This window comes from Vipera ursinii, assembly GCF_947247035.1.
Source record: "Vipera ursinii genome assembly, chromosome: 2".
Lineage (NCBI taxonomy): Eukaryota > Metazoa > Chordata > Lepidosauria > Squamata > Viperidae > Vipera > Vipera ursinii.
This window is the reverse complement of record NC_139513.1, coordinates 6053933-6195310: the sequence shown is the minus strand read 5'-3', so window position 1 is coordinate 6195310 and position 141378 is coordinate 6053933. Positions and strand designations below refer to the sequence as shown.

Genomic DNA, 141378 nt, shown 5'->3' with positions numbered 1-141378 from the left:
AAATGACCTCCAAGGTCCCTTCCAACTTATTATTATTATATAATTATATAATCATGAATCGTGGTGGCAAAATGGTGGCTGGCCAAGTGTAGAGATAGGCAGGGAAGGGGAGTTGAAGCACCCCTGCAGATGTCACTTAACGGGTCCACATTTTGTTTACATGATGACAGGAGCATTGCAACAGGGGTCACTTTGGAGGCTGGGGATAACTACCGTTTGTTCCTTGCCGTAGTAACTGTTATGTATGCAGGCACACACCGGCTGGCGTCTCTTCCTTGCGTCGGACCCACTACACCAGGGGTCTTCAAACTTGGCCCTTTTATGACTTGTGGACTTCAACTCCCAGAATTCCTCAGCTAGGAACACTGGCTGAGGAATTCTGGGAGTTGAAGTCCACAAGTCAAAAAAGGGCCAAGTTTGAAGACCCCTGCACTACACAATAGTAACTTTGACGGCTGAGCAAATAGCCTTATATTTAAGAGAATCATACAAAGAGGAACCTAGCAAAATCTTGGATATGTGGAAATCCCGGGTGCACCATTTTTGTAGGATGGCCACTGGGGACGTTTCAAAGGAGACTCACTCCCCTTCAAAGGAGGGGACAGAGCTTACCCAAGTGTTTCCCCTAGGACAGGGGTAGGTAACCTCGGCTCTTTGATGACTCATGGACTTCAACTCCCAGAATTCCTGAGCCAGCATGGCTGGCTCAGGAATTCTGGGAGTTGAAGTCATGGCTGGCTCAGGAATTCTGGGAGTTGAAGTCCATGAGTCATAAAAGAGCCGAGGTTGCCTACCCCTGCCCTAGGAAGAAGCTCGCCGTTGCCTTCCCAGAGGCCGCGAGGGCCCTTTACGCTGAAGTCGGAGCCGAGAGAGTCGGGAGTGAATGACAGCTGCGCTGGCCCCGATCCAGCTTAGCCGGTAGGCTTTTTTTTTTTTCCTTTCCCTTCTTTCCCGGGAAGGAGGAGGCGGTCGGGAGTGGAAAATGGGAGGGAATCCGGAGGGATGCCGGGGCTGCGCGTAGCGGATCGGCATCCGGCGGAGGCTCCCGGCCAGAGGCGGGCAGGGAAGGAGCGGAGGCTCAACCAGGAGGAGGCGCCGCCGCCGCCGCCGCGGGGAAAGGAGCGCGGCCCGGCCGATAGCCTCGACCACGCCGGGAGCAGCGCCGGGCTTTCCTGCCGCCGAGCCTGAGGGGGATCCGGAGCCGCGCGGAGGAGCCTCCCTGCTGAGGAGGCGGAGGTTCTTCCTCCCCAGCCGCTCTCTTGCAGCCGCCTGCGGCAGCCGCTTTTACCCCGGCTGGCTGAAGCCCGAGCGGGAGCGGCCAAGCCCGGCTGGCGGACCGGGTGTGTGTGTGTGTGGGATCCTGAAGCGGATCCTGGGCGCGCTGCCCACGGAGATGGCGGGCTGGCTGCGGAGGTGGCGGGCGGAGAGCGGCGCGCCTGAGGGGATTCCTGCTCAGCCGGGCCCGAGAGGAGCGGAAGCGGCAGCAGCGGGTGAAAAGAGCGGGAGGATCCCCTCCAGGGAGGAAAGGCTGTTTTGCCTTGTCAGGCTCTCAAGTGCCTCAGTGTAGGAGAGACCTTGGTTTTCTCTTCCTTTTCTCTCCCAGTTTTCCTCCTCCGGATTATTCTATATAGGAACCCAAGGGGAATTTGCATCTCCACCTATGGATGTGATCCAGCTTTGGAGACACAACTGCAGGCGGTGACAGTGGAAGGGACTTGAGTTTCCCTCCATTTTCACTCCCAGAGTGGTGGTTTCCCCCCTCCGGATTATTCCAGAGGAAGAAGGGAATTTGCCTCTCTCCAGCTATGGATATAGTCGGATATGGATATTTATTTTTATTTATTTATTTTAATTCCATTTATATCCCGCCCTTCTCCGAAGACTCAGGGCGGCTTACAAGCTTAGCACGGTCTAACATTTGGAGACACAAAAGGACCCCCCTTGATGCAGCAGTGTTCAATTGTTTCAATGTTTTAAATTGCAGGGCCAGTTGATGAAGATGGCCACCGTACTTCCTGAAGGTGGAGGAGATCTCTCTGTGGAGCAGCTGTTGGGCTTCTCAGAGGAAGATCCAACTCAGGTTTTGTTGCCACGTAAGTGACAGGTTACTTCTGCGGGCAATGAAGCCTGAAGCCATTTCGTTCTAGTCAGGGCTTTTTTTCCTCATAGAATGCTCAGAACGGAGTTCCAGCACCTTTTTTGGATGGAACCTTGTAGGGTAGGCAAGATGGGTTATATGACATGTGTGAGTTCCGGCACCTTTTTCTTTTACAAAAAAAGCACTGATTCTAGTGCTTCTTCTACACATACTGTAGTGCTTCCCAATAGCTCAGAGGTTCCCAACCTTTTGGGCACTAGGGACCGGTTCTGTGGAGAAAAGTTTTTCCACCGACCAGAGAGTGGGTGGGTTTGTGTGCTGCCTGCATCCCACGGATGGGGCGTTGCTTGTTTGTGCGGACCGATTGTCGGCATCCCATGGCCCAGTACCAGTCCACGGACCGGGGGTTAGGAACCCCTGCAATAGTCGACTCAGTCAGCTTCCAAACACTTTTTTGTCCATCTCCTTTTATCCTTTTATCTTGATCACAGGGAATGCAAGTTTGTCTATGGAAACCCCTGAAACATCTCGTCTGTCTGGTGGAGCCACAACAGCTCAGGTAAGGAGGCTTGTCAGAGCAGGAAAATCTTGAGGGGGGGCAGGTGTCATTTGTGGCATGACAATCTATTCTACACAAAGCTTGTTAAGGATGTAATGTATTGGGCCTTTTTACTTGAAATGTTTCACGTATCTTTGAATGCTGCTTCAGATTACCTAATCAGGGTGTCTGTGTAACTGTCACTGGCTGCCCAAACATGCAGTCTCCAAGACAATCATTGGTTGGCTCTGGGGCGGGAATAGGTTCTTCAAACCTATTGGCTGCTGCCTAGTGGCCAACCGTATAAGTAGCTGCGTAGAAGCCTCTGTTCTCAGTTCTGTTCCTGTTTACAATAAAGCAATGTTCCTGTTTGAACCCTCTCGTCTCGCCTCCTGCTTGCAAGAAACTCACTACACAACAAAGGAGGTCAAGTGTTGAGATCAAAATTTAGCTTGGTTCCACTTTCAAGATGATTGTTTAAATCTGGGGTCCCCAACCCCCGTTCTATGGACCGGTACCAGGCCACGGCATGCCAGCAACACAAACAAGCAAAGCCCCATCTGTGGGACGCAGGCAGCACACAAAACCACGCACCCTCTGGTCTGCGGAAAAACCTCCCTCAACGGTACTGGTCCCTGGTGCCCAAAAGGTTGGGGACCTCTGGTTTAAACACAAGCTACAGAAGGAACATTCCTCCAAGGTAGACCAAACTTGAAACCAAAGACGTGGAAGGTAATACCACTTTCTATGTAGACTTACACCAGGGGTCTTCAAAATTAGCCCTTTTATGGCTTGTGGACTTCAACTCCCAGAATTCCTCAGCTGGAAGCAGAGCCTGTTAAAAGTATAGATATGTATAGGCTTTACCAAGCATCTTGAACTGTGTTTCCTTTTAGTATTTAGTATGCAAACTAACCAAAGAGAGAAGCAACCTAGAACTAAGGAGAAACTTCCTGACAGTTAGAACAATTAATCAGTGAAACCACCTGCCTCCAGAAGCTGTGAATGCTCCAATACTGAAAGTCTTTAAGAAGATATTGGACAGCCATTTGTCTGAAATGGTATAGGGCAGGGGTAGGCTCAGGACTTCTGGGAGTTGAAGTCCATGAGTCATAAAAGAGCCAAGGTTGCCTACCCCTGGTATAGGGTTTCCTGCCTGAGCAGGGGGTTGGACTAGATGATCTCCAAGGTCCCTTCCAACTTTTGTTTTATTATTATTATTATTATTATTATTATTATTATTATTATTATTATTATTATTATTATTATTATTATTCCCATCCATGGAATATTCCCTAGTCTCTTTCTTAGCATTGAAGTCACTTCTTTTAAAGTCTAAAACACTAGTCTTGACTTCCAAAGGTGCTTTTTCACAAGGCAACTGGACTTTCTTGTTTTTAGGTTTAGGTTTTAGGTTTTATTTAATTTATATACCGCCCTTCTCCCTGGGGACTCAGGGCGGTTCACAGGGCATATATAATTACGATACAAAAGTTAAAATAAGATTAAACCAATGCCCAAATAAAAACAATAATACAATAATAAAAACAACTATTTTAAAAACCCATATTCCCCCATCAGGCCAGACCAGCTAATTCGAATAAATGGGTCTTCAGGCCGCGACGGAAGGTTCGGAGGTCTGATGTCATCCGGAGCTCCACCGGCAGTTGATTCCAAAGTGCCGGAGCGCCCACAGAGAAGGCTCTCCCCCTGGGGGCCGCCAGTCGGCATTCCCTGACCGGAGGCACCCTGAGGAGGCCCTCTCTGTGGGAACGCACAGGGCGGAGGGGAGTTGACGCCGGCAGCAGGTGGTCCCTGAGGTAACCCGGACCCATGCCATGTAAGGACTTGAAGATCATAACCAAGACCTTGAACCTCACCCGGAAGACAACTGGTAGCCAATGCAGCTCGCGGAGCAAAGGTGTAACATGGGAGTACCGGGAAACTCCCAAGACAACTCTCGCGGCCGCATTCTGTACCAGTTGGAGCCTCCGAGTGGTCTTCAAGGGAAGCCCCATGTAGAGAGCATTACAGTAGTCAAGGCGAGAGGTCACGAGCGCATGAGTGACCGTGCACAGGGCATCCCGGTCCAGATAGGGCCGCAACTGGTGCACCAGGCGAACCTGGGCGAAAGCCCCCCTAGTCACGGCCACTATATGGTCTTCCAGGGTTAGCCGTGAATCTAGGAGGACTCCCAAGTTGCGAGCCCTATCCACGGGGGGTAAGAGCTCACCCCCCATAGAAAGAGATGGAACATTTTGAATGTCCCGGGATGCCGGAATGCACAGCCACTCAGTCTTGTCAGGGTTGAGTTGAAGTCTGTTCCTCCCCATCCAGACCCGAACCGCCTCCAGGCAACGGGACATCACAGCGAGGGCATCACTGGGGTGGTTTGGGGTCGAAAAGAAAAGTTGGGTATCATCGGCATATTGATGATACCCAACTCCAAAACCACGAATGATCTCACCCAGCGGTTTCATATAGATGTTGAACAGGAGAGGCGAGAGAACCGACCCCTGAGGAACTCCACAAACGAGAGACCTAGGGGCCGATCTCTGCCCCCCTGCCAACACCGACTGCGAGCGTCCCAGGAGATAGGAGGAGAACCACTGAAGAACTGTGCCTCCCACTCCCAATCCCCTGAGACGCCGCAGCAAGATACCATGGTCGATGGTATCGAAAGCCGCCGAGAGGTCTAATAGGACAAGGACAGAGGAATATCCCCTGTCCCGCGCCCTCCAGAGATCATTCACCAGAGCGACCAATGCCGTCTCCGTGCTGTACCCGGGCCTGAAACCCGATTGGTAGGGGTCCAGAAAATCCGCTTCATCCAGGACCAGAGGGAGCTGATGCGCCACCACACTCTCAACAACCTTCGCAAGAAAGCGAAGGTTGGAGACTGGACGAAAGTTGTTCAATCCAGCTGGGTCCAAGACAGGCTTCTTGAGGAGAGGTCTCACCACCGCCTCCTTCAAGACGGTGGGGAAATAACCCTCACTCAAGGAAGCAGATATAACCGCCTGGAGCCAGCCATGTTTTCTTTGAAGACATTTCACTTCTTGTCCACGAAACTTCTTTAGGAGATGAAAATGTTTCTAGGATGAGAAACAAAACGTCTTCAAAGAAAAACAAGAAAGCCCAGTTGCCTCGTGAAAAAGCACCTTTGGGATAACTTATGACCTGGATGATTCTCCATAGACATTTAACTAGTCTTGACTTGCTCAAGCAAGATTCAGTTAATATTCAGATAAAAGTGATATATGACAGGTATGGAGTTATTACATCAAAAAGAAAAAACGTTTTCTTTCAGAAAAAGAGGTGACAAAATGGCGTATCTCTTCAACGTCTTCCTCCAAAATGAATTGTGGTAGGAAGACATTCTAACCAGACAGGTGGATTGTTGGAGAGGCAGCTGTGAAACCTAGTAGTAGATTATGTCACAAAAGCAGCATTTTCTGCCTTATAAAACTTACTTTTGGGATATTGGAAAGGTGGAAGAGAACTTTCTGGGTTGTCTCTGCTGAGGAACGTTTCCTTTGAATTTCAGGGCTCCGTATCCTTTGAGGAGGTGGCTGTGTATTTCACGGAAGAGGAGTGGGCTCTGCTGGATTCTCGCCAGAGAGCCTTACACAGAGAAGTCATGCTGGAGAATTCTAGGAATGTGGCCATTCTGGGTAAGGATCTGTTTTGCTCTGGTATTCAGGCATTTGCGGAAGTCTTTTGCTGCCGTAAGTGCTCAGAAAGCAGATTCTACCTAGAAGGACTTTCTTGCTTAAATGGACAAGCTGGTAGATACTTTAGAAGATCATTTCTCATCTGAGCTTTCCAGGAAGTTCTTTAGCCAAGATGACAATTTTTCTTTAGTCTGATTCCAGAGCTGATAACCTGAACTACTTTAGGTCAGAGGTCACCAACGTTTTTATGCTGGCGGCCCAGAGGGAAAAGGAGCAGCTGGGAAATTTGTAGGCACACCCACACGCACAAGCACGTGAACAGGGCCGCACGCAAACGGGGCCGCACGCACCCGCATGTGGCTAGCGGCCCGATTTGCATGTGCGCTAGCCGCTGTTCCTGCTAGCCCCGTGTGCATGTGCAAACAGGCCGCGCAAGCCGCATGGCGCTAGCAGCCCCCTTTGCATATGCATGCAGGTGGTAGCCACTGCCACTGCTAGCCCTGCGTGCATGTGCAAACGGGGTGTGCAACCCGCAGGCACTAGCGGCCCCAATTTGGCATGCATGCCAGCACTAGCCACTGCTGCTGTTAGCCCCAAGCGCATGAGTAAACAGGTCCACGGGCGCTAGCACAAGTGGGGGTAAGTGCATGCACAAGTGTGCGTACTGTCCAGCCTGTCCCATGGCCTGGTGGCCAGTAGGCCATGGCCTGGCAGTGGGCCGCAGAGCATAGGTTGGGGACCCCTGCTTTAGGTGAAGAATGATTGTCTATTCCTTATAACTGCTGCATCTCTAAGGTTGCCTAATAATCAGTGGCAGTTTCTCATACCATCAGTTTGGACAAAAGGGCCCTCCCTTTATCTTTGAGTTGAAGATGTGTACGTTGCCTGTAGAGATCAGAATAAGTGGCATTTCTCCCCCCCCCCGGGTGCTTCAACACAATGTAGTGTTAGAAGCTGCTGTGGATTCAGTCTAAAGGAGAATTACAACACTGAGGAAAAGAACCGAGCTTTTTTGCAAGAATTGTTGAGTACCTGCTTTACAAGAAAGAGGGGCCCAGAGTAATAGTAAAGTGATGATTTTTCTAGAACTTAATGGTTACAAGCTGGAAAATCCCACAGATCTGATTGGCTAAGCAGTTTGGGGAAGCTAGACAAATCCTTGTCAGTGCAACTGGGGGTGACAATAATTCTCTTTTAGTGACTGCAGTGGGGACCAGCAACTCTTTCGTTAAACGAAGTAGTAAAGTAAGTGGAAAAACTACGTGACCACGATTCTGCTTATGAATATATTTCAGTTTTCCTTCGCTTTACACAGGGCTCAGACCCCCAACAGCTGGGTAACCCCAAACCGAGAAGCTTTGTGGAAGTTGATAGCCTTTTTTCTCCATTCATGCTTTGGAATGCTCACCCTGATACTGGTGGGATAATTCACATGTAGAGAATCATTTTCATATTCATTGGAGAGAGAGGGATTACAAGAGAGTTATAGATTGAAGCAATACAGGCTGTTTACCTGGAGGAGGCAAAACAAAAGTTTTGAATGTGACATTGACATTGATTAGGGTCTTGTCAATGTTAGGCAGTAGCTGCGATTGAGTCTCTAAATCAACAATTCTGGACTGTTTTGTTAATGTGACATTAGCAGAGATGTGCTGCCTTGCAAAGAACAGCAGCTAAGGAAGAAGTAGCTCGTTTAGGCAATCTCTCCCCTTCTGCGAGGAGGGGAGAGAAAACAAACATGTACTGACTGATTTCATTGGGGAACACGTGGCTGAGAGAAATGCTGTGAATGTCATAAATGTGAGCATTGACTTTTTCATCACCTTCATAACTGGTCACTCTCTGAGGCAGTAACTAAACAAGGAATACCTGTAGTGCTGCTATTTGGCAAGATGGGCCTTTGAAGAGGGCGGCATAGCTGAAGAAGTCCATTGTTCAGGAGAGGGAATGTTGACGTCTGATGATGGAGAATGGAAGGTTTGGACTTGTCTATGTTGCAGTTCCCTTTTAAGGGCAGCCGTGGGCTGTACTAGGAGTGGATAAGACTTCTGTTTTTTGTTTTGATGGGACTGCAGCCGGGGGGGGGCGGGTTGTCTAGAGCAAGGCGGATCAATTCAGGTCTCATAAGGTAAAGGTTCCCCCGCACATGCGTGCTAGTCGTTTCCAACTCTAGGGGCCGGGGCTCATCTCCGTTTCAAAGCCGAAGAGCCAGCGCTTGTCCGAGGATGTCTCCATGGTCATGTGGCCGGCATGACTTGACGCCAAAGGCGCACGGAGCGCTGTTACGTTCCCACTGTAGTGGTCCCTATTTTTCTACTTGCATTTTTACATGCTTTCGTACTGCTGGGTTGGCAGAAGCTGGGACAAGTAACAGGCGCTCACTCTGTTACGCGGCACTCGGGATTCGACCTGCCAAACTGCCGACCATCTGATCGACAAGCTCAGCATCCTAACCCACTGAGCCACCGCGTCCCTTTTTCAGGTCTCAAAGGGCTAGGTAAAGAGAAGACCTGGGGTTTAACCGAACTCATGTCTAAAAGGCGGGGAGGCAAACAAGTGCAGCCTCCATTTTGTTCGTTAGATTTATTTCCTCCACAAGAGGAAATAAATGCAGGGAAGGATCGGCAGCAGTGATGAGAGACAAAAGATCCCCTCTGACAAGGAACAGCTGCCTCCTTCACCTGATCCTAGGACACGGAGAGTAGAGCGGAAGGAAGCTTTTCCTTATCAGGAAAACTGCATTTTAGTTTGTACTGTCAACCAGGAGAATCTCAAGAGATTTCTTTTATGTTTGAGGGTGATGTTCACCTTAGGAGAGATAAGACTAATGATTATGTCATTTCAAGTGCCTTCATGAATTCAGGCTAGGTGTGTCAGTATGTAACGTAGGGGATTCTTGAAACTGCACTTGCTGTAATGAAATCAAGGCGTCAATTGCTTCATACATTTTGTTTCGATACCCCTTGCTCCTGATTATTCAGTCTTCAGATAACAAAAAAGAAGGGGTTTTTTTTGTCTCCAAAACCAAAATACCTCATAAAAATTAAGTAGGGAATTGCCCCAAAGTACATAATGTTTGAGGTAGAACCTTAAATGAACTGAAAGATTTACGCCATACAAAGAGGAGTCTAGCAAAATGTTGTAAATGCAAAAATAACAGTTGCAGCGTTTTTCTGCGATGGACGTAATGATTAATTATTTTTTTTCTCTTCTTCGTCAAATCAGGTTTTGGGCAAGAGCATGAGAATTACCAGGAGCCCAACCTAGCACTATTCCAGTTTCAAGAAAAAATGCTCGGAATCAAGGGGGGACTTCGAAAAACTTCAAAAAAATGCCTAAAGAGTGGAAGGAAGAAGTCTTCTCTTTCTGATCACAATGAAGTCCTTGGCCTCCCAACCCAGCAACTTCAGCAACAAGAAGAAGTTGGAAAATATCTTGGATGTGACAAGACAGACAGAGCGAAATTTGTCTTCAGTGAATATTATGCAAACCAGACTGAAAAGGAACAATATGAATATCAAGAATATGAGGAAAGTATCAGCCTTAGGTCTTCTCTTGTTTTACATCAGCCATCATACATCCCAGAGACACCATATACATTTATAAATTGTGTAGAAAAATTCACGTTGAACAATCATTTTACATCACATAAAAAGGAGAAGCCGTATGTGTGTGAAAAGAGTTTTAGCCAGAAACAGTTACTTATTTTACCCCCAGAAAATCCCCCAATGGAAAAACGGTATAAATGCTTGGAGTGTGGAAAGACCTTCAGTCACAGATGTAAGCTTACTGTCCATGAACGGACCCACACCGGGGAGAAACCATATATATGCCTGGTGTGTGGAAAAAAATTCAGTCAGACAGGTCACCTTACCAGACATCAACGAACCCACACTGGGGAGAAACCGTATTCGTGTCTTCACTGCGGAAGGAAGTTCAGTGGAAGTTCCAACCTTATCAAACATGTAAGGAGCCACACGGGAGAGAGACCATATAAATGTACAGAGTGTGATAAGAGCTTCAGTCGGAAAACTACCTTTATTTACCATAAAAGGATCCACACAGGAGAAAAACCATACAAGTGTCTGGAGTGTGGAAAGAGCTTTGGGCGGAACAGTAGCCTTATGCAACACAAAAGGACTCACACAGGGGAGAAACCGTATCAATGCCTGGTGTGTGGAAAGAGTTTTAGTGGCTCCTCGGATCTTATGTACCATAAGAGGATTCACACAGGGGAGAGACCGTATAAATGCCTGGAGTGCGGAAAGCGATTCAGTAGGAGAAGTCGCCTTACAGCTCACAAAAGAAAGCACACGGGACAGAAACCGTATATCTGCCTGGTGTGCGGAAGGAGATTCACTCAGAGCGGCCACCTTACAAGACATAAAAGAACTCACACTGGGGAGAAACCATATACCTGCTTGAAGTGTGGAAGGAACTTCAGTGGAAGATCTAGTCTTGTGATACATGTAAGAATCCACACGGGGGAGAAGCCATATAAATGTACAGAGTGTGGGCGATGCTTCCGTCAGAGAACGACCTTTATTTACCATCGAAGGATCCACACAGGGGAAAAACCATACAAATGCCTGAAGTGTGGGAAGAACTTCAGGCGAAACTGCCACCTTAAAAAACACGAAAGAATGCACACAGGTGAGAAGCCCTACAGGTGTTCCGAGTGTGGAAAGAACTTCAGTGTTCGCTCAGATCTGAATTGTCATAGAAGGATTCATACCGGGGAGAAACCTTTTAAGTGTTTGGAATGTGGAAAGAGTTTCAAATGCCTCAGTCATTTTATTTGCCATAAAAGGATTCATACGGGGGAGAAACCATTCAAATGCTCCGAGTGTGGAAAGGGCTTCAGTCAGAAAACTCACCTTTCACAACACACAGGAATCCACACAAGAGAGAAACCATAAGCTCGGGAGCGTTCATCACAAGTGTTTTCTTCTCCTAATCCAGGGCTTTTCAACCTGTGGTACGGGTACTACCTGTGGTACATTGGCCCCTGGCAGGTGGTACACGACCATCCTAGAAGTGGTAGCAGGGGAGGGGAATGAGCTGAACCGGTGGCAGCACCGCACAAGCCTGAGCGAGAGACAGCTGGAGCTGCAGGGCTGTCAGGGCTCAGTGGAAGCACCAGGATCAGCGCTTCTTCGGGGCTGTCAGGGCTCAGCGGAAGCTCCAGGATTCAGCTGGAGCTCGGCACGGATCCTGGTGCTTCTGAGCCCAGAAGAAACACTGATCAGCTGGAATGTTGCAGCATCTCCAGGGTCTTGTGATTTACATTCAGATGCTTGGCAACTGATTCATATTTAGGACGGTCACAGTGTCCCAGGGTCATGTGAAGTGACCAAAACCTGATGTAACCACCCAGCAGAGGGGGGGGGGAATAAAAACCAAACACACCCAACCCCACCCCCGCTGCCAAGCCGCCGGGTGAGCAGGCGGGTGTCTTGCTCGGCTGTAGCTTGGGGGGCACTTTTTTCACTGCCATTGTAACTTTGAACAGTCACTAAGCGAACTGTTGTAAGTCGAGGACTACCTGTACTTCATCACTTTTTTCCTTTTCTTTTTTTTGGTCATCAAGTTTTTGACACCTTCCTAGGCGACTGGTGATACTCGGTTGTTGCCATATCCTAAAAGTGGTACAATGGGTGAAAAGGTTGAAAAGCCCTGTCCTAGTAAAGAGAGACCCGCGAGCGAAAAACACCAGAAATATGTTGACTTTGCGGTAACGTTCAGTTGAAAATGGAGCCTCATCAGATCTAAATGAATCCGCACTGGAGAACTGTAAAGTGTAGAAGTGTAGAAATGGGTTAAAATGTGTCACTGCCCTTATTTCCCATAGGGCAGACTATGAGCATGGACAAACCTTTGGTGCCAGTGGTGGTCATCCTCCCCCTCCCACCTTCAAGAAAATACATATCTGACTTTGGATGAACTTCATGGATGCTAAACCTGTGGATCGAAGAGCTGATCCATACAGGAGAGACAGTACATCAAGAAATGGAGCAATGCAACTATTTTAAGGGGACTTGCCTACCAGAAAAAGGGACGCGGTGGCTCAGTGGGTTAGGACGCTGAGCTTGTCGATCAGAAAGTCCGCAGTTTGGCGGGTCAAATCCCGAGTGCCGGGTAACAGTGAGCGCCTGTTACTCGTCCCAGCTTCTGCCAACCTAGCAGTTTGAAAGCTCGTAAAAATGCAAGTAGAAAAATAAGGACCACTACGGTGGGAAGGTAACAGCACTCCGTGCGCCTTTGGGGTCTAGTCATGCCGGCCACATGACCACGGAGACGTCCTCGGACAAGCGCTGGCTCTTCGGCTTTGAAACGGAGATGAGCACTGGCCCCTAGAGTTGGAAACGACTAGCACACGTGCGGGGGATCCTTTACCTTTACCTACCAGAAAAGTTCCACTCAGGAGAAAAAACTGTGGAATATTGAGAGGGTTGGTAGGTTGTTGTTTTTTTTTTTTTGCTTAAGTCTTCACCAACAGATCATGAGTCCCTTTCCATATTGTTAGACAATTTTGAATATTTTTCCTGATGTAATCAGGGACCGTTTTATCAGAGGCTGGCGAGGATTTATATGGTTGGTCAGGATTAAAGTCCCATGAAAACAGACTCGAGGCTAATGGGAATGTTTAGCCTTGTTAAACAAAACCAAACCAAACCCAGGAAACATATAATATTTCTGTGGAAGCATTTGATGCGGTGTCCCATAGAAGAAACGGAAGATTTATCCTGCAATACAGAATGAACGTGGCAGAATCTGATTTAATGTTTTAAAAAATTATTGTGATGGTGGTAAAATTGAAACACATAATAACTACTTTTGCTGACACCAACCCCATAATAAACCAGGATTACATCTCCTCCTTTCCAAAAATCCACATGTTGTGCAGCTTTGTAAAAAGTTTACTACAGTGCTTGTCCTTTTAATTTTAGAATAAAATATTTGACGGGTGATTTTTTTTCCCCCTAAGGAGCACACTTACTTTCTTATGCTGTATCTTTTTTTTTTGCTAGAACAGTAGATAAATTTCCCTCATTTTTCCATTCTGTGTCTCCAGATAGGGGTCAGTTGCTTCAAATCAGTGTTGTTTTCCTCACTATTCAATGAGGTGAAACATGGAATGTGAAAAGACTTAACCTTAGAAACGTGGAATCACAAACTGAAGAGGGAGCACACTTTAACAAACGGAATTGGACCAGCAAGCGCCACTTCTTAATTCAGTGATTATGTGAAGCTGTTTTCAATGTGTGATACCATCCATGACAAGATCCTGCTGACTCTCTGCTTCTCCGTAACCCATTAGACTGTGGGTTTGTTTGCCATAATTTCTCATCTGGACAAAGCCGTGCTGTCACCACCTCAGACTGGTGGGTTGCTGTGCAGTTGTAGTTTGACATTCCTTGGTGTGGCTTTGGGGGTTCCTCCACTCACTAAATTTTTGCGAACTTGAGGCACCAGAAACTCTGATGTCATTGGTGTTTACAAGATGGAGCCTGCTTCCCATGATAATACAGCAACATATCTTGACAGAATCAGGACTTTCTTGATCCAGGGAATAAAAAGAAGAGACTCCTTATTTGGGGAAAGGATTTAGTTCTTCTGTTGGAGTAAATAGAAGCAGCTTGGGGAAGACACTGGGGGGAAAAAGTGGGATTTAAGGCCTCTCTTGTGCCTGACATTGGTAAATTTCCCTGTTAGAGATACTTCTTAGTTTATGCCTACATTGAGCAGTCTCTTGAATTTATCTCTGAATTTTTGATAAGTAACTACTCAATTTTTTAAAAAAACAGTTTAGCTTCATGTATTTCTCTGTTACAATTTCATATTCAAAGAAAAAAGGAAATGATTCTTATGACTAAAGATAAAAGGCTCTACATTTAGGCAAGAACAACCAAATGCACAGGTACAGTATAGGTCAGGGGTAGGCAAACTTGGCTCTTTTATGACTTGTGGACTTCAACTCCCAGAATTCCTGAGCCAGGAATTCTGGGAGTTAAAGTCTATGAGTCATAAAAGAGCCAAGGTTGCCTACCCCTGGTATAGGTGGTACCTTGCTCAATAGTAGTAACTGAGAGAGGAATCTTGGAGTCCTAGTGGACAATCACTTAAACAGGAGCCAGCCATGTGCTGCAGCTGCCAAAAAAGGCAACACAGTGCTAGGCTGAATTAACAGAAGGATAGAATCAAGATCATGTGAAGTGTTTACAATGCCTTGGTAAGGATACACGTGGAATACTGCATCCAGTTTTGGTTACTATGGTGTAAAAAAGATGTTGAGACTCTAGAAAAGTGTACAGAGTAGAGCAACAAAGATGATCAGGGGACTGGCGGCTAAAACATAAGGAATGGTTGCTGGAATTGGGAATGTCTAATGAAGAGAAGGATGAGGGGTGACATGATGGCAGTGTTCCAATATCTCAGGTTGCCACAAAGAAGAGGGAGTCAAGCTATTCTCCAAAGCACCTGAAGGCAGGACAAGAAGCAATGGATGGAAACTAATCAAGGGGAGAAGCAACCTAGAACTAAGGAGAAATTTCCTGATAGTGAGAACAACTAATCAGTGGAACAACCTGCCTCCAGAAGCAGTGAATGCTCCAACACTGGAAGTTTTTAAGAAGAGACTGGACAGCCATTTGTCTGAAATGGTATGGGTTTTCCTGCCTGAGCAGGAGGTTGGACTAGATGATCTCCAAGGTCCCTTCCAACTTTGTTATTATTACTTGGGGGCTAAGTGTGAGACAAGAATATTTTCACATGCAAAAGACTTAAGAAGGTGAAATGTGCAACTAAACCCTTTTTCCATTGGGTGCTACTCAATTTCTTAGCAGGGGCACAGTAAGATATTCAGTTTGTGGAGCAGGGAACTCTGCCTCAAAGAAGTAGCTCATCTTCATCGTGGATCCTTAAGACTGGGAGAACCCTTGGAGATCTTTTAGTTAGATTTGTGCGCAGGACATCAATCCTCAAGTCAGCCCAGAATAATTCTGAACCAACCTTGGATTCAGACCCTTTGGTGATGGAGCCACATCACAACTTTAAAATACCAAGTTGGGCAAGTTGGACAAAACATTACAAAAAAAGATGTTGGGCCTTTGGAAAAAAGTACAAAGAACAGCAACTAAGATGATTAAAGGCCTGGAGACTAAAACACATGAAGAACGGTTGCAGGAATTGGGTATATCTAGTCTAGAGAAAAGAATGAGGATTAGGAGTGACATGACAGCAGTATTCCAGTATTTGAAGGGCTGCCACAAAGAAGAGGGCATCAAACTATTCTCCAGAGTACCAGAGGGCAAGACAAGAAACAATGGTTGGAAACTGACCAAAGAGAGAAGCAACCTGGAATTAAGTGAGTGTTCACTGTGTTCCAATATTTGAGAGGGGGCTCTCATAGAGAGGAGGGGGACAACTTATTTTCCAAAGCCTTTGAAGGCCACACAAGGAACAATAGATGGAAACTGATCAAGGAGTGATTCAACCTAGAAATAAGGAGAAATGTTCTGACAGAATGATCAACCAATGGAACAGCTTGCTTTCAGAAGTTGTGGGAGTTTCATCACTGGAAGCTTTCAAGAAGAAACTGGACAGCCACTTGTCAGAAATGGTAAAGGATCTCCTGCTTTAAGCAGAGGGTTGGACTAGATGACCTCCAAGGCCAGAACAGAGTTGGAGGGGACCTTGGAGGATAGATAGATAGATAGATAGATAGATAGATAGATAGATAGATAGATAGATAGATAGATAGATAGATAGATAGATAGAGACAGACAGACAGACAGACAGACAGACAGACAGACGAGAGAGATACGAAGTACAGAATTACAGAATTGGAAGGGACCTTGGAGGTCGGAGGGAGAGAGAGAGAGAATGAGAGAGAGAGAATACAGAATAACAGTTGGAAGGGGACCTTGGAGGTCTTCTAGTCCAACACCCTGCTCAAGCAGGAGATCCTTTACCATTTCAGACAAGTAACTGTCCAGTCTCTTCTTAAAAGCCTCCAGTGTTGGAGCACCCACAACTTCTGGAGGCAGGTTGTTCCGCTGGTTAATTGTCCACGACTGTCAGGAAGTTTCTCCTGAGTTCTAGGTTGCTTCTCTCCTCGATCAGTTTCATCCACTGCTTCTTTGTCCTGCTTTGGAGAATAGCTCGACTCCCTCTTCTTTGTGGACCCTTCCAGGCTCTGTTATTGAGCCTTCGCAGACCCCCCCTCTCAAAGCCAATCGGAATCTTCCCTTCAAATCCGCTGGAAATCACAGATTCAAATCCATCCTAACAATCCTGCAAGCGTCGCAGCTCTTTCGCTTTCCTCCCTTCAGACTGGGACGGAGCATGCGCCGGAGAGCTTGGCGAGCAATTGGCTATTGCAGGGGGGAAAAAAGCGTGAGGGTGGGGTGGAACGGCCTCCCTTTAAAAGGGAGCAGGATGGCGGGGAGGCTGCCGGAATGTTGCCTCTCTAGGAAGAAGCGCTTTCTCTCGCCCCGCATTCCGAGCCTTTCCCCGCCCCATCCCGCCGGAGGCGGCGAGGGCGGGGGGCTGCCAGAGTGTTGCCTCTCTAGGAAGAATCTCTCTCTCTCTCCCCGCATTCCAAGCTCTCCCCCCCCCGGAGGCGGCGAGGGCGGGGCTAATTGAAGAGCCGGGATTTTTTGTTGCCCAGATCGGGGATCGTGGGGAAGCACGAACCCGCGTGTCCGAAAGGCTTTCTTTCCCGGGAAGGCTGGGAGGGAGGTGGTGAGTGTGTGTGTGTGGGGGGGGTGTCCCCAAAAGAGGGTGGGTTGCTGAAGCCCAGCGCAGGCAGAGAGAGGCCGGTTCAGCTCCGCTCCGTTATTCCCCTGGGAGATTCCCTGCTTGGGGTGGGGGGGTCTCCTTCGGCGGGACCCGCGATCCGGGGGGAGGGAGCGTCTGAATCGCCGGCCAGCCGTGGGATTGGCTTAGAGGACCCAGGAGCCAAAGGGGAGGCGACGCTTGCCTGCTTTGCAATTGGGTTTAATGGCCCTGGGTGGCTTAGCAAGCGGGTGAGCCGGTCGTGGGAACCAGATCGTTGCGGAGGGGGCGGGGGGGGGAAAGTGGCAAGATGCGCATCTCGGAGGCTTTGCAGAAGTTGGGGCTGCTCCATCCCTGGAGGCTTTCGAGAAAAGATTGGGACCGCCAGCCGTCTAAACGGGTATATAGGGCCTCCCGCTTGAGCAAGGGGTTGGACCAGATGACCTCCAAGGTCCCTTCCAGCCCTCTATCCCGATTGATTGATTGATTGATTAAAGCCTTATTTGCAGTGCTTTTTTTGTATAAGAAAAAGGTGCCGGAACTCACACATGTCATACAAACCGCCTTGCCTACCCTACAAGGTTCCATCCAAAAAAGGTGCCGGAACTCCGTTCTGGGCGTTCTATGAGAAAAAAAGCCCTGCTTATTTGTATCGGTAAGGTTGCTCAGCCTTTGCTTCAGACTCTTCCTCCCTGTCTTAGAAGCCCTTACAAGGTGGTGTGTCTGCTGTTCAGCGTCCCAGAGGCTCCTCGCTAGATGCGGCTGAGAAGGGGAGCAGCTGAATAGATGCCGTGAAGGAAGCTCTCGGCTTGCCTGGCCCGCAAGATGGACGTGCCGAAGTCAGGCGGAGGAGGGTGGAGAGGAGCTTCAGGCCTTCCTGAAGCTGAGCCCGAGGAAGGCGGAGAGGCCTGGCCCACCAGAGCCAAGCCAGAGACCCTCCGCGAGGACCCGCCAGGCTCAGAGGCCGAGCGCTTCCGCCGCTTTTGCTACCCGGAGTCGGCGGGGCCCCGGGAAGCTTGCAGCCGCCTGCAGCAGCTTTGCCATCGATGGCTGAAGCCCGAGAGGAGCACCAAAGCTCAAGTGGTGGACCTGGTGATCCTGGAGCAGTTCTTGGCTGTGCTGCCCCCGGAAATGGCGGCCTGGCTGAGGGAGTGCGGAGCGGAGAGCTGCTCCCAGGCGGTGGCCCTGGCCGAAGGCTTCTTGCTGAGCCAGGCCGAGGAGCAGAGACAGCAGGTGAGAGGCTCCGTCCTGGGAGGATCCCCTCAGGAGGACGGTCCGATTTCCTTTGCTGTGTTGTTCACCACAAGTGCAGGTTGTAGCAGTTGAAGGGGTTGCCCTCCCCCTTGGGTGCCAGACTTCTGTTTCCCTGTCCAGATCTTTCCACGGGAGGGAGGAGAATCCCAAGGGAGTTTGCATCTTCACCTAGGGCAGGGGTAGGCAACCTTGGCTCTTTTATGACTCGTGGACTTCAACTCCCAGAATTCCTCAGCCAGCCACGCTGAGGGGAAAGGGAGGTTTCCAAGCTGAGCCATGCTGCCTCAGGAATTCTGGGAGTTGAAGTCCACGAGTCATAAAAGAGCCAAGGTTGCCCACCCCTGACCTAGGGATATAAGATGGTCCAGCTTTGAAGGCATAACAGAATTCCTTCGTTCCAATGTTCGGTTGTTGTACCTTTGGTCCTCTTGTGATTCTGGCTCTTATTTCAGACGCAGGAGCCCTTAATGAAGGCCGTTTTGGTGTCTCCGGAAGGAAGGGAAGGTCTTTGTGGTCCCTCTACGGAGCAACTGTCGGGAAGGATGCCTGAGGAGGATCCAAGTCGGGTTGTGTTACCCCGTAAGTGAAAGTCAGTTTTGAGGGCATTGAGGTTTGAAGTGCTTTCATTCATGTACTGTTTTTACACACACACACACAGAGAGAGAGAGAGAGAAAGAGAGAGAGAGAGAGAGAGAGAAAATTTGGGCTGGGGTTATTTATTTAGCATATGGCTGGTCACACACAGAATTAAAAGCACTTCATATTTACAAGTTAGAACAGTTAAAACATTTTTTTTAAAAAAAGCAATTATAAAACCTAAGAGGAATACAGAAATAACATTTCAGAGTTTAACGTTGAGTTTGGAGATCCAGTCAGTAGCTGCCGTTGTTATGCAGAGGAAGTCCTTAAAATCTCCTGGGTATCTTCTATTAGTGCATTCCCTCACTATATGTTGGGTAGTCTGTCGGGGAGTCCCACAGTCACATTGTGCTGAAGGTGTCTTTCCCTATTTATACAGAGAATCAGCACACACCCCATGAGTCGTTCTAATTCTATTGTATGTCACCCATATGTGTCGGGGTAGATTAAATCCTGGAGGTATACTATTAGGATTAATATGCTCAGAAATATCTTGGGAGGTATAGCTACTCCATGCTTCCATCCACTTTTGTATAGTGCTCTGATGTTTGGCGAGCAGCTTAAGCGCTGTGAGGAGTGGTGGATTTCTTGACTTTAAAAGACATCTTAAGAGATCAGAGGTATAGGCATGAATGGGTAGAGAGGAGTTTAGCAGGATCTTACTATACTCCCGAATGAGAGCTTCTTGTCGTCGTAAGTGCAGGGGAAGTATGTGGCTAAGAACTGGTAGCCAGTGAATAGGTGTAGGGCTGGGGTTAGTTCATAATAAAGGGACACGGTGGCTCAGTGGGTTGGGACGCTGAGCTTGTCGATCAGAAGGTCGGCAGTTTGGCGGGTCGAATCCCGAGTGCCGCGTAGCAGAGTGAGCGCCTGTTACTCGTCCCGGCTTCTGCCAACCTAGCAGTTTGAAAGCACGTAAAAATGCAAGTAGAAAAATAGGGACCACTACGGTGGGAAGGTAACAGCGTTCCGTGCACCTTTGGCGTCTAGTCATGCCAGCCACATGACCACGGAGACGTCCTCGGACAAGCGCTGGCTCTTCGGCTTTGAAACGGAGATGAGCACCGGCCCCTAGAGTTGGAAACGACTAGCACACATGTGCGGGGGAACCTTTACCTTTACTATATTCTAGATATCTAGTTTATACTAGATACCTAGTTTATAATGCTTCCCTTTTATCTCAGTCACAGGGAGTGGGAGGCCGCTGATGGAAATTGCTGAAGCATCTCCTCTGCGTGGTGGAACAAAGGCTCAGGTAGGGGAACTTCATGAAAGCACAGAAATCTTTGTGGGGCAGTGGGGATGTCTGGTTTTGCCGTGGGATTCGGTGTAGAGCCTTGAGATCAGGAGTTGGTTTGGCCCCGCTTTTCAAATGGTTATTTAACCACAACCCTATGTCGCGTCCAGGACATGAACGTTGTCCATGGGGGTTGTGGTTAGTCGGACACGATTTCGCAACTAACAACTACGTCACGTCAAAAGTGAACGATACACGTAACAATTCCCCAATATTAAGTTAAAAAATCCTTCCCCTAAAGCTATGCAAGCAACTACGTTCCCCAATACATCTTCTTGGTGGGCTTTTTTTGCAACGCCCAGCCTGCAGTCTCCGGAGCAGCTGATCGGTTCTCATGGGACAAAAGATTATTTTGACTAGCGAAGCAGCTGGCAACCCCCCTCCCTTCATTCTATGTGGCAACCGAAAATGAGTAGGAATTATGGCTGCAGCCGTGCTCGTTTGTAGAGTGAACATCCTACACATCAGTATAATTTGTGCAAATAGCTGAGTATTGTTAAGTTTCTTGTTCCTGCAGCCGTTTACAGTATTTTACCTTAAAATAAATCCCTTGCTGTCTAAGGCAGATGCAAGAAGAAGAATCGGATAGCATGTTGTGAAAGCAAAGAGTCATTTTAATGTATCTACTTTTATTAAACCATTACTAGGACTCCTCACAATCTGTTAATAAATAAAGCAGTTAAATTGTAACACTAAGAATTGATTAGCATTAAATAAGTTGTCCCAAAGGTGCTTTTTCATGAGGCAACTGGACTTTCTCGTTTTTCTTTGAAGACATTTCGCTTCTCATCCAAGAAGCTTCTTCAGCTCTGACTGGATGGTGGGGAAGGGAAGGATTTATACTCCTGGCAGACAGCTGGTCATTTGCCTTCTTTTAGAGAGTCATTGAGGCCACCTGGAGGTTTATCTGTGTCATCAGGGTAGTGAGTAGTGCAACTGAGTAGTGCAAATGGTTGCGGAGCCTTCTTGGAACTGAAGACTGTGTTGTAGACTGGAGATAGATGATGTCGTATCCCTCTGTTAAGCGGGGGGGCTGTTCAATTTTGACATGGATGACCCCTTTGACCCCTCTTTCAAACCAGTAGCCCTCTCTGTCCCAAATGTGGACTTTGCTGCCCTCGCGTCTTGGATGAGAAGCGAAACGTCTTCAAAGAAAAACAAGAAAGTCCAGTTGCTTCGGTGAAAAAGCATCTGTGGGACAACCATGAGCTGGATGACTGAGAAACTCCACAGACGTTAAATAAGTTACAAAAACACATCAGCTTAAAATGTGTTTATACGAAGCTTGTATTTAAGCCTTGGTGGAGCAGTGGGCTAATGCCTCCTTAAGTAACACCAGCTGCCTGCAATTATTGCAGGTTCGCATCCCACCAGGCTCAAGGTTGACTCAGGCTTCCATCCTTCCGAGGTAGGTAAAATGAGGACCCAGATTGTTGGGGGCAATAAGCTGACTTTGTAATAATGCCGCTGGGGGGGGCGAAAGCCCTAATAAGCAGGCATATACATAGAATGAAGGCTATTGCTAAGCACATTGATTTGTGCTTAGATCGTAAGCTGCCCTGAGTCTTCGGAGAAGGGCGGGATATAAATGGGATTAAAATAAAAAAAATGCTCCTGCAAAAATAAATCTTGGGGTGTAAAAAAAAATGGTTTCAGAGAGAAGCACATCAGACAAATTCACTGAGTTCTGAAGAGGAATCAGGCCAGGAAGAAACCCGAACCATGCAAATGGATTAGGGTGCTACTCTTCCCCTGTGCACCTCTAATGATTCCTATGTTCACCCAAGGAAGAATTCTCAAAGATGGCCGCCTTATTAAACTGCAACCTAGAGGTTCAAGTTCCGTCTTTGTTGTACACTTGTGAATATTTTGAAGGGGTAGTAAATCTTTCAAGAGGCACCTATAAGAACTGATTTTGTAAAAAAATAAAAAAGAGCATTTTCTCTTTTACAAAACTTTGCTATTTTAAGATATATGAAATCTGGGACAGAACTTCCGCGATGTCTTCTGAGGAACATATCCTCTTGATTTCCAGGGCTTTGTGTCCTTTGAGGAGGTGGCTGTGTATTTCACGGAGGAGGAGTGGAGACTGCTGGATCCCAGCCAGAGAGCCTTACATGGGGAAGTCATGCTGGAGAATTCTAGGAATGTGGCCGCTCTGGGTAAGGAGCTCTCTGGGTTCAATTAATTGTGGAAAGTCTTTTGTCCTAAGTGCTAAGAACACCTGGGAAAATATGCTCCGTGTGTTGTGACTCAGGGCCAGCTTGTGGGTCCGGCAGCCGGCTCAGATGTCTCGGATGACTCAGATGAGGGGGAGGAGGAGGGTGTGGAAGACGAACTGGCTGATGATGGCTTGGAGGCTTCGCAGAGCCCCCAGCCAGGGCCCTCTTCTCAGCTGCGCGAGCCCAATAGTGCGGAGGATGATGACCCACAGCTGGCCCTGTTCAAGGACGCCCGACGCAGGAGGCAGTCGAGCAGGAACAAGCAGAGAAAGGCTGTGGGACTCCTCGGAAGGAGGCACAGGGAGGCCACGCCCTGAACTCTAAATAAAAGGAGTGTTTGGGGAAGGGCTGGTTGCTGAAAGCAACCGTTCCGTTTGAGAATCTAAGTTCCGGTTTCTTGTTTCATGTTCTGTTGTTTTGCTTGTGAATTAAACTTGGCAGACGCTTTCCAGCCTCAGACGCTCTCCAGTCTCTACTGTTTGAACAGGGGTTTGCCTTACTGCAAGGCCGGTAGCAGGCTGGTTCAGAACACCGTGTCTCTCTGATTTCTGTTCCTAATAACCATCCAATTTCCTAAGTTACCTCATCCCCAGTGACAGTGGGGCTGTTTGATCATAGGGCCTTCCTTTGGCTCTGAGTAAATCATGTGTAAACTCCCTGTAGGGCTGAGAACAAGTTGCATTATTTCCCTGAGTACTTCAGCCCAAATACAGGAAATAATGCAATACAGGTAGTCCTCAATTTACAACCACAATTGAGCCCAAAATTTACGTTGTGAGAAAATGGTTAAGTGAGTTTCACCCCGTTTTACAACTTTTTTTTTGCCACATTTGTTCTGTGAATGAATAGCTGCAGTTCTTAAATTAGTAACATGGCTGTTATGTGAACCTGGTTGACTTTGCTTGTCAGAAAGGGGCAAAAAAGGGGATCACATGACCCCGGGACACGGCAACTGTCATAAATGCGAGTCAGTTGCCTAGCATCTGAACGTAAATCAGATGATCCTGCAATAGTCGTAAAATGGTCAGAAGTCACTTCTTCAGTGCCTTTGTAACTTCATATGGTCACTAAGTGAACTGTTGTAAGTCGAGGACTACCTGTATGGTTCTTTTAACAGCTTTTTTAAAAGATAGTGTTTGGAAACCTTGGAAGATTTCAAGAAGCTACATAAGTTTAAATTTGGTTAGTACTGGTCTAGGCCAGGTTGTAGGCAACCTTGGCTCTTCTATAACTTGTGGACTTCAATTCCCAGAATTCCTAGGCCAGGGGTAGGCAACCTTGGCTCTTTTATGACTCGTGGACTTCAACTCCCAGAATTCCTGGCTGGCTCAGGAATTCTGGGAATTGAAGTCCACGAGTCATAAAAGAGCCAAGGTTGCCTACTCCTGGCCTAGGCAGATGTCACAAAACTGCTGCATAAGCAAATTCATATTTTAACATTCCTGCCATGATACCGTACTTATTGGCGATTCAGCATCTTCTCAACATTCCCGCACATCTAAAGTTTTCCTTTCATCAATTTATAGCTTCTCCAGTCCATCTTCCTCCTGATCCTCCTACTTAATGCTGTTGCAGTCTTCTTCGTCCTTTTCTTCCTCCTTGGTGTCCATATTGTCTCCGCTTACTACTGCCAGCTGGATTACAGGGGCTGTGTTGTTGTTTGGTGTGCCACTGCCTCCTTGCTTTCCACCTCTTCCCCCCCACCCCCCTGGTTGCCGGGCTTCATCAGAAATAGCCCGCTACTTCCAGGGGTTATGCAGAGCCGTTTTGGAGGAGCAAACTAGGAGGAGGAGGAGGAGGAGGAGGTTTGCAATAGTGGTGAGTATCTGTAGCTCAGGTGTAGAATGCAGGTGAAGGTTCGTTCTCCGAGCTTGTGGGTTGGTTTCCAAACATTTCGTTACTAGGCTAGGTAAGATCTTCAGCGGAGTTTAGGGCAGACATGTCAAACTTGTGACGTCATGTGACGTCACGCAACGTATCAGGAGAGTTTCGCCATTGCCGGCAATGGGGTGGGCGTGGCTTCTGGATGACGCGTCCGGCCCATGGACCGGCAGTTTGACACCCCTGGTATAGGGGATGTCTCCGTCAGCGTTCCACTGTTTATAAGGGCTTCAGGTGGGAGTGTGTCCATTGAGGGTCTTGTGATGGGTCAGGTGTGAGTCATCAGTGAGAGGCTTGTGATGAGGAGGTTATATCAGGATCATTGGGATCCTGAACTGCTGGTGGGGAGGGGAGGGGCCTCGTGTGGGTTGGTTGAGGGTCAGTGCTGTCTTGGATTGGCTGTGCGGTTGATTTGGATTCTGAGGGGTTCGTAGGCTGATTGTTGGTCAATGTGTCTGTTGAATGAGTTGCTCGTGGAGTGCCAGGCTTCGATGAACTCACGAGCGTGGCAGCTGGTAGCATGGCCAATGATTTTAGTGTTGCTCCAATCGAACTGGCGTTGTTGGGTGTTGGTGTGGGTAGAGATGAAGGATTGACGACGTTCGTGGATCCTGGTTTTTAGTTGACATGATGTTTGTCTCTCCTAGAAATGGTTGCAATCGTTATAGTTGATTTTGTAGATTGCATTGTTTCTAGGAGGAGGAGGGGATGGTGGCAAGGGATGGGGATAAGCCCAGCACTGGAAGAAGCCCGAAGATTGTGTGGCTTGAAGGCAGCCAGTGGCAGGGATCCCAGCAGAGGGGAGCTATGATGGATGCCAAGGAAGAAGATAATAATTGCACAGAGGAGGACATAAAATAACAACAGCAACAATAGTAATAGGTGCCTTGGGTGCAATCCCAAATCAACTGGAGCACCACTTGAACACCATTGGCATTGACAAATTCACCATTAGTCAATTGCAAAAGGCGGCCTTACTAGGAACTGCTTCCATCCTGCGATGATATCTATAATACCATCAAACATCCACATCTGCCTATCCCAGGTCCTTGGTAGGGACTCGATAGGTAAGCAAGAATGCCAAATCCAGTCTGAACATCTGGCTGACTGTGATGATGATGATGGTGATGATGATGATGATGATGATGATGAATAACAACAATAATAATAATAAGTTGGAAGGGATCTTGAAGGTCTTCTGGTCCAACCCCCTGGTTGTGCAGTCTCTTTGTAAAAACTTCCAGTGTTGGAAGGTCTGCTGGAAGGGATGGTAGTGGAATACAGCATTGTCTTTGTCTTGGCCGTGCTGTGCATGGTGACTAAAAGGACAGTGATGGGAGGGAGATAGGTTGGGGACTGTAGAAGCTGAGGCAATTCTACAATCCCCTGAACGTGTCCCTTGCTTTGGAAGAACTGGGGCTCAAGGCCGATCTGTACAATGTAGGGCATTTCCAAAACTGCATTTGTTATAATAAACGTCAAGGCATTAATTGAAGAGGCCCACAATTCCTTCATCCATTTAATTATTAATAGCCCCTTGACCTCCTGATCATTCGGACAGAGATTAGATTTTTTTTTTCGTAAGAAAAAAGCCCCCAGAATTACCTCATAATATCTCATAGAAAGAGTGCAGAGAAGAACAACAAAGATGATCAGGGGACTGGAGGCTAAAACATATAAAGAACGGTTGCTGGAATTGGGTATGTCTAGTTTAATGAAGAGAAGGACGAGTGGTGACATGATAGCAGCCTCAGGGGCTGCCCCAAAGAAGAGGGAGTCAAGCTATTCTCCAAAGCACCTGAACACAAGACAAGAAGCAACGGGTGGAAACTAGTCAAGGAGAGAAGCAACCTAGAACTATGGAGAAACTTCCTGACAGTTAGAACAATTAATGAGTGGAACAACCTGCCTCCAGAAGCTGTGAATGCTCCAACACTGGAGGTTTTTAAGAAGAGACTAGACAATTATTTCTCTGAAATGGGTATAGGGTTTCCTGCCTAAGCAGGGGGTTGGACCAGAAGACCTCCAACCTCTATTCTGGCGGCCCCCAGGGGGAGGGCATTCTCAGTGGGCGTGCCTGCCCTTTGGAATCAGCTGCCTGTCGAACTCCGGATGGCCCCCGACCTTTGCTCGTTTCGCCGGGACCTAAAAACCTGGCTATTCGAGCTTGCTGGCCTGGACTGAGGGTTTGGGTTTTTAGTTTTTAATTTTCGGGGCTATTTAATTCTATTTTAACTTTGTATATTGTTTTTTTTTAATTGCCCTGTAAACCGCCCTGAGTCCTTCGGGAAATGGGCGGTATATAAATCCAAATAATATTCTATTCTATTCTATTCTATTCTATTCTATTCTATTCTATTCTATTCTATTCTATTCTATTCTATTCTATTCTATTCTATTCTACACTCTACACTCTACACTCTACACTCTACACTCTACACTCTACTCTACTCTTATTCTACTCTACTCTACTCTTACTCTACTCTATACTCTTCTTATAAAATTAAGAGGGAATAATTGCAGAGGCACTACTAAAAAATAAAATAGAAATTTGGTTCTTTCCAGTCATACAAAGAAGAACTCAGTAAAATCTTAGATATACAGAAATAACAGGTGCACCTTTTTTTCTATTGTGTAACGATTAACTTTTTTCTCTCTCCAAACCAGGTTATAGGCAGGAGCAAACTAATTACAAGGAGCCCAGTGTAGCAATATTACAAATGATCAAGTCTGAAGAAGGAATGCTTGGAAATCAAGGGACATCACAAAGCAGTAAGAAAAACTGCATAATGAATGGAGGGAAGAGCTCTTCTCCTTTCGGATATAATGAATTCCATGACTTCTCAACCCAGCTAGTACAACAAGGAGAAGATAAAGGAAAATATAGTGGATGTGGTGAAAGAGACAACAGGAGGTTTGATTTGCGTAAATATTGTATAACCCAGACTGACGAGGAACAATATGACTATCGAGAGGATGGGAAGAAGTTCAATTATATCTCTTCTGTTAATTTATGTTACCAGTCGTATCTCAAAGACACACCCTGTGCATTTATAAATTGTGAGGAAAGTTTTGATTTGAGCAGTCATCCTATTTCCCACAAGAGTGAAAAACAGTGTGAGTATGAAGAAGGTTCCAGTAAGAAAGAGTTGCTTATTTCACCCGCTGAAACTCCCCCAAAGGAGAAACCATATAAATGTTTGCAGTGCGGAAAGGCCTTCACACAGAGATGTAAACTTACCATACATGAAAGAATCCACACAGGGGAAAAGCCATATGCATGCCTGGTCTGTAGAAAGACCTTCACGCAGAGATGTAAATTAATCATACACGAAAGGATCCACACAGGGGAGAAACCGTATATATGCCTGGTGTGTGGAAGAGGATTCAACCAGAGTGGTCACCTTACAAGACATCAAAGAACCCACACTGGAGAGAAACCATACACTTGTCTGAAGTGTGGAAGGAAATTCAGTGAAAGTTCAAGCCTTGTGATGCATGTAAGAAGCCACACAGGAGAGAAACCATATGTATGTACGGAATGCGGAAAGAGCTTCCGTCAAAACAGTGTCTTTGTTTGCCACAGAAGGATCCACACAGGAGAGAAACCATACAAATGCTTGGAGTGTGGAAAGAGCTTCAGTCAGAACAGTAGCCTTTTGAAACATAAAAGAATTCATACAGGGGAAAAACCATATCAGTGCCTGGACTGTGGAAAGAGTTTCATTGTACGCTCGGACCTTACGTATCATAGAAAAATGCACACAGGAGAGAAATCATTTCAGTGTTTGGAATGCGGGAAGAGCTTCAATTGCAGCCGTTACTTTATTCGCCACAAAAAGATCCACATGGGAGAAAAACCACACAAATGCATGGAGTGTGGAAAGAGTTTCAGTCAGAACAGTCACCTTGTCAAACATAAAAGGATTCACACCGGGGAGAAACCGTATCAGTGCCTGGAGTGTGGTAAGAGTTTTACTGCAGCCTTACATCTTACATATCACAGAAGAATGCACACCGGGGAAAAACCATATAAGTGTTTGGAATGTGGAAAGAGTTTCAACTGCAGCAGTTATTTTATTTGCCATAAAAGGATACACACGGGGGAGAAACCTTACAAGTGTTTGGAATGTGGAAAGCGGTTCAATAGAAGCAGTCATCTCTCTTATCATAAAAGGAGGCATACAGGAGAGAAACCATATAAATGCACAGAGTGTGGAAAGAGCTTTTCGTATAACAATGGTCTTAGATATCATCAAAGAATCCATACAGGGGAGAAACCATATACCTGCTTGAAGTGTGGAAAGAAGTTTAGTGCAAGTGCAAATCTGATGATGCATATAAGAATCCACACAGGGGAGAAACCGTATAAATGTCTGGAGTGCGGAAAGAGCTTCCGTCAGAACAGTGTCTTTGTTTGCCATAAAAGGATCCACACGGGGGAGAAACCGTACAAATGCATGGAGTGCGGCAAGAATTTCCGTCAGAACAGTAATCTTATCATACATAAAATAATTCACACGGGAGAGAAACCGTACCAATGCACAGAGTGTGGAAAGAGCTTCAGTCACAAAAGTCACCTCACGAGACATAAAAAAATCCACACGGGAGAGAAACCCTGTAAGTGCACAGATTGTGGAAAGAGTTTTAGTCGAAATAGTCACCTTACGAAGCATAAAAGAATCCACATGAGAGAGAAATCATAACTCAGGAGTTTTCATCACACAAGTATTTTCTTCTCACAAAGGGACATAACAAGGAAAAAAAACAATAGAAATTTGTTGACTGTTCAGTTGCAACAGTAAGTAGCCTTTATCAGACCTAAAGGAATTCACATAAGGGAGAACCATAAAAACACCTGAAGTTCATTTCTCATTAAAAGTCGTATTGTGGGAAGAATGCCTGGAATAAATGAAAATTGATTACCAGGACCACCTTTTTTTTCCTTAAAAAAACAACACAAGAGAAAACAGTTTGGTTGAGCTGCATGGTCTTAAACGTGCAGTGTGTAGAAAGACTGTATCCATTTGGTATAAAAATTACACCTAGGAATGGATCAAAGAAACTGTTTCAATAAGACTCTTTCATCTTACATCCCAGAGACCTTCCACTCAGGAGAGAAATTGTAAATGAGTGGAATATGGAAAGGGTAGTAGTGATGGCTGAACCTGCAAGGTGGCCCTGATAAAGAGCAACTTCATTTTGTTACTCAAAAAAGGAATCATAATCATTGCCAAGTAATATTTCTGCCTGGTTAATCCCACATGTTAAGCCGTATTTCTTTGAAGGTGATGCACGTAAGTAAAGGTGAAGGGTTTTGATCATGACCTGTGGATATCATTTTGATCCCCTGAAGAGATCTCTGATTAAGATCCTGTATCTGAGCTTTACTTCTTATGACTTTCTCCAATTGGTTCTTCTCAGCATTATTAGTAAAGGTAAAAGTAAAGGTTCCCCTGCACATGTATGCTAGTCGTTTCCGACTCTAGGGGCCAGTGCTCATCTCCGTTTCAAAGCCGAAGAGCCAGCGCTTGTCCGAGGACGTCTCCGTGGTCATGTGGCTGGTATGACTAGACGCCAAAGGCGCACAGAACGCTGTTACCTTCCCACCATGGTGGTCCCTATTTTTCTACTTGCATTTTTTATGTGCTTTCTAACTGCTAGGTTGGCAGAAGCTGGGACGAGTAACAGGTGCTCTGTTACGCGGCACTCGGGATTCGACCCGCCAAACTGCCGACCTTCTGATCGACAAGCTCAGCATCCTAACCCACTGAGCCACCGCGTCCCTTTTCAGCATTATTACCAACCAGTAATTATGAAATTTTGTAATTTATTATTATTTTTTTCTTCTTCCAACATGCAGTGTTTAATGTTCCAGGTGGCCCAAGTTAGGCGTCCTAGCTTAGTTCCTGAAATAGGCCTCAATTGGTAACTGCTGTCATTTGTTGAAACAAACAAACAAATAAAAACCTAAATATACATTCAAAATGTCTGTGGAGATTCTCAGTCATCCAGGTTATAGTTTCCTGGATCTGGATTTCCACCATCCAATCAGAGCTGAAGAAGCTCCTTGAATGAGAAGCAAAACATCCTCAAAGAAAAACAAGAAAGTCCAGTTGCCTCGTGGAAAAGCATCTTTGGGATATATTCAAAACATTTTCTCTGACAATAAAGAAAATGCGAAAAGAGGAGAAAAGATTGAAAGGGCTCCAGAGAGGAATGCCTGAAGGAGGAATTATTGCTATTTATTATGATGATTATATATACCAGAATGTGAAATCATAGCCGCCAGTTCTTTAGCTAGTGATGGTCTATATTATTGTGGTGTGTCACACAGTCAGCCAGTGGTTTAGACTGGATTTGGCATTATATTTTTGTCTCACTTTTTTTTTTTACATTTGAACACCTCAAGGTGTCAAATACAGGTAGTCCTTGACATACGACCAAAGTTGAGCCCAGAATTTATGTTTCTAAGTGAGAAATTCGTTGAGTTTTGTCCCATTTTACGACTGTTCTTGCCACATTTGGTAACTGAATTCCTGCAGTTGTTAAATTAGTCACCAAATTTTACAAAAACGTCACGATGAGGACAATGGTGAAACTGTCAAATACTCAATAAGTTCCTCAACCGAATCCCGGCTTAAAAACAGGAACGTGCTTCTTCCTCTCAAATACCCCATTTTTACCAACTCTGTAAAATGTTTGCTACAGTCTTGTCCCTTAATTTAAGACGAATCAAATATTTAGGACTTTTTTCTCCCCTTTTCCTAAGGAGCACGCTACTTTCTCCTGCTGTATCCTTTGTCAGTAAAAGAGTAGTTGAATTTCTCTCTCTTTCCCCCCCCCCCCGATTCTGCATCTCCAGATAGGGGGTTTGCTTCAAATGAGTGCAGTGTTTTCTTCGTTTTTCCAAAGGGGTGTGAAGGTGTAACATGGGATGTGAAAAGGAAGTAAACCACGTTCTTAGAAACTTAAAAAGACAACAAAATAAAGAGGGAGCACATTTAACTAAACAAACTGAATTGGACCAGGAAGAGCCACCTCAAATCCGACGATTACGTGAAATACTATTCAGAGCGTGAGATCCTCTGAAATAATGGGGTGGCCATGATACTCAGAAAGGACTTTGCTGACTCTGTTCCCATCCATGTTTATTAAACAAGATCCATCGTTTCCCAGTCAAAAAAAGCTAGGCGGTAATTATCTCGGATCGATGGCTGATGCTTAGTTTTGCTTTGGCATTTTTTGGGTTGCCTTTGAGGGTTCCTCTATTCTTCAAATTTTTGAGCTGCCTGTGCTCTTGAGTCGTGTGGTAGTCACACTGCTGTTTGGTTTCCTGACAGCATTCCTCAAGAGGTGTTCTCCCCTCTTCAGACCAAGTGCCATTGTTCTGTTCCAGCCTACAACCGGCCCTGTTTGTGTGTCAGGGACAACCCCTTTTTCCTTTTTAGTCAGTAGGCTGGAAAAACCCATCCCAAATTTATTTACAGTTCAAACAAAAAAGCAACAGAATATTTCCTTCAATAAATGAATCAAAATATCAAACAAGAGTCAACAAACAGGAGTTAAACAGAAGTAGCAAGAACAGACCAGGATTACCTTAGAATGTCTCCAAACGGTTACCTTCAGCAACCAGCCCCGCCCACACTTTCCCCTTTTATTATCAGTCCCAAGGTGTGGCTTCTCACTGCCTTCTCCTCTCACTGAGTTGCCTCATTGCTTTGCTCTGCTCTGCTAGATTTCCTTCTGCTTCTAGCGTCTGAACAGATTCAGCTGTGACTCTTCTGAGTCTGACACCTCATACTCACACAGCTGAGCCTCATGAGGAACATGACTGGAGGGGCTAGGCTGAGAGTCCTGCAGTGTATCAGAGCCTCCCTCTGACACCAAAAGCTCTCCAAACCCCTCCTCCTCTTCCTCAGATTCATCGGACTCAGCTGCTGGGAGCACAAGCTGATACTGAATCACAACAGCCATTTACTCTGGGAAGAAAGAGAGCTTCCCATATTTAAGGGTGAAGGTTCGTTCTCCGAGCTTGTGGGTTGGTTTCCGAACATCTCATTAACCAGGCTAGGTAACATCTTCAGTAGAGTTTAAATCCCCTGAACTCCACTGAAGATGTTAACTAGCGTATCTATATGCAGGTCAATTATCCCAAAGATGCTATTTTGTGAGACAACTGGACTTCCTTGTTTTTTCTTTGAAGAAGTTTCACTTCTCATCAACGAAGCTTCTTCAGCTCTGACTGGATGGTGAGGAAGGGGAGGATTTATACACCTTGCAGACAGCTGGTCATTTGCCTTCTTTTAGAGAGTCGTTGAGGCCACCTGGAGGTTTATCTGTGTCCTCAGGGTGACCTGAGTGGTGCAGATAGGTGTGGACCCTTCTTGGAGCTATTGAAAGGACTGTGTTGTTGACTGGAGATAGATGATGTATCCTTCACCCTCTGTTCAGTTTTGACAGACGGTTTCTTTGACCCGTCTTTCAAACCGGCGGTCCTCTATGTCCAAAATGTGGACTTTACTGTCTTTGAGTGGCCTTTGTCTTTTAAATGCAGATGGACTGCTGACTCTTGTCCTAATGGGTTTGTTCTCCTGTGTTGTGCCTGATAGTGAAATGTTCAGAAACCAACCCACAAGGTCGGAGAACAAAACCTCACCGTTATCTTACACCTGAGTCACAGATATTTGCCGCTATTGCTTCCCACATTTTGTAGGAAAGAAAATCATGATTAAAAAGCTCAAACAGGATCTTCCTGACTGAGGCAGGGATATCTCGTGTACACACTAAAGCAGTCATGTCAAACTCGCGACATCACGTGATGTTGCGCAACGTATCGGGAGAGTTTTGCTGTTGCCGGCAATGGGGTGGACACGGTTTCTGAATGACATGTCTGGCCTGTGGGCCAGCAGTTTGACACCCCCTGCCCTAAAGAGAGTTATTACAACTTCCTCTTTGGTTTCATTGTCTAGGAGTAGGGATAAGGTGCTTGGGGAATGAGGAGGGGGTTGGGGTATGGACTTGGATTTAACATCTCTCAGCCTGATGTTTTCTCGTGTAGATTTGTCTGTTGGAGAGTCTTGTTAGTTCCTGTGTGTGGAGCATTTTCTTGTATTTATCTTTATTGCCAATGATTGCTTGACATGTAAGTACTTCCAGCTAAAAAATAAACTGTATCATGGTTTGTTTATTATTATGATTTCAAAGATTTTTTTTGATAGAAATATATATTTGATAGAAATATATATTAAAACAATATAGAAAGTGTAATAAAAAAAATACAGGGGGAAACAATCTGAACAATAAATACAGGTGGATAACTAAGATAGCTTGACTAACCAGAAGATCTAAATGTCATATGGTTTCTAATAGGCCATTGATGTAAGCAATAGCTATTAGACGTATATACCGCTTCACAGTGCTTCACAGCCCTCTCTAAGTGGTTTTCGGAGTCAGCATTTATTGTCCCCAACAATCAGTCCTCATTTTACCCACTGCGGAAGAATTGGAAGGCTGAGTCAACCTTGAGCCAGTGAGAGTCGAACTGCTGGCAGATGGCAGAATTAGCCTGCAATGCAGCATTCTAACCACTGCACCACCACAGCTCTTTGTAATTTAGAATACTTTATAGAGATTTCGTAACCAATTTTTAGTAGAGAGATGTCTATTCAGCTGTAAAAAATGCTTGATTAGCACAACAGTGTTCCTACATGGACGTTCTACAAAAGCCTGTACAGGGGCCAATGATATAAGAAAAGACCCTTCCTTCCTTCCTTCCTTCCTTCCTTCCTTCCTTCCTTCCTTCCTTCCTTCCTTCCTTCCTTCCTTCCTTCCTTCCTTCCTTTCTTCTTTCTCTCTTTCTCTCTTTCTTTCTTAAGAGGCACTGTCTTATTTTCAGGGAGTGGCCAAAGGAAATGCCTCTGCAGCTGAGAACGGAGTTCCAGCCTGCATTTCACCATCAGAGGCCTTCCAGAAAGGCCTCTGCAGCTGAGAACTGAGCTACAGATTGAAGCCATAGCTCGGTTCTCTGCTGCAGTGGCCTTTCCAGGAGGCGTCCGACGGCAAAATGCAGGCCGGGGGACTCTGGAGAAGTGGGCCGGTGAGGTGAGGCAGATGTAGATTGATAGGAGGCCTGGCTGCAACAGTAAACGGGTGTGGGACGTGTGGGGAAAGTCCCACCCCCATCCTAGCTTGATTTTTGGGTGTGCGCCTCTCCTCAACACTAGGCCTTATTTTGGGGGTAGGGTTTATATTAGGCCAACCCCAAAAAATCAAGCTGGGTTTTATTTCCGGGGTAGGTCTTACTTTTGGGGAAACACAGGTATAACATCTGCCTCTCTGCTTGGACAGGTTATGGGAAGGTGGACTGCAGATATCATTTTGATAACCTGAGGATATAGTGGGGAAAGCAAAAGCTCCAGGTGAGCCATTTCCAGTGGTCCTGGTGATCTGCAGAAGGTGTGGTATCTCTGGGAAGAGCAAAAGGGCAGCCTTCCTTCCAGGGAGCTCAGAAAAAACTTGAGTTAACTCTTCTGTCTGGGTTCACACAGTTGAAGGTACACCAGTTGCATTGTCATTGGTCCAGCTTGGGACTGAGGACAGACCTAAGCAAGAAGCAGTGATGGTGTTAAACCCACAACTGAAAATCTGGCCACATTTAAGACTCCTGTTATTGCAGTGACTACTCTGGAAACCATGGGCACAGTCTGACCATGATTTTTATGCTAACCGTAGCTTAGCAGAACGTGTGACCCCAGACCGTGTGGTTCATACTGAGCAGCCACCAATTTTCTCCCCAAAGAAACAACGTGGCTTGGAAGATATACCCTGACTACAAAGGAGATGGAGAGGGCAGCTGTGTCCCACTTCGGTGGCATCTGCATGGCCACTGTGAGTTCAAGGAATCCGGTATTTGGTTAGAATAACAGAGTTGGAAGGGGTCTTGTAGGTCATCTAGTCCAACCCCCCGCCCAAGCAGGAGAGCCTACACCATTTCTAACAGATGGCAGTCCGGTCTCTCCTTGAAAGCTTCCAGGGACGAAGCTCCCCCAACTTCTGAAGGCAATCCCTTCCGTTGGTTGATGGTTCTGACTGCCAGAAAGTTTCTCCTTATTTCTAGCTTAAATCTCTCCTTGGATCAGTTTCCATCCATTGTTCCTTGTCTGGCCTTCAGGTGCTTTGGAGAATAGGTTGACCCCCTCTTCTCTGTGACAGCACCTAAGATATTGGAACACTGCTATCATGTCACCCCTGGTCCTTCACTAAGGTTAAAAGGTAAAGGTTCCCCTGCACATGTGTTACCTTCCCACCGTAGTGGTCCCTATTTTTCTACTTGCATTTTTACGTGCTTTCGTACTGCTGGGTTGGCAGAAGCTGGGATGAGTAACAGGCGCTCACTCTGTTACGCGGCACTCGGGATTCGACCCACCAAACTGCCGACCTGATCGACAAGCTCAGCGTCCTAACCCACTAAGCCACCGCGTCACTAAGGTTACACAAGTCCTTTTCCCATTCGGGAGACAGAGCTACTTTCGCCCTTCTTCTGATTAACAACCTCTTAAGTCAGGAAAGATGTTACCAGAGGGGCAGCTTGGCAGCTTTGTAGGCAATAATAGAACATGCGTGAAGGAGGCTGGTCCTTCACCTGCTTCAAGTGACCCACTGGAGCTGAGTTGACCCCATCCGCTCTAGGCCACCAAAGGGGAGAGTGCAGCAGTTGCACGGATCCTCAACTCCCACTGATTACAAGTGGCTTATGGGAAAACATAACAATTAAGTACAATTAAGCATGATTGAAGGTAGGAACCTCTGGAGGTGTGTGTGTCAAAAAAAAGTCAACCATGGCTTGATCAAAGCTCTGCCCCTTTTGACCTGGATTGCTGGCACACATTAAAAAGGGGTGGGGGGAGAAGGCTTAATAATAATAATAATAATAATAATAATAATAATAATAATAATAATAATAATAATAATAAGAATAAGAAGAAGAAGAAGAAGAAGAAGAAGAAGAAGAAGAAGAAGAAGAAGAAGAAGAAGAAGAAGAAGAAGAAGAAGAAGTTGGAAGGGACCTTGGAGGTCATCTAGTCCAACCCCCTGCTCAGGCAGGAAACCCTATACTACTTCAGACAAATGGCTGGCCACTCTCTTCTTTAAAACTTCCAGCTTTGATATTGTCATCATAACGGACATCTTGACTGGCTTGGCTTGACTTGACTGAGGGCAGGACAAGAAGCAACGGATGGAAACTAATCAAGGAGAGAAGCAACCTTGAGCTAAGAAGAAATTTCCTGACAGTTATAACAACTAAGCAGTTGGAACGACTTGCCTCCAAAAGTTGTGGATGCTCCAACCCTGGAAGTTTTTAAGAAGAGACTGGACAACCGTTTGTCTGAAGGGTAGGCAACCTTGGCTCTTTTATGACTCGTGGACTTCAACTCTCAGAATTCCTGAGCCAGCATGGCTGGCTTCAGGAATTCTGGGAATTGAAGTCCACGAGTCATAAAAGAGCCAAGGTTGCCTACCCCTGGTTTCCTTCCTGAGCAGAGGTTTGGACTAGAAGACCTCCAAGGTCCCTTCCAACTCTGTTACTCCATTTTATTCTTGTTTGACACCTCCTCTTCCCCTGGCAGCTGGCTTCTTCAGGCTCAGGCTACGGATGAGATGAAAGTAATATCCTGGCAACATTGCAGACATGGACATGGACTACTAACTTTAAGAGGCCAGTAAAGAAAAAATCCCCAACACTAAACAAACTCCTCACTATGACCATTTTGTTGTGTTGTTCTACAGCAGGGGTCTTCAAACTTGGCCCTTTTATGACTTGTGGACTTCAACTCCCAGAATTCCTCAGCCAGCGTGCCTGGTTGAGGAATTCTGGGAGTTGAAGTCCACAAGTCATAAAAGGGCCAAGTTTGAAGACCCCTGTTCTACAGCAAACCTATCAATTTTGCACATTTTTGGCCTACCTGGCTTTTCTCATTTATTTATGGCCTGAATTTTGGGGAAATTTTGAAGGGAACTTTTTTTTTTTCTTCACTGATGTGAAGCGCACTTGAGGCCTTACCTTACCCCTTTGTGCAGTGTCAACCTTGGCCACTTCAACCCCCAGAATTCCTGGCTTGGGAACTCTGGGAGATGAAGTCCACGCATCTTAAAATTCCTAAGGTTGACAAACATTGCCTCAGCAAGCTCTGCATCTCACAAGGGGGTAGAATCCGGGTCACTGACAGCTATGAGAGCAGGGGGTTGGACTAGAAGACCTCCAAGGTCCCTTCCAACTCTGTTATTCTGATCACAGGGAGACTCTGGGGACTGAACAAAATGTGTGTGCATCTCCCTATGTGTGTTTGAGATACTACGACTTGGGTGTCTCTCTCTCTCTTTTTTTTTTTTTTTGGTACCAATGAGAATTTTCACAAACATGTTTTTCTCTGATGGTGCACCTGCGCATCCAAGCACGCAACATTCAAGTTGGGAAAAGAAGGATGTTTCTTTCCCCTGTAATTATTCCAATCAGACCAGTTTTCATATTCTCGCCGAACCACAAAGGCTGTTGTCTTGCTGTTGTGTTTGCGTAGCCACCTTTCCAGAATGGCCTCGGATCTCCAGCCATTTAAAAATAGCCGAATGGAGCACAAGAGAATATCTTCAAGTCGGCTTGAAACCTTGGCAGAAGCTTCCATCTCTTCCTAGTCCTTGGGAACCTTGGGAGAAGGGTTTAAGGCAGGGATGTCTGTCTGAATGAGTGTGTGAAGTAAGCTTGATCTCTGTGCAACATTTCAGGTTGGATTGAAAACCCATGGCTGCTTTTCAAGACCGTGTGCATGGGGCTAATGTGGCGGTGGTTGTGGGGGGGGGGCTTTTTCCTTGGCATAGTATTCAGCAGAGTTTCACATAGTACTGATTTTTGACGAAGCAACTGGACTTTCTTGTTTTCTCTTTGAAGATGTTTCGCTTCTCATCCAAGAGGCGTCTTCAGCTCTGACTGGAAGGTGGTGGTAGGGGAAATGGAAAGATTTATACTCCTTGCAGACAGCTGGTCATTTGCCTTCTTTTAAAGGTATAGGTAAAGGTTCCCCCGCACATGCGTGCTAGTCATTTCCAACTCATCTCCATTTCAAAGCCGAAGAGCCAGCGCTTGTCCGAGGACATCTCCGTGGTCATGTGGCCGGCATGATTAGATGCCAAAGGCGCACGGAACGCTGTTACCTTCCCACCGTAGGGGTCCCTATTTTTCTACTTGCATTTTTACGTGCTTTCGAACTGCTAGGTTGGCAGAAGCTGGGACAAGTAACAGGCGCTCACTCTGTTACGCGGCACTCGGGATTCAACCCGCCAAACTGCCAACCTTCTGATCGACAAGCTCAGCGTCCTAACCCACTGAGCCACCGCGTCCCTCGCCTTCTTTTAGACGGCCGTTAATGCTACCTGGAGGTTTATCTGTGTCTTCAGAGCCTGCTGAGTAGTGCAAATCGGTGTGGAGCCTTCTTGGAGCTGTCTGAAAGGACTGTGTTGTAGACTGGAGATAGATTATGTCGTATCCCTTCCCCTCTGTCGATAGAGGGCTGACACAGTTTTGACACAGGTGGCCTCTTTGACCCCTTTTTCAAACTGGCAGTCCTCTCTGTCCAAAATTTGGACTTTGCTGTCTTTGAAAGAGTGGCAGTGCAGATGGACTGCTGACTCGTGTTTGTTCCAGCTTCCCACCATCCAGTCAGAGCTGAAGGAGCTTCTTGGATCAGAAGCGGAGCGTCTTCAGAGAGAAAACAAGAAAGTCCAGTTGCCTCCTGAAAAAGTGCCTGTGTGACAACCATGGATGACTGAGAATCTCATAGACATATTAGTACAAGCTTTAGCAAATAGTTTTAACTTCCTGTTCCAGATAACTGGCTATTTAGAGGTTATTACTATGATTCCCACATTGTACATCTTTTTTTTTCTTTTTTTGGAGTTCAAATCTTTGTCTCCAGTACAGTGCAATGTTCTTCAGCCTTGGCAACTAGAAGATGGGTGGGCTTCCACTCCCAGAATTCATTCCCCCGTCAGCTCTGGAATTCAGGGAGTTCACGTCTGTTCAATTTAAAGTTGCCATCCTCTCCAGTAGGATAACCTTTGCCTCCCTACATCTTCAGCTCTTCTTCTTTTCCCCCTGAGCTTTCAGCTTCCACTGCCAAAAAAGGGAAGAAAAAAAAAGAGAGAGAGATAAGAGCAAAATGAAAAATTATCAGGAAAGAATTGAAAATATTTTCCATGTCTGAGCCAAACAGAAACTTGTCATAAATGTTCTGTAGAAATAATCCAGACGGGGGCTTGCTGGAAACAGACATTTGGATCTACTGATTTAGTTCCGTTTTTACTTCATTTTCAAGCCACTTCCAATATTCTTTGCAAGTGGGAGGCAGATTAAGAGTAGGTCGATCATTTTATTAATTCACAATATATCAAGAATTTGTGCATGACAACCCTTTTCTCAATAAGAAATATTCCCAGAACATAGTTATGTACCAAAAGTGCAGACTTAAGCCACTTAAGTTACAGCTACCACAAGATTGAATTGTTATCCAATTTTGTGTTTTCTTTTAATGCTGAATTTTGAAATTGCCTGTGTTCTGTATCACAGCATGCAGATTAAGTCACTAAAGAGAAACCTGCAATAACTCAACATTGGTACCCTTAATTTCCATCTGTTTCAGGGAACCAAGTTAAGATTTTATTTATTATTTATTTGATTTATATACCGCCCTTCTCCCGAAGGACTCAGGGCGATTGCAGTATTAAAGTTATTAGACTGAATGCAAAGGAAGAACTGCTATAAAAAGCATCATAAAGGTATCAACACAATAATAAAATAGCAGAATAACACAGTTGGAAGGGACTTTGGAGGTCTTCTAGTCCAACCCCCTGCTCAAGCAAAAAACCAAAACTATACCATTTCAGACATATGGTTATATTCAGACCATTTCAAACATACACGGATTTATATTAATTAATTGGATTGTTGATTTCTACCCCACCTTTTCACTAGAGTTTAAGGTGGTGTTTATAGCATGGCTTCCTCCCCAGTATTTTCTATTTAATGACAGCTCTGCAGAGCAGGCTGGGCTGAAAAATCGTGACAGGTTCACGGTCACTGAGTGAATTTTTGCTGTGGTAAGAGGGACCAAATAACAGCTTTGTTCGCTATGCCATCCATCTGGCAAACTCACAAGATTCGTTTTTCTCACCCTGTACATCTATACATCCGAACTACACTGTGGGTATGTGCATTTTGTTTTGTCGTATTTGTGTAGTGTATATTGGAGGTGGTGACCCTTTGAGAGCCGTATGCAATGAAATTTCATTTTAATGTATGCCAATTAGTGTACATTTAAAATGGCAATAGCTATTCTATTCTATTCTATTCTATTCTATTCTATTCTATTCTATTCTATTCTATTCTATTCTATATTCTATTCTATTCTATTCTATTCTATTCTATTCTGTTCTATTCTATTCTATTCTATATTCTATTCTATTCTATTCTATTCTATTCTATATTCTATTCTATTCTATTCTATTCTATTCTATTCTATTCTATTCTATTCTATTCTGTTCTGTTCTGTTCTGTTCTGTTCTGTTCTGTTCTGTTCTGTTCTATTCTATTCTATTCTATTCTATTCTATATTCTATTCTATTCTATTCTATTCTATTCTATTCTATTCTATTCTATTCTATTCTATTCTATTCTATTCTATTCTATTCTATTCATGGTAGTGGGAAAATTCCAGTTTAGTTTATTCCCAGCATACGTCCAGTTTATCCTTACATTCAGATCAGAATAAGCATAAACACCACTCAATTCACTGAGAGAAAAAAATACAGCTTTCCTTATTCATTAATGATCAGCAAACAAATATTCAACCGGGAGAATGGGATAAAAGGCAAGCGAAAAACACGGAGGGAGAGAGAAACATGAACAACAAGAAGCAAGAATTTATATTTCAGTATCTACAAGGTAATGCAATATCCCTCAGAATTCACCATGCTGGCTGGGCAATTCTGGAAGTTGAAGTCCACAGGTCTTAAATGTCTATCTATGGAGATTCTCAGTCATCCAGGTCATGGTTGTCCCAAACGTGCCTTTTCAAGAGGCCACTGGACCGTCTTTGTTGTTGCTTGAAGACATTTCGCCTCTCATCCCAGAAGCTTCTTTCAGTTCAGAACTGGAGAAGCTTCTTGGGTGAGAAGCGAAACATCTTCAAGGGAAAACAAAGTCCAGTTGTCTTTGGAAAAAGCACCTTTGCGACACAGGTCTTAAAGATGCCAAGGTTGAGAAACACTGATCTATATAGAATTATTCGTGGGTCTTACGTTACAAGACACAAGACTTTTTAGAGCTGCTGGAAACTACCCCTATGGGGAATTAGCAGTGTAAAGAGAACAGCCTTTGGATATTATAGCTTTCCTTTGAAAGCCCACCCCTGGGAGTTTCAAGGAATTGCTGGAAGTAAATTCACGTTCCTTCCTATTAAGGAGGGTGGGAAGGACTGCATTTATCTTCCTGACTCATAATGACTTGATTGTCCTGCTATGTCCATTGCTAAGAATGTATATGGGTTCTCCACTCCTAATCCAGTCCTTTAACCATTACATTACACCAGATCTCTCCAATGTAATACTAAATAGAATAATAGAGTTGGAAGGGACCTTGGAGGTCTTCTAGTCCAACCCCCTGCTCAGGCAGGAGACCCTATCCCATTTCAGACAGATGGTTGTCCAGTCTCGTCTTAAAAACTTCCAGTGTTGGAGCATTCACAACTTCTGGAGGCAGGTTGTTCCACTGATTAATAGTTCCAACTGTCAAGAAGTTTCTCCTTAATTCTAGGTTGCTTTTCTCCTTAATACGTTTCCACCCATTGCTTCTTGTCCTGCCTTTAGGTGCTTTGGAGAATAGCTTGACTCCCTCTTCTTTGGGGCGGCCCCTGAGATATTGGAAGACTGCTATCATATCAGCCTTCTCTTCATTAAACTAGACATATCCAATTCCAGCCACTGTTCTTTGTATGTTTTAGCCTCCAGTCCCCTAATCATTTTTGTTGCTCTTCTCTGCACTCTTTCTAGAGTCTCAACATCTTTTTTACATCGTGGTGATGTAACGTTAAAGATGTCCTTGAGTTTGGCTTGAGTCCAGGGGTTTGGGGTTTTTTGGCAACACTACAAGAGTGGTGCTCACTTTCTTCTAGAACTTGATGGCTGGTGAATTCTTGGGAGTTGAAGCCCACATATTTTAAAGCGGCCAAGGATGAAACGCATTGTTCTAGAAAGTTGTTTTTGACTACCTAGCCAAATCTACTCCCAGGGAGTTCCTGGTGATTTTCCATCTACATATTCCTACACCTGTAGGACCAGAAAAGACTAGGAGAGTCATCCAGTCCTACCCACTGCTCAGTACAGGATTGTCTCAGCCAGATGTCCATCCAACCTCTCTTGGAAGACTTTGAATGAATGACAAACCACCCTATCACGTGGCAGCCTGTTCCATTGGCTAAGTCAAACGTTTGGCTTCTTCAGGATCAGCCAAGGTCAGCAAAGCATTGCTTCCTTGCTGTGACTGTATACTGCAAAAAAAAAAGCCCCACAACCCAAACATGTCTTTTGCTCTTGAAATATCTTCCTTCTAGTGAAGGATTGGTGGACTCCCATCTGGGGCAGCAAAGACAAGGCAGTGACAACAGTGGGAAAGGAGCTGACTTTTAAGTCATAATGGTTCTTCTCGTCTTTCTCATCTTCTTCCTGTTTTGGCTGCTGCCCACAGCATCCTACGGAGCCCTGAGGGTAAAATGCCCATTGAATCTGGTCCAAGACAAACACAAGGCTGTGAGTTACTACAGACCTGGAAGCTACATCATAAGCGGCATCGTCTCTCCAAAAATTGGTTTCTTTCAGCCATTTGTCTTCTCCAAGTCACCTCAGTTGGAGCTTTATAGGTAACGTTGAGCCTGTGAAATGGCTGCTCCAAGAGAAACAGCTTTTGTGTAACTGGGCTGGAAAACATTTGCTGGGGTGGGTTGGGGAATAGAGCTTTAGTGGAGGGAAATTCTCAGATTTACTTCCTTCATTAAGGAAGGTGTATTTGAGTTGTGTAAGGGACGCGGTGGCTCAGTGGGTTAGGATGCTGAGCTTGTCGATCAGAAGGTCGGCAGTTTGGCGGGTTGAATCCCGAGTGCCATGTAACAGAGTGAGCGCCTGTTACTCGTCCCAGCTTCTGCCAACCTAGCAGTTCGAAAGCACGTAAAAATGCAAGTAGAAAAATAGGGACCACTCCGGTGGGAAGGTAACAGCGTTCCGTGCGCCTTTGGCATCTAGTCATGACCACATGACCACGGAGACGTCCTGGGACAAGCGCTGGCTCTTCGGCGTTGAAACGGAGATGAGCACCGGCCCCTAGAGTCAGAAATGACTAGCACACATGTGCGGGGGAGCCTTTACCTTTACCTTATTTGAGTTGTGGTTTGTTCTCCAAGCTTGTTTTAATATAATTCCTGAACATTTCGTTACCAAACTAGGTAACATCATCAACAGGATTTTCTTGTGTTATTCTCTTTAGCTCTTAAACATCTTGTGTGCCAGAGTGGTCAGTTGGTCTTTGAATTCCGAGCAGCTGATTGGTTCTTTTGTTGATTGGCACTTTGAATGGTCTGGTTTCTTACATATTGATATGTTGGATCGAGATCAATATGTCTGTTAACTGCTCTTTTGATGAAATACCAGGCCTCAATAAATTTACGCCCATATAACTTTGCAATAATAGAGAATCCTTGTAGATTGGGCTTTAGATTTTAGTTGTGGTTTGTTCTCCACGCTTGCTTTAATATAATTCTTGAACATTTTGTTACCAAACCAAGTCAGTTGGTCTTTGAATTCCGAGCAGCTGATTGGTTCTTTTGTTGAAGAAAAAGAAAATCATAAGAAACCAGACCATCCAATGTAGTTATTGATGAAGCCTTGTTAGTCCACATCTCAGTTGGCTAGAATTTTCCAATGATGAGCAGTTATTATTTTAGCTGCTAAAAATTAGTCTTTTCTTCCAAAAATCGAAGAATCCCTGTGACCATTTCTTTTATTAAGGAAACCTGATCTTGTGTCAGATGTTTTCCTGAGGAAACCTGAAAGCAAAAAAATCCTCTTGTTTGAAGGAATGAAATCATCTAATTGATTGATGAACTATCAAACGTCTTGACCAGTGGTGGGATTCAAATATGTGAACAATCAATTCTCTGTGTGGATGCCGCTTCAGAAAGTCCATTCTGGGCCTGGGCAACAAAAAATTAGCTACTGGTTCTGTCGAACTGGTGCAAACTGGCTAAATCCCACCACTGGTCTTGACTTTGAACAACCACCTAAATAGCTTTTCTCCAAAGACTCTATCTTCTAAGGTTGAGAAACATTGCTCTGGTCTAAAGGGGAACAATTGCCCCTTTATGACTTGTGGACTTCAACTCCCAGAATTCCTGAGCCAGAAAGTCCACAAGCCATCATTCCCCACCCCGATCTAGGGCATGGAACAAGCTCTAAATTTTACTAGGACTGGGATGACAATCTGAACATCTACCTGTCTTAATATACCTATATTTTTGGCAGTGAGTCACAAATGAGATTTTGGCATGTGCTGTCCTTCTGGTTTGCCATTCAAGAAATCAGTCAGAACTCTGGGTTTCCATCAAACATTACCCTGGGCTATAATCTCTACGAGAACTACTCTGAAAAAAGAATCACTTCTGAGGCTGTGATAGATCTGCTCGCTGGTGGAAAAAGCAGTGTTCCTAACTACAGCTGCGGAAGACCAAATCTTCTGCTTGCCGTTTTGGAACGGGCCGACTCTGAAATTTCTAACCAGATTGCCACCCTTCTGGGCATCTACAAAATCCCACAGGTAGAAACTGGAAGATTATACAAAACACACTGCATGCAAGAGGACAAGAACCAATTTGAAAGGATTTGACTTTGTGATTTCTCCAGGCTAGGAAAAAAAAAAGATTGTATGCTCACAATAAGTTTAGAACTGTTTTTCAAAGAAATAAAAACAGTGCTTCCTCTTTTAACGTAATAATTATATATACTGCACTGAAAGAAAAATCAGATCCAGTTCCAAGCTGGGAGTAAATAAAATGGAGGCTAAAACGCTGGAAATAAAATGGAGGCAAGCTGCTTAGGAAAGAAGGATTAATGATGAGCAGAACCAACAATAGCATGTATTTCTGGGACAGCTGACAGCTTGATTTGATGAGTATGATTTTTATACAGTGTTGCAGCATTTTGTAATTGGAGGCTTGCTTTGTGTGCTTTTGTTATTAGATTTGTTCAGCCTGTTTTGAAAAGGCTAGCAATGGGTCTAAAATGCTGGCTTCCTTGAGTTTTAATCCTGTCAAATAGATGCAATTAATTTTATCCCCTTATTGTTAGTCTGACTATTGTCTTTAGCAAGCTCTCTTTGTAAATCTACTTTTTGCAGTAGCCTGCAGATTACTGATTGTAAAATTGTTTCTTTCAGCTGAAACACGGTTGGTTTTCCATGCGGCTATTATCTGACAGCTTGGGGGGGAAACAGGAGTTGCTTTTTTACTCTGAGCAAATTCTGTGTGCTTTTTTCTGGTTTTGATCTTTGTCCTTATATTTTTGGGGATACAGAAAAGAGTCGGGGGGTGCGTTCTTACTACAACTATATATATATATACATATACATGTTAAATGTTTGTTAAGTATTTAGATTACCTTGCTAGGCCCAAACATGGGACAAATCTTTATTTTCTGTTTCAGCCTAACCCAAGGCCATCCACAGGCAGTGGTCACAGTAGTGACAGCTCATATTTGTGTAAAAAAAATCCAAAATCCAAATTTTTTTTTACATACATATACATATACATATTCACTTTCATTTTTTGCTGCTCCAAAACAACCAATATTTTTTTTCTGTTTAATTATGTCTGATTCTCAGACACTACCTGGACAAGTTCCTTCAGTTTTCTTGGCGGGGTTTTCAGAAGTGGTTTGCCATTGCCTCCTTCCTAGGTCTAAGAGAAAGTGACTGGCCCAAGGTCACCTAGCTGGCTTTGTGCCCCAGGTAAAACTATAACTCACAGTCTCCTGGCATCTATCCTGATACCTTAGCCACTACACCAAACTGGCTGTCTTTTTCCCAAAACAATATGATTTCCAAGTGGTTATCCATCCCTAATTGGTGGTTAGAAAGAGAGTTTGGCGTAGTGGTTTAAGGCATCAGACAAATTAACAGAAATCCACTTAGGTGACTTTGAATCAGTCTCGGTCACTCGATTCTAGGAAGAAGAAACAATTTCCAAAAAGCTCATGAAACAAACCTGAAGGGATATGGCTAGGAGGCAATGCTGACTCTCCCCTTTCCCCACATCCAGGCCAAAAAGATAGTAATTCTCATTGCATTTCTTTGCCATTGTTTATTTTATTGTTCTATTATTTTACTTCCATTTACACACTTTGTTTTGCTCCTTTTTTTATTATCGTAAGCTGCCTAGAGTAGCCCGACAACAAGATGTGGAAGGGTGAGGGTGGGGGAAATAAATATAACAAATTAAATAGCTGAATAAATGAGCAGTGTGGTGGCCTAGTGGCAAAGATGCTCGTCTCCCAGTCAGAAGGTTATGAGTTCAATCCTAAGCAGCGACGGATGTTTCTCAGTCAGGGCACAAAGAGAAAATATCTGCTGTAAATTCTGCACAGGCATCAGGAAGGGCATCTGGCCAATAAATGCTCAGCTCCATCCAGTTGCCCCTACGCTACCCCGAATTAAGGAATTACAGAGTCAAAAAAAAAGAGAATAAGGAGAATAAACAAACAAACAAATAAATAAATTGCTAACTCTATACTAGAAGTTACAATTTGGAATAAAAACTAATGGAGAGCAACATTAAATGCTATTTTAAAAAAAACATAAAATTTGGACCTTTGACCCAATTGTAATTTATTTTGTTCTTTTTGGTATTTCTAAAGGTTAGTTATGGACTGGCTTCTTTTCTTAGTGACAAAACTCAGTTCCCCTTTTTTTACTGCATGGTCCCCAAAGAAGAAACTCAGTATCAAGGGATAGTCCAACTACTCCTGCATTTTGAATGGACCTGGATTGGCCTATTTGCTCCAGATAGTGCCAATGGAGACAGGTTCTCTAGAACATTGACCTCCTTGCTGAACCAGAATGATGTTTGCGTTGCCTTCTCGAAACAATACTCCCGAATGATTTCCTACATAAGGACATTCCAAAGTGTACCAACCACCCTGTGGAAGCAAGTCAACGTATTTTTATGCTATGCAGACACAGGCTTTGCTTTTGGTCCAATTTTCAGCTTTCATCAAATCTTCAACAGCAACTTCAATTCGACAGTGGGGAAAGTCTGGATCACGACAGTTGTGTGGGACGTCAAGCTGATATTGGCTTATTCATCTTTTTTATTCCAGTATGTCCAAGGTTCTTTGTCTTTAGACAAGTCAAGTGGAAGGACAATATTTGACTCTTATGAACCCCATTCCTTGTTCCTGGAAATGTTTTGGAAAGAAGCCTTCTCCTGTTCCTATTCAAAGCTGGGTCTGTCAGTGAAAGGTTGGAGAAGATGCAGAGAGAACCGGAATATCGACACCTTACCTCCCCAGGAGCTTGAGAGGGTCCTGTCCCAAGACAGATACACCATTTACAACACTATCAAAATTGTGGTACAGGGTTTACAGGTTGCCCTTATGTCCAGATCCAGGAGGAACCCAGGGTCAGGCGAAAACAGGTTGGAGCCTTTCAGATGGCAACCGTGGCAGGTATTCTCCTCAACCTCTCTCCCTACAAAGATTGTCAGTTTACAAAGGGTTCTTCTGACGTGTTTATCATTACTAGAATTTATAGGTAGTCCTCGACTTATAATCATAAAGGAGCCTGCCAATTACTGCAGTCTTAAAGTGACCCAGTTGTTCGCTATGAGACCCTTTTGCCAAAAACCAGAAGAAAATGTTGGTTTTTCAGCACAAACATCATTAATTGCAGGCAGCAGGCAGTCAGCAGAAGTAGCCTGCAGTACTGCATTCTAACCACTGTGCCACCATCTTTTTTACATTGTGGTGACCAAAACTGGATGTGGTTTTCTAAGTGTGGCCTTACCAAGGCATTGTAAAGTGGTATTAATACTCCATGTGATCTTGATTCTATCCCTCGGTTAATGCAGCCTAGCACTGTGTTGGTTTTTTTTGGCAGCTGCCTCACACTGCTGGCTCCTATTTAAGTGATTGTCCACTAGGACTCCAAGATTCCTCTCACAGTTACTACTATTGAGCCATGTACCTGCTATACTATACCTGCGCATTTGGTTTTTCTTGCCTAAATGTAGAACCTTACTTTTTTCACCATTGAAAAAAGTAAGGTTCTACATTTTCATCATTTTGTAAGATAGGACCCAGTGTTCAAGTCTGTCCAGATCATCCTGTATCTTAAGCCTGTCTTCTGGAGTGTTGGCTACTCCTGTCAGCTTGTTGTCGTCTGCAAATTTGATGAGTTCCCCATCTATCCCCTCATCCAAATCATTGATGAAGATGTTGAAGAGCACTGGGCCTAGAGCAGAGCCCTGGGGCACCCCACTACACACTTCCCTCCATGTAGATGCAGTTCCATTGAGGACCACACACTGAGTATGGCCAGTCAGCAGCTACAAATCCATCTGGTGGTGATGCTGTCTAACCCATATTTTTCTATCTTATCAAGGAGTAGTCATCTACTTTATCAAATGTCTTACTGAAGTCCAAGTAAATTATATCCACAGCATTCCTCTGGTCCACTAATTTTGTCACATGGTCAAAGAATGCAATAAGATTTGTCTGGTGTGATCTGTTTTTGGCAAACCCATGTTAGCTTTTAGTAATAACTTTGTTTGCCTCTAGGTGTTCGCTGATTCATTGTTTGATTATCTTCCAGAATCTTCCCAGGTATTGAGGTCAGGCTAATAGGTCTGTAATTTCCTGGATCCATTTTTTCCCCTCTTAAATATAAACCTCTTAAATAAATTAGAAGGACTTACAACGTCACTTCCCATTTGGCTGTTAAGTGAGTCACCTCAGGTCATGAAGCGAGACATCCCATGACTTTTACTTGCAATTTTACTGCCAGCTTCTGTAGTGACTCTACTTGCCAGAAGCCGACTGTGAAGCTCGCAAATGGTGACAATGTGACAGTGAGACCTTCCAGTGGTTGTAAAGGCTCGCCAGTTGTGAAGCACTCAAATCTCAATCATGGAATTGTCTTAAGTGCAAGGACCAGTTGTAAAGTTTCAGTTTTAGCACTGTTGTAACTTCTAACGGTTGCTAAACCGGGCAACCATCAAGCCAGGTTTTCCTGTAATGCAGCAAGCAAGTGTTGCATGAACCAGCCTTCTGGAGATCTGGGATCTCCAAAAATCCCAGTTCTCCTTGTTTTGGGATAAGATACACTTCTCTTGTTTTCTCCGTCTTTCCAGCTCCACTCTTTCCTAAGAGGGATCCAATTTTCAAATGACTCCTCAAGTGGGCTCTATGTGGACAAGGATGGCGAATTGACAGCCAATTTTGACATCATGAACTGGGTGCAGTTTCCCAATCAGACTCACGGCAGAGTGAAAATTGGGAGCATAGAAAAGGCAACGGATGCCGGACTCAAGTTCACTGTCCATCCTGAGGCTATTTTATGGCCCGTGCAATTTAATAAGGTAGAGATTCCTCCTTTTGGATTCTATCAGCCATCAGAAGACTCTTCCTTCTCTGACTCTGTACTCTGCTATGACAGAACAGGAAAGACCATTCATCCCAAAAAAATCTGATAACTACCCAACTGTCCCAAAGGTGCTTTTTCAGGAGGCGACTGGACTTTCTTGTTTTTCTTTGAAGTCATTGCGCGTCTCATCCAAGAAGTTTCTTCAGCTCTGCCTGGATGGTGGGGAATGGAAGGACCACCATCCAGTCAAAGCTGAAGAAGCTTCTTGGATGAGACGCGCAATGAGTGCCGGCAGGTGATCCCCAGAGGAAAGGCGTTCTCTGTGGGTGCGCCTGCCCTATGGGAACGATCTGTCTGTGGAACTCTGGACCGTCCCCCCCAACCTTCGTTTGTTTCGCCGGCACCTAAAAACCTGGTTATTTAATTTATCTGGCCTGGACTGAGGGGTTTTAACTTTTTAAATTTTTTTAACTTTGGGGGCTATTAATTGTTATTTAATTTTATTTTAATTGTATTTTAACTTTTATATTGTCTTTTAACTTTGCCCTGTAAACCGCCCTGAGTCCTTCGGGAATAGGGCGGTATATAAAACTAATTAAATAAATTAAATAAATAAATAAATGTCTTCAAAGAAAAACAAGAAAGTCCAGTCGCCTCCTGAAAAAGCACCTTTGGGACAACCATGATCTGGACGATTGAGAATCTCCATAGACATTTAACTACACAATTGTACAGCAAAAGCAACAATCTCCAAAATGAGCATTAGTGCATTTTTCCCCCCTATAAGCTGCAGATGGAGTCCAGGAGAGTGTGCACTGCCCATTTGTCCTTAGAGTTGGGTAGCTGTTTTTTAAAGGGATTAATAGATTATAATAATAACAATAGAATATCTATCTATCTATCTATCTATCTATCTATCTATCTATCTATCTATCTATCATCTATCTATATCTATATCTATCTCTCTATCTCTCTATCTCTATCTCTATCTCTATCTATCTATCTCTATCTATATCTCTATATTTATATCTCTATCTCTCTATATATAAAGTTATAAAGTGTTTGTTAAGTATTTAGAATACCTTGCTTGGCCCCAAACACGGGGCAAATCCTATTTTCTGTTTCAGCCTAACTCAAGGCCATCAACAGGCTGTAGTCACACAGTGACAGCTCATATTTATTTATTTATTTATTTATTTAATTTAATTTGTGTAATTTTTTTGGATTGTTAACAAAGAATTAAAGGGAGACTGATATAGCTATTTCAAACTTATTTGTTCTCATCAGTCAGCCACACCCTTCTGAGATTCGAACCTAGATCTCTCTCTCTCTCTCTCTCTCTCTCTCTCTCTCTTTCTATTTCTATCTCTGTCTGTCTGTCTGTCTGTCTGTCTATCTATCTATCTATCTATCTATCTATCTATCTATCATCTATCTATCTATCTCTATCTCTATCTATCTCTGTATCTGTCCAGATGGTCCCCATCAAAATGCTTGTCAGGCCTGACCCAGCTTAGCTTTGGAAATTATCCAAGGTTGTCATTGTTGCACCACCTATCTAAGCCACTTGTGAGATACCAACCCCAAGCCTTCCCAAACCTGTTATTGGCATGCTGGCTGGAAAGACTAGGAGTCACAGTCCTGCATCTGAAAAACCCCTGTTTGGGGAAGGCTAACAGAAGCTAAGAGCTGCCAGCTAGAATTCCATTCCATAGGCCAAGATTCCATATAATGTTTTCTTCTCGATGTAACTTGTCTCTATTATTAGATCACACCTTATTCCAGGTGCACAGAAAGCTGTAGGAGTGGCTATGCCAAGGCAGCCCGTAAGGGGCAGCCTATCTGCTGTTATGATTGTGCCCCCTGCCCAGGAGGAACCATTTCCACTGAGAACGGTAGGTAACTCTGATAACTCCCCCTGCCTTCCTTTCAGTGAAAGGACAAGAATGTCCCTAGGCATGCTCTAAATAAGTCTGTTACTCAACCTTGGCAATCTTTACAATGTGTGGACTTCAATTCCCAGAATTCTTCAGCATGCTGATTGGAGAATTCTGGGAGTTGGTCCACACATCTTCAAGCTGCCACGGTTGAGAAGCATTGGTATAGAAACTTTGCATTTTTTCATTCAAAGGTTGAGTTTTTCCAGAACAGTATCAGATTTTTGGACTTAATAGTTTTATGTCCTTATTGGAGGTGAGAAGCATGACATTTTAAAAAGTTTAATTCCGCCCAGATGGTACTGATCCTCTATCATGCTGCATTCTAGCTGCTACTTGTAATGTTTTGCCCCCTAAATACAACTAAATCTTTCTTAGCATCAATTGATAGGTTAAATATGAAGATAAATAAAAAGGAAAGATTCCTCATCAAGATTGGTGATTTTAGTTTGTATTCCTATGGTATTCTGAATACAGTGGTACCTCGGTATTTGACTGCTTCAAAACCTGTCAAATTTGGTACTAGATGCATTTTGATGCAAAAATGTTGTCCTGGTACTCATTGTTTGTTTGGTACTGAACACACTGTGATAGGAAAAGAGGGACAGACATGGAGAACAGACAGGAAGTTGGCCATGCTGGGAAGATCACTGACATAAAGGGAAATACAGATAGTTCTTCCCAGCTGAAACAAAGAGTCACACTGTAAATTACGTAGGTTATTTGGCACTCATTGTTATCAATAACGATAAGTACCAAGGTACCACTGTAGATTCCTAAAATAGTTTGCATCTGCCCTTTTCCAGAAGTTTCCATTCTGGCCTGGTGATCTTTTATCAAAGGAACAATCAGAACCAACCAACCTCGATTAGCGTTTCTGAACTCAACCGTACTTACCTAGATGCTGCCATCCTCTGTGACAATTAAAGCAAATTTAATTGCAGATCTTCTTGGCGTAGCATGTAGCACTGAAAATGATCTTCTTTCTCTTTAGATGCTGATCTTTGCACCCAGTGCGGGGACTATCACCATCCAAACAAGGCTCAAGATCACTGTGTACCCAAGATCATATCTTTTCTCTCTTATGATGAAAATTTAGGGATCATCCTTGCTTCCTTTGCAATGCTCTTGTCCTTAGCCACAGGGTTTGTGTTGGGAATTTTCATCAAATTCCTGGAGACACCTATTGTCAAAGCCAACAACCGGTACCTCTCTTATGTCCTTCTTGTCTCCCTCCTACTTTCTTTCTTGTCCTCCTTCCTCTTCATCGGCAAGCCAAGCAAAACTACCTGCCTTCTCCGACAAACAGCCTTCAGCATCATCTTCTCAGTTGCGGTCTCTTCTGTCTTGGCCAAAACAATCATGGTAGTGCTGGCTTTCCTAGCCACAAAGCCTGGGAACATGGTAAAAAGATGGCTGGGAAAGATTTTGAGCAACACCATTGTCCTTTCTTGCTCCATTGTCCAAGTTATTCTTTGTACAATCTGGCTGGGCTCTTCACCCCCCTTTCCTGACTCTGATATGAATTCCCAACCTGGAGAGATCATCCTGCAATGTAATGAAGGCTCTATTTTCATGTTTTATGGTGCTCTCGGATACATGGGCTTCCTGGCTGCCATCTCCTTTGTGATGGCTTTCTTAGCTAGGAAGCTGCCTGGGACCTTCAATGAAGCCAAGCTGATTACCTTTAGCATGCTGGTCTTCTTCAGTGTTTGGGTGTCCTTTATGCCCACCTACCTAAGCACCAAAGGGAAATACATGGTGGCCGTGCAAATCTTCTCCATCTTGGTCTCCAGTGCTGGGTTGCTGGGTTGTATCTTTCTTCCTAAATGCTACATTATTGTACTGAGGCCTAGTTTAAATACAAAAGAACAACTCATGATAAAAACAAGCCATGCAGTGTAATCCTTAGTAGCAGGTATATGTCAAAATCTGGTCTAGCAATGCAATTTAAGTGGAAAGCATTTTAAGAGAAGTAGCCTAGAAGCCCACAGAGAGGGCCTCCTCAGGGTGCCGCCAGTCAGGGAATGTCGACTGGTGGCCCCCAGGGGGAGGGCCTTCTCTGTGGGGGCTCCGGCTTTATGGAATCAATTGCCGGTGGAGCTCCGGATGGCACCAGACCTTCGAACTTTCCGTCGGGGCCTGAAGACCCATCTGTTTGAATTAGCTGGTCTGGCCTGATGGGGGATTATGGGCTTTTAATTGTTTTTAATCTGTACTTCTGTTTTTAATTGGGCATGGATTTAATTCTTTTTTAATTTTTGTATAGTGTTTCTTATGTATGCCCTGTGAACCGCCCTGAGTCCCACCAAGGAGAAGGGCGGTATATAAATCAAATAAACTATAACTATAACTATAACTATAAAGAGAAATTTCCTGACAGTTAGAACAATTAATTAGTGGAATGACTTGTCTCCAAAAGTTGTGGTGCTCCAACACTGGAGGTTTTTAATAGCAATATATCACTTCACAGTGCTTTGCACCCCTCTCTAAGCTGTTTACAGAGTCAGCATATTGCCCCCAACAATCTGTATCCTCATTTTACCAACCTTGGAAGGCGGGAAGCCTGAGTCAACCTTGAGCTGGGAAGTATCAAAGGAACCAAACTCCTGGCAATGTGAGCAGAGTTAGCCTGTGGTACTGCATTCCAATCACTGCACAACCATGACTCTTTAAGAAGAGATTGGACAACCATTTGTCTGCAATGGTATAGGGTTTCCTGCCTGAGCAGGGGGTGGACTAGAAGACCTCCAAGGTCCCTTCCAACTCTGTTATTCCAACCAGTACCAGCTGGTTCCTATTCAGTTCCTAATAATGCAAGGAGGCTTCCTTGGGTAGCAAAGAGACACTGTAAGGAAGTATTGATTTTGATCCATAGAGCTCTATAATTATTTAGGATCATAAGTCTTAAGCCACTAAGCTTTTTAATACAGGATAATTGCTAATTGATAAGGTACTTATAATCTGTCTCACATGTAATTTACATCTGCATAACTAACCTGTCTTTCCCTCTCTATCCCCCTTTCCTCCCCAGTTGCTCCAATTTAAATCTTCTACTAGTCTATCTACTCTATGCATCTAATGAAGTGATCTGCAGTTCACAAAAGCTTGTGCCTTTTAATAAAATATGCTATTTGGAAAAGGTCTACCAGATTCCTGATTTTTAGCATCCAAATGAAACTCCAAAACTGAGTTCCTAGGCCTATCTTCAAGATCAATTTATAGGAGAGGCAGTGGTTTCCATATTGAGCCTCCAAGCTATAGAATTGCTTGCCCATCAACATTTGGATGGGTCAGTCCTACAAAGTAGGTTTCTCCAAATCTTCTAGAGAAAATTGTGGAGAGGGGTATAGAAGCAAAAAGAATGAATCAGAAACTATCCCCTTCATTAGTAGAAAAAGTAAAAGCAAATACTACCTCTATGCATGATTCAACTAAAGTTTTCTTGTACATGATAATAGATTCAGGTTTTTTTGTATTTCATATATATATAAACGACGAACCCAATCAAGTAAACACCTCTGAGCCTTTCCAAACTCTTAATGTAAAACTTTATTGAGTACATCATTTTGACATGCATGAAAGCAAAACCAGCTCTGGCAAAACCCCACCCAATCCCATATAGCAAAAGTATAGAGTTCCCCCTCCCCCTTCTCGATCAGGTCACGTTGCCCAATTAGATAGAAATATGTTGTTATGAGAAAGTGTCTCTGAGTCTGGTCAGACACCTGGTCAACTGTCCTTGGTTCTCATGGTCTGCTTTCTTGATCTTTTGAAGACTGCATACCAATCCCTTTCCCTCCCCCCCAAGTTCATTGGCAAGCTGAGAAGCAATTTTTTGTTTTAATTTTAATCCCATTTATATCCCGCCCTTCTCCGAAGACTCAGGGCAGCTGACAATTTAAGCACAAATCAAATGTGCTTAGCAATATTTTATTTTATTTTATTTTATTTTAATTCCATTTATATCCCGCCCTTCTCCGAAGACTCAGGGCGGCTTACAAGCTTAGCAGTAGCCTTCATTCTATGTATATGCCTGCTTATTAGGGCTTTCACACACCCCCAAGCGGCATTATTACAAAGTCAGCTTAATTGCCCCCAACAATCTGGGTCCTCATTTCACCTACCTCGGAAGGATGGAAGGCTGAGTCAACCTTGAGCCTGGTGGGACGCGAACCTGCACTAATTGCAGGCATTAGCCCACTGCTCCACCAATAGCCTTCATTCTATGTATATGCCTGCTTATTAGGGCTTTCGCCCCCCCCCCCAAGTGGCATTATTACATTGTTGGACCAGCAAAAATGTGCTTCAAACCTGACAATGAAATCAGTGACATTGACTCTTCACCACTTCCTGATCTCTTGACCAAGAGGAAAGTAGGATGTAGAGAGAATGTTAAGGATTTAATCAGTATCTCCTCTTTGTATTCCTACTCTTTCTTTAAGAGATAGCAAATCTGAAGTAACTTTCCTCTGCCTTTATTCCCAGACACACATGCATAAAGTACATGATCTCTAACTTTGCTCATGGTAAGTTGCATCTGATGGAATGGAGAAAGTAAACATTGTTGTGTCAGACAATTTCCCAGATATACAAACAATATTTATAGTGATGTCTGTGGCTGAGAAAGAATTGGGAGGAAAACCAAATAAGGTTTTTAATGCATCGAGTCTGTCATAGAAAGGAGAAAAAAAGGAAAAGGATTAACAATTTTTTTTGGATTTAGGCAATCTCAAATTGCTGAAGCAATGTAGATTCCAGCTGATTCAAGATCATCAAAGAGAAGTTAGCTATCAAAGGAGGAGAATGACTTCTGGGTTGTGGGTACCTGATGTAGATATTAAGAGGGAAAAGAGGATCCAAAATTTGGCTCTGGGTATTATTGGATTCAAATTTTATTTATTTATTAAATTTGTATACCGCCCTTCTCCCGAAGGACTCAGGACTCAGGATTTTGCCCCCCAATCCCATGAGCTTTGGAGAAATTACTTAACTTTAACACAGTAATTACTGAGGAGGAAAGCATAATCTCCAGAAGCAGGTGCAGATGGAGAGGAAAACATGTTTTTGAGGTGGCAAACTTCTCAGATACAGATTTATTTATGCAGTGATGCAAGGAGCTTGGACAGACTTAAAGCAACTACTAGGTCAAAATATTCTTCTGGGTAATGCATCAGTTCTCAAACAACAGTGGACTGATTACTTTTAAACTCTGGATGAATAATTTTTAAAGTCATCCAACAGATTCTCCTGAAGTCTAAATATTGGACCAAAAATCTTTTCAGGAGTATAGTGGTCTTCAGCAGATACCGGACATATTGTCTGAATCCATGACTTAGGGATATGCATCAAATGTAAAAAGAAGAGCAGCTTTTAACACATGGACATTTGGACCTGGCTCTTTGACTTTTGTGTTTTACACCCTGGCTCTTAACTTCCTCCAGAATTTTCCAACTATTTTTATGCTGAAGTTATAGAAAGGGGATAGGCTCTATCTACGTCACCAGAAATACTGACTGAATTATGCCAGAAGATCAATAAGTCAATAAGGGCAACATGGCCAATGAATCTTTTACCACAAGTGGTCCTCTTCTCAAGACCATAATTAAGCCCGGAATTATGGTTATCAGTCATGGCGGTCATTTAGTGGGTCTCCATGTGACCATGTCCGATTTTACACCCTTTTTTGCAGTGATTATTATGGTTGTTAAGTGAAACCATTTTACTCAAAGTGTGTTTTTTGTCAGAAACTTCAAGTACAACTTCAACTTACAACCAGCAATTTAGCAACTATTCGAAATTCTGAAGAACCTACTTGGATGGCATTTATGACCTGGATTTGAAGTTCTGATCCTGCCCCCACCCTCTGGCAATCACATGACTGCATTTCAGGTGCCTAACAACCAGGCTGTCAACATCCAGCTCAAGAATCCAAATAAAATTCCAGGTTCATTTCGTTTCCAAAACGATTACTGTTTAATTAATACACAGCTCAGTTATGTTGAAGAAAAACTAACTCTGAGGTTCCAACACCAATTTGCAGACTTAAATAATTCTCCCAGCGAAACCCCCAGCATCTTGCAACCCTATCTGGACCAGGATGCCCTGCGTACAGTCACTCATGCGCTCGTGACCTCTCGTATAGACTACTGCAATGCTCTGTACATGGGGCTGCTCTTGAGGACCACTTGGAGGCTCCAGCTGGTGCAGAATGCGGCCGCGTGAGTTGTGTTGGTCTCCTGATACTCCCATGTAACATCTCTACTCCGCGAGCAGCATTGGCTTCCAGTTGCTCTCCGGGTGAGATTCAAGGTGCTGGTGGTGACCTATAAAGCATGGGGCATGGGGCCGGATTACTTATGGGAGCACCTGCTGCTGGCGTCAACTTCCCTTCGTCCAGTGCGCTCCCACAGAGAGGGCCTCCTCAGGGTGCCGTCGGTCACAGAGTGTCGGCTGGCGGCCCCCAGGGGGAGGGCGTTCTCTGTGGGCGCGCCAGCCCTTTGGAATCAATTACCGGTTGAGCTCCGGATGGCTCCTGACCTTCGCTCTTTCCGCCGTGACCTGAAAACTCACCTATTTGAACAAGCCGGCCTGGTCTAATGGGTTTGGGGTATTTTAATTTGTAATTTGTAATTAATTATTTACTGTAATGGGCTAGTCTATTTAATCTCATTTTTAACTTTTGTATATTGTACTTTTATTGCATTTTTATTGCCCTGTACACTGCCCTGAGTCCCTCGGGAGAAGGGCGGTATAGAAATTAAATTAATAAAATAAATAAATAAATAAAATCTTACATAATACATATCAACAAGTTCACTTTGTTATGGGAACAGTCTGCTTCAAATCCACACCTGTTGTGTTGTCCTTTGACAAGGCTTTAGGCCCCCATGGTCTTCAGCTGGATTGAAGAGATTTTGTTTCTCCATTTAACCCACTTGTAAGTAACATCTCCTCCCCACACACACACTTAATCTAAAGGCAAGATGAAACACAGAGGCATGTACCTGGCAAAGTTTCATCCTTGACAGTGGTCATATTTACAGGTAATCCTTCAGGTATGACAGGCCATTTAACAAATATTTGAAATGATGACTGACACCCCCCCCAAAAACTACTTATGACTTCATTTCAAAAGTATGACAGCTGCATTTGTCCTGCAGTCATTCACCCTTATGATGCACCACAGGGTTGCTACAGCACCCTCCTGTCTCTCTCCCCTATCACACACCACCGGAAGCCTGCAATGCTTGGGCCTCCTCCCCACAAGCCCACCACACTCTACACTTACCTTCTGAAGCCCTCTGGACCTAAAGTTATAGAAGGAGGATAGACTATTTGTCCTGGGGCCACACTGCGGAAATCCAAATGCTGCCATCTGCTTGTGTTGTTAGAAAATTTATACTCTGAATTAGTTGGGGTGTGGAGACAGTGGATAATGGATTCCTGCTGGTTCTTCTCTAGAATACTTTCAATACCATCAATCAACAGTTGGGATGAGATTTAGATGTGATCCTTTATCAACCAATAGATATACAGCTAGTTTTGTTTAGTGACTGTTTGAAATTACAATGGCACTGAAAAAAGTGACTTATACCCAGCACTCCTACTTACAATAGTTGCAGCATCCCCATGATCACATAATCAGAACTGTTGGCTACTGGTATTTATTTATGATGGCTGTATGATCCTAGGGTCATGTGATTGCTATTTGTGACTTTCCCAGCTGGCTTCCCAATAAGCAAAGTCAATGTGGCAAGCTGGATTTGCTTAACAACTGAATGAATCACTTAACAACTGTAGTGATTTGGTTAACAACAGTGGCAAAAAAGTCATAAAATTGGGCATGAGTCACTTAATAGCTTTGCTAGAATAGAATAGAATAGAATAGAATAGAACAGAACAGAACAGAACAGAACAGAACAGAACAGAACAGAATAGAATAGAATAGAATAGAATAGAATAGAATAGAATAGAATAACAGAGTTGGAAGGGACTTTGAAGATCTTCTACTCCAATCCCCTCTATACCAGGGGTAGGCAACCTCGGCTCTTTTATGACCCATGGACTTCAACTCCCAGAATTCCTGAGCCAGCATAGCTGGGAGTTGAAGTCCATGGGTCATAATTCTGGGAGTTGAAGTCCATGGGTCATAAAAGAGCCGAGGTTGCCTACCCCTGCTCTATACCATTTCAGACATATGGTTGTCCAATCTCTTCTTAAAAACTTCCTGTGTTAGAGCATTCACAACTACTGGAGGCAAGTTGTTTCACTGATTAATTGTTCTAACTTTGTGGGTTTTTTCGCACCCGGCGGGCTCCTCATGAACTTGCCGATGAATGAGGACACGTGTCTGAGCTTTCTCGGGATGAGGGCCCAGACCGAAGTCCCAAGCTCTCTTTTATTGAGATACCAGCAACGCATCAGCAACAAGCAATCAGCAACAAGCAATTATCTAAATGTTTACATTTTAGCTATCCATCAAGTAGTTATCTTAAAGTTACGAATGGTTACATCTCAGTCATGCACTAAGCAATTATGTTAAGGTTATAAATCAGCTACATATCTGTATGGAATGTCTTTGTTCTTGTAACTATCTTGTATGTGTTACTTTCTTGTACGTGTTCCAACGGGTGTCCATCTGCACGTAGCAAGGTCATTTGATAATTGGAAAACTGCAACTTATGCGCAGAAACAAAACTTGTCTCTGCCCTGAGCCAGACCTGCGCCATTTTATGTGAGCCTAAGGTGGAAATATGACAGGTTTCCTACAGTCAGGAAATTTCTCCTTAGTTCTACGTTGCTTCTGTCCTTGATTATTTTTCATTCATTGCTTATTGTCTTTCCCTTGGGTGCTTTGGAGAATAGCTTGACTCCTTCTTCTTGGTGACAATCCCTGAGATACTGGAACACTGCTATCATGTTCACCCCTAGTCTTTCTTCTCATTAAACTAGATATATCCAATTCCAGCAACTGTTCTTTGTATGTTTTAGCCTCTGGTCCCCTGATCATCTTTGTTGCTCTTCTCTGCACTCTTTCTAGAGTCTCAACATCTTTTTTACATCGTGGTGACCAAACAGAAATTCTGTTCCCAACTGTTGTCACATGTTGAGGATTATTTATAAAAAATGCTGCTCAAAATTCTGAATTGATATGAGACTTCTGGGTATGTGATAACTTTCAGGGTCCATTCTTCTTTATGCCACTTAATCAACATGACTCGTTTGTTTCATATGGTAATTCATTCTATTTATTATGGAAAATTAACACGTATAAGAAGCATTATTTATATTTCAGAAATATAATACATACACACAAAATTATATCCCAAGAAGAATAATTTAAATATGATCTAAGCACAAATGGGTGGGATGAAGATGGTGAGACAGTGATGGATAGATAATATGATCAATTATTAAATGTGAATGGCCATTTTAAGGTAACACTCTTGAAGTATTCTTATGTAAGGATCACTTTTCTATTTTATTTTTATCATTAAATGCTCCTTTGTATTCAGATCAGGCCTTAGTACAATAATGTAACACTTGGGGAGGAAGATGCAGCTCAGCAGCCCAGCACTGGACGCTAAAATGGTGAAGACCTGCACAGCCACCATGTATTTACCCTTGGTGCTCAGGTAGGTAGGCACAAAGGTCACCCAAACACAGCAGAAGACCAGCATGCTGAAGGTAATCAGCTTGGCTTCGTTAAAAGACCCAGGCAGCTTTCTGGCCAGGAAAGCCACCACAAAGCAGATGGCAGCCAGGAAGCCCATGTACCCAAGAGCACCATAAAACATGGTAAGAGATCCTTCATTGCATAGCAGGAGGATTTCTCCTGGCTGAGAGTTCTTATCAGACTCAGGAAATGGGGGATGTAGCCCTAACCAAGTGGAGCACAGAATAATTTGGACACTAGAACAGACAAGAATGAGAGTGTTGGCGAAGTTCTTTCCCAGCCATTTCCTTACCCGATTCCCTGGCTTTGTGGCCAGGAAGGCCATCACAACTGTGATTGTTTTGGCCAAGACTGAAGAGACAGCAACCGAGAAGATGATGCTGAAGGCTGTTTGTCGGAAAAAGCAGGTGGCTTTGCTCGGCTTGCCAATGAAGAGGAAGGAGGACAAGAAGGAAAGCAGGAGTGAGACAAGGAGAACATAAGAGAGGTCCCGATTGTTGGCTTTGACAATGGGAGTTTCTAGGAATTTAATGAAGATTCCTAACACAAAGCCCGTGGTTAAGGATAAGAAGAGGGAAATAGAAGCTAAGATGATCCCCAAATGTCCTTGATAGCTCAGAAAATTTATAATTTTAGGGATACATCGATCTCGATCTTCATTTGGGTACTCATCTTCTGGACATTTGGTGCATTCCTCTGCATCTGAAAAGAGGAAAAACAGTATCCCTCTTACAACTTATTCTTTTAAATTCACTCATGTTTGCTTTCGGTAAAGATTTTTCAAGAGCCAGAAAATGCATAACTGATATCCTGCATGTTTCTGGGTATGTAGGACCATGGTAGTCAGTTTTATGGATGAAGATTGGAAAACTTTGAATCTCATACATACCTTTTCTCATCTTCTGCTGTATTGGTATTAAGGTAATATTTCCTATTTATTACAACACTGTCGACAAGCAATCTCAAACCTACTATCCTTAGGTTTTCCCCATGCATTTATATTTTCATGGTTGATTGAACTTGCTTTTACAATTTTTTTAATTTTGGTCATTAAAAGAATCATATGGCCATTAGGTGTATCCACTCTTCTGAATGGACATTTTTTGCCAGAAACTGGCAAAAAAAAGAGATTCAAAATGTGATCATGTGACCAGATGGTTATAAATGTGAGTTGGTTGTCAAGTGCCTAAAATCAATCATTTGACTATTTATTTATTTATTTATTAATTTATATACCGCCCTTCTCTCAAGAGACTCAGGGCGGTTAACAGGGCAATACGTAAAAACAGATACAAAAATTAAAATTATTAAAACATGATTAAACAATGCCCATAATACAAATTTAAAATTAAAGTCATAATAACAAACCCACCCCGTCCCATCAGGCCAGGCCCGCTTCCTTAAAAAGATGGGTTTTAAGGTCGCGCCGGAAGGAGCGGAGATCGGGCGCCATCCGGAGCTCTACCGGAAGATGGTTCCATAAATCTGGTGCACCCACAGAGAACGCTCTCCCCCTGGGGGTCACCAGTCGGCATTTTTTGACCGGCGGCACCCTGAGGAGGCCCTCTCTGTGGGAGCGTACTGGGCGGAGGGAAGTTGACGCCGGCTGCAGGTGCTCCCCAAGGTATTCTGGACCCATGCCATGAAGGGCTTTGTAGGTCATTACCAACACCTTGAACCTCACCCGGAAGACAACTGGTAACCAATGCAGCTCGCGGAGTAAAGGTGTAACACGGGAGTATCGGGAGACCCCCGACACAACTCTCGCGGCTGCATTCTGTACCAGTTGGAGCCTCCGAGTGGTCTTCAAGGGTAGCCCCATGTAGAGAGCGTTGCAGTAATCAAGACGAGAGGTCACGAGCACATGAGTGACCGTGCGCAAGGCATCCCGGTCTAGATAGGGCCGCAACTGGCGCACCAGGCGAACCTGGGCGAACGCCCCCCTAGTTACAGCTACAATATGGTCTTCTAAAGAGAGCTGTGAATCTAGGAGGACTCCCAAGTTGCGAGCCCTATCTACAGGAGGTAATGACTCACCCCCCATAATGAGGGGTGGGATATCCTGAATATCCCGAGATGCCGGTACGCACAGCCACTCCGTCTTGTCAGGGTTGAGACGAAGCCTGTTCCTCCCCATCCAGACCCGGACCGCCTCCAGGCACCGGGACATCACGTCGAGGGCATCACTGGGGTGGTTTGGGGTCGAAATGAAAAGTTGGGTATCATCAGCATACTGATGATACCCAACTCCAAAACCACGAATGATCTCACCCAGCGGTTTCATGTAGATGTTGAACAGAAGGGGCGAGAGGACCGACCCCTGAGGGACTCCACAAGCGAGAGGCCTCGCGGTCGACCTCTGCCCCCCTGTCAACACCGACTGCGAGCGTCCCAGGAGATAGGAGGAGAACCACTGAAGAACCGTGCCTCCCACTCCCAATCCCCTGAGACGCCGCAGCAAGATACCATGGTCGATGGTATCGAAAGCCGCTGAGAGGTCTAGTAGGACTAGAACAGAGGAGTATCCCCTGTCCCGAGCCCTCCAGAGATCATTCACCAGCGCGACCAATGCCGTCTCCATGCTGTACCCAGGCCTGAAGCCCGATTGGTACGGGTCTAGATAATCCGCTTCATCCAGGACCAGAGGGAGCTGGTGCGCCACCACACTCTCAACAACCTTCGCAAGGAAGCGAAGGTTGGAGACCGGACGAAAGTTATTCAAAACAGCCGGATCCAAGGCAGGCTTCTTGAGGAGAGGTCTTACCACCGCCTCTTTCAAGGCGGCGGGAAAACTACCCTCACTCAAAGAAGCAGCTATAACCGCCTGGAACCAGCCTCGTGTCCCCTCCCGGGCTGCATAAACCAGCCAGGAAGGGCACGGGTCCAATAAACATGTGGTGGAGCTCAGCCTCCCCATGATCCTGTCCACTTCCTCCGGAGTCACGGGATCGAACTCCTCCCAGATGACATCCACAAGATCGCTCGTGTCCTGATTGTCCGATACTGCCCAGTCGGAGTCCAAACCGGTCCGAATCCGAGCGATTTTGTCCGACAGATGTTGACTAAATTCCTCGGCACGCCCCTGCAAGGGATCCCCACTAACCTCCTGGTTAAGGAGGGAGCGGGTCACCCTAAACAGGGCGGCCGGGCGATTATCTGCGGACGCGATGAGGGCAGCGAAGTAGTTAGATCTCACTACCCTCATAGTGGGCAGCACAATGTTTTATAATGGCTGAAGTGCTTTACAGGCCATAAAATACCATTTCCAAGATTGTCATAACTTTCAACAGTTATTAAGGAAGGTCTACCGGTACTGTCTCACTGAAAAAGGTCTGTCAAGAATGAAACTTTGGCAGCTACGTGCCTCTTCATTTCAACTTGCCATTATAGCGTAAAGGACGGGGAGGTGTTGCTTTAGAATGGGTTACATGGAGAAACAAAATCTCTACGATTTTGCTGAAGACTGTGAGAGCCTGAAACCTTTTCAAGGACACTGCAGCAGGTGTGCAGAGGAAGCAGACAGTTCCCATAACAAAGTGAAATTGTTTACATGGACTATATGAGAGGTTGGGGGTTTGGCTAAAGAAATTATTGTTTAATGCTATGAAATGGTGTCTGGGGACCTCAGAGTTAGCTTTGCTTCGACATTACCATGCAGTGTGTTCAATAAATAGTAAGATTTTCAGAAATGGAATGAGCCTGGAGTTTTATTTGGATTCTCAAGCTGGGTGTTGACACTGTCTGGGTAAGCCCACTTTCCCCTAAAGTCTCCTTCTCACCTTCTTGAGTAGACATGGTCCCCTCTGCACAAGGAATACAATCGTAGCAACAAACAGGCTCACTTTCACGGGCCACCTTGATGGCTCCAGGCCGGCAACTTTCCACACACTGGGAAGTGGGGAAAGTCTATACATAAAAAGAGAAAAGATCAAGGAAAGTATGCCAGGGCTCAATGCTCAATTCACTATAGGAAAAACAAATTCAAAAGTGGAGAGGATCGAAAAGTCTCCTTGCACTAGGCTTAGATAAATGTAAAGCAACGGTAGGGGATAAATATAAACAAACAAGTAAATAGATGATTATCTATCTATCTATCTATCTATCTATCTATCTATCTATCTATCTATAGGGATGCGGTGGCTCAGTGGGTTAGGACGCTGAACTTGTCGATCGGAAGGTCGGCAGTTTGGCGGGTCGAATCCCGAGTGCCGCGTAGCAGAGTGAGCACCTGTTACTCGTCCCTGCTTCTGCCCACCTAGCAGTTCGAAAGCACGTAAAAATGCAAGTAGAAAAATAGGGACCACTCCGGTGGGAAGGTAACAGCGTTCCGTGCGCCTTTGGCATCTAGTCATGCCGGCCACATGACCACGGAGACGTCCTCAGACAAGCGCTGGCTCTTCGGCTATGAAACAGAGATGAGCACCGGCCCCTAGAGTCAGAAACGACTAGCACGCATGTGCGGGGGAACCTTTACCATATATATATATATATATATATATATATATATATATATATATATATATATATATATATATATATATATATATATTTGTTTTCATAGATTCTCGCGGGTGTCTGTATGTGTAGATCTAGAGTCTCGGGTTTCTTCCCGCGTTCCTTTCATCTGATGATGACGGATGGGATTTCGTTGAAACGTCGCCACAACTTTCTGAAGAAGAAGAAACCCGAGACTCTAGATCTACATATATATATATATATATATATATATATATATATATATATATATATATATATATATATATATATATATATATATATATATATATCCTCTCCTTCTATATGGGAGTTTCTCATCATCATCATCATCATCATCATCATCATCATCATCATCACTATTATTATTATTATTATTATTATTATTATTATTATTATTATTATTTTATTTATATACCGCCCTTCTCCCGAAGGTCTCAGGGCGGTGAACAGGGAAACATATAAAAATACAAAGATAAAAAAGTTATACAAGAGATATATTGTGGAGTGGAAAAAATGGATTGATTATATTCAGAATAAATATGGGACTAAAAAGTTTCACCTAGCATTTGAATAAGTATTGATGTGATATTTATATTGCTTGTAGTTATTTTATAAGAGTTAAAGTGCGATAGATTTAATAGTTTATTGTTGTTTGCATAAGGTAGATTATGATTGTTTGTATTTTTATACCCTGTATTGAGCTCTGGGAAGTCGGGGAGGGGGGAGGGGGAAGGGAGGGAGGTGTTGGGGAGGGTTGGGGAGAGGGGAGGGGGTGGGGAGGGGGTTTGCTTTGTTAAAAAAAATGTATTGTAAAACTTTTCAATAAAAAAAAAGTTAAAAAAAGGATTAAACACAATGCCCAAGATAAAACAATAAATAGATATATTAAAAACGACAGTAAAATCCCAACCCATCCCCCATCAGGCCAGGCCGGCTTGTTCGAATAAGTGAGTTTTCAGATTATATTGTTTGAGGTTTTAAATCTCACAGAGGAAGAACTGGCCTCTATGATAGGAAGATATTAGAATATAAAGGAATGAATTTCGTTTTCTGGTCACCTGCTTATGGGACTTAAGTGATCCTTAGCTTTATTTACTTGGTTGTTGGTTTAAATTTACTAGCCACCCAAGTCTAAGAGTCTCTTAAAGTATTCTGACAGTATCTAAGGGCAGCTTGAAGTGTATGTTAGGCTTTGCCATCCCACCCATTAATTTAATAATTTAATAATTTAATTTAATAATTTTATTTGTATACTGCCCTTCTCCCGAAGGACTCAGGGCGGTGAACAGGGCAGATATATAAAAATGCAAAAATACAAAAGTTAAAAGAAAATTAAACATATGCCCAACTAAAAACAGTAAATACAGATATTAAAATGACCATAAAAACCCAACCCATCCCCCTTCAGGCCAGGCCGGCTTGTTCAAATAAGAGTGTCTTCAGATCGCGACGGAAGGAGCCAGAGAACAGACATGGACTGCAAAAGAAGCAAGGGATGTAGGATCATCAAATGGGGGCTATGAATAATTTTATGCTTACTGAAGGATGGGTAGGAAACTCAGGGCTTTTTTTGTCATGGAACGCTCAGAACGGAGTTCCGGCACCTTTTTTTGGATGGAACCTTGTAGGGTAGGCAAGGCGGGTTGTATGACATGTGTGAGTTCCGGCACCTTTTTCTTTTACAAAAAAAGCACTGAGAAAACTAATTCAGTAAAGGGGAAAAAGTGTCTCATGCTGCTCACCCTTGCTCACCCAAGAAGCAGAGCTAAGAAAAATGTCCTCTGGCTTACTGTCCCTGACTAGTACTGAAAACAATTGCTTGGAAGATCTGTTGATGTTCTTCAAAGACCAACACAGAGTGAAATGAAGCAATTACATTTCCCTACCTTGTTACGCCAATTCAATTCCTCAGTACCATCCGGGTTAATAACAAATTTGAAGTTTTCAGCTCCTTGGCCTTCCAGCGTTGCAAAGTTCACTCTGGTCATGGTCTCATTGGAGAGGATGACCCAATTTATTATGTCAAAATCGGCTGTCAGGACTCCCTTCTCATCCAAACGTACCCCTTTCATGGAAGAATTGTGAAACTGGGGACTTTGAAGGAGAGGATGAAGCTAAAGTGGAAGAGAAAACTGCAGCCTGTAGAAAATATGAAGTAACATTTCTTATCTCAGCTGCCCATTTCATAAACGCATCTTCTACAGTTCAGGGCTTATTCTAGAGGGGTGTCAAACTCAAATTTCATTGAGGGCCGCATCAGCATTGTGGTTGCCCTTAGGGGGCCGGGTGGGTATGGCCAGGGTGGGCGTGGCTTGAGTGCGTATGGCCTACTGGGTGGGCATGGCCAGCTCTACATCGTTCGCATCAAGGGTGCCTATGGGGGCCTGGGCAGGAGTGGGACAGATCTGAGGGTCTCTGGCAGAAGGAGGGTCTCTGGGCCAGGGCCAAGGCAGTGGGGGGCCGTTCCCTCACTGTTTCCAGGATGGCTTCGCGGGCCGCATGAAACCACTTCGCGGGCCGGATCTGGCCCCCGGGCCTTGTGTTTGACATGTCTGTGTTAGACATATTGATATATTTAACCCCTGAGATATTGGTACACTGCTATCATGTCACCCCTCATCCTTCTGTTCATTAAACTAGACATACCGAATTACGGCAACCGTTCTTTATATTTTTTAGCCTCCAGTCCCCTGATCATCTCTGTTACTTTTCTCTGCACTCTTTCTAGAGTCTCAACATCTTTTTTACATCGTAGCAACCAAAACTTGATGTAGTATTCCAAGTGTGGCCTTACCAAGGCATTATAAGGTGGTAGTAACACTTCCCATTAATTTGTAGAAGACCCACTTTACCAAATATTGCATGCTCATCCAGAGTCCAATAAAGGCTAAGAGAGGAGCAGTAAATAATTATAAAGGGATAAGGGTATAAAGAGTTGGGGGAAGTTAAGCTGTATGACGGAGAGTCTCAGGATGGACTAAGTTTTCAAAGTGGTTAAAAAGAAGGAATTGGTTGAAGAATGGATTCCCCTACACAGGAGGAAAGATACCTGCCATGGTTCCAACGCTGGAGCGCCTCTTCGGTTCCCATCCTTCATCTCCATCCTCTTGGATCTGGAGGAATAGGCAGCATCTAAAGCATGGGCAACAGCCCAGATTGCATCATGAATGGAGAACCTGTCTAGAGACAAGATCGTTTCAATCTCCTCTTTGGGCAGAGTGTTCACTTGTTCTTTCTCCACACATCTTCTCCATTCTTTCACTGACAGAGCCCATTTGGTATAACTACAATTAAATGACCACCTTGCAAATTGCTCAGTCGCAGTATAAGGGATCTGAAAATCAAATTTCATCCGATCGTGGGACTGGATCAGGAAAGAGAAAAGCCCATGGATGTACTGGAAAGATAGTTCGTTATTGGCCAATAGCAAGGAGACATCCCACAAGGCTGCGATTATCAAGACTTTGCCTACAACGGGCTGGGTCAAGCTTTCAGCGGTCTTATGAATCAGATATAATCCTTGAAGGAAGGAGCTCACCTCAGCACAGTAAAGAAAGACATTGACTTGTTTCCATCTCTGGAATAGAGCAGACTCGATAACCATTTGGCTGGCTTCCTCAGAAAAGGTTTGGGCTATAACAACACAAATGCCCTTCTTGAGAAGCATTGGATTCAAAGTCCTCATGGCTCTCTCTCCGGTGTTAGTATCTGGAGCAAGGAGCCCTACAAAAGTCCACCTGAGGTGCAAAAGCAGTTTGACAATCCCTGGATAGTGTGTTCCCTCTTTTGGGACCATGTGATAGAAAAAGGGGAAGAGTGTTTTATCACTGAAAATAGATGAAGCAAAAGTATAACTGATCTGAAACAGAAAGGAAGAAGTTAGTGTTTCAGCAAGTGGAAAGGCAAAATAATAGTAAAGAAGAATGGAATGGAATGGAATGGAATGGAATGGAATGGAATAGAATAGAATAGAATAGAATAGAATAGAATAGAATAGAATAGAATAGAATAGAATAGAATAGAATAGAATAGAATAGAATAGAATAGAATAGAATAGAATAGAATAGCGTATAGTCAAGGCTATGGTCTTCCCAGTTGCAATATATGGCTGTGAAAGTTGGACCATAAGAAAGGCTGAGTGCCAAAAAATTGAGGCCTTTGAACTATGGTGCTGGAGAAGACTCCTGCGAGTCCCTTGGACTGCAAGGCGATCAAACCGGTCAGTCCTAGAGGAGATCAACCCTGACTGCTCTTTAGAAGGCCAGATCCTGAAATTAAAACTCAAATACTTTGGCCACCTAATGAGAAGGAAGGACTCACTGGAGAAGAGCCTAATGCTGGGAAAGGTTGAGGGCAATAGAAGAAGGGGACGACAGAGAATGAGTTGGCTGGATGGAGTCACTGAAGCAATAGGCATGAGCTTAAATGGACTCCAGAAGATGGTAGAGGACAGGAAGGCCTGGAGAAATGTTGTCCATGGGGTCGCGATGGGTCGGACACGACTTTGCAACTAACAACAACAAGAAAAGCGGAGCAGAGCAGAGCAGAATAGAATAGAATTTTTTAATGGCCAAGTGTGATTGGACACACAAGGAATTTATCTCTGGTGCATAAACTCTCAGTGTAAAACATATACAACAACAAAGTGATAGGTCATAGGTCATACTTCTCCAAAGGATCTTCTTTGACACAGCTGACATTTTTTTGGCTTGCTTTGCTAGCTCTGTTCAGAGACGGCAGAGCTTTCTATTAGATTCTGGCAAATATTCATTATGCCAGGAGCCAACATAGGCTTCTGATCTGGATTGGGAAGCTAGTGCATGAATGTACAGTTTGACCATGTGACACAAATAGATCCATCAACATGGAAAGAAAAAAGTCCAAAGAAATCATAGTCTCAGAAAACCCTACCTGTGGGATTTTGTAGGTGCCCATCATGGTTGAAATCTGGATGGAGATGTCAGAGTTGGCCCCTTCAAGAAGAGCGAGGAGGTTTCTATGTTTCCCACATCTATAATTTGGAACGTTTGTCTCCCCAGTTGAAAGCTGGTCCAATAAAATATCAGATGTTATGATTTTGTTGAAATAGTTGTCATGGATGTTGTAGCCCAGGGTGATATTAGGTAAAACCTTGGAATTCCGGTTGATCTCCTGAATGGCAAAGTAGAAGGAGAGGGTGCTCCAGTGTTCTGTAGGTCCTTTCCTGAAGATGTATGTGCAAAACACATGACTTGAGTGACCAATGTAATTTCCCAAAGCCCCCTGCCTCTTCTCCTGCCAATGGATCAGGCACTTTTGCATTCATTAAAATCTTAAGAATGTTTGATATCAATTTTACACTGTACATGGTGCAACTTCACGTATCCTATCATAGAATTCTTATTCTCACAGAATTCTGGAGTTCAAAAGCAAATAATTCAATCTACAGACCCCTTACATCCTAGACATAAACTGTTTCAATGTTTACCCTCAAAACAATGCTGTAGGGCATTGCACATCAGAACAACTAGACACAAGGTCAGTTCCCCACCCCACCCCAATGCATCATTCTGCTAAACACTAATTCCCACAACACTGTCAAACTATCTAGTAAGGCTGTATTACTATTACTCTTCTCATCTTTCCTATCTACTTATCTACTTATGACTATAACTTTGTTGCTTTTATCTTACAATTTACCTTGTTTTATTTAGTATCCTAGGATGATTTATGTTGATTGCTTCTGTAGTATCCCTAAGTATTACTATCCCTAAGTGTTGTATCTTGTGATTTATGATGAATGTATTTTTACGATGACTATGATCATGATTTATCACTTATTGCTTTTATGTACACTGAGAGCCTATGCACTGGAGACAAATTCTTTGTCTGTCCAATCACACTTGGCCAATAAAGGATTCTCTTCTCATAAGGATCTACTAGACACAAAAGTAATCAGTACCCACAAGGGGTAGACCTCCAGTCCTGTTAAATAGCTCTTAGTAGCTGCCCAAATAGAAGCCCCTGAGATATTTCAACTAATATTTTTATAAGCAAAACCAACAACAAAAGCTGGATCTGTGTTAGGATACCTGATCTGCAAACTTCTCTCCAGGTTGATCTTATAACTGCTTCTTTGGATGGAGTTCCCTCCCTAGAACACAGCCTACAGGAAAATTCCCTTTCCAAACTATGTTCTTCTATCAGTTTAGTCTTCACAATGCATTTCCACTTTCCATTACTTCACGTCAACTGCAGTGACTGCAGCTTTTGAGGAGATGACAATTATCCTGTTCAACTTTATCTACTCTGAATGCACAATCACTGCCTATTCTGAGTGTTCTGCAAAGCAGGTACTATTACACAAAAGTAATCAGTACTTAAAAGAACAATGAAACATGTGGGGGGTTTTTTTTCCCCAGAGAAGAAATGAGATCTATTGCTTGAGATCTGCTGGAAAGTCTTTTACAAGAATGAGCAAACATTTTTGCAGTTGTGCTAGAGAAAAGATCAGAACTAAGGAACTGATATTTCAAGGAATAGAACAAAATAGAGCTGGAGGTCTTCTAGTCTAGCCCCCTGCTCAAGCAGGAGAATCTATACCATCTCAGACAGATGATTGTCTAGTCTCTTCTTTAAAATCTCCAGTGTTGGAGCGCCCACGATTTTTGGAGGCAAGCTGTTCCACTGGTATATTGTCCTCACTGTCAGGAAGTTTCTCCCTAATACCAGGTTGCTTCTCTCTTTGGTCAGTTTCCAACCATTGTTTCTCATCCTTCCCTCTGGTGCTCTGGTGAACAAAGTGACCCCCTCTTCCTTGTGGCAGCCCCTTAGATACTGGAACACTGCTATCATGTCTCCCCTATTTTTTTTCTTTTCTTTAGACTAGCCAAACCCAAGTCCCCCAACTGTTCTTCATATGTTTTAGTCACCAGGCCTTGGATCATGTTAGTTGCTCTTCTCTGATTTCCCCCCCCCCCCAAACTCTCAACATCTTTTTTGTGACATGATGACCAAAATTGGCTGCATTATTCCAGACAGATACCTTACAATAAATGTTTAGATGTAAGAGAGATTCCAGAACTCTATTTTGGCACCTTACTTTAACGTTCAAAAGAAGTCACTTTGGGAGGACTAGAACTTTACAGATCAGCCAAGTGGAATTGGCAACCCAGTGACTTACAAGAAAAATTTAACCGAGGGAGTTGTGTGGAAACTGTGCTGTAGAAACCAAGCTTTGGTTGCAGAGATCAGTCCACCAATGAGATAGTCTCCTGGCCTGTAATGATTCGATATCTCTACTTCATCTCTCCCCAAAGTTAAGGAACATTTGCCTGGAAGTCTCCCAGAGATTGTACTGGGCAACAGCAGCAGCAGTAGAAGCAAAAGGATCATTCTCGGTCTGTCCGGATTGGCTTTCTGCATTCTGAAAGCTTTAATTTGATAGCTAGAAGAAGAGTGAGAATGAGAACAAGACAAATGGCCTTTTGCAAGACTTCAAGCTTCAACGATTTTCAAATTTTCAGATAGAGCCTAGATGAGGCATTGCATCTAAAAGGGATGAGAATACATTGGCCAGCATAGTCCCTGGCCTCTTGTTAGCCTTATCCCAAGTCCTTTGGTGTGTTGGGGACATTTATTTACCCAGCATTGCTGATGCAAAATAGTATTAATGTTGCTCCTGAAATCTGATGTTTATGTCATTGGCAACCTTCAAAATCCCCGGAGAATGAGTGAGAAAATAACAGGCAAATGACCACGGTGTTGATAATAATAGAGAGAAAAGTATCTCCTCTGTGACTTCCTGATCTCTTGCTCTAGCTTCAGGCACAGAGGCATAATTGAAGAAATTTAGTGTCCAAAATTACTGGACCCCTTTCAGTTGAGTTTCAGGCTAGATTATAGGACAGAAACAGCATTGATCACGCTTTCTTCTTTTTCTTTCTTTCTTTCTTTCTTTCTTTCTTTCTTTCTTTCTTCCTTCCTTCCTTTTGAAGGAAAGGCAGGTTAGGAGGAGGAGGAGGAGGAGGAGGAGGAGGAGGAGGAGGAGGAGGAGGAGGAGGAGGAGGAGGAGAAGAAGAAGAAGAAGAAGAAGAAGAAGAAGAAGAAGAAGAAGAAGAAGAAGAAGAAGAAGAAGAAGAGATTAAAATAAGTCAATGATGTAGAGGAAGCAAGTTGAAGGAGGAGGAGGAGGAGGAGAAGAAAAGAAGAAGAAGAAGAAGAAGAAGAAGAAGAAGAAGAAGAAGAAGAAGAAGAAGAAGAAGAAGAAGAAGAAGAAGAAGAAGGAGGAGGAGGAGGAGGAGGAGGAGGAGGAGGAGGAGGAGGAGGAGGGGGAAGAAGAAGAAGAAGAAGAAGAAGAAGAAGAAGAAGAAGAAGAAGAAGAAGAAGAAGAAGAAGAAGAAGAAGGAGAAGAGATTAAAATAAGTCAATGATGTAGAGGAAGCAAGTTGAAGAAGGAGGAGGAGGAGGAAGAAGAGAAAGGAGGAAGTGGAAGAGGAGGAGGAAAGAGGAAGAGGAAGAGGAGGAAGGGAAAGGAGGAAGGAGAGGGTCTCTTTATAATACATAAAAGGATCTATACAGGGGAGAAACTGTACAAATGTATGGAGTATGGAAGGTGCTTCAGTACGAGCAACAGGCTTACTGCCCATAAAAAGTTTAGTTTAGTTTAGTTTATTAATATTTCTATACCGCCCTTCTCCCGAAGGACTCAGGGCGGTGAACAGGGCAAGAATAAAATACAGAATTACAAAAATTAAAAAGAATTAAATACATGCCCACTAAAAAACAAACAATACATATTAAAACCCACACAAGAGAGAAGCCATAAAAATGCACAGCTTGTGGAAAACGTTTCACTCACTGTGGAACAACTTGCTTCCAGAAGTCGTGAATGCTCCATTACTGGACGTTTTTAAGAAGAAATTGGGCAACCATTTCTCTGAAATGGTACAGGGCAGGGGTCGACAACCTTAAAACACTCAAAGAGCCATTTGGACCCGTTTCCCACAGAAAAGAAAACACTGGGAGCCACAAAACCCTTTTGACATCTAAAATGAAGATAACACTGCATATATCATTTTTTTACCTTTATGCTATGTATAAAAAAACTACAGTGTGTTTCATTTATGAAATCAATGAACTGCTAAAACAATTTTTTTATTTCTGCATGCAACAAAAACATTTTGAACTCCACAAAAAAAGATGTTGGGTCGAAGTTTACTTTCAAATAAAATACTCAATGTTTATTTGAGTTTTCCTTGTATTTATGAAATAAAAAGCCGGTGCAAACTATAAAAACTACAAATAGAAAAATAGAAAAGAAAAAATTTATTGGGGGGGGGAGAGTAAAGGACAGGAGAAAGAGGGAAAAAAAACCTTTCTCCTTCATCTCAACTTTACTAAAAGTCCAGTAAGGACAACCACATATATTCATATCACTCCTCCCCTCTCTCTCCCTCTCCTTCCCACTTTTTCTGCCCATTCATTCATTAATGCTATCATGTCACCCCTCGTCCTTCTCTTCATTAAACTAGGTATACCCAATTCCAGCAACCGTTCCTTGTATGTTTTAGCCTCCAGTCCCCTAATCATCTTTGTTGATTAGATCTTTGTTGATTAGACTAGATCTTCTAGTCCAACCCCATGCTCAAGATAGGAGCTTTATACCATCCCAACCAAACAGTTGTTGAGTCTGTGGAAAACCTCAAGTGATGGAGAACATTATTGTTTAACTGGAAGTTTTTAAGAAGAGAGTGGACAACCATTTGTCTGAAATGGTGTAGGGTTTCCTGCCTGAGCAGGGGTTGGACTAAAAGACCCACATACACACACATATGTAGCCCAGAGAAAAAACAGAGTCTAGTTCAGATGAGAAAAATGAATCTTGTGAATTTACCAGACAGATGATAAAGGACAAAGCTGTTACACAGCCTGGTAGTCCTGTTATAAATACTTCAAAACCTCCTCCCAGAGGGGAGCAACAGAAACACACTGTGAAGTGCGTGCATGGAATCTCTAACAATGCTTCGAGCTCTAAGCACATAGCGCTTATAAAGTGTCCTGATTAAAAGGAAGCGGACTTCCTATAATCTTCTCAACTGTCCTCACCACTATGGACCTTCTATCTGAGGCGCCGCTGCCACCAAACCAGTGGTTTGTTAAGATGCTCTTAATTGTGCCTCTGTAAAAAGTGGCCAGGACAGGAGAAAGATGTGCTCTTCTCATCCAACGCAGGAAATGCAGACACATTTGCAGGCTTCATTAACAATGATGGGTGGAGACACCAAAGCAGATAGTTAGTTATCTGTACCCCCCCCAATAATTAATACCATTGACTATATTGTACTGTTGATCTAGCTTCTTCCATTGGATTTGCTTGTAGGAAACTGGCTGGAAAGGTTGCAAATGGCAATCACATGGACCCAGGATGCTACAACCTTCATACATACAGTTAGCAAGCAATTTTGATCACATGACCATGGAGATGTTGCAATAGTTGTGATTGTAAGAACAAGTTTAAGTTACTTTTTTGCAGTGCTGGTGTAACTTTGAACAAACCCTAAGAGAATGACTGGGGAATTCTGGGATTTTTAAGTTCACCCAGCTAAAAGTTCCTGAGGTTGAGAAACACTGACCTAAATGCTTATAAATATTGTAGCTTAGTAGAGGTGTAAAAAACCAGGAATTTAGGAACCAGAGAACTTCTATTTTTAAACTTTTTATTTTTGTCATTGTTTGTTTTGCCTATTTTTTCTATAATATGCACAAACAATAAGTAACAATTCAAGGGAAATCTTGGTTAACAATATAAAGCTTCAGACAAAAACCTTTGTTGTTTAACAAACAGTTGGTTGTATTTTTCAGTTTATTAATGCCACATTTAACTTTGGATGTAAAATTTACACAACTTTATGCTTATCCACACTGCCATTTCAGAAACCATAGTTAATACTGAAATAAACTTCTTTATCTTTAAAGGTTTATGTTATCCAAAACAGTGTTAATAATCTCTAGTCAATAATGTACAAATACCACTGTACCCAAATAATGTAATGTAGTACTTGTATTTATAATACAATAACATTTGTTAAAGAGGAAGAAATTGTTGACTTAATCAATTACAGCATACTGTTCTCTAGTTCATATCTTACTTGCAAAATTTCTTGTAATTTCTGACTTTCTTAAAAAGTCCCCCCCCCTTTTCTTGCTAATTTCTATTTATCAACATGACTGAGGCCTTTATCTTGCCCTGTCTTGCTTGATGGTTGAAAGACCGTATCAAATTGTTCTTCAACATTCTTGTCTCTGAAGTTTTCACTTCCATTTTTCCTGGCTATTTCCTTTTTTAAAAAATAATTTGGATCTTTTATTTGAAATTCTGGACAAAAGACAAAAGCCATTCTTTTGAAGACAGCAAACTCCAGATTTTGGACAGAGAGGACCGCTGGTTTGAAAGAGGGGTCAAAGAGGCCATCTAGGTCAAAATTGAACAGCCCGCCCTCAACAGTTCCAAGAAGGCTCCACACCCTTTGCACTACTCAGGTGACCCTGAGGACACAGATAAACCTCCAAGTGGCTCGAACGATTCTCTAAAAGAATGCAAATGACCAGCTGGCTGCAAGGAATATAAATCCTTCCATTCCCCACCATCCAAGTCAGAGCTGAAGAAGTTTCTTGGATGACAAGCGAAACGTCTTCAAAGGAAAAAAAAAAGAAATCCAGTTGCCTCATGAAAAAGCATCTTTTGGACAAGTGACTCTCTTGCTCCTGGGGACACCAAAGGCACTGCTCCTTCTGTTGAGAGCAGCTGTTCAGTCTTAACCTAATGTTGAAGACAACAGGAAGGTTGGAACAGCTACAAGATCCATTAGATTGTGATTCTTGGGCTAACATTGTTACAGAAATGCCAGCGCAATATTAGCAAGAAAGGGTGTGCTTAAGGTAAGTGGATTTGCAGGGAGGATGAGCAGAAGGACCAGTTGGGATAGGAAAAGCATGAGAGGGTTGCTGGATCTAGATCCCCTCTTTGAGGGAAATGGGCGGTTAAGAAATACAAAATATTATTAATTTATTGACTGCCCATCTTACCACAAGGTCATCATCAGGGGCTACCACAAAGAAGAGGGAGCCAGGCTATTCTCCAAAGCACCTGAAAGCAGGACAAGAAGCAACAGATGGAAACTAGTCAAGGAGAGAAGCAACCTAGAACTAAGGAGAAGCTTCCTGACAGAACAATTAACCAGTGGAACAACCTGCCTCCAGAGGTGGTGAATGCTCCAACACTGGAGGTTTTTAAGAAGAGACTGGACAGCCGGGGGGGCGGAGCCAACTGTCAGAGCGGGCGGCTGTGTGAACGGAGCTCTCTCCACGCACAACCTCTCACCCAGTGTTCGCGGGGGCTTTTCGGAGCTTCAGGAGGTCCTGTAGGGACATCCGAAGTTGCAGGCAGCCCGGAGAACCTTCATGAGCGGCAGTTCGTGTTGAAGATCCGGAGAAAGTCTGATGCGAGCGAACCGGGGAGAAGGAGGCCAGTAATGGCCGACATGAAGATCTGACAGAGGGACGGAGCTAGCACGTAAGCAGCGGGACAACGGTAGAGCGGAGCTGACGGAGAGTGTATCCGAATATTAAATAGGAAGCGCTTGTGAAAGAGGTACTGGTTCGAAGTGGGAGCCTCACGGAGAGGGAATAAGCGGCGATAGAAGTCTTGAGGGAGGCGTTTGGCAAAAACAGCAAGGGAAAGAAAGCCGAAGACTATATGACTGTATTCTAGCTGGAGAAAAGCTACAACAAGTCAAAGTCTGAGCTTTGGAGCCTTAGAGACTGAACTCTGGATTGTCGGGCGTGGAAAGCGATCAGCTTGGTCTAGTCTGGTCTATCCTGGTAAATTTTGAATTTGTGAACTTTTGAAACTTTTGAAATTCTACTCTACTTGTCACGGGCGGCCATTTGATATAGCAATTTAGTAACTGGAGGTTTGTTTAGTGGGACACCTACTGGTCTTTGACAGCAGAGGAAGACGGAAAAGGTGCCAATTTCTGCGCCGGAAACGGGGGGGGGGGGGAAAAAAAGAAGAAGAACGTGACTTTGATTATATTCATACTATAGAATTTTATTATATAAATTGCTTAGTTGGTAATAAGTATCTGGTGGTAACTGTTTTATATATCTTTTGTCATAGAGTTAAAAGGTTTATATAAGACTCAGGGTATTATACATTGATAAAACGCTGTTAAAATTGGGGAAACATGACAAGTATCTCGGGAGCAACTAAGCCTAGCGCTGGCAAAAAGGCAGCAGCACAGGGACAGGGGATGTCCTCAAGTCCCTCCAATCAGAAATCTATAGAGGATATGCTGCAAAGGGAAAGATCTAACTCGAATTCCTTTAAAGATTTACATGCCCTTTTGCAAAACCTACACGAGGCAATGGCCAAAAACCACGAGGAGATGAAGAGAGAAATAGGCCAAATAAGAAACGACACTGGTGAATTAAAGGGGAAAATCCAAGCGATAGATGATAAATTTGAAGGGATTCAACAGCAATTAGTCAAAAATGAACAAAGACTTCAAGATATGGAAGCTAGAATGGAAAAAGAGGAAAAGAGAGTAGATGATTTAAATGAAACACTCCTTCAGGCTAATAAGGAATTAGAAACAACAGTCATTTTTCTGGAAGCAGAAAAGGCTGCTCATTATCTACGCTTCCAGAACGTTCAAGAAAAAAGAGGGGAAGATCTGTTGGTCATGATGGCAGAACTGATGGCAAAGGCACTCGGTGTAGGGAAGGAGGAAATGCTGGCGGAAATTGATGAAACATACAGGGTCCAAACTAATTATGCGAGAAGGCACAACCTCCCAAAAGAAGTACATGTAAGGTTAGTTAAAAAATCAATTCGGGATGAGCTTCTGCATAGATCTAGAGAGGAACCATTAGAATTTCGGGGCCAACCAATCACCATCCTTAAACAGATACCTAAAAGGATGAGGGATCTGAGACGCGGCTATCAATTCTTAACATCCAAACTAATAAGAGAAAATGTAAACTTTAGATGGCTAACTCCAGAGGGTATTCTTGTTACGTGGCAGGATAGAAGGCATAGACTGGACACGATAGAGAAGGCAGAAGATTTTTACAAACGCCACTTCCATAGCCAAGAGGAAGTAGATTTAGAAGATCAAGATGGAAGGGAGGTAAGAGAAAGAGATACAATACGTGTGGCAATGGATGGGAAGATCTTAGCTACAGAGGATAGAAGGAACAAATCCGGTGAGTTAACAGAGAAACATGGAACTAGAGACAAGGAAGAGAGAGAGCCCCGAATCACGAGATCCACAAAAACCAGAAATAAGTAAGATGAAGGGAGGTGAGTGTAGTATTATGTCTGTGAATATTAATGGATTGAATTCGCCAGTGAAAAGGCGGAAATTTTTTAATAGGCTTATTCACCAACAATTGGATATCGTGGCAATACAAGAAGTCCATATAAAGGAACAACAAAAATATTTGTTAGTACAACCAAAAATAGGGAACCTATTCGTTTCCTTAGACCGACACAAGAAAAAGAGAGGAGTGGCACTATATGTAAACCCAAAATTGACTGCAAAACTAATTTATAACGATAAAGAGGGTAGAATACTGATAGTCGAGGTTATAATAAATCACAGGAAGGTCATGATGGTAGAGATATATGCCCCAAACCATAACCAAGAACAATTTTTCAAAACACTTCACAATAAGATATGTAGCATTGATTATGAGGAGATTTGTTTAATAGGAGATTTTAATGCTATCCTAGATATAAATTTGGATTATATGGGAAAGACGCTTAGGAAAAAGAAGAGAAGAACTCTACCGAGATCTTTTCTTAACTTGGCTGAGGAACTAAATATCCAAGATGTCTGGAGGGAAAAAAATCGTAAGGCTAGACAATATACATATTACTCCAACCGACATAACTCATGGTCTAGAATAGACATGGTGTGGATGACGAAAGAAATTAGTTCAGAAATAGATGAGGTACATATAGCGACAGGTACTTGGGCAGATCACAATCCTATTAAACTTATCTGGAAAGGTTCCAAAAAAATATCCAGATGGACGCTTCAAAGAGCAATTTTAAAAGAAGACGAATTCAAATCTAAGATGGAGAGAGAACTAAGTTTTTTCTTTAAGGAAAATAAAGCTATAGACACCTCAGTACAAAACAATTGGGATACAGCTAAGGCTGTGATGAGAGGGGTAGCGAGGGCATATATGGTATATAAAAATAAGGGGAAAAGACAACAACAGGAAAGATTAGAAGAGGAATATAAGAGCTTAGAAGTTACACTCCAACAAGATCCACAAAAAGAGAATATCAAGCAATCTATGGATCTGATTAAACACAAACTTAACATTCTAGACAAAGAGAAATTGGCACAACAATTGAGAAACACGAAACAAAATTTTTTTGAAAATGCAAATAAACCGGGCCGGTGGCTCGCATACAAATTGGGAAAACAAAAGGGGAAAAACTGGATTCACGAACTACGAGATGAGGAAGGGAGAATATTCCACCAGGAGGAAAAAAAAAAAATTATAGCCCAGGAATTTTATGAACGTTTATATAAAGAAGATAGCCAGGCAAGTGTGGAGAAAATGGAGGAATATTTTCAAAGAGCCAAACTACCTAAGGTCACAGAAGATACCAGAAATATGTTAAACGAGGAAATTCGACTATCTGAGGTGATAAAAGCTATTAATGCACAAAAGAATAATAAAGCATCGGGACCCGACGGTCTTCCATCAGAGATTTATAAAGAATTACAAAATATCCTAGCTCAACCCCTAGTGGAGGTATTTAACGCAGTATTAGAAGGCGCAAGGACGCCTAAATCTTGGCTAGAGGCAAACATAACCCTTATTCCGAAAGATAACACAGACCATACATTAATCCAAAATTACAGACCCATATCACTTCTTAACTCGGACTACAAGATATTTACATCAATTATAGCGGAACGATTGAAACGATTTCTGAATGATTTCATACACGCAGATCAAAATGGTTTTCTCGCTAAGAGACACACTAAGCACAACATTAGAATAATATTAGATACATTGGAGTACTATGAATTACATAGCGAACAACAGATGGCATTACTTTTCTTAGACGCCCAAAAGGCATTTGACAATGTTAAATGGTCTTTTTTGTGCCAACAGCTTAGCTTTATGAATATGGGTGAAAAATTTATAAATATAATTAGGGCAATTTATGACAATCAGGAAGCAAAAATAATTATTAATGGGGAAGCATCTAGCAAGTTTCAAATTCAAAAGGGAACACGGCAAGGCTGCCCCTTATCACCGTTGCTGTTTATATTGACTCTTGAAGTATTAACGAGAACTATAAGAAACGACCCAAAGATAAAAGGATTAACCATTAAAAAGGAAACCTTTAAATTGCAAGCTTTCGCGGACGATCTAGTTTTTATTATGGAGGATCCATGTCAGACGGGACCAAAGCTATTGGAAGAATTATCTAAATATGGTGAGGTTGCCGGACTGCGAATAAATAGAAATAAGACCAAGATGATTGTTAAAAATATGACCAATAAACAAAAAGGTAATCTGGCCGAAATCACGGATATAGAAATAGTCAAGAAAATAAAATATTTAGGGATTAACATTACGGCTAGATGCACTTCACTCAAAAAGGATAATTATGATAGTGTAGTGAATCAAATAAAAGGTGACCTGGAAAGATGGGGAAACCTAAAACTCTCATTATTGGGAAGAATCGCTGTCATTAAGATGAATATTCTGCCTAAAATCCTGTTTCTGTTTCAGAATATCCCAATTCAACTCGACTCTAAATTTTTTCGAAATTTGGATAAATTATCACTAAATTTTATTTGGCAGGGGAAAAAACCAAGAATTAAATTGAAATATTTACAAGACACGAAGGAAAATGGGGGTTTTGGATTGCCAGACTGGGAATTATATTACCACGCCGCGGCCCTGAGCTGGATTAGAGAATGGGTAATCTTGAGAAATAGAAGACTATTAACTTTAGAGGGTCACGATTTGCAATATGGCTGGCATGCTTTCCTATGGACGGAGAAACAAGGTCTTTTCTCGCATTTTCAAAGACACCGGATCAGGCAAGCGCTACTCAATACTTGGAAAAAAATTAGATCTCACAATTACACCAAAATACCGGTCTGGCTATCCACCCTTGAAGCGATAGTTTACCCAAATCTGTTTGATTTGGGTAACATAATCTCATACAAGGATATTCTGAATGAGGAGGGGGAATTGAAACTTAGGAATGAACTAGAATTACAAGGTATAAAACTCGATTGGTGGGCCTACTTACAAATCCAATCGAGATTTAGGAAGGATAAAAATGAATGGGGGATATACACCTCTGAAACAGCATTGGACAAAATATTATTGGGACCGGACTCTAAACAAATAAGGAATTTTTATAAATTACTTTTGGGATATAAGCTGTTTGAAGAGCAAGTGAAAGACCCCATGTTGATCTGGGCTAACAATTTAGGACATAACATCGACCTAGATACTTGGCAAACAATTTGGGATAGGAATAAAAGGATAACACTGGCCTCATCGTATAAAGAAAATTTATTTAAAATGTTTTACCGATGGCATCTTCCCCCAGCCCGCTTAGCAAAAATGTACACAACAGCATCTCCCAAATGTTGGAAGTGTTCTGAAGAGATAGGCACATACTTCCACACGTGGTGGTCTTGCAGTAAAACACAAAAATTTTGGAGAATGATTTGGATTTGGCTGAAAGAAATATTGAAACAAGATCTGGAGTTTAGTCCAGAACTTTTCTTGTTGGGAATCACGAAAGAGAAATATCCTAAAGATGTGCTATACTTAACGATCCATATTATCACAGCAGCTAGAATATCATTTGCGCAAAAATGGAAAAAGAATGAGATCCCAGGACAAAAAGAGGTTATTAGGAAAATTTGGGATTGCGCTGAAATGGACAGATTAACTTTGGAATTAAAGAATAAAGATCAATCAGACTATTATAGAATTTGGAACAAATTGTATCTTTGGATGGATAAAAAGAAAGGTCTCTATTAGGTTTTACAGACTAGCTCACTGTTTTAAATATTGTGGTATTTCACCGATTTGTAATCTAAGTGTATTTAAGTGTATTTTTGATGTACATATATACATGTATATATATATATATTTAAACATTGTAGACAAAAAGGTTTGTCAGCTCGCTGGTACTGTGTCCAATGTTTTTAAATAATAAATTTAATAAAAAATTAAAAAAAAAAAAAAAGAAGAGACTGGACAGCCATTTGCCTGAAATGGTATAAGGTTTCCTGACTGAGCAGGGGGTTGGACTAGATGACCTCCAAGGTCCCTTCCAACTTTATTATTATTATTATTATTATTATTATTATTATTATCACCACCATCATCATTTTAGCCATTGCCTATCCGCTGCAGGATGAAGGCCTCTTCCGCATGTTTCCAACCAGTACGGTCCTGAGCTTTTTTTTGCCAATTGGGCCCACAATACTTGCTGATGTCATCGGTCCATCTTGTTTTAGGTCTCTTTTGTGAACGCTTTTGATCAAGTGGGGATCCATTCTGTGACTGCCTTGGTCCATCTGCCATCAGTTCTTTTTTATATATATATAAATATTTTATTAGAATTTTTTAACATAACATAAAACATTCAGTAATTTATAAACAGAATATTGTCTGGGTGACATTTATAAGACAATCCTTAACAATTAATTTCTATGATCTATATTCCATATGTTAATTTCATTTGATTTCCCCTTTACCCAAAATATCTTTCTTTGCAAAACATTAGATTAAGACAATTCTCATTACCGTATTTTCTGGCGTATAAGATGACTTTTTAATCCATGAAAATCTTCTCAAAAGTCAGGGGTCGTCTTATACGCCGGGTGCTGAAACTTTAGGGACAGGGCTGGCTGGAAAACCTGGAGCGGATCTCCCATTTGGTCTGCACAGGGAAAGCGGGACCAATTGGAGAAGAAGCTGCAGTCTGTAATTTTTTACAGGGTGGGGTCTGGGCATCTTTCCTTCTAAAGTTGAAGAGCAGCTGCAGTCTATCTCAACTTGAAAGACAGGTGGAGAATGCAGCAGCCAGAGCAGCTGCTTAGCTCTAAGGACACATTTGACTCAGGAACTGGGTAGGCTGGCTGGAAAACCTGGAGCGGATCTCCCATTTGGTCTGCGCAGGGAAAGCTTTAGAGTGAATTAGGAAAAGTTTAATCCACTTGCACTGTTTTATGTTTACATGTTTGATGACAAACAGCCTTATGTTTATAAGTGACAGTTTTCCTACTAAGTACCTGCATGTCATAAGCATTTGAATTAAAATTACCATATTAAAATCAAATCTGATGTTTTTTAATTTTTATTTGGTGTGCGTTGGAAGAGGGGTAGTCTTATACAGCCAGTATAGCCCAAACCCTATAATTTAACAGGAAATGTAGGGGGTCGTCTTATACGCTCAGTCGTCTTATACGCCGGAAAATACGGTATTTTAATTAACAACAGTTAAGTATATAGTTTAAATAATCCTATTTGTCATTTTAGTTGCCTTATCATAAATCCTGTTACCGTGTTTATTTCAGTTTATTTCTCCCTCCAAATTCTAAATATTCTTACAAGTGACAATCTTTTCAACATTTAACTATATTTACATTGGTGGATTTAATTCTGTTTTTTCCATATAAACCCTCTCATGCTTTTATATTTCTTAATCAGTGTAAAAAAAGGAAAAAAGAGAAATGGAAAAAAAGAAAAAGAAGAGAAACAAGAAAAAAACACAAGAGCACTGAGATACAAAAAATAACATATAACTTAAAAATATATATCCCTCCTAATTTAATATATATTTATTCCCTCAATTTCTTATTCTTTTTTACCATAGCTAAGAATGTATTTAATCTGTCTGAACTTTGAGCATTCAATAGTTCTAATCATCTAATCCTTTAACTCTCATTCAAAACACATTTTTATGCTTTTTTATTGTCACATTTAAATAATTAAAACATTTGCTTTTGTTTAAATCATTTCAACTTTTTTCAGAAGAATAAAAAAAACACATTACATTAGTTAAGGGGAAAAATTATCCCTCTAAGAGTAGTATATTTCAAAAATTTTCCATTTCTTTAGCCATATTCAAACAAATGTTTCTTTTTAAAATATTCTTTCTGATAATCTCCATCTTCTTTTTCCTGAATTTTCATTTGTCTTTTTTCTCTGGTTGTTACCTTTCTTAATCAATATGTTTTGCTGCTTCATTTGTTTCCCTATAAGAGATTTTTTCTCATTCTTTTCCTTATCTTCAAAGTTGCTTAGACGTGTTGAAATACTTCCCATTTGAATTAAATCATAATTTTTTATTTTATATGGTTCTATCTTCAAGTCTCTAGCCTCAAAATTATATTTAGTCATCTCTGCTGTATTTTCCTGAGAAAGTTCTTGAAGTGAAATTAAGTTGAAAATAAGTTGATTCATGCTCTCAGTTATTCTGCATTTCCTTGTAGTTTAAGGTCATTGTCCTTTGAAATTTTTGCCGCTTATCTTATGCTTCCTTTTGTGAAGTGATCGTTTTATAAGGTTCCTTCTTCTATCCTCAGAATTTTGTTCAGTCATCTCAACTGTATTTTCCTGGGAAATTTCTTGGAGTGAAATTAAGTTGGAAATGAGTTGATTCATGCTCTCAAAATTATTCTGGATTTCTATGTAGTTTAAAATCATTGTCCTTTGAAATTGTTGTCGCTTATCATGTTTCCTTTTGTAAAGTATTCATTGCTTCAGCTTTGTTATTTCCACTTTTGTTTACACAGCTGCATTTTCTAAAAGCTTTGAGATTCAGAGAAAAAAAATCCTCATCCACCAGCAGGTGTCAGCGTTTGCTCATTTTTCATGTCTTTCTAGTCTTTTTTCTTTCTCTAAAGGGTAAGTTTCGCCGCTACTAAAAGGGAGGGAGCAGAGTCCCCCTCCCCTTTTCCTTCTTTGGAGATCTTTTTTGGGGGACTTTCTTCTTCAGGAAAATAGGTAGGATAGAGAAAATCAATATTCTTACCCAGATTCAAACATGCTGTTTAAGATCCGCTTAGTTTAACAGCTTATGGCTCCATCTGCCATCAGTTCTTCTTGCTATATGACCAGCCCATTTCCATTCTTTTACTCTCTTGATTATAGCGCATACTTTCCTTTGTTCTCTAATCCACGTGCAGGTCTTTCTATCTTGTCTTGCAATGCTGAGCATGTATCTTTCCATGGCTCTTTGCACCACTCGTAGCTTTTGTATCGTGAGGTTAGTGTCCATTTTTCACTGGCATATGTTACAGCGGGTAGCACACACTGATCGAAAACCTTTCTCTTCGAGCATAGGGGGAGGTTCTTGAAAATTACGCTTAGCTTGCAGAGTGCCTGCCAACCACATTTAACACACCGTTCAGTTTCCTTTACTATATTGTTGAGTCCATTGGCCAAGGTATACGTAGTGGTCTACAGTTCGTGGACCAGTGCCGGGTTGCAGCATGCCAGCAACCAGTCTGCACAAACAAACAAAGCCTGATCTGCGGGATGCAGGCAGCACACAAAACCACGCACCCTCCAGTCTGTGGAAAAACCTCTCTCCACAGAAGCGGTCCCTTGTGCTCAAAAGGTTGGGGACCTCTGGCCTACTACATCTTGTTCTTCTCCAGATACATTTTTTTTCTTTCTTCAGTGAATTTATTAAATATAACCTGGCTCTTTTTCAGGTTTATTTTAAGCCAAACGGTTCTCCTGCTTCGTGCGACTCTTGTATGCGTCTTTGTAGCTCTTCTGGCTTTTGTGAGAAAAGAACATCATCTGCAAATAAATCTTAAGTGATTTGAACGGGCACCACTGATTTTTGTTCCATCGTTTGGCCAGTCTAAAATACTTCTTGAAGGCAGGCTGAAAAAAGGATAGGTGATATTGTATTGCCTTGTAAATATAAATAAATATAGAGCCCAGACTCAAGAGACACGTCGCTTCCTTTTCCATGGCTATGTCAACTCTACAATGAGCATGGTTGAAGCCATTTTTCTTCTTATTCTAGGTTGCCAGGCTATTGAACAGCTTAGGAAGGGAGCCAGTCTCCAAGATGTAAAAATGCCAAAGTTAACGAAAGTGGAAGAGACTGAAATATTTTTACCATGTTTGAGTAGGTTGCTGCATCTTTTAACCACCTGTAGATGAGTGGCCTGGGTGAATGCGTCTTCTAGCCAGGGAGGCAATAGATAACTATTACCTTAAAAATGTGATTCTATATACCAAATGTGATATAATGTCACATACCAACAAAGGTTTCAAAATGTTACCTACGATGCCAGGGAAGAGCTATGTGGATTATAAGCAAGGCTGGCCAATTTGGATAGAAAATGCTTATGGCCGAATGACAAGATTAAAACTAAGGTTGAAATAGTAGAGATGCTACTAGAGCAATTCTTAAATATACTTCCCACCAGCGTACAGCTTAGGGGCAAGAACGCCACCCAGAAATTGGTCAAAGGGCTATAGAGTTAGCAGCTACCCGGCTGCAAGAGACACTGTAAATATCATTGTAAATATGGCACCAGATGCCAAGTGTCTGAATTAAGTGACCGTAGGGATGCTGCGATGGTCATAAGTGTGAGGACCGATCGTAAGTCACTTTTTTCAGCGCTGTCGTAACTTTGAACAATCTCTAAACGAATAGCTGTAAGCGATATCCGAGTTCCTTTTACAACGCTTTTCTCTCCAATACATTTACAATTACACTGATTACCTAATGTGCAGTAACATCACTCTACATGTCACATATTCAAATATTTGTCCCTTGGCCTTTCATTTTATGTAAAATTCCTCTTTCTGCACTCCAAGTATCCAGATGGCTTCTCTTGATTCTTTTGTTTCATATATTTTCTACCTGGCTACACCTTGAGTTTAGATTCTATCCTGTGTGGATTCTTTGGTGCATCATATATTGGCTGCTCTGACAGAAGCTTTTTCCACACTCTGGACACTGATATGGCTTCTCCCCTGTGTGAATTCTTTTGTGGGTCATAAGGCTGCTATTCTGACTGAAGTTTTTCCCACAGTCTGTGCATTCAAAAGGTTTCTCCCCGGTGTGGGTCCTTTCGTGACGAGTAAGGGCACTGTTGTGACTAAAGCTCTTCCCACACTCCAGACAACAATATGGCTTCTCCCCCGTGTGGATTCTTTTGTGGGTCATTAGGCTGCTGTTCTGACTGAAACTCTTGCCACAGTCCAAGCACTCAAAAGGTTTCTCCCCGGTGTGGGTCCTTTCGTGACGAGTAAGTGCACTGTTGTGACTAAAGCTCTTCCCACACTCCAGACAGTGATATGGCTTCTCCCCTGTGTGAATTCTTTTGTGGGTCATTAGGCTACTATTCTGATTGAAGCTCTTGCCACAGTCCGTGCACCTAAAGGGCTTTTCTCCTGTGTGGATCCGTTCGTGATTCGCAAGGTGACCCGTCATGGTGAAGCCCTTTCCACACTCCATACATTTAAACGGTTTCTCCCCTGTGTGGATTCTTTCATGGATTCTAAGTTTGCCTCCATGACAGAAGCCCTTTCCGCAGTCTATGCACTTGTAGGGCTTCTCCCCGGTGTGGGTTCTTTCGTGGCGAGAAAGCGCACTGTTGTGACTAAAACTCTTGCCACAGTCCATGCACCTAAAGGGCTTCTCCCCCGTGTGGATTCTTTCATGATTTATCAGATGTCCTCTCACCGTGAAGCCCTTTCCACACTCAGCGCACTTAAATGGCCTCTCCCCGGTGTGGATTCTTTCGTGGATCCTGAACTGAGCTCTCTTGCAGAAACTTTTTCCACACTCCGCACACACATACGGTTTCTGCCCACTGTGGATTCCCTCATGCTTCATAAGGTCACTGCTCTCACCAACGCCCTCCCCACACCCTTCGCTCGTGGTGACGTGGGCTTCTGTGACTCCCGGTGAGCACGAAGTCTGTCTTCCATTTATTTCGCAGGTTTTTTCCTGACCGTTTGATTCCTCTTGGTTTGCAAACGTCTCTTTATCCGCTTCGTTTTGGGCTGCTGGCAAGAGTGCCACACTCTCCTCTTTTTCACTTTCTGTCTCCTGTTCACAGGCTGCTTTGGAAAACAAAGAAAAAGAGGAAGAAAAAATATATATTCTGAGCAGAAACAGAGGCTGGCATTAAGTTTACCGCAAAAATAAGCTGTATACACATGGGAGAAGGAACTATCCTGAAACTGTAAAATGTTACAAAGTACACCGAGTCTTTTTTCTCTTTAACCTTTAAAATCAATCTACCCATTTCTGCACACTCTAGAGTCTAGAATTTTCTTAATTAATACTTCTTCAGTTGGTAAGTTTCCATTTTTGCAATGTTGGGCAAATACAATTCTTCCTGCCGTTAATATGTGTAGCATTAGATATCTGCAATCTTTCTCATAATTGGCTGCTATTATTCCTAACAAAAATAATTCTGGTTTAAAGTCTTATTTGTTTTTTAGTCATTTTCTCCAACCATAAATGTATTTTAACCCAAAATCTTTTTGCTTTGGGGCATGTCCACCAGATGTGATAATAAGTACCTGGTCTTTGTTTGCATTTCCAACAGTTGTTTGAAGTATTTTTAAACACTTTCTGGAGCTGCCCTTTAAGACCACTTGGAAATGGCAGCTTCTTCACAATCTAGGCGCACAATAGGCGCAACAGGTCTTGCCACATGAAACCACTACTTGGAGATCTATCCATGTGTACCATTCAAAATGATGCTCAGTACCCATAAATCCTGATATGGCTTAGGACCAGTACATTGTAAAGGCCACCTGTCCGGTCCAGATGATTGGGGAACTCCTGCTCCACCTATTGCACCTTGCAGGTGATCAGGGAACACCTGAAAGGTGTAACAGGATTGGGGTTCGGGGGCAGGCATCCTTTTGGGGACTCACCTGTTTTTTTTTAGAACAGCTTACTTTCTGTCCCACTGAGATATGGGACATGGCCTTCTGAAAACTTTTTAAAACTTATCCAGAAACTTTTTTTTTCCTAATCAATAAGTTTGCAACCATCAACATCAGAATGTGCATTGTGTTTTATGTTGCATTGTCAACACAGAACCAGTCATGGCGAACCTTTTAGAGACCGAGTGCCCAAACCGCAACCCAAAACCCACTTATTTATCGCAAAGTGCCAGGGCTGCATCAGCATTGTGGTGCCCTTGGGGGGGGGGGCAGGGAGGTGCCTCCGAGTGCTGCCTCTGGCACGCAAAACCCGGGGGCGCAAAAATGGGCCACCGTGCTGCAAGGCGCAGTAACGGCCGCCGCAGCACTGCATGGTATGGGTACAAGACGCTGCACCATGCAAGAACGAGGCAGGGCTAGTGAGTAACATGCAGGGACGTGTGTTCGCTGTCAAGCAACAACATTCGCAGCCCTGTATGCGCATGCATGCATGTAAAATGCTTCCCCTTCCCTTTTCTTCCAGTCCACCAATCGACAATGGTTGGTGACCTCTGCTCGAGCTTGCTAGTTGGCTGCTTCGCCTCCTTTGTGCTGGGCGGGCCTCCTGCTCTGGGCAATGGTGGCCTGATTGACCTTCTGCTGGTGGCAGTGGCACGCATGCCAACAGAGAGGGCTCTGAGTGCTGCCACTGGCACACGTGCCATAGGTTTGCCACCACTGACCTAGACTCCTAGTCGACTGAGATGTTGAATGTCACATAAAGAGCGAAACTAAGCAGATAAGCAGAATGTCTCCTTCCATCTGGAAGATGTTCTCCAAAGACTTCTGTCTACAAAGGTTTTCCACAAATGAACGCAACACAGAACAAAGAAGGGGCCCTTACCCAAAGCTGTCACATTTTGAGAATTTTCCAGCATGACTTCCCTGTGCAAAGCTTTTTGGTTAGAATTCAGAATCTCCCATTCCTCCTCCACAAAATACACAGCCACCTCCTCAAAAGACACCGAACCCTGAAAGAGGGGAAAAAATATTTAAGAGAAGTCCCAGGAGGAAGGATTTCTTGATAGTTCTCTTCTTCATTTGACAAATCCAAAAAGCAAACTTGGCCATGGAGGAAATAGGCATTTTCTTAAAGATACACTTACGAGGGCAACTTGGAAATAAACCTCCGTTTGGTTACCAATGACAGACGCTCGCCGATACAGAGCTTTTATTATAGACCTTATTTTTTCGACATCATCGCCATTCAAATTGAGGCACCTGTCACAACGTCTTTTACAAGGCTTGAAATTCCTTAGTCGTCATCGCTCGGTGCCAAATCTGGGCTATGGGGGCGGGGGAGGTGATCAAAAACGTCCCAATAGAACTGCTTCCTATGTTCTTGGGTGTGCATCTAGCGGTGCGTGGGCAGGAATTATTGTGAACCAACACCACACCGGAAGTCAGTATGCCCTTATGCTTCTAACGGATGGTCATTTTATTTCCATCAATAAACTAAAGGTAAAGGTAAAGGTTCCCCCGCACATGTGTGCTAGTCGTTTCCAACTCTAGGGGCCGGTGCTCATCTCCATTTCAAAGCCGAAGAGCCAGCGCTTGTCCGAGGACGTCTCCGTGGTCATGTGGCCGGCATGACTGGACACCAAAGGCGCGTGGAACACTGTTACCTTCCCACCGTAGTGGTCCCTATTTTTCTACTTGCATTTTTACGTGCTTTCGAACTGCTAGGTTGGCAGAAGCTGGGACAAGTAACAGGCGCTCACTCTGCTACGTGGCACTCGGGATTTGACCCGCCAAACTGCCGACCTTCTGATCGACAGGCTCAGCATTCTAACCCACTGAGCCACCGCGTCCCTTTTTATCAATAAACTACTGGTCAAGAAAATTAAATCTTGATCGTATTACCTTCCCTTGCTAAAGAGCAACCTCTGGGTTAATATCCAGGGCAAGGATTTGGGACACCCCCCTCCCCCACTTCTTTCTTGTTATGAAGAATCTTCCCTTACCTGAGATGGAGACCCAGATGTTGTTTCTGCTTCGTCACACACGGAAGATATTCCAGGGATAACCACCAGTGCCTTTCCATTCCCTACGAGCAAGAAAAAGGTGTTGGAAATGGACTATTTTAAAGCAGTGTGGATGTCTGGTGGGGAGCTTTATCTTCCTATCAAACCTCATTCTTGTCTGCTGACAAAATATCTGATTGTCAAAGTTCATGAAGGAAAGAAGTGATGGCTCCATTGCTTCTACTACATAAGATAAAGGTAAAGGTAAAGGTTGCCCCGCACATGCGTGCTAGTCGTTTCCAACTCTAGGGGCCGGTGCTCATCTCCGTTTCAAAGCCAAAGAGCCAGCGCTTGTCCAAGGACGTCTCCGTGGTCATGTGGCCGGCATGACCAGACGCCAAAGGCGCACGGAACGCTGTTACCTTCCCACTGTAGTGGTCCCTATTTTTCTACTTGCATTTTTACGTGCTTTCGAACTGCTAGGTTGGCAGAAGCTGGGACGAGTAACAGGTGCTCACTCTGTTATGCGGCACTCAGGATTTGACCTGCCAAACTGCCGACCATCTGATCGACAAGCTCAGCGTCCTAACCCACTGAGCCACTGCGTCCCTACATAAGATACCTTCACTTAATTTCACTTATACTTAATTTCGTTGCGACTTACACAATGACAGTAAAGATAATAACAACAACAATAAAAGTTGGAAGGGACCTTGGAGGTCATCCAATCCAACCCCCTGCTCAGGCAGGAAACCCTATACCATTTTGGACAAATGGCTGGCCAGTCTCTTCTTAAAAACGTCCAGTGTAGGAGCATTCACGGCTTCTGGAGGCAGGCTGTTCCAATGGTTAATTGTTCTGTCAGGAAGTTTCTCCTTAGTTCTAGGTTGCTTCTCTCCTTGATTAGTTTCCATCCGTTCCTTCTTGTCCTGCCTTCAGGTGCTTTGTAGAATAGGTTGACCCACTCCTCTTCTTTCTGGCAGCCCGAGATATTGGAACACTGCTATCATGTCCCCCCTCGTCCTCCTCTTCGTTAAACTAGACATTTCCAATTCCAGCAACCGTTCCTTACGTTTTAGCCTCCAGTCCCCCAATCATCTTTGTTGCCCTTCTCTGTAGCCTTTCTAGAGTCTCAACATCTTTTTTACATCGTGGTGACCAAAACTGGATGCAGTATTCCATGTGTGGCCTTACCATGGCATTGTAAAGTGGTATTAATACAATTCACGTGACCTTGATTTTATCCCTCTGTTAATGCAGCCCAGCACTGTGTTGGCTTTTTTGGCAGCTGCAGCACACGGCTGGCTCATATTTAAGTGATTGTCCACTAGGACTCCGAAATCCCTCTCACAGTTACTACTATTGAGCAAGGTAATAATAGTAATAGTAATAGTAATAGTAATAATAATAATAATAATAATAATAATAATAATAATAATAATAATAAGAAGAAGAAGAAGAAGAAGAAGAAGAAGAAGAAGAAGAAGAAGAAGAAGAAGAAGAAGAAGTAGCAGTTGGAAGGGACCTTGGAGGTCATCTAGTCCAACCCCCTGCTCGGGCAGGAAACCCTATACCATTTCAGACAAATGGCTGGCCAGTCTCTTCTTAAAAACTTCCAGTGTGTCCCGTATACTATACCTGTACATTTGGTTTTTCCTGCCAAAATGTATATTCTATTCTGTTCTTCACTTACATTGGGAGGTGACCTGAGTTGGATCCTCCTTAGACATCTTCCCAAAGCGCTGCTCCTGAGAAGAAGTGGACATATCTTCTCTTTCTTTTGTTGTTGTTGAGACCATCTCCGTCAATGCTTCTGGCACCTGAAACACCGGACAGAAGGCGGGGGGGGGGGAAATGGAGGAGCTGTGATGAAGACACACAGGGTAGATGGAATTCTTTTCATCTGCTCCTAACCTTGAAGCTTCCTCCATCTATCCTTGGGGTGGAATTGGGCTTGGGTTTCCCCTTGTTCCTGTAGAACAGAATTCCCTTTGCAGGTTGGCGCCCTGGAGGAGACGGTTTTGTGGGAAGGGCAGGAGCGTGCTGTTCTGTATCAGCCTTCTACCGGCTCTACAGAAAAGGCAGGGACAACCCCTTTTACAAGAAGGCAAGAGGCTGGAATTAAGCCTGCCAAATTTATTGATACAAAAACAAACAAGACACGAACCAAGAAACAGGAGCTTTTCAAGCGGTTGCCTTCAGCAAACCAGCCCTCCCCACGCATTCCCCTTTTATACAGTTCAGGGCGTGGCTTCTCTCTGCCTCCTTCCGAGGTGCCCCATTGCCTTCCTCTGTTTACTCCTGATTGACTACCTCCTGCGTCGGGCGTCCTTGAACAGGGCCAGCTGTGGGTCATCTTCATCCACGCTGTCAGGCTCACACAGCTGGGTCTCCGTCGTGACCAGGTGGGAGGGGCCTGGCTGAGGGCTCTCATCAGCAAGCTCTCCAACACCCCCCTCCTCCTCCGAGTCGTCCGACCCAACTGCCGAACCCACAGGCTGACCCTGAATCACAACACGTGCACACGCATGGTGCACGTGGACAAGCACCCGTTCCTTGCGAGTGGGGCAAGAGCACTTGTGATGCTTGCACGAGTGAGGCCGAGTGCCCCTGTGACGCTCGTGCAAATGGCCACCATGCTCATGCAAAATCTCATACCTGCTTCTCCACCTGCCCCTCATCTGTTGCTTGACTCAGGAGGAAGCCTTCGGCCAGGGCCACAGCCTGGGAACAAGTCTTCGCTCCACATTCCCTCACCCAGCTCTCCATTTCTGGAGGCAGGACAGCCAGAAACTCCTCCAAGACCACCATGTCCACCATCTGAGCTTTGGTGCTGCTTTCCGGCTTCAGCCATTGGTGGCAAAGCTGATGCAGTTGGCTGCAAACCTCTCTAGGCCCCTTGGCCTCCTGATAGCAGAAATTCCTGAAGAACAAACGATGAACATCAGAGCTGGTGACTTCCTCATGCAAGCTCTTCTGCCTGGTACTTTTCCACAACACACTACTGGATCCATCCTCCAAGGCAGCAGGGCCTTTGGTGGCTTCCATTCCTGCTGGACAATCAAAGGTCCATTTTATCTTTCTACTCCAGTGCAGTTTCCAACAGGGCAAAAAAATCTCCCGCCTCTACAAAGTTGCGTTCGCTTTTAGAGGCTGAATTGCACGAACAGGCTGCAGAAGAATCTCATAAGGAGACAGAGTCATTTATCTCCCAAAGCAAAGATCTGATACGTGAAGGAAGGTAGCCTAGGAAAAAGAGAAAAATAATTCAAAACCACACCGGATGACGGTCCCGTCCAGATGCTTTAGCGCCGTTTGATTATATAACAAATATCTTTGCAGAACTGCAGCTTATTTTTCCTCCTGGCATGGGAGACCAAAACATGAAGAACGGTGGCAGGAATTGGGTCTGGCTAGTCTAGTCTGGGCTCCAAGATCACCGCAGACGGGGACTGTAGCCAAGAAATTAAAAGACGCTTGCTCCTGGGGAGGAAAGCTATGGCAAATCTAGACAGCACACTAAAAAGCAGAGACATCACCCTGTCAACAAAAGTGCGTATAGTCAAGGCCATGGACTTCCCAGTTGCAGTGTATGGCAGTGAAAGCTGGACCATAAGAAAGGCTGAGCGCCAAAGAATTGAGGCCTATTGAACTATGGTGCTGGAGAAGACTCCTGCGAGTCCCTTGGACTGCAAGGCGATCAAACCAGTCAGTCCTAGAGGAGATCAACCCTGACTGCTCTTTAGAAGGCCAGATCCTGAAGCTAAAACTCAAATACTTTGGCCACCTAATGAGAAGGAAGGACTCACTGGAGAAGAGCCTAATGCTGGGAAAGATTGAGGGCAAGAGAAGAAGGGGACGACAGAGAATGAGGTGGCTGGATGGAGTCACTGAAGCAGCAGGCATGAGCTTAAATGGAATCCAGAAGATGGTAGAGGACAGGAAGTCCTGGAGGAATGTTGTCCATGGGGTCGCGATGGGTCGGACACGACTTTGCAACTAGCAACAACTACAAAGTCTGGAGAAAAGAAGGACTAGGGGAGACATAATAGCAATAAGGAAGTCCCCGACTTACAATGGTTCACTAGTGACCGTTCAAAGTTACGGCACTAAAAAAAGTGATGTATGACCCGTTTTTTTCAGTCACTAAATGAATTGTTGTAAGTTGAGGACCACTTGTATAATTAGGTCTGAAGCAATGGGTCCAGGGGGCTTGCAATGTTGAGAGCTAACACCCACCCCCACCCCAATGCAGGCTTGGCCTCTCCTTTTAGGATCCCCATCAGAGCAGCATGGTTCCCTTCAAAATTACTAAGGCTTTATACCACTCTACAAAGCCTTAGTAAGATCGTAGCTAGAATACTACACTATAAAAAAGATGCTGAGACTCTAGAAAGAGTGCAGAGAAGAGCAACAAAGATGATTAGGGGACCGGAGGCTAAAACAGATGAAGAACGGTTGCAGGAACTGGGCATGGCTAGTCTAGTGAAGAGAAGGACCAGGGGCAACATGACAGCAGTCTTCCAATATTTGAGGGGCTGTCACAGAGAGGAGGGGGTCAACCTATTCTCCAAAGCACCTGAAGGCCAGACAAGGAACAATGGATGGAAGCTGATCCAAGGAGATAAGCAACCTGGAATTAAGGAGAAACTTACTAACAGCAAGAACAATTAAACAATGGAACAGCTTGCCTCCAGAATTTGTAGGTCCTTCATCACTGGAGGTTGTTAAGAAAAGACTGGACAGCCACCTAACTGAAATGGTATAGGGTTTCCTGCTTGAATAGGGGGGTTAGATGACCTACAAGGATCCCTAGCGTGGAAGCACCCTTCAAACAAACTTCAAAATTTGAACCCTTCAAATTTAACAAAGCTTTATGCCACTTTATAACGCCTTAGTTAAGACCACACCTAAAATACCACATCCAGTTTTGGTCACCATGATGTAAAAAAGATGTTAAGACTCTAGAAAAGAGTGCAGAGAATTGTTGTGATTCAGGGTCAGCCTGTGGGTTCGGCAGTTGGGTCGGATGACTCAGGGGAGGAGGAGGAGGGGGGTGTTGAAGAGCTTGATGAGAGTCCTCAGCCAGACCCCTCTCATCTGGTCACGATGCAGACCCAGCTGTGTGAGCCTGACAGCGTGGATGAAGATGACCCACAGCTGGCCCTGTTCAAGGACGCCCGACGCAGGAGGCAGTCAATCAGGAGTAAACAGAGGAAGGCAATGGGGCTCCTCGGAAGGAGGCAAAGAGAAGCCACGCCCTGAACTGTATTTAAGGGGGAATGCGTGGGAGGGCTGGTTTGCTGAAGGCAACCGCTTGAAAAGCTCCTGTTTCTTGGTTTGTGTCTTGTTCTATTTGTTTTTGTAGCAATAAATTTGGCAGGCGTAATTCCAGCCTCTTGCCTTCTTGTAAAAGGGGTTGTCCCTGCCTTTTCTGCAGGGCCGGTAGCAGGCTGGTACAGAACAAGAATAACAACAAAGATAATTAGGGGCCTGGAGGCTAAAACATATAGGGAATGGTTGCTGGAATTGGGTATGTGTAGTTTAACGAAGAGAAGGGTGAGGGGTGACATGATAGCAGTCTTCCAATATTGGAAGGCCAGACAGTTGCAAGAACTGGGCATGGCTAGTTTAATGAAAAGAAGGACCAGGGGTGACATGACAGCAGTCTTCCAATATATTTGAGGCACTGCCACAGAGAAAAGGGGGGCAACCTATTTTCCCAAAGCACCTGAAGGCCAAACAAGGAACAACGGACAGAAACTGATCAAGGAGAGATTCAAGCTAGAAATAAGGAGAAATTTTCTGACCGTGAGAACAATCAACCAATGGAACGGTTTCCCTTCCGAAGTTGTGGGAATTTCATCACTGGAGGCTTTCAAGATGATGAAGGTTCGTTCTCCGAGGTTGTGGGTTGCAGAACGAACCTTCACTTTCCTCCTGCACCCGACCTACAGATATTCGCCACTACAGGTAGTCCTTGACTTACCGCAGGGGTGTCAAACTCAATTTCATTGAGGGCCGCATCAGCATTGCGGTTGCCCTCAAGGGGCCGGGTGGGTATGGCCAGGGTGGGCGTGGCCTACTGGGTGGGCGTGGCTAGAGTGTGCATGGCCTACTGGGTGGGCGTGGCCAGCTCTACATCATTTGCATCAAGGGTGCCTATGGGGGCCTGGGCAGGAGTGGGACAGATCTGAGGGTCTCTGGCAGAAGGAGGGTCTCTGGGCCAGGGCCAAGGCAGTGGGGGCCGTTCCCTCACTGTTTCCAGGATGGCTTCGGGGGCCGCATGAAACCACTTCGCGGGTCGGATCCAGCCCCCGGGCCTTGTGTTTGATATGTCTGACTTACGGCCACAAATTTGAGCCCCAAATTCCTATGGTCCAGTGAGACATTTGTTAAGTGAGTTTTTAAGCAAATCACTGCAGCGGGTAAGCTAGCAACCCGGTTGTTAAGGGAATCCGTCTTCCCCGTTGTCTTTCCTCGTCAGAAAGGGATTCACAAAAGGGGAATCACATGACTTTGGGACCCAGCGATGGTCATAAGTATGAAAGGGCTGCCCAGCATCTCAGTTTTGATCGCGGGACCATGGGGATGCTACCAAGATTGCAACTCTGAAAAACGGTCGCAAGTCACTTTTTTCAGTGCCGCTGTAACTTTGAATGGTCACTAAATGAATGGTCGTTAAGTCAAGGACTACCTGTATTGCAAACTTTCAAGAAGAGATTGGACGACCATCTGTCTGGAATGGTATCGGTCTCCTGCTTGAGCAGAGGGTCGGACTAGATGACCTCCAAAGTCCCTTCCAACTCGGTTATTCTGTATTCTCTCTGTCTCTCTCTCTCTCTCACACACACACACACACCCCTGTTCCCTTCAGGCGGGAGGCGCAGACTGGACCCTCCCTGGATTTTATGCTCCACCATGTGATCGACTTGCCAGGCCGGTGTGTTGTGCAATTAGCTCACATGGTGTAACAAGATGGTGGGTTTGTTGTCACTGTGAGTTGCGGTGGTGGTAGTGGGGGCACGAAGGGAGGCTCAGCCAATCTCAATGTATACGTGGTTGTACTTTGACAATAAGGGGTGACATGATAGCAGTGTTCCAGTATCTCAGGGGCTGCCACAAAGAAGAGGGAGCCAAGCTATTCTCCAAAGCACCCGAAGGCAGGACAAGAAGCAACGGATGGAAACTCATCAAGGAGAGAAGCAACCTGGAACTAAGGAGAAACTTCCTGACAGTTAGGACAATTAACCAGTGGAACAATCTATCTCCAGAAGCTGTGAATGCTCCAACACTGGAGGTTTTTAAGAAGAGACTGGACAGCCATTTGTCTGAAATGGTATAAGGTTTCCTGCCTTAGCAGGGGGTTGGACTAGATGACCACCAAGGTCCCTTCCAACTTCAACAACTTCTTCGTAGTAGTAGTAGTAGTAGTAGTAGTAGTAGTAGTAGTACAGGTTCGCATCCCACCAGGCTCAAGGTTGACTCAGCCTTCCATCCTTCCGAGGTAGGTAAAATGAGGACCCAGATTGTTGGGGGCAATAAGCTGACTTTGTAAAAATGCCGCTTGGTGTGTGTGTGAAAGCCCTAATAAGCAGGTATATACATAGAATGAAGGCTACTGCTAAGCTTGTAAGCCGCCCTGAGTCTTCGGAGAAGGGCGGGATATAAATGGAATTAAAATAAATAAATAAAATAAATAAATTATTATTATTATTATTATTATTATTATTATTATTATTATTATTATTATTATTACTATTATTATTATTAAAGGTTCATCAGCAGCATCCGAGATAAGGAAAAGGGCCACGTGGGGAGCAGGGAGTCGGGGTGGGGTTGGGGAGCAGCTAGCAAGGGTTAGGATTGTGGGAGGCGTTTGAGTCTCGTCCGGGGATCTGCAGCCCCTTCCCCATTCCCACGCAGGGCTTCTCCCCCCATTCCTATATTCTGCTGCTGGAGAGCAGAAGGGAGCCTTCACCCCCCCACCCTTCCTGAAGCTCCTTTCCAGATTTCCCGGAAAGGCGCTTTAGTGCATTTGGGGTTTGGTTTCCACGAGGCTTTTCCGCGCGTGAAACTCACACTCGCGTCTCCGATCCTGGCAGAAACTCCCGCGCCTTCCCGGGCTCCAAGTAGCTCAGCAGAAGGCGAACGAGCCCTCCTTCCTAGAGAGGCAAGACGCTCTAGGCGACTTTTTTTTGTTGTTGTTCTTTTAACTACCTCTTACCTAAGATTCCAGGTTCGCAAAAGACCGGCGGAGCTCCCACCACCACCAACCCACTCCGGGCGCATGCGCTGTTCATTTCTGAAGCTAGAGACTGCCAGGACCAGGACTCTTAAGGGCAAACGGGGCGGGGCCGCCCTATGTTAAAGGGGCCTTACAGCCTTTTTAGTTTATACAGCTGAAGTCTGGGGTGAAAAAAGTTGTGGCTCCTTTTGTGGTTCTCGGAGTTGTTTCCATTTTTTTCCCCTTTACTGTGGAAGAAAGCAAACGCTTCCAACAGGGAATGTTAAATGTCAATCCATCAGAATAGAGCTGGAAGGGACCCTGGAGGTCTTCTAGTCCAGCCCCCCTGCCCAAGCAGGAGACCCTGTAGCAGGGGTGGGGGAACCTTGGCTCTTTTGTGACTTGCGGACTTCAACTCCCAGAATTCCTGAGCCGTGCTGGTTCAGGAATTCTGGGAGTTGAAGTCCACAAGTCACAGAAGGGCCAAGGTTCCCCACCCCCTGCCCTATTACCATTTCAGGCAAGGGGCTGTGGAATTCTGGGAGTTGAAGGAAAGGGAAGGATGATTCTCTTCCAGTAACTCCCCAGGAAAACAGCTTTTCCAACTTTATCCCTTAGCCAAGGCCAGAAGTCTTCAAACTTGGCCCTTTTATGACTCATGGACTTCAACTCCCAGAATTCCTCAGCCAAGCACACTGGCTGAGGAATTCTGGGAGTTGAAGTCCATGAGTCATAAAAGGGCCAAGTTTGAAGACCCCTGGCCAAGGCTGTTGGCTCTGTACCGAGGATTTATACATTAGGAACTGACTTTATCTGAAACCCAGTGGACGTTAACAGGATCAACCATTGAAATTGGACAGTGGTGTTTCTGCCCTCACAATATTCCATCTACCTTCCCTGGGCAAATGCCTGGTTTATTGTTCTAGCAAGGACAAGTTATCCTGCTTCCTAAAAATTAAGTACCTGTTTCTCTACCCCAGTTCTCCAAATCTGCCGTTTTATCTCTTTGTTCCGTCATCGCTGCGCATGTTTCATTCATTCCTTGGCCAAAGATCTCCCATGAATCACCATTCCCCCCCCCACCTCAAAGTAGCAAGATGGGTAATTTCACTATTGTCCCCTCCAAAACCTAAACACACCTTACTACCACTCTGAGGCCAAGAGCAGTTCATTATAGAAGATAATCCAGGGGTCTTCAAACCTGGCCCTTTTATGACTTCTGCACTTCAACTCCCAGAATTCCTCAGCCAGGCACACTGGCTGAGGAATTCTGGGAGTTCAAGTCCACAAGTCATAAAAGGGCCAAGTTTGAAGACCCCTGAGATAATCCTTAACGACAGTTCAGTGCAAAACAACTGATGCTAATCAAGGCAGTTGCTAAGCCAGTTTTGCTTCATTTCATGAGCTTCTTTGGGGCCACAGTTAAGGGAATCGCGGCAGTCGTTAAATAAATCGTGGCAGTCGTTAAGTGAGTCTGGAACAACTTGCCTTCAGCCGTTGTGGATGCTTCATTGGAGGTTTTTAAGAAGAGACTGGACAGCCACTTGGCTGAAATGGTATTGGGTCTCCTGCCTGAGCAGGGGGTTGGACTAGATGACCTCCAAGGTCCCTCCCAGCTCTATTCTGATTCTTTTGACTTTGCTTGCTGGAAGCTGGCTGGGAAGGTTAGAAATGGTGATCGCATGACCTTGGGACAGTGCAACTGTCTGTCAGATCTGCCTGGCTCGGCTGGGGGAGGGGAGGATTTCACAGGCATCCTGCCATAAAAAGAAGGCGGGGAGGAAGGAAGGATGAAAGGGGCGGGGGGGGGGGGGGGGGAGGAAGCAAGAAAGAGGGAAAGATGAAAAAGCAATAAAGCTTTGTATATATGGGATAGGAAGTCGGGAGGAGGGGGAATGACAGGTGAGAAGGACCAGAACAGTCGGATCCTAATTTGTGCCGGCATCCCATGGCCAGGCCTCCTGAAAAATATGCGGATTAACCCCAAACATCTGAGTTGTCATAACATCTTGGCAAGCATTGGTTGGCTGGAAACGGACTGTTTTCGGGGGAAGGGATGGACTGGAGGGCAAACCTACACCTTGTTTTTGTTATCTAGCGAGAGTGGGAGATTTCAGAACTGGCCTGACTTTTACTGCAACCTACATCCTTAGTAAAAGAACTCTTTGCTTAACCAAGCGGAGTCGCACACACGCGGCTCCCACTTTTTTTTATGTGTGATGGAACCGGTTCCCAGTGGCTCTTTTCCTTTTTCAGGTTGCCGACCCCTGCCCGATTGGATTGGGGCAGGTCATAAATGTATGCCAATTGCCAAGGGTCCAAGTTTTGATGACGTGACCACGGGGATGCCGCAACAGTTCTATATGAAGCCGCTGGGAGAGATCATCCGTGGCTTCGGGGTGAAATATCATCAATATGCTGATGATACCCAGCTATTCATCTCCACCCCGAACCAACCGAGTGATGCCCTCGATGTGATGTCCCGTTGCCTGGAAGCGGTACAGATTTGGATGGGGAAAAACAGGCTTCGACTCAACCCGGCCAAGACTGAGTGGCTCTACATACCGTCATCTCGTTTAGTCCAAGAGGTTCCATCTTTGACTATAGGAGGAGAGATGTTACCTCCCATTGATAGAGCACACAATCTGGGCGTCCTCCTAGATTCACGACTCAGTTTTGAAGATCATATTGGAGTCGTGACTAGGGGGACATTTGCCCAGATTCGCCTAATATACCAATTGCGCCCCTTTCTGGACCGAGATGCCCTACGTACAGTCACCCACGCACTCGTTACCTCCCATATAGACTACTGTAATGCTCTCTACATGGGGCTGCCCTTGAAGACCACCCGGAGGCTTCAGCTGGTGCAGAGTGCAGCTGCACAGGTAGTGATGGGAGCACCCCGATACTCCCATATTACACCCCTCCTGCGTGAGCTGCATTGGCTACTGGTTGCCCTCCGGGTGAGATTTAAGGTGCTGGTACTTACCTTTAAAGCCCTACATGGCTTAGGCCCGGGATACTTGCAGGACCATCTGCTGCCGGGAACAAATTCCCATCGCCCAGTACGCTCACACAGAGAAGGCCTCCTCAGGGTACCGTCAGCTAGGCAATGTCGGCTGGCGACCCCCAGGGGGAGGGCCTTCTCTGTGGGAGCGCCAGTCCTATGGAATCAGCTTCCCCCTGAGCTTCGGATGGCCCAAAATCTCCAATCCTTTCGCCGCGGCCTCAAAACACTCCTTTTCCACCAGGCTGACCTGGACTGACAGGCATTTTAATTAATTATATTTACAATTTTTAATTTATTTTCAGTTTTTAATTTTAATTTATTGCACAGATGATTTTAATTTTATTTTTATCTTAATTTCTGTACTTATTATATGTTTTGTTGTTAGCCGCCCTGAGTCCTTTGGGAGATAGGGCGGGATATAAATCCCATAAATAAGTGTAAAAACTGGTCGCAAGTCAATTTTTTCAGTGCCACTATAACTTTGAATGGTCACTAAACAAATGGCTGTTAAAATCGTAGGCTACCTATACAATCTTCCTTCTCCTGTCAGTCTCTTTAGTGGCGGTTATTCCACTTTCAAAATAACTTAGTTCGGCTTCTGATAGTTGTTTCTAACTTTATTTTACATTTCGTGGTTCTTTCAAGATCGAAGAAACGCTTAGGAGTGGTAGAGTTTGATTCAGGCACATCTTTTGACACCTTTCATTCTCAAAACCATTTTTATTTCTTTTTCCAGGGAAGAGCTGCAGGATGTAAGCAGCGCTCTTGCAGATTTTGTTTTAAGTCTGGCTGGTTTTCAGAATTATAAATTCCAGGTCCCACTCCTCTCCCCCCCCCCAAAAAAAATCGTTGCAAAACAGGATTGGTCTGGAGAAGATCTGCACAGTGGGACTGGCTCAAGCTGATTCTCAGGCCCCATCTGCCAATCAATGCTGCCCCGCCCCCAAGCCATACAAAACACCTCAAGGATTGGCTGAACGCTGAGCACTCTTCAGTGCCCAGATTTTTTTTTGGGGGGGGGGGAGGTGAATGGAAAAGCAGGGCTTTGCAGAAGCCAGAGAGAAGTACAATCCAGAAATCTGGTTGAGTTGTTCTTTAATATTTCTGCAATCATCAATGCTTTTTACCGGTTGAGCTCCGGATGGCTCCTGACGCTTTGCTCCTTCCGCCGTGACCTAAAAACTTACTTATTTGAACAAGCCGGCCTGGTCTGATGGGAGTGGGGTATTTTAATATTAATTTTATTAATTTTTATTGTAATTTTGGGCTACACTATTTAATTCCTTCTTAAATTTTGTACATTGTATTTTTTAGTGTATTGCCCTGTACACCGCCCTGAGTCCTTCGGGAGAAGGGCGGTATAGAAATTAAATAATAATAATTATTATTATTATTATTATTATTATTATTATTATTATTATTATTATTATTATTATTATTATTATTATTCTACATCTCTCTCTCTCTCTCTCCCCTCCCCACCACAAAAAGGTGCTTTTTCAGGTGGCAACTGGACTTTGTTTTTCTTCGAAGACGTTTCACTTCTCATCCAAGAAGGTTCTTCAGCTCTGATTTGGATGGTGAAGAATGGAAGGATTTATACTCCTTGCAGAGAGTTGGTCATTTGCCTTCTTTTAGAGAGTCGCTGAGGCCACCTGGAGGTTTAACCGTGTCCTCAGGGTCACCTGAGTAGTGCAAATGGGTTACAAGAAGGCTCCATGTTTGCACTAGTCAGGTGACCCCCCCCCAGGACACAGATAAGCCTCCAGGTGGCCTTAATGACTCTCTAAAACAGGGGTGTCAAACTCAATTTCATTGAGGGCTGCATCAGCATTGCGGTTACCCTTGAGGGGCCGGGTGGGTGTGGCCAGGGTGGGCATGGCCTACTGGGTGGGCGTGGCTGGAGTGGGTGTGGCCTACTGGGTGGGCATGGCCAGCTCTACATTTTTGCGTCAATGGTGCCTATGGGGGCCTGGGCAGGAGTGGGACAAATCTGAGGGTCTCTGGGAGAAGGAGATGGGACTGGGGCAAGTGCTGAGGCATGGTCCACTGGAGGAGCCTCACTGTTCTTCTCAGGCCATGCGGGGGGCGGGGGGAGAGGCTGGACGGTGATGCGGAGGTCAAATGCCCAGCCTAGCCCTCAAGCACCTGCAGCACTAAGCCCACCCCCACTTCCCCAAGGGGGTGCCCAGCTGCTGTGCTTGCTCTCCTTAGCCAGGTTGCTCATGATGGGTACGAGGGCAACGTCAAGAGGGAGGCCCACTTCCTCTTCATGTGAGGAGAACTGGCTTTGTTTCCAAAGCTTCCTTAGCAATAGGATGGGAGACCACCCAGGTTAGGTCAAGAGGAGGGGGCAAAGGGATGGTGAAAGGGCAGCAGAGAAGGACTAAGGCAGGACTTCCCTCAGACCCTCCCTCTCCTTCCTTCCTTCCTTCCTTCCTTCCTTCCTTCCTTCCTTCCTTCCTTCCTTCCTTCCTTCCTTCCTTCCTTCGAACAGAGTGATGGGAAAATATTTGAGATGAGGGAGGGAGAAAAACAGGCAAGAAACGCAGCTGGGGAAGTGTCATCCTTCATGAGGAATGAAGAAATGTACCATCGCCTGGAAGTGGCCAGCACATGGCCCTTTCCTCACAGCGCCGAGAGGCTGAGCCGGGTGGCACAAATCTGAAGAGAAGCACAACGCTGCCCAGCCCCTAGCTTGCCCGAAGTAGGCAGGGCCATGTGCTGGCCACTTCCAGGTGATGATGCATTTATTCATTCCTCACAAAGGGTGATACCTCCCTAGTGTGCACCCAGGGGGCGGGGCCGATATGGCAGGGACCGGTCCCTCACTGTTTCCAGACGGCCTTGTGGAGCTAAGACTGAATGTATTTCAGCATAGATGACCACCACAAAATTGTACATTGGCTCCTGGCCGGCCTGGGCCAGAGCCAAGGCAGCGGGGGCCATTAACTCACTGTTTCCAGGATGGCTTCGCGGGCCCCATGAAACCACTTCGCAGGCCGGATCTGGCCCCCGGGCCTTGTGTTTGACATGTCTGCTCTAAAAGAATGCAAATGACCAGCTGTCTGCAAGGAGTATAAATCCTTCCACTCCCCACCATCCAGTCAGAGCTGAAGAAGCTACTCGGAGAAGCGAAACATCTTCAAAGAAAAGCAAGAAAGTCCAGTTGCCTCCTGAAAAAGCACCTTTGGGACAACCATGGCTTGGATGACTGAGAATCTCCATAGAATCTCTCTCTCTCTCCGATGAATTTTCTCCCTGCTTTCAATTTCACAGCCCTCCTTATTGGACCCCTTGCTTGTGTGACCCCTTCGATCCAAAGACCGTTTGCCATTCACACCCCAAACTTCTCAAAATACAAAAGTTTAAAGCTTTGCCCTTCTTGGGGGGGGGGGAGAAGGGGTTGTTTTGGCTTCTTAAACAAGGTTAGGTGTCTCCTTTTTTCCAGAGGCCTTCCCCTCAGAGCAGGCTTCGATATCAAGACTTAGACCAAATTGATGACTCGGCTTTCGCAATCAACGCATTTATACGGTTGGTCCCCCGCGTAGTGATTTCGATAGGCGGGAAGGTTATCGCTGACAACGAAGCTTTTCCCGCACTCCGCGCAGATGTAGGCTTGCTCCCCTGGGTGATCCCGTTGGTGCCTATCAAGGCTGCCCTTGCGACTGTAGCTCCTTCCGCAGTTCATGCACTTGAAGGGCTTCTCCCCCGTGTGGGTTCTCTGGTGCGTGGTCAAAATCGATTTCAGGCTGAAATATTTCCCGCACTCCAGGCATTGGTAGGGCTTCTCTCCCGTGTGGGTTCTCTTGTGCCTCTTGAGGCTCCCGCTGCGATTGAAGCGTATCCCGCACTCGGTACATCTGTAGGGCTTCTCCCCCGTGTGGGTTCTTTGATGTGCGGTCAGGGTCCCGCTGTCGCTGAAGCTCTTCCCGCATTCCGTACAACGGTACGGCTTCTCCCCTGTGTGGGTCACACGGTGCCGGTTGAAGTCCGATTTATATTTGCATATCTTCCCACAGACGGGACACTTGATCCTCCACTTCCCTTGGCGACCCTCTTGCGGGACCAGAAGATTGTGGATGTCGGCCTCCTGAAAAGTGGAAGAGTTCTTCTCGCTCTCGGATGGTTTGGGAGGCTCTTTTTGATTTGGGAAGGTCTCTTTTCCTGCTTTAGGGCTGGTTGTTTTTGATGACTCCATAGGGGACTCTTCGTAACTTTCAGTCTCCTGCCAATCACCTGGGGAAAAAGAAGGGAAGGGAAGGGGGAAAAAGGGAAAGGAAGAAAAAGGAAAGGAAAGGAAAGGAAAGGAAAGGAAAGGAAAGGAAAGGAAAGAGCAAGGGAAGAAAAGGGAAAAGTGAGGGAAGGGAAAGGAAAAGCAAGGGAAGGGGAGGGGAGGGGAGGGAGGGAGGGAGGAAGGAAGGAAGGATTCTTAAACATTTATCTTTAATATTCCCTCCCACTTTCCCTGTCAACAAAAATCTAGGTTATCTCCGAAATGAATTTCAACATGTTTGCAGTCTATTTCTTATAGACTAGACTACTGCAACACTCTCTACATGGGGCTGCCCTTGAGGACCACTCGGAGGCTTCAGCTGGTGCAGAATGCAGCTGCGCGAGTTGTTATGGGAGTTTCCCCGATACTCCCATGTAACACCTCTTCTCCGTGAGCTGCATTGGCTTCCGGTTGCCCTCCGGGTGAGATTCAAGGTGCTGGTAATGACCTATAAAGCTCTAAATGGCTTGGGTCCGGATTATCTAAGGGAACACCTGCTGCCAGCATCAACTTCCCATCGTCCTGTGTGCTCCCACAGGGAGGGCCTTCTTAGGGTACCACTGGTTAAGGAATGCCGGCGGGTTATCCCCAGGGGAAGGGCGTTCTCTGTGGGCGTGCCGGCCCTTTGGAACCAGCTTCCCACGGAGCTTAGGACCGCCCCCGACCTTCGCTCATTTCGTAGGGACTTGAAAACTTGGTTTTTTGAGTTGTCTGGCCCAGACTGAGGGGTTTTAATTTTTAATTAATGGGGTTTTAGTTAAGTTCAGGGATTAATTTAATCTTAGTTTTAATCATTTTTAATTGTATATGATGTATTTTAACTTTTAATTTTCCCTGTAAACCGCCCTGAGTCCTACGGGAATAGGGCGGTATATAAATTTAAATATAAATAAATAAATAAATAAATATAACTGCACAGTACTAGAATTTTCAAATTGGAAGAAGTCAGTCCAAGTTCATCAACACAGATCCGGGCACTGGTGGGATTCAAATATGTGAACAACCAGTTCTCTGTGTGGATGTCACTTCTGGAAGTCCATTCTGGGCCTGGGCAACAAAAAAATTAGCTACCGGTTCCGCCAAAGTGGTGCGAACCATCTGAATCCCACCGCTGGATCCAGGGCATTTTTACCCCAGTCACCTTTTTTTCCCATCTGACGCTCTACATCAGCGTTTCTCGATCTTGACAAGTTTAAGATACACAGAACTTCCAGAATTCCCAGCTAGCATGCTGGCTGACAGCCCACTGGCTGGGAAATTCTGACAGTTCCCCATGCTGGCTAGGGGATTCTGGGAGTTGGAAGTCCAGACACATCTCAAAGTTGTCAAAAGTTGAGAAGCACGGCTCTCTACCATGCAAGAATAAACAGGAGGTCATCACTTCAGCCTCCCAACAGTTGTACAAGGAGCATCCTTACCCACAGAAGTAGCATTTTCACTGCTCTCCAACATGACTTTCTTCCATTGGGCCCACTGGCTTTGATTTTGGAGAACAACCAACTTCTTCAGCCTCTAAGATCGCCAGCCTTTAAAAAGGGGGGAAACATCAGTTATCTCCCCAGTATTATTGCATTAAAGGTAAAGGTTCCCCCGCACATGTGTCCCGGGAACGCGGTGGCTCAGTGGGTTAGGACGCTGAGCTTGTCGATCAGAAGGTCGGCAGTTTGGCGGGTCGAATCCCGAGTGCTGCGTAACAGAGTGAGCGCCTGTTACTTGTCCCAGCTTCTGCCAACCTAGCAGTTCGAAAGCACGTAAAAAATGCAAGTAGAAAAATAGGGACCCCTACGGTGGGAAGGTAACAGCGTTCCGTGCGCCTTTGGCGTCTAGTCATGCCGGCCACATGATCACGGAGAAGTCCTCGGACAAGCGCTGGCTCTTCGGCTTTGAAACGGAGATGAGCACTGGCCCCTAGAGTCAGAAACAACTAGCACGCATGTGTGGGGGAACCTTTACCTTTACCTATTATTGCATTGGTCTAAGACAGCCCTTTGACCCAGCCTGTTTTACTGATGGTAAAAGACAATAAAATTCTTGTCCAGCTTCCTGATGAATGTGGGTGGAAATCATCCCAAACTAATATCTATTCATTCCCTTCCTGAAAACATCCAGCCTTCACTAACTGTTTAGCTCAGCAATTTCACTAAACTGGTTTTACTGTCAAATGGTTACCAGAATCTGCTTCTCTATAGCCTGTCACAGAGAGGCAGGCAAGAGCTAGAGCAATGTTTTGGAAGACTAAATGAAGCTGTTTTGGGACTTATGTGATAACAGATTTTTAAACATTACCCAAAATTAGAAAAACACACACATCCGAACAGTAAGAACAGTTCCTCGATGGAATCCATTACCTAGTTCCTCAATTTTGGCAGCTTGAAGATATGTGGACTTCAACTCCCAGAATTCCCCAGCCAGCATAAATGGCCCTATCTAGTTTCATGCCAGAGCGTGCACAGGAGTAAATGCAGTACACAGTGGTTTGCATTAAATGGTGGTTTATATTACACTATATCTACAAATATGCACTAGAAATAAGATACCGTATTTATCGGCGTATAACACGCACTTTTTCTTCCTGAAAATAGGGGGCAAATGATGTGTGCGTGTTATACGCCGATATAATTTAAGTTTTTTCCTGAAATTTCCTTTTTAAAATGAGGTGCGTGTTATATGCCGGTGCGTGTTATACGCCGATAAATACGGTACATACACGTGGTGAAACAGCAAACTCCAATACACAGCAATTACAGCAATCAAATGGACGAGAAAGACTCCAGCAAAAAACGTCCCTTTTATACTCAAGACTCTTACAGGGATACAGTCCCTGCTTACTCTTAAAGGGACAGACACTCTGCTGTGTCATTCCTATCATTGCATCATCCTATCCACCTTACATCTTTACATAAGCTGTTTAGCTGTTAAATCATCAAACCTTGACATTTCAATTGTCTTATTTAATTTCTGAGACAGCTGACAGGCTCCCCTTTGCTATTTTCAAGGAGCATACGGACATCTCTATGTTTTGATGTGCTTTAATCTGGATTTCTCTCTTAAAACAGGGAACTAAAAGACCCCGATTTGACATTGCAGGGACAAAGTTGTTATGGTTACCTTTGCGAAGAGGCTTTTCTTTGATACTGCAAGATCAATAAAATACGAGGGTCCTATGGGAAGAAAAACCACACGGTTATTCTAAAATAAATTATTCTGAATTATGCTTATCAGAGTTCTCTCGCTCCTTATTTACTCCGAGGTAAAACTGGAGCAAGTGAAACGATACTATAAATGCTGCCGCAAGTAGGCTCAATTGTGGTCCTAAATCGAGAACTATATATGCATGCATGTGTATATAGAATAAAATAACAGAGTTGGGAGGGACCTTGCAGGTCATCTAGTCCAACCTCCTGCTCAGGCAGGAAACCCTATGCCATTTCAGACAAGTGGTTGTCCAATCTCTTCTTAAAAACTTCCAGTGTTGGAGCATTCACAGCTTATGGAGGCAGGTTGTTCCACTGATTAATTGTTCTAACTATCAGGAAATTTCTCCTAGGTTGCTTCTCTCTTTGGTTAGTTTCCATCCGTTGCTTTTTGTCCTGCCTTCAGGTGCTTTGGAGAATAGCTTGACTCCCTCTTCTCTGTGGCAGCCCCCGAGATATTGAAACACTGCTATCATGTCCCCCCTCATCCTTCTCTTCATTAGATTAGACATACCAAATTCCAGCAACCGTTCCTTATATCATTTAGCCTCGTCTCCTAATCATCTTTCTTGCTCTTCTCTGCACTTTCTAGAGACTCAACATCTTTTTTAATCGTGGCGACCAAACCTGGATGCAAGGGTGGCCTTAGCAAGTTAGTATGAAGCGGTATTAATACACTCCACGTGATCTTGATTCTATCCCTCTGTTAATGCAGCCTAGCACTGTGTTGGCTTTTTTGGCAGCTGGAGCACACTGTTGGCTCATACTTAGGTGACTGTCCACTAGGATGCCAAGATCCCTCTAACGGTTACTGCTATTGAGCCAGGTACCACTTATGCTGTACCTTTGCATATATGTCTTCTTAAAAAAAACAAAAAACCTCCAGTGTTGGAGCATTCACCACCTCTGGAGGCAGGTTGTTCCGCTGGTTAATTGTTCTAACTGTCAGGAAGTTTCTCCTTAGTTCTAGGTTGCTTCTCTCCTTCACTAGTTGATAATGATGATGATAACTTTATTGTCACTTTGAATGTACACCAATCGGCATACATCAAAATGAAATTTCGTTGCATACAGCTCTCAAAGAGTCACCGCCTCCGATAGATACTTCTTTTTCGTGGCCCGCTCAAATTTCACATTGTCCATTTTAGTCTCTAGGGAGTGAACGATGGCAAACAGGACAGATGGAAATGGGGCTCCATGTGGATTAGCCCTCAAATTCGTTTGTATTCTGACAACCTCGCCTTCTTTCCTTTTTCTGATCCTGACTCTTCCACCCTTTCCTTAAAGAGGCCTTGCTTCTTTTCGCCCCTGGAGCACGCTGCTGCCGCCGCCACCAACTCCTCCAAAAGCCTCTCTCTCTTCCTCTGGGCCTGCCGACAGCCTCATCCAGTTCCTTCACTCCATAAGCTCCAGGTCCTCTCCTCCTCTGGAAACAGCCCTGATTTGCAGTAGAATCCATCACTGGGCCATCCGTTGCTTCTTGTCCTGCTTTCAGGTGCTTTAGAGAATAGCTTGACTCCCTCTTCTTAGGAGCAGCCCCTGAGATATTGGAAAACTGCTATCATGTCACCCCTCACTCTTCTCTTCGTTAAACTACACATTCCCAATTCCAGCAACCGTTCCCGATATGTTTTAGCCTCCAGCCCCCCAATCATCTTGGTTGCTCTTCTCTGTACCCTTTCTAGAGTCTCGACATCTTTTTTACATCGTGGTGACCAAAACTGGATGCAGTATTCCAGGTGTGGCCTTACCAAGGCATTGCAAAGTGGTATCAGTACTTCACGTGATCTTGATTCTTTCCCTCTGTACGTGTTTACACATGCCTGCACACATGCCTGCACATACACATGCCTGCACATGCACAAGCATATACATTCGCGCGTCCAAGTAGATTTAATCTCGTGACCGCCCCGCTTTGCCAACGGCTTGCATTGCTCCCTGGCAGGAGAAGCTGGGGAACCCATCTATTTACCTCCCGCCCCTTCCCCCGCCCCCCAAGCAGATTTCGTTTCCAGCCCCCTCCTCACCTCCCTTGGCGAAATTTCTTCCCCAATTCTTCCCGCCCTGCGCCACCTAACCCTCCGCCCCCGCCGGGCCTCTTTTCCCACCCGGCCTTCCTTTCCAGCAACACCAAGACAGGTGTGCGGCTTCTTATCTCCCCCCCCAACCCCGCCTCCGCTTTGTCCTTTTTCCTGCCTCTCTAGGAATCCGCGCTCCTATCCTTTAACCAGTGCAGGCGTTCCAGCCTGGGCGCTTCCCGTTTTTGCTCTGCAGCTTCGCAGATTCCTGCAGATACTCCGCGGTCCTTGCAATCTGGGCTAATTGGGATAGTGGCGATCAAAGGTCTGGAGGTTTTTTTTAAAATATATAAATATATATATATATATGCATGTATATATACATATATATACATATATATACATATACATATACATACACATACACACACACACACACACACACACACACACACACACACACACACACATATATATATATATATATATATATATATATATATATATATATATATATATATATATATATATATATATATAATGACAAATGCTTGTTAAGTATCAGCTGACTCAGGAATTCTGGGAGTTGAAGTCCATGAGTCATAAAAGAGCCGAGGTTGCCTACCCCTGGTATAGGGTTTCCTGCCTGAGCAGGGTTGGTTGGACTAGTTGACCTCCAAGGTCCCTTCCAACTTCACTATTATGATATGATTAGTCCTCATGACCACAACTGGGCCCACCATTATTATTATTATTATTATTATTATTATTATTATTATTATTATTATTATTATTATTATTATTATTATTATATAATAATAATAATAATAATAATAATAAAGTTGGAAGGGACCTTGGAGGTCATCTAGTCCAACCCCCTGCTCAGGTAGGAAACGCTATAACATTTCGGACAAATGGCTGTCCAGTCTCTTCTTAAAAACCTCCAGTGTTGGAGCGTTCACAGCTTCTGGAGGCAGGTTGTTCCACTGGTTAATTGTTCTAACTGTCAGGAAGTTTCTCCTTAGTTCTAGGTTGCTTCTCTCCTTGATTAGTTTCCATCCATTGCTTCTTGTCCTGCCCTCAGGTGCTTTGGAGAATAGCTTGAGTCCCTCTTCTTTGGGGCAACCCCTGAGATATTGGAACACTGCTATCCTGTCACCCTTCATCCTTGTCTTCGTTAAACTAGACATACCCAATTCCAGCAGCCGTTCCTTATATGGTTTAGTCTCCAGTCCTCTAATCATCTTTGTTGCTCTTCTCTGTACTCTTTCTAGAGTCTCAACATCTTTTTTACATCGTGGTGACCAAAACTGGAAAGTGAAACATTTGTGAAGTGGTGTTTAGCCCCATTTTATGACCTTTCTTCCCACCCTTGTTAAGTGAATTATGAGTAGAGAATATAGAATAGAATATAGAATAAAATACAGAATATAGAATAGAATGTAGAATAGAATAGAATACAGAATGGTATAGAATATATAATATACTGTAGAATAGAGCTGGAAGGGACCTTGGAGGTCTTCTAGTCCAACCTCAAGCAGGAGAGCCTATACCATTTCAGACAAGTGACTGTGCAGTCTCCTCTTAAAATCCTCCAGTGATGAAGCACCTACAACATCTGGAGGCAAAGCTGTTCCACTGGTTCATTGTCCTCACCGTTAGGAAGCTTCTCCTTAATTCCAGGTTGCTTCTTCTATTGCAGTTGTTAAGTGAGTAACACTGTTGTTCAGTGGATCCGGCTTCCTCATTGTCTTTTGCTTGTCAGAAGGTTGCAAAAGAGGATCACTGCAGCCATCGTAAATATGCGCCGCAGGGTCCGATCTGGGTGCGTCACTGATGATGTTTTGATAAATTCACCAAAGAAAGAAGGAAAAAAAATTATATCTGGAGTAGAACTAGAGGTAGTAGACCGCCTCATATACCTTGGCCAACGATCTCAATGGAAGGTGATACAATAATGGAAATTGAACAGCCTCGTTAAATGCGGTTGACAGCCATTTGCCAAGCGAAGCATAATTTTCAAGAACAACCTCCAGCTGAGGCTTTGTCTTCTGAGCTTTTGGGTTCGTGCTGGAGCCCATCTTCAGGGAACACCGCTGTAGCACTATTAAAGAAGTTAACAGTGACCAACCCAGATTGGATCCTGCAACGGAGACGTGTATGGTCACCTTCATTCGTGATAAATACAAGTCACTTGCCAAGCATCTGAAGTTTGATCTTGTGATCATGGGGATGCTGCAATGGTCGCAAGTATGAAAAATGGTCGTAAGTCACTTCTTTCGGTGCCCTTGTAACTTCAAACGGTCACTAAATGGGCTGTTATAAGTCGAGGACTACCTGTAACTGAGTTGGAAGGGACCTCGAAGGTCTTCTAGTCCAGCCCCCTGCTTAAGCAGGAGATCTGGCCTACACCGTGTCAGACAAGTGGGTGTCCAGTCTCTTCTTGAAAGCCTCCAGTGATGGAGCACCCACAACTTCTGCAGGCAAGCTGTTTCGCTGGTTGATTATTTTCACTGTCAGGAAACATCTCCTTAGTTCTAGGTTGCTTCTCTCCTTGATTATCCCAAAGGTCCTTTTTTTAAGAGGCAAGTGGGCTTTCATGTTTGTCTTTGAAGACATTTCGCTCCTCATCCAAGAAGCTTCTTCAGCTCTGATTAGATGGTGGGATATGGCAGGATTTTATACTCTTTGCTGGTAGCTGGTCATTTTGCATTCTCTCCTGGATTAGTTTCCATCCATTTGCTTCTTGATAAAATATAAATGAGGTGTACCTTAGTGGTCTCTGAGCTTGCTTGTTTTTCTTGCATTTCATTAACCTAACTAGGTAGCATCATCCGTGCTAGTGATATATATATATATATATATATATATATATATATATATATATATATATATATATATATATGTATATGCAAATTATTCCAATTGCTAATAAAGAATTTTGGGAGGCTGAGATGATCATTTCGAACTCTATGTTCTCATCAGTCAGTCATACCCTTTATCTGATTATATATATATATATATATATATATATATATATATATATATATATATATATATATATATATATATATATATGTATATGTATATGTATATGTAGATATGTATATGTAGATATGTAGATATATGTAGATATGTAGATATATGTAGATCTTTGGTCATTTGGGTTTTTTCCCACGTAGAATTGGAGGTATCAGGGCAACGTTTCGACGAAATCTCATCCATCATCCTCATGACACACTTCTCCCAGAAGAACAGTCACCAGCCTGAGGATGACGGATGAGATTTCGTCGAAATGTTGCCCTGATATCTCCAATTCTACATGGGAAAAAACCCGAATGACCAAAGATCTACATACAAACACCCGCGAAAACCTCAGAAAACATACGTGTATGTGTGTGTGTGTGTATACACATAAATATATAAAAATGTATATATGTACACATTAGGTACAATATTAGGTAGATATACTTTAAACAGTTCCTTTTTATTGCTTATTGTGATCTTTTAGCAATAAACGACTGTTTTATCCATCCCGGTGTTCAAAGATTTTATACTTTAAGTAAATATGCCTGGGATTCGTATTTTTAAAATTATTAAGAATATATACATATATATATATATATACAGGGCTTTTTTCTCATAGAATGCTCAGAACGGAGTTCCGGCACCTTTTTTGGATGGAACCTTGTAGGGTAGGCAAGGCGGGTTGTATGACATGTGTGAGTTCTGGCACCTTTTTCTTTTAGAAAAAAAGCACTGTGGGTGTATGTGTGTGTGTGTGTGTGTGTGTGTGTGTGTGTGTGTGTGTATATGCAAATTATTCAAATTGCTAATAAAGAATTTTGGGAGGCTGAGATGATCATTTCAAACTCTTTATGTTCTCATCAGTCAGTCATACCCCTTATCTGAGATTCGAACCTGGGCTGATTATATATTAGGCCAGGGGTGTCAAACTCAATTTCATTGAGGGCCGCATCAGCATTGCGGTTGCCCTCAGGGGGCCGGGTGGGTATGGCCAGGGTGGGCGTGGCCTACTGGGTGGGCATGGCTAGAGTGCATATGGCCTACTGGGTGGGCGTGGCCAGCTCTACATCGTTTGCATCAAGGGTGCCTATGGGGGCCTGGGCAGGAGTGGGACAGATCTGAGGGTCTCTGGCAGAAGGAGGGTCTCTGGGCCAGGGCCAAGGCAGTGGGGGCCATTCCCTCCCTGTTTCCAGGATGGCTTCGCGGGCCAGATCTGCCCCCCCCCTTGTGTTTGACATGTCTGTATTAGGCAGTTGTTTTAACTTCGTGAGCCACAGGTTCTTTCTCTCTTTTATTAGCTAGAAGGCAAGGCAAATGTGTGTTAAGTATTTGTCAAGGCTTTTTGAGTGTACCTTGCTAATTAACTCTTTCATTCCTCTTTTGGCCTGACTCAAGGCTTATCCACAGGATATAGTCAACTTATGACAGCTCATTATTTGTGCAAATTATTCAAATTGCTAATAAAGAATTTTGGGAGGCTGAGATGATCATTTCGAACTCTTTATGTTCTCATCAGTCAGTCATACCCTTTATCTGACATACATATATACATATACATATACATACATACATACATATATATACATACATATATATATATATATACATACATATATAGACATACATACACACATATACATACACACACACACACACACAAATATATAAAAATGCATTTATATCGGCGGTAAAAAAAAAATCGGAAGTCACTTCTTGATTTCTTTTTCTCTTTTTTCATCCGTTGCTATGTACTCGCCACTTTATTTCAACCTTTCATTTGATGGGTTTTCCTTTGCAAAAACTTTTTTTTTGTCGCTGGGTCGATCGGCCACCCAAAAAAAAAAAAAGCAAGCAAGCAAGCAAGCGCAGGTCTGCGCCCGCCTCATCTTGTTTGTTGCTTTGCAAATTCCTTTTAAAATCTGGAGGACGGCTGTTAACCCTTCGCGTTCCCCGCTATGGCAAAGAAACGGTAACCCAGGGGGGGTCTTCAAACTCGGCCCTTTTATGACTCATGGACTTCAACTCCCAGAATTTCTCAGCCAGGCACGTTAGCCGAGGAATTCTGGGAGTTGAAGTCCATGAGTCATAAAAGGGCCGAGTTTGAAGACCCCCTGCGGGTAACCGTTGCACACGGGAGAAGCGGGGGGGGGGGGGAGAAGAAGAAGAAGAAGAATTAGCCGCCTCCTTTTCTTCCAAAGCAACGGCCCAGGATGATGGGAACCGTAGTCTGGAGGCGTAAAGACGCCGCCCCCTCCCCCCACGCTTAGGAGGAGGCGTATTAAAAAAAAAAAAAAAAAAAGGACCGCTCTTGGCGCCGCTGGCCGAAGCCTTCCTCTCGCCGGTGGGGAGCGCGGCACGCCGAGGGTTAAAGCCAGAGAGTTTCGCTTCCTAGAGGGGCACCTGCTGGGGCGGAAACGGGAATGGGCTCAGCCATGCCCCCCCTTCCCCTCTTTTGCCGGAGGAGAAAAAGCCGTTTGGCGTTCGGCACGTGCGGCGGCGGCGGCGGCGGTTGGGGGTCTCCGCGCGGACGGTAGGTGGGCGACGGGCCTTGCCCGGAGGGAGAGGAGACGGAGGGAGGCGAAGGATCGGCGCAAAGGCCGCTGGCGGGCTGGGGGAGAGGAGCCGCCGCGAACCCCCCCAGCGGGGGTAGTGTGGTCTAGTGGTTATAGACCTAGGCCTCTCTGTTTCCACCCCTTCCCTCTTCTTCCCTCTTCCTGGCGTTCAGCATCTGCTCCTGTTGCTGGGCTCTGCATTCCGATAGCCCAAGAGAAGAGAAGAGGGATAGGGATATAAGGATGGGATGGGATATAGAGTAGGGATAGGATAAGAGAGAGAGAGGAGAGGATTGGGAAAATCGAATGTAGAATAGGGATAGAATAGAAATAGAGAGAGGAGAGGATTGGAAACATCGAATGTAGAATAGAAAAAGAGGATAGGGTTGGAAAAATACAATGTAGAATAGGGATAGAATAGAAATAGAGAGAGGATAGGATTGGAAAAAATGTAGAATAGGGATAGAATAGAAATAGAGGATAGGATTGGGAAAATCGAATGTAGAATAGGGATACAATAGAAATAGAGAGAGGAGAGGATTGGAAACATCGAATGTAGAATAGAAAAAGAGGATAGGATTGGAAAAATACAATGTAGAATAGGGATAGAATAGAAATAGAGAGAGGATAGGATTGGAAAAAGAATGTAGAATAGGGATAGAATAGAAATAGAGGATAGGATTGGGAAAATCGAATGTAGAATAGGGATACAATAGAAATAGAGAGAGGAGAGGATTGGAAAAATCGAATGTAGAATAGAAAAAGAGGATAGGATTGGAAAAATACAATGTAGAATAGGGATAGAATAGAAATAGAGAGGATAGGATTGGAAAAAGAATGTAGAATAGGGATAGAATAGAAATAGAGGATAGGATTGGGAAAATCGAATGTAGAATAGGGATACAATAGAAATAGAGAGAGGAGAGGATTGGAAAAATCGAATGTAGAATAGAAAAAGAGGATAGGATTGGAAAAATACAATGTAGAATAGGGATAGAATAGAAATAGAGAGGATAGAATTGGAAAAAGAATGTAGAATAGGGATAGAATAGAAATAGAGGATAGGATTGGGAAAATCGAATGTAGAATAGGGATACAATAGAAATAGAGAGAGGAGAGGATTGGAAAAATCGAATATAGAATAGGGATAGAATAGAAATAGAGAGAGGATAGGATTGGAAAAAGAATGTAGAATAGGGATAGAATAGAAATAGAGAGAGGATAGGATTGGAAAAGTAGAATATAGAATAGGGATAGAATCGAAATAGAGAGAGGATAGGATTGGAAAAATCAAATGTAGAATAGGGATAGAATAGAAAGAGAGGATAGGATTGGAAAAATCGAATGTAGAATAGGGATACAATAGAAAAAGAGAGGATAGGATTGGAAAAATCGAATGTAGAATAGGGATAGAATAGAAAAAGAGGATAGGATTGGAAAAATCAAATGTAGAATAGAAAAAGAGGATAGGACTGGAAAAATCAAATGTAGAATAGGGATAGAATAGAAAGAGAGGATAGGATTGGAAAAATACAATATAGAATAGGGATAGAATAGAAATAGAGAGGATAGGATTGGAAACATCGAATGTAGAATAGGGATAGAATAGAAATAGAGGATAGGATTGGAAAAATCAAATGTAGAATAGGGATAGAATAGAAATAGAGAGAGGAGAGGAGAGGATTGGAAAAATCAAATGTAGAATAGGGATAGAATACAAAAAGGATAGGATTGGAAAAATCGAATGTAGAATAGGGATAGAATAGAAATAGAGAGAAGATAGGATTGGAAACATCAAATTAGAATAGGGATAGAATAGAAAAAGAGGATAGGATTGGAAAACTCGAATGTACAATAGAAAAAGAGAGGATAGGATTGGAAAAATCAAATGTAGAATAGGGATAGAATAGAAATAGAGAGAGGATAGGATTGGAAACATCGAATGTAGAATAGGGATAGAATAGAAAGAGGATAGGATTGGAAAAATCGAATGTAGAATAGAAATAGAGAGGATAGGATTGGAAAAATAGAATTTAGAATAGGGATAGAATAGAAAGAGAGAGGATAGGATTGGAAAAATCAAATGTAGAATAGGGATAGAATAGAAATAGAGAGAGGATAGGATTGGAAACATCGAATGTAGAATAGGGATAGAATAGAAAGAGGATAGGATTGGAAAAATCAAATGTAGAATAGAAATAGAGAGGATAGGATTGGAAAAATAGAATTTAGAATAGGGATAGAATAGAAAGAGAGAGGATAGGATTGGAAAAATCGAATGTAGAATAGGGATAGAAGAGAAATAGGAGAGGATAGGATTAGAAAAATGGAATGTAGAATAGGGATAGAATAGAATTTTCCTGGGCTCCAAGATCACTGCAGATGGGGAGTGTAGCCAAGAAATTAAAAGATGCTGGCTCCTCTGGAGGAAAGCCATGGCAAATCTAGACAGCACACTAAAAAGCAGAGACATCACCCTGTCAACAAAAGTGCGTATAGTCAAGGCTATGGTCTTCCCAGTATGGCAGTGAAAGTTGGACCATAAGAAAGGCTGAGCGCCAAAGAATTGAGGCCTTTGAACTGTGGTGCTGGAGAAGACTCCTGCAAGTCCCTTGGACTGCAAGGCGATCAAACCGGTCAGTCCTAGAGGAGATCAACCCTGACTGCTCTTTAGAAGGCCAGATCCTGAAGCTAAAACTCAAAGACTTTGGCCACCTAATGAGAAGGAAGGACTCACTGGAGAAGAGCCTAATGCTGGGAAAGATTGAGGGCAAGAGAAGAAGGGGACGACAGAGAATGAGGTGGCTGGATGGAGTCACTGAAGCAGTAGGCGTGAGCCTAAATGGACTCCAGAAGATGGTAGAGGACAGGAAGGCTTGGAGGAACATTGTCCAAAGGGTCGCGACGGGTTGGACATGACTTCGCAGCTAACAACAATGAGAAATAGAGGACAGGATTGGAAAAATAGAATATAGAATAGGGATAGAATAGAAGTAGAGCAGGGGTGTCAAACTCAATTTCATTGAGGGCCGCATCAGCATTGTGGTTGCCCTCAGGGGGCCGGGTGGGTATGGCCAGGGTGGGCGTGGCCTACTGGGTGGGTGTGGCTAGAGTGCGTATGGCCTACTGGGTGGGCGTGGCCAGCTCTACATCTTTCGCATCAAGGGTGCCTATGGGGGCCTGGGCAGGAGTGGGACAGATCTGAGGGTCTCTGGCAGAAGGAGGGTCTCTGGGCCAGGGCCAAGGCAGAGGGGGCCGTTCCCTCACTGTTTCCAGGATGGTTTCGCGGGCCACATGAAACCACTTCACGGGCCAGATCTGGCCCCCGGGCCTTGTGTTTGACATGTCTGAAGTAGAGGATAGGATTGGAAAAATAGAATATAGAATAGGGATATAATAGCAATAGGGACGCAGTGGCTCACTGGGTTAGGACGCTGAGCTTGTTGATTTGAAGGTCGGCAGTTTGGCGGGTCGAATCCCGAATGCCGCGTAACAGAGTGAGCGCCTGTTACTCGTCCCAGCTTCTGCCAACCTAGCAGTTTGAAAGCACATAAAAATGCAAGTAGAAAGATAGGGACCACTATGGTGGGAAGGTAACAGCGTTCCGTGCACCTTTGGCGTCTAGTCATGCCGGCCACATGACCACGGAGACATCCTCGGACAAATGCTGGCTCTTCGGCTTTGAAACGGAGATGAGCACCAGCCCCTAGAGTCAGAAACGACTAGCACACATGTGCGGGGGAACCTTTTAGAATAGAAATAGAGACAGGATAGGATTGGAAAAATAGAATACAGAATAGGGATAGAATAGAAATAGAGGATAGGTGTTGTGATTCAGCGTCTGCCTGTGGTTTTGGCAGCTGAGTCGGACAATTCTGAGGAGGAGGAGGAGGGGTTTGGAGAGCCTTTGGTGTCAGAGAAGGTTCTGATGCACGGCAGAACTCTCAGCCAGGCCCCTCCTGACTTGTTCCTCCTCAGACCCAGCTGTGTGAGCCTGAAGGATTGGAAGAAGACGATCCACAGCTGGCTCTGTTCAGGGACGCTAGGAGCAGGAGGCAATCTAGCAGAACTGAGCAAAGGAAAGCAATGAGGCAACTCGGGAGAAGGCGATGAGAAGCCACGCCTTGAGCTGCTGTTTAAAAGGGGAATGTGTGGGAGGTGCTGGTTGCTGAAGGCAACCGTTTGAAGAGCTTCTGATAAAAGTCTTGGTCTGTATTTGTTTAACTTTTGTTTGAACTTGTTCGTTTAGCTTTTGCAAATAAATTTGGTTGGATTAGTTCCAGCCTATTTATTGAATATAAAAAGGGGTTGTCCCTGACATTCCAACAGGGCCGGTCGTAGGCTGGAACAGAACAATAGGATTGGAAAAACAGAATATAGAATAGGGATAGAATAGAAATAGAGAGGGGATAGGATTGAAAAAATAGAATATAGACTAGAAATAAAGATAGGATGGGATATAGAATATAGAATAGGAATAGAGGTAGGATCCCCTTTATGGATTACAGCCTTGTGGTGGCGAAGGGGCTTTTGCGTAACTCAGATGAAGCTATGAGCTATGCCGTGCAGGGCCACCCAAGAGGGACAGGTCGTAGCAGAGAGTTCTGACAAAATGTGATCCACTGGAGAAGGAAATGGCAATCCATTCCAGTATCTTTCCCATGAAAACCCCATGGACAGTACCAAAAAGCCTGGAGGTATGTTGTCCATGGGGTCATGATGGGTCGGACACGACTTCGCAACTAAACAACAAGAAGAAGAGAGAGGATAGGAATAGAAAAAAAAGTAGCAATAGAAATAGAGATAGGCTGGGATATAGAATATAGAATAGGGATAGAATAGGAATAGGTTAGATAGGAATAGAATATAGGATAGGGATAGAATAGAAATAGAGATAGGATAGGAATAGAAAATAGAATAGAATAGAATAGAGATAGGATAGATGCAGAATGTAGAATAGGGATAGAATAGAAATAGGGTAGGGATCGATAGGAAAATAGGGAGAAAATAGAAATAGGTTAGAAATAGGATATAGAATAGAGATAGAGATAGGATGGGATATAGAATATAGAATAGGGATAGAATAGGAATAGGTTAGATAGGAATAGAAAATAGAATATAGGATAGGGATAGAATAGAAATAGAGATAGAGATAGGATAGGAATAGAAAATAGAATAGAATAGAAATGGAGATAGGACAGATGTAGAATAGGGATAGAATAGAAATAGGGTAGGGATCAATAGGAAAATAGGGAGAAAATAGAAATAAGTTAGAAATAGGATATAGAATAGGGGTAGGATATGGAATATAGAATAAGGATCGAATAGGGATAAAGATACATAGGAAAAGGATATGGAATAAGGAATAGGAATAAAAAATAGGATAGGGATAGGATAGAATAGAAATAGAGACAGAATAGAATGGAAGAGGAAGAGGAATAGAATATTTTATTGGCCAAACGTGATTGGGACACAGAAGGAATTTGTCTCCGGTGCATAAGCTCACAGTGTACATATAAACAGCAGGTCATAGGTCATAATCATAATTACAATCATTAATCATAAGTTACAGACAATTAAGAGTAATAATTACCGGGTCTAAGGCCTGCATTTTGATGCTCCAAAAGGAAGGGGACCTGCAGGTCCAGAGTTTGGAGGAAAAGGTTTTTGCTACTCCTCGGCTTTACACCCCCCCACCCACCCCCCACCCCCGATTTGGTGCAGTAGGCAGGCTGATCTGGTTAGGATTTCCTGGAGAGAGACCCATACAAATAAATAAATATACAAATCCTTCCTTTAGGCCAGGCCAGAAAGCTTCCCAAGGGGTTTCTCTTCTAAGGCTCTGCCTTGGCTTTTGAGTTCCTTTGGCAGTCTGTTGTTTCAGAATGGAACAAGTTTGCAAATAGGTGGAGGGGAGAAGGAAAAACAGGTTTTTGGCCTTGCAGAAGCAGCAGCAGCGGAGTAAAGTTGAATTCAGTATGTAAGAACTGTAGCCTCGCCAGGCTGAAAACATCCATTTGCATAACTGTGAAAGGAGTGTGAAAGGTGGGGTTGGGGGGTTGGGGTGGGAATCCCCCCCTTTGTCCTTTTCCTGCATACCAGAGGTTCCAAGTTTCTCTTTGTCCCTTTGCTCCCTGGGAAGGAGCCCCTCCCTCCTCTGGGCTACAATTCGGGGATGTCAGCCCTCCTTACCAAGGAGGAGAGGTTAAAGGAGGCAGAGGTTGGCTTGAAGGGAGGCGCGTGTATTTTATTTGCTTACAGTGGTTTAAGGCATTTTTACCCCTGTGTTATCTCCGAGAGCTCAAAGTTGCTTATGTGGGAGTCTGCCCTTCATTTCAACCACATCGCAACCTAGTGGAGTGTGTCGGAGAGAGAGAGAGACCGCGAGAGACTGACCTAAAAGCAGCAAATGAGATCCATGGTCTAATGGGGACTTCAACCTTCAGCTGCTCAGACCTCCTCCCAGACTTAAAACTGCAGCACGTACAAAATAAAAGAGAATGTAGACTAGATTAGAATAGGATTCTTTCCCAAAGATGCATTTTCACGAGGCAGTTGGATTTTCTTGTTTTTTTCCTTTGAAGACGTTTCGCTTCTCATCCAAGAAGCTTCTTCAGCTCTGACTGGATGGTGGGGAATGGAAAGATTTATACTCCTTCTAGACAGCTGGTCATATTGTCTGCAAGCTGTCTGCAAGGAGTATAAATCCTTCCATTCCCCACCATCCAGTCAGAGCCGAAGATGCTTCTTGGATGAGAAGCGAAACGTTTTCAAAGAAAAACAAGGAAGTCCAGTTGCCTCATGGAAAAAGCATCTTTGGGATTGACTTGGGAGTCCGGTGTGTGGTGTAGTTGGTTCACATAGTGTGGTGGGATGGAGGGTTTGTTGTCACTGTGTGTTGGGGGGAGAGGGCACGGGGGGGGGAGGCTCAGCTAATCTCAATGTACACATGTTGTACTTTGACAATAAAGGTTTATTTATGAGCTGGATGACTGAGAATCTCCGTAGACAATAGAATTCTTTATTGGCCAAGTGCGATTGGACACACAAGGAATTTGTCTCTGGCACCTAAGCTCTCAGTGTACATACAAGCAACAAGTGATAAATCATGACCGTAATCATAAAATACAATCGTCATAAATCATAAGATACATCACTTTGTGATAGTCATAGGCAGGGCTTTTTTTCTCATAGAACGCTCAAAACGGCGTTCCGGCACCTTTTTTGGATGGAACCTTGTAGGATAGGCAAGGCGGGTTGTATGACGTGTGAGTTCCGGCACCTTTTTCTTTTACAAAAAAAGCACTGGTCATAGGATACTAAATAAGCAATCAACATAAATCACACTAGGGTACTAAATAACACCCTCAATATAAATCATAAGATGCAAGTAACAAAGTAATAGTCATAAGAAGATAAGAAAATAGGTAATAGTAAAGATGAATGCAGCCCTACTAGGTAGTTTGACAGTCTTGTGGGAATTAGTTGCTTAGCAGAGTGATGGCATGGTGGGGAAAAAAACCCTGTCCCTTGTGTCTAGTTGTTCTGGTGTGCAGTGCCCTATAGCGTCATCCTGAGGGGAGAAGTTGAAATAGTTTATGCTCAGGATGTGAGGGGTCTGTACATATCTTCCCAACCGTCTTTTCTGGTTCATGCAGTATACAGGTCCTCAATGGAAACCAGGCTGGTTGCAATTGTTATTTTTTTCTCTGCAGGCCCAAGTATCCGTTGAAGTTTGTGTCTCTCCTGTTTGGTTGCAGTGCCAAACCAGGCAGTTGTAGAGGTGCAGATCACAGACACAATAATTCCTCTGTAGAACTGTAGATCCTGAAGCTAAAACTCAAATACTTTGGCCACCTAATGAGAAGGAAGGACTCACAGGAGAAGAACCTAATGCTGGGGAAGGTTGAGGGCAAGAGAAGAAGGGGACGACAGAGAATGAGATGGCTGGATGGAGTCACTGAAGCAGTAGACGTGAGCTTCAGTGGAGTCCAGAAGATGGTAGAGGACAGGAAGGCCTGGAGGAACGTTGTCCATAGGGTCGCGATGGGTCGGACAGGACTTCGCAGCTAACAACAACAGCAGAACTGTATCAGCAGCTCCTTGGGTAGTCTTTAAGATTTCTGAGTTGGTTATGCTTGTGGTGAGAAGGAAAATTATATGTGAAAGTCTTGCAGAGTTTTCAAACTCTTCCAGACTAAGAGCCTAAAAACCTACTGCTGATGTTTGCATTGGAAGCCTGCAGAAGGTGTGCCTTGGGATTTGGCAAAATAATTGTGGACTGCTTGTGTAGTGAAGAATCAGAATCAGCATTAGAATAGAGCTGGAAGGGACCACGGAGGTCTTCTAGTCCAGCCCCCTGCTCCAGCAGGAGACCCCTATACCATTTCAGACAAGTGGCTTGCCAGTTCTCTTCTTTAAAAACCCACAATTTCTGAAGGCAAAGCTGTTCCGCTGGTTAATTGTCCTCACTGTCAGGAAGTTTCTCCTTAATTCCAGGTTGCTTCTCTCCTTGATTAGTTTCCATCCATTGTTTCTTGTCCTGCCTTCTGGTGCTTTGGGAAATAAAATGACAACCCCCCCTCCTCTTTGTGGCAGCCCCTCAAATACTGGAATACTGCTATCATGTTCCCTGCTACTCCTTCTTTTCTCTAGACTGGCTATGCCCATATCCTGCAAACCGTCCTTCACATGTTTTAGTCTCCAGGCCTGTAATCGTCTTAGTTGCTCTTCTTTGCCCTTTTATTATTATTATTATTATTATTATTATTATTATTATTATTATTATTATTATTTATTAAATTTTTCCCAAAGCTTCAACATCTTTTTTCTGTAGTTGTGGTGACCAAAACGGGATGCAGTATTCCAGGCACGGCCATACTAAGGGGTTTACAAAGCGGAATTCATACAAAACGTGATTGTGACTCTGTGCCCCTTTTTCTACAACCCAGGATTGATTGTATTAGCATTTTTTGGCTGCCGCCGCACACTTGCTGGCTTATATTTAAGAGTGATCGTCCACTAGTGTGGCACTGTTCTTCTCTCATTCTCCTGCAGGTTATTTAATAGTTCGTCTTTTTTTAACTTGGGTATGTGTGTGTCTGTGAGCTATAATTGTCGTTTATGCATTCATTCATTCAAATGTGACTTATCAGCTAAGCAAAGTAAGTGGCCTGGGCTATTGTACCAGAGAACTCCTTGTGGTATTGCCTGCTGTGTCGTCTTGCCTCTGATCTGTCTCCTCCATTGTCTCCTTTGTTTACAGAGAGATACTTCACATCCTTTATGGCCGCCTTGTAATTTAATCCTTGACTTCCTGAGTGGTGCCATCGCTTCCCCCCCCCCCCCAAAAAAAACACCCACACTGCCAATCCCTGAGCAGTTTTTCCCCAACTTCCTCTCAGTTCAATTACAGCCGTTCAGATATTGCCGGGAAGAAAGTGATTGAGTGAGACGGGAGATGATGTTTCGAATCTTGGTGGAGACGGTGCTGACCCCGGCATCATCGAAGGAGGAAGCTGTGGATTCAGTAGGGGCCCTTGAGGCAGCTCCCAGCCCTGGTGGCGAACACTGGGAAAAAAATGTCAACAGAATCCTAGGGGAAGAGAAAGGTAACTCCTATGTCCAGCGTCAACATTTCAGGCAGTTCCGCTACCGGAAGTGCGCTGGGCCCCGGGCGGTTTACAGCCAGCTACATGATCTCTGTTGCCAATGGCTGAAGCCAGGAGAGCATTCAAAAGCGGAGATCCTGGACCTGGTGGTCCTGGAGCAGTTCTTGACTATCCTCCCTCCCGACATGAAGAGCTGGATCAGGGAATGTGGCGCGGAGACCTGTTCCCAGGCGGTGGCCCTGGCCGAAGGCTTCCTCTTGAGCCAAGCGGAGGACAAGAAGCCGAAAATCCAGGTGAGGACAGCTTGGTGGTAACTGGCAAGGACCACGAAGCGAGCGATTGACACGTTTCCAGCTCGGGAAGGCTTCACGTTAACACCTAAGGCGTGTGGCCCTTGGAGGATCTTGTGGTCTCGGCCGGCAGCATCCCTTTGGAGGAGATTCTGAGATGCTTGTGCCACCGAGGGAGCAGTGGCGTCGTTCTGGGTCACTGCCTCCCACCAGGATCTCTCTGATCAGAACCTCCAGATGCTGTTGCCAGAGAGCCAAAAGCTGGGGAAGAATACAGGCTACCCCCTCCGTAACTTAAAACTTTTCTTCCTGCGGTTCCTCCCCAAAGCACCCCCCCCAGCTACACAGTTGTCTTTTTTGCTCTCCTGTTCCCACCTTGTATGGATATCTGGTACTGCTTTGCAGGGTCTGTTTGTGGATGCTTCTAACGATTTCCCCCAAATTAAGAAGGCGGCTCCTTCAGATGCAGGACAGAGACAATTCTTCAAGCAGATCTTTGAGAACGAAGATGCCATATTGCAGGGTAAGAATGAAAGACTGTTATGGTCTTCATCTCTCTCACACATATGTGCATACACATACACACACACACACACACACACACACATATAAACAAACTAAGCGAACACAGATGGAATAAGAAAAACCTAAACAGTTTTTATTGCTAAAAGCTTTCGTTGGCTAACTGCCAACGTCGTCAGGATGGAGTTAGTTAGCCAACGAAAGCTTGATCTTTTAGCAATAAAAACTGTTCTAGTTTTTCTTATTCCACCCCAGTGTTCGCTTAGTTTGTTAATTTTAATATGCCTGGGATTGGCATATATATATATATACATATATATGTAGATCTAGAGTCTCGGGTTTCTTCCCGCGTTCCTTTCATCTTCAGAAAGTTGTGGCGACGTTTCGACGAAATCCCATCCGTCATCATCAGGCCGGAGTGTTCCTCCTGCTGCTTCCAGGAGCAATGCGTGGTCTGGCTGTTCCTTTCCTTCCAACTGCCGGTGGGGCTATATATATATATATATATTCCTTGATAAGATTAAAAATGCCAATCCCAGGCATATTAAAATTAACAAACTAAGCGAATACTGGGATGGAATAAGAAAAACTCAAAACAGTTTTTATTGCTAAAAGATCATATATTCTGGATTATCAGACTGGGATAGTCCTGGTGAATTTCAGACATTTGGTAACAAGTTTAAAAGATGCAGAGCCTTTTTAACTCATGAGTCTGTTTTTCCTCGACCTTGGCAAGCCCACAGAAGTGAATGCTTTTGAACACAGATTGTCTCGCACTACAGATTCGGTGAAAAAAAAAGAACCATTGAAAATTGAGCTGGGAATAAATAAACAGGAGGAATAAGAGTGGGAGACTCTTGAGTTAAAGAGACGCATAAGATTTGCTTAGCATCCTTCGAGATTGCAGTATGCAGGGCTTTTTTTCTCATAGAATGCTCAGAATGGAGTTCCAGCACCTTTTTTGGATGGAACCTTGTAGGATAGGCAAGGCAGGTTGTGTGACGTGTGAGTTCCGGCACCTTTTTTGGATGGAACCTTGTAGGATAGGCAAGGCAGGTTGTGTGACATGTGTGAGTTCCGGCACCTTTTTCTTATACAAAAAAAGCACTGGCAGTATGTAAATGTCACAATGTCACATGTAGTCCTTGACTTAGGATCACAATTGAGCCCCTAATTTATGTTGCTAAGAAAGAAGGCTAACGTGAGTTTTGCCCCATTGTGCGATTTTTCTTGCCACATTTGGAATGGAATAGGAATATAAATTTATAAGAATAGGAATAGAAATAGAATAGAGAATAAAATGGAATGGAATGGAATGGAATAGGAGGATAGAATAGAATAGAAATAGAATAGAAATATGGAATAGAATAGAGTAGGAGTAGGAATAGAATAAGAATAGAAAAAGGAATATAAATTTATAGGAATGGAACAGAAAGGAATAGGAATAGAAATAGGAATACAAATTTATAAGAATAGGAAAAGGAATACAAGTTTAGAATAGAATAGAATAGAATAGAATAGAATAGAATAGAATAGAATAGAATAGAGCAAAACAGAATAGTTGAAAGGGACCTTGGAGGTCTTCTAGTCCAACCTCTTGCTCAGGTAGGAGACCCTATACCATTTCAGACAAATGGCTCTCCAGTCTCTTTTTAAAAACCTCCAGTGTTGGAGCATTCACCGCTTCTGGAAGCAAATTGTTCCACTGATTTGCTAAGTGAATCACTGCAGCCGTTCAGTTCGTAAAACGGGTTGTTAAGCGAATGCGGATTTCTCCATCGACTTGACTTGTCAGAAGGTCACAAAAGGGGATCCTTTGATCCCCGGGACCCTGCGCCCATCGGAAATACGAGTCAGTTGCCAAGCGTCTGAACGTAAATCGCGTGACCATGGGGACGCTGCAATGGTCGTAAGTGTGGGGAAAAATGGTCATAAATCACTTTTTTTTCCGGTGCCACTGTAACAGAACAGTCGCTAAGCCATCGGTTGTAAGTGGAGGATCGCAGAAGATTTTTTTTTTTTTAAAAAAAAGCATTTCTGTCACTGCAACTTTGCAGACAGCAATGCATTTTTGTGGGGGGGGGAGGGATGTCAAAGTTACCTCTCTTTTGAGGACAAGAGGGAAAATAAACCAGTATTGAGGTAAACAAAGCATGGTTTGTTGGAAGGTCTCCTGAGCTGTGAGAACAAAAGAAACAATGGCTTTGTGGGCAGGTCTTGTCCAAATCCTCCTTTTTAAATGCGAATGAAGCAACAACTTCCCACTATGTTTTTGTCCACTTACAGGCAATGAGAGGTCCCTGGCGAGGCCTCCAGGCATTTCGGATGTGTTTCCTTCAGCCCAGCCAACTCTGGTAAGAAGAGAAAAGGGTTGGGACTAAAATGGGTCAGCCCCGCTGCACGTTTACCTGGGCCCGCCTGCCACCCCTTTCCTTTCTCCTTTCCTCCACCCTCCCTCCATTTTCCTTTCTTTTTCTCCCTCTTTTCCTTTTTTCCCCCCTTCCCCCTCCAGGGTCCGCTGTCTTTTGAGGACGTAGCGGTGTATTTCACAGAGGAAGAGTGTCCTGTGCTGAACGCGAGCCAGGTGGCCCTGCAGCTGGAGGTCATGGTGGAGAACTACCAAAACCTGACCTCTTTAGGTGAGTCGCCCTGTTGGGTCCCAACAGGCTGAAATCCATCGTCTTTAGCAACACGCTCCATCCCCCACCGTCCAGTCGGAGCTGAAGAAGCTTCTTGGATGAGAAGCGAAACCTCTTGGAAGGAAAATCAGAAAGTCCTTTGGGATAGCTCAGGGGTAGGCAACCTCGGCTCATTTATGACTCATGGACTTCAAGTCCCAGAATTCCTGAGTCAGCTATGCTGACTCAGGAATTCTGGGAGTTGAAGTCCATGAGTCATAAAAGAGCCGAGGTTGCCTACCCCTGGGATAGCTGTTAAGTGACACTGGCTTCCCCATTGGCTTTGTTTGTCAGGTCGCAAAAGACGATCAGAAGACACACACACACACACACGCCCTGCGACACTGCAACCGTCGTAATTATGAGCCTTGGTGGAGCAGTGGGCTAATGCCTCCTTAAGTAACACCAGCTGCCTGCAATTAGTGCAGGTTCGAGTCCCACCAGGCTCAAGGTTGTGACTCAGCCTTCCATCCTTCCGAGGTAGGTAAAATGAGGACCCAGATTGTTGGGGGCAATAAGCTGACTTTGTAATAATGCCGCTTGGGGGGGGGGCGAAAGCCCTAATAAGCAGGCATATACATAGAATGAAGGCTATTGCTAAGCACATTGATTTGTGCTTCCTAGATTGTAAGCCGCCCTGACTCTTCGGAGAAGGGCGGGATATAAATACGATGAAAAAAATAATTGCCACGCATCCGGATTTCGATCCTGTGTCCGTCAGGATGAGTGCAAAAAAACCCGGTCATAAGTCACGCTTTTTTCCCCCCAGTGCCGTTGTAATTTTGAACGGTCACTAAGTTGTAAGTTGAGGATTTCCTGGATGAATTTCAAAAATCAGAATGCAAACGCAGGGGTTCTTAGCCCTGGAAGTCTGAAAGTACGAAAGAAACGCTTGCAGAGTCTTTTAAGCGTAGCCACCCGGCTCTTTCTCCGTCCCAGTCTTGACACCTTCCCAACTACGCAACACTTGGCTCCTTGTCAGTGCTGCAAACCTTGACCTGTTTTTGCCCCGACAATGTAAGAGACCGCCTTTTGTTTAAACTGCTTCTCTTTGAATCTTGAAGTGAGGGGATTTCAAACGGCAGTTTTGAGAAGATAAGAGTAGCAGCGTACAGAAGGGGAAGTGAAACTTCATATGTAAAACTCATTGGTGGACGTGATTTATGCGTGATTCATGCCATGTAATGAAGGGAGGGAGATTATGCAGGATATGACATATCAAGGGGAGGAGAGGTCAGATTCTGCCATCCCTCCATGAGTGCCGATGTTCCGTTTCATTATGCAGACGTTTTAGAGAAACAATGCTTGCATTTGGTTTGAACTGTCTCATTTGTCGGAACCACGCCACCACTATTCACTGCAAATTGTGTGCTTTCCCAATAAAGCAGCGCTCTGCTTTCACTATTCTAGTTTTCAGCGGTCGCTTTTCTGTAGTTTCGAGCGGTTGTTTTCCATGTTGGCCAGGGAATTCTTGGGGTTGAAGGCCGCACCTCTTCAGGTTATCAAGGTTGAGAAAGGCCGATCCGAGGCTTTTGACTTCCGCTGAATATCACTTGCCGACCAATTTTCTTTTCAGCTTTTCTCTTGCTCTTACATGTTTTTAATCTTACTCTAGGGAGGGGCGCATGGCAGAATGAGGATGATTCCCAAAGAATCTCCTTAAAAAGAGGCAGATCCACCCAGGAGGAACCGCAGAGCGAGGGAATGGAAGATCGGGCAAAGTGTTTGAGATGGGATGAATTCTCCCTTTCGGAAAGCCCTCATTTCCAAGTTGTGACAGAGCCTCCCCCAAGATATCCGGCGAACGCATCTTTAGCTTCTGCGAGTAGAACTCCAATCCAGGGGAAGCCAACCATGAGAAACACATTGTTTGTTTCAAAGAGCGTGGATTCTCCTGAAACGCCCATCCAGGGGAAATTAGCTCCGAAACCGAGATTGAATACGTGTGCCATCTGTGGGAAAAGCTTCGCTCATAGGTCTCTACTGCATGAACACGAAAAAACCCACGCCAAGGAGAAACCTTTCAAATGCTCCGAATGTGGCATAAGCTTCAGTCAGATGGCAACCTTGACCTCTCACAAACGCATCCACACGGGGGAGAAACCCTATCAATGCACGGCGTGTGGAAAGAGTTTCAGTCACAGCATAACTCTCCATTCTCATCGAAGGAGCCACAAAATTTAAAACTCATCCAAGTGGCAAAAGCCGCAATCAAAATCCAAAGCTTCCCAGACTGGTGAAGATTTGTGCAGGGCAGAAACTGATGGGTATATGTGTTGTGGAAGGTATCCACCTAAGGTTTAGGTATAAACTCTTTATCAAATCTCTATAAGCCTTTTTTTTCGGGTGGGGGGGAGCTGCCTGAAACATTGATTTTGATTCCCCCTACACACACACACACCCCTCCCGAAGTTCTTTTTTTAGCTAGTTTTATTGAGTTGAGAGATTGGATTTATTTAATGGTTAAGCTTAAATGCTTTTATATCTGCTTTTTCTACTGTTGTAACCCGCCCAGAATCACCTTGAAGCAGTGAGATGGGGGTGGGGGGGCGTATACATTTAAAAACTAAATGAAATAATAAAGAAATATATAAACTGGAATCAGCCAGTGAATTCTTTTCAGTGTATGTTAGGGCAAGAGCCAGTTTGGTGTAGCACAGACATGTCTAACTCGTGACGTTGCACAACGTATCAGCTTTTTCGCCATTGCCGGGAATGGAGTGGGCGTGGCTTCCTGATGATGCGTCCAGCCCACAGGCCGGCAGTTTCACACCCCTGGTGTAGCAGTTTTTCAGATGACAGCAGGGAAGCCAGGTTTCAGGAGTGTCAACTGTCCATTTGGCATTTCCAGAAGATGAAACTCCTGGGACATGATTTTACCAAGTGTATAAGACTACTGAAAATTTACATTGGCACAGAGGAAGCGAAACCAGCTCTGGTTTTCCCACCGAAACAATAGATTTCCCCGCTCCCATCCACCAGGTGTTCACATTGTCCAATACTCATAAGACCCAACCGTAATATAAGCCCTAGTTTAGGATGATTTTTCAGCATGCTGGTAATGTAAGCCTTATCCCCAAAATAAGCCCGAGTTAAGATTGTCAGTCATACGGACGCATTTAGTACCATATTTCCATGAAAATTAAAGAACCGGAAAATATGTCCGTCATACGGATGCATTTAGTACCATATTTCTATGAAAATTAAAAGAACCGGAAAATATGACCTAATGCGTCTTTTGGAGCAAAAATTAATATAAGAGCCGGTTTTATTTTTATTTTAATACTTCTTGTTATGGAAACAGGCCACTTCTCCATCGAGCACCTGCGTCCGTGACCTTGTGGTTCTTGCAGGCTCTCAAAAAAGACTCGGTTGCCTAGATACCATCCCCCCCACCTTTGCATTCCATTCTACCCTGTTTGTTGTCAAGCTGTGAGGGACAGAGAAAATGTAGGGGAAAGGGCGGAACCGGTCTTGACGAGATGCAGGAGAAGGATAGAAATAAACATCACATGAGCCCGCAAGGAAGGGAACACACAAAATCAAGACACTAAACCCTAAGTATTGTTTGCATACAACCTCACTTCAAGGCGCAAAAAAACAAAGGAATGGGAGGGGAGCAATAGCAATAGCACTTAGGCTTAATCAAGCAGTCTTCCACTTACCACCACACTTGCACCCCAAATGTATGTCGCTAAGCGGAACCTTTTTAAAGTGAACTTAGCTCCATTTTACGACCTTCTTTGCCACGGTTGTTAAGTGTCAGTGACACGGCTGTTAAGCGAATCTGGCTTCCCCGTTGAATTGCTTGTCGGAAGATCGCAAAAGGTGATCGTCGAGACGTCATAAATATGAGCCATTTGCTAAGTGTCTGAATTTTGATCATGTGACCACAGGGATGCCGCAAGGGTCATGTGAAAAACTCATAAGTCACTTCTTTCAGTGCCATTGTAACTTTGAATGGTCACTAAATGAACTGTTGTAAGTTGAGGACTACCTGTATATCGCCCTGTAGTGCCCCCTCTGAGCGATTTACAGTCTCAACCCAACAATTTGGGTCCTCATTTTACCGACTTTGGAAGGATGAAAGGCTGAGTCGACCTTGAACCGGTCAGGATCTAACCACTGCTCCTCCAGAGCACTGTGTGTGCCCGCAATTTCAGCAATGAATCAAAATTTAAAGGACATAAACAGAGTCACAATGGGAGAAGTGTTACATGAGTTTGGAGGGTAGAAAGGGTTTCAGCTGGAGCACAAATCTTACCAGACACCAAATTATTCACAGAGGGGAGAAACCGAAAAAATACAGTGATGTTGAAGAAGCTTCAGCTGGAGTGTAAACCTTATTTAGGCATCAGAAAAGTCAAACCCGAGAGAAAACCAGTTGTTTACCCAGAGCAGTGTTTCTCAACCTTAATAATTTAAGACCTGTGGACTTCCAACTCCCAGGATTCTTCAGCCAGCATGCTGGCTGGGGAATTCTGGGAATTGAAATCCACACTTCTTGAAGCAGTTGAGAAACAGTGGCCTTAAAAGTTAAGGATGGAGTTTCAGTTCCAACACAGTTCCTTCCGCCTTGAGTCCCATCAGAAGCTTCACAGCAGAGAGAAACCATACAAAGGCTTGGATTGTACCATGGGTTTTTGGGTAAAAAAAAAATCGAGTTACGAGAAACCACGGAGTCCACAACTGGGGGAAAGCTGTGTATGGTTTGAGTCTGGAGTGAATTCCACCTCCAAGGCAGATTTAGTACAAGTAGGTTTATGGCAAGATTTTATATACACGCACGCACACGCGCACACACACACACATAATCTATCATCTATATATAGCATCTACCCTATCATTTAGATATCTATATATGTTTTATTGGATTCTATAAGGTTAGGGAGACGATATAACCAGGGTAGGGTTAGGTTAGGTTATATCATCTATACCTATCTATCTTCTATCATCTATATCATCATCTATATCTACCTATCTTCTATCATCTATATCATCATCTATATCTACCTATCTTCTGTCATTTATATCTATCTATCTATCTATCTATCTATCTATCTATCTATCTATCTATCTATCTATCTATCTATCTATGTGGCATGGCAAGAGCCAGTTTGGTGGGTAATTGGGTTTATTTATTTGTATGCATGTATGGAGGTCTTCTACTCCAACTTCCTGCTCAAGCAGGAGAACCTACACCATTTCAGACAAACGGCTGTCCAGTCTCTTCTTAAAAACATCCAGCGCTGGAGCATGCACCGCTTCTGGAGGCAGGTTGTTCCACTGGTTAATTGTTCTAACTGTCAGGAAATTCCTCCTTAGTTCTAGGTTGCTTCTCTCTTTGGTTAGTTTCCATCCCTTGTTTCTTGTCCTGCCCTTTGGTGCTTTGGAGAATGGGTTGACACACACACCCCTCCCGCTTCTTTGTGGCAGCCCCTCAAATACTGGAATAGTGTCTGGGCCACTATATCCCTCCTCGTTCCCGTTTGGCTGAGGTACTATGAGGTTACGCTCTTTCTAACTTCCTCTTATTTCTTAAAAGTAAAGGTAAAGATTCCCCCGCACATGTGTACTAGTCGTTTCCGACTCTAGGGGCTGGTGCTCATCTCTGTTTCAAAGCCAAAGAGTCAGCGCTTGTCCGAGGACGTCTCCGTGGTCATGTGGCCGGCATGACTAGACGCCAAAGGCGCACGGAACGCTGTTACCTTCCCACCGTAGTGGTCCCTATTTTTCTACTTGTATTTTTACGTGCTTTCGAACTGCTAGGTTGGCAGAAGCTGGGACAAGTAACAGGTGCTCACTCTGCTACGTGGCACTCGGGATTCGACCCGCCAAACTGCTGACCTTCTGATCAACAAGCTCAGCGTCCTAACCCACTGAGACACCGCATCCCACTTTGAAGACCCAGCTAATTTTTGCCTATGTATCTATCTTGCCTCTTCCCTTTAGGCCAAGGGTAGGCAACCTCAGCTCTTTTATGACTCATGGACTTCAACTCCCAGAAGTCCTGAGGGAGCATGGCTCAGCTTGGAAACCTCCCTTTCCCCTCAGCATAGCTGACTCAGGAATTCTGGGAGTTGAAGTCCATGAGTCATAAAAGAGCCGAGGTTGCCTACCCCTGCTTTAGGCTTCCATTTCCTCGCTTCCATCCATTGTAGTTTCTTTGACAGGCTGGTTTCTCCACTCAGTAAATTTCCACTACACAGCAGATTCAATTTTAAAATATTCATTCAATATTAATTTTTGAAGACCATTCACTTAATCCTATCACATTCTATTCTATATTTATATTTATCTATCATATGTATAGGTATGTACATGTACATTTTCTTTTTTTAGTAGGGTCTCCTGCTTGGGCGGGTGGTTGGACTAGATGATCTACAAGGTTCCTTCCTGCTATTCTGTTCTGTTCTATTCTTTTGAAAGTGGGATCAGAATTTCAGTTTTTTAAAAATGTCTGCCAGCGTGTTCACAGAAGTGACAATTAAAAGGTTATCTTATCTCAGGGGCCTTCAAACCTGGCCCTTTTATGACTTGTGGACTTCAACTTCAGCGTGCCTGGCTGAGGAATTCTGGGAGTTGAAGTCCACAAGTCATAAAAGGGCCAAGTTTGAAGGCCCCTGTCTTATCTTATTTTCAAACGGCAGTGAGTGTCAGCCTCTCAAGCGAAAACTTGATTTGAAATGAGAGGGTCCTTCAACCCGGAGCCACCAATATTCCCCTTAAAGGAAAATAAATAAAGGTTATTCTTTTATAAATTGTATAAAATGTAACACCAATGAATTGTATCAAATGTAACACTAAGATGTGGGGCTATCTATTTCCTGCTCAGACAGAGAACTCACAAATGGTAATCAACAAATTCTTTTGAAATGTTAAAAAGCTTCCGAGAGACAGGAACATCGGCCCAAGGTGGAAATTACAACCAAGGTGGAAATTACAAGTAAACGAGATAAGATCTAGATAAGATCATAACGGATAGATGGAAATGGTCAGAAGGACCCCTTTAGAAATAGGAAACAACTTCAAAGAATGACTTAAGCTTCTTAGGAATGGCATGTATCGTGAAAGAGTATAAAATGCCTACTTTGAAACTTGCTCAGCGGGCTCTTCGAACCCAATCCAACTTGGGAAGGGTCTAAGAGGCCGCGTTCGCAAACGCTTTCTTTCTTTATTATTTTCTTTATTATTTTCAATTTCTTTTCAATAAATCTTTGTTTTTATTAACCAGACTTGTCTTTGAGTTGTGAGTATCGAAATTTGGGTTTTTAAATCTCACACCCTTCTTTAAAAAGCTTCACTTCCATTACTCAATTCATCCCCGTTTTCTGTCCGCAAAATGCAACAAGCCTTAACCCAGCCCATCGCTAAGCCATGAAAAGAACTTTGACGCTAAACCAGCTTTAGTTTAGACATTCACCTATCTGGGACAGTATAGGTCAGGGGTAGGCAACCTTGGCTCTCTTATGACTCGTGGACTTCAACTCCCAGAATTCCTGAGCCAGCATGGCTAAGCATGGAAATCTCTCCCTTCCCCTCAGGTGGCTGGCTCAGGAATTCTGGGAGTTGAAGTCCACGAGTTATGAAGGGACCATAGTTCCCCCCTACTGGCTCAGGAATTCTGGGAGTTGAAGTCCACGAGTCATGAAGGGACCATAGTTCCCCCCTGCTGGCTCAGGAATTCTGGGAGTTGAAGTCCACGAGTCATGAAGGGACCATAGTTTCCCCATACTGGCTCAGGAATTCTGGGAGTTGAAGTCCACGAGTCATGAAGGGACCATAGTTCCCCCCTGCTGGCTCAGGAATTCTGGGAATTGAAGTCCACGAGTCATGAAGGGACCATAGTTCCCCCCTGCTGGCTCAGGAATTCTGGGAGTTGAAGTCCACGAGTCATGAAGGGACCATAGTTTCCCCATACTGGCTCAGGAATTCTGGGAGTTGAAGTCCACGAGTCATGAAGGGACCATAGTTCCCCCATACTGGCTCAGGAATTCTGGGAGTTGAAGTCCACGAGTCATGAAGGGACCATAGTTCCCCCCATACTGGCTCAGGAATTCTGGGAGTTGAAGTCCACGAGTCACGAAGGGACCATAGTTCCCCCCATACTGGCTCAGGAATTCTAGGAGTTGAAGTCCATGAGTCATGAAGGGACCATAGTTCCCCCATACTGGCTCAGGAATAAGGGGAGTTGAAGTCCACGAGTCATGAAGGGACCATAGTTCCCCCCATACTGGCTCAGGAATTCTGGGAGTTGAAGTCCACGAGTCACGAAGGGACCATAGTTCCCCCCATACTGGCTCAGGAATTCTGGGAGTTGAAGTCCACGAGTCATGAAGGGACCACAGTTCCCCCCCTGCTGGCTCAGGAATTCTGGGAGTTGAAGTCCACGAGTCATGAAGGGACCACAGTTCCCCCCCTACTGGCTCAGGAATTCTGGGAGTTGAAGTCCACGAGTCATAAAAGAGCCAAGGTTGCCTACCCCTGGGATAGGTTCTCCTCGAGCAGTGGGCTGGACTAAAAGACCTCCAAGGTCCCTTCCAAGCTCTATTCCAGGGGTCTTCAAACTTGGCCCTTTTATGACTTGTGGACTTCAACTCCCAGAATTTCTCAGCCAGTATGCCTGGCTGAGGAATTCTGGGAGTTGAAGTTCACAAGTCATAAAAGGGCCAAGTTTGAAGACCCCTGCGAGTCTATTCCTATTCTATTCTACTCTACTCTATTGCGCCAAGGACACCGTCGGCCTTGCCTTCTTC

At 44.1% G+C, this 141378-nt stretch overlaps 7 protein-coding genes and 1 long non-coding RNA gene across 17 annotated transcripts in view; 5 read left to right on the top strand and 3 right to left on the bottom strand.

Moving 5' to 3' along the window:
* The window catches only part of LOC310635946, an 871275-nt gene extending 816092 nt beyond the window's left edge, over positions 1-55183 (top strand). For all 3 annotated transcript variants that reach the window (XR_014491571.1, XR_014491572.1, XR_014491573.1), the window contains exon 3: positions 54804-55183. This is a non-coding gene — a long non-coding RNA (uncharacterized lncRNA). The remainder of the gene's footprint in view (positions 1-54803) is intronic.
* LOC310635899 (uncharacterized protein) lies at positions 1948-14132 on the top strand. 2 transcript variants are annotated; one of them, XM_083355264.1, is made up of 5 exons: positions 1948-2093; positions 2590-2657; positions 6184-6310; positions 9536-10963; positions 12162-14132. In XM_083355264.1, exons 1-5 carry the CDS (start codon positions 1994-1996, stop codon positions 12251-12253), a joined length of 1815 nt encoding a protein of 604 aa, XP_083211390.1. In that variant the 5' UTR covers positions 1948-1993; the 3' UTR covers positions 12254-14132. The 2 variants fall into 2 exon arrangements, with proteins under 2 accessions (XP_083211390.1, XP_083211389.1); XM_083355263.1 differs by lacking the exon at positions 12162-14132 and having other exon boundaries at positions 9536-11510.
* Positions 16955-33558, top strand: LOC310635874 (zinc finger protein 202-like). 2 transcript variants are annotated; one of them, XM_083355215.1, is made up of 6 exons: positions 16955-17056; positions 17791-18322; positions 18796-18922; positions 20167-20237; positions 22315-22441; positions 27050-33558. In XM_083355215.1, the coding sequence occupies exons 2-6, from the start codon at positions 17915-17917 to the stop codon at positions 29086-29088; spliced, it is 2772 nt and encodes a 923-aa protein (XP_083211341.1). In that variant the 5' UTR covers positions 16955-17056; positions 17791-17914; the 3' UTR covers positions 29089-33558. The 2 variants fall into 2 exon arrangements, with proteins under 2 accessions (XP_083211341.1, XP_083211342.1); XM_083355216.1 differs by lacking the exons at positions 16955-17056; positions 27050-33558 and adding an exon at positions 24028-24272 and having other exon boundaries at positions 17386-18322.
* Positions 45012-53961, top strand: LOC310633267 (vomeronasal type-2 receptor 26-like; the record flags this gene model as incomplete). Its single annotated transcript, XM_083350967.1, has 4 exons — positions 45012-45293; positions 49879-50106; positions 51880-52006; positions 53043-53961. 4 exons carry the CDS (start codon positions 45012-45014, stop codon positions 53951-53953), a joined length of 1548 nt encoding a protein of 515 aa, XP_083207093.1. The 3' UTR covers positions 53954-53961.
* A 6099-nt stretch (positions 55184-61282) lies between the features above and the next one.
* LOC310633265 (vomeronasal type-2 receptor 26-like) lies at positions 61283-71715 on the bottom strand (the record flags this gene model as incomplete). Its single annotated transcript, XM_083350964.1, has 6 exons — positions 61283-62429; positions 65507-65633; positions 68111-68338; positions 69274-69588; positions 71136-71375; positions 71692-71715. 6 exons carry the CDS (start codon positions 71713-71715, stop codon positions 61528-61530), a joined length of 1836 nt encoding a protein of 611 aa, XP_083207090.1. The 3' UTR covers positions 61283-61527.
* Positions 71716-88968: 17253 nt separating this feature from the next.
* On the bottom strand, positions 88969-101482 carry LOC310633994 (uncharacterized protein). 3 transcript variants are annotated; one of them, XM_083352032.1, is made up of 6 exons: positions 101445-101482; positions 95876-96463; positions 94911-95037; positions 93218-93300; positions 92098-92224; positions 88969-90377 (listed from the first exon to the last, which is right to left on the bottom strand). In XM_083352032.1, exons 2-6 carry the CDS (start codon positions 96263-96265, stop codon positions 89194-89196), a joined length of 1911 nt encoding a protein of 636 aa, XP_083208158.1. In that variant the 5' UTR covers positions 96266-96463; positions 101445-101482; the 3' UTR covers positions 88969-89193. The 3 variants fall into 3 exon arrangements, with proteins under 3 accessions (XP_083208158.1, XP_083208157.1, XP_083208159.1); XM_083352031.1 differs by lacking the exon at positions 101445-101482 and adding an exon at positions 101300-101349; XM_083352033.1 differs by lacking the exon at positions 101445-101482 and having other exon boundaries at positions 88969-90374; positions 95876-96524.
* A 3691-nt stretch (positions 101483-105173) lies between these two features.
* On the bottom strand, positions 105174-114049 carry LOC310636767 (uncharacterized protein). Of its 3 annotated transcripts, XR_014491788.1 has the most exons (5): positions 113952-114049; positions 111839-111891; positions 110149-110256; positions 106950-108693; positions 105174-106897 (listed from the first exon to the last, which is right to left on the bottom strand). XR_014491788.1 is itself a non-coding variant. In XM_083356868.1 (4 exons), exons 3-4 carry the CDS (start codon positions 110180-110182, stop codon positions 107942-107944), a joined length of 786 nt encoding a protein of 261 aa, XP_083212994.1. In that variant the 5' UTR covers positions 110183-110256; positions 111839-111891; positions 113952-114049; the 3' UTR covers positions 105174-107941. The 3 variants fall into 3 exon arrangements, 2 of the variants coding, with proteins under 2 accessions (XP_083212994.1, XP_083212995.1); XM_083356868.1 differs by having other exon boundaries at positions 105174-108693; XM_083356869.1 differs by lacking the exon at positions 113952-114049 and adding an exon at positions 113676-113866 and having other exon boundaries at positions 105174-108693.
* Positions 114050-114145: 96 nt separating this feature from the next.
* LOC310635914 (zinc finger protein with KRAB and SCAN domains 5-like) lies at positions 114146-135223 on the top strand. Of its 2 annotated transcripts, none has more exons than XM_083355297.1 (6): positions 114146-114267; positions 128787-129425; positions 129828-129945; positions 132231-132298; positions 132457-132583; positions 134238-135223. In XM_083355297.1, the coding sequence occupies exons 2-6, from the start codon at positions 128982-128984 to the stop codon at positions 134804-134806; spliced, it is 1326 nt and encodes a 441-aa protein (XP_083211423.1). In that variant the 5' UTR covers positions 114146-114267; positions 128787-128981; the 3' UTR covers positions 134807-135223. The 2 variants fall into 2 exon arrangements, with proteins under 2 accessions (XP_083211423.1, XP_083211422.1); XM_083355296.1 differs by lacking the exon at positions 114146-114267 and adding an exon at positions 118984-119499.
* Positions 135224-141378: the final 6155 nt, after the last annotated feature.

What these genes read in the sequence shown, in the direction of transcription:
- LOC310635899 (XM_083355263.1), top strand. Translation starts at nt 1,994, where the DNA reads ATGAAGATGGCCACCGTACTTCCTGAAGGTGGAGGAGATCTCTCTGTG. An exon ending in AACTCAGGTTTTGTTGCCAC is followed by an intron (nt 2,094 to 2,589) that starts GTAAGTGACAGG and finishes TCTTGATCACAG; the next exon opens with GGAATGCAAGTTTGTCTATG. An exon ending in GTGGAGCCACAACAGCTCAG is followed by an intron (nt 2,658 to 6,183) that starts GTAAGGAGGCTT and finishes TTTGAATTTCAG; the next exon opens with GGCTCCGTATCCTTTGAGGA.
- LOC310635874 (XM_083355215.1), top strand. Translation starts at nt 17,915, where the DNA reads ATGGACGTGCCGAAGTCAGGCGGAGGAGGGTGGAGAGGAGCTTCAGGC. An exon ending in CCGAGGAGCAGAGACAGCAG is followed by an intron (nt 18,323 to 18,795) that starts GTGAGAGGCTCC and finishes CTCTTATTTCAG; the next exon opens with ACGCAGGAGCCCTTAATGAA. An exon ending in TAGGAATGTGGCCGCTCTGG is followed by an intron (nt 22,442 to 27,049) that starts GTAAGGAGCTCT and finishes TCTCCAAACCAG; the next exon opens with GTTATAGGCAGGAGCAAACT.
- LOC310633994 (XM_083352032.1), bottom strand. Translation starts at nt 96,265, where the DNA reads ATGGAAGCCACCAAAGGCCCTGCTGCCTTGGAGGATGGATCCAGTAGT. An exon ending in AACTCAGGTCACCTCCCAAT is followed by an intron (nt 93,301 to 94,910) that starts GTAAGTGAAGAA and finishes TCTTGCTCGTAG; the next exon opens with GGAATGGAAAGGCACTGGTG. An exon ending in TCAAAATGTGACAGCTTTGG is followed by an intron (nt 90,378 to 92,097) that starts GTAAGGGCCCCT and finishes TGTTTTCCAAAG; the next exon opens with CAGCCTGTGAACAGGAGACA.
- LOC310636767 (XM_083356868.1), bottom strand. Translation starts at nt 110,182, where the DNA reads ATGTTGGAGAGCAGTGAAAATGCTACTTCTGTGG. An exon ending in TGAAAATGCTACTTCTGTGG is followed by an intron (nt 108,694 to 110,148) that starts GTAAGGATGCTC and finishes CTTTTTCCCCAG; the next exon opens with GTGATTGGCAGGAGACTGAA.
- LOC310635914 (XM_083355297.1), top strand. Translation starts at nt 128,982, where the DNA reads ATGATGTTTCGAATCTTGGTGGAGACGGTGCTGACCCCGGCATCATCG. An exon ending in ACAAGAAGCCGAAAATCCAG is followed by an intron (nt 129,426 to 129,827) that starts GTGAGGACAGCT and finishes ACTGCTTTGCAG; the next exon opens with GGTCTGTTTGTGGATGCTTC. An exon ending in CCAAAACCTGACCTCTTTAG is followed by an intron (nt 132,584 to 134,237) that starts GTGAGTCGCCCT and finishes ATCTTACTCTAG; the next exon opens with GGAGGGGCGCATGGCAGAAT.